The sequence below is a fragment of the Sarcophilus harrisii genome, chromosome 1 (genome assembly GCF_902635505.1).
Source record: "Sarcophilus harrisii chromosome 1, mSarHar1.11, whole genome shotgun sequence".
Lineage (NCBI taxonomy): Eukaryota > Metazoa > Chordata > Mammalia > Dasyuromorphia > Dasyuridae > Sarcophilus > Sarcophilus harrisii.
This window is the reverse complement of record NC_045426.1, coordinates 645,592,401-645,715,565: the sequence shown is the minus strand read 5'-3', so window position 1 is coordinate 645,715,565 and position 123,165 is coordinate 645,592,401. Positions and strand designations below refer to the sequence as shown.

Below are 123,165 nucleotides of genomic sequence, written 5' to 3'. Positions count from 1 at the left end.
TGAAAAGGATCTTAAATTTTATGTGCTTCCCAAGATCATCCAGGTAAGAAATCTTCAAGTTGGGATTTTAACTCTTGGGAAAGAAAGAGATCCTTGTCCCTGAAGGTGTCCAAATGAAAGGTGGTAAATAACCCCATCCTAGGGAAACTGTAAGAAAGTATTTGCTTAAGTGAGGATGGGGGGCATAGAGTTTGATCTCTGATGGATTTGTTAGCTGGGAGAGAGGGACATTGACATCACATTTTCAGGGATAAAATCTGGGAAACTGTCAGAGAAATTTCTATGGACCAAGGCAGTGTAGCAGGAGGGCCCTCAAGCATCATGACTGGGCTACTTTTGGTGTCTTTAGTACCAGATCTTTGAAGCTACTTTCTGGAAACTGATAAAATCATCAACAGAAAATGCAATAGCTTCTTGGAAAGACTAATGTCTGTTTCATCTTAAGCTGTGGCAACCAGAGGTCCTTAGGATAGCAATGAATAAATGAAAAAATATTGTATTGTGGCAATGAAGTCAAAGCAGTAGTTAAGGAAATATTTAAATCTCTAAACTCTTTGATTACTATAAAAGAAAAGGAGAAGATCAACAAAAAAAAAAAAATTTCCAGGCCCAGATGGATTCACAAGTGAATTCTACCAGACATTTAAAGAACAATTAATTTCAATTTTATGTAAATTATTTGGAAAAATAGGTAAAGAAATCCTCTGATGACACGAATATGGCACTGATACCTCAACCAGGAAGGGTCAAAACAAAGAAAGAAAATTACAAATAAATCTCCCTACTGAATATTATTGCAAAAATTTTAAATAAAATGTTAGCAAAGAGATTACAGCAACTTATCAGCAGGATAATAGCCTATTACCAAGTAAGAGTTATACAGGAATGCAGGGCAGGTTCAATATTAGGAAAACTATTACTATAATTGGCCATGTCAATAACAAAATCAACAGAAATCATTTGATAATCTCAATAGATGCAGGAAAAAAACTTTTGACAAAATACAGCACCCATTCCTATTAAAAACACTAGACAGAATAGGGATAAAGGGAGCTTTCCTTACAATAATGACCAATATTTATCTAAAACCAACAGCAAGTATTATTTATAATGGAGAGAAGCTGGATGCATTCCCGATAAGATTAGAGGTAAAACAAGGATGCCCATTATCACCACCATTATTCAACATTGTACTAGAAAGGTTGGCTTTAGCAATAAGAAAAGAAAAAGAAATTAAAGGAATTAGAACAGACAATGAGAAAATAAAACTATCACACTTTGCAGGTGATATAATGATATACTTAGAGAATCCTAGAAAATCATCCAAAAACCTACTGGAAACAATTCACAGCTTTCACAAAGTTGCAGGAAATAAAATAAATCCACACAAATCATCAGCATTTTTGTATATTACTGACAAAGCCACACAAATGATTAGCATTTTTATATATTACTGACAAAGCCCATCAGCAAGACAGAAAGAGAAATTACATTTAAAATTACTGTAGATAAAATAAAATACTTGGGGATCTACCTGCAAAGACAAACCCAAGAACTATATGAACACAATTACAAAACACTTCTCACACAAATAAAATCAGATCTAAACAATTGGAAAAATGTCAATTGTTCATGGCAAAGCTGAGCTAATGTAATAAAAATGACAATTTTGTCTAAATTGGTCTACTTTTTCAGTGCCACACCAATTAAATTGCTGAACCATTATTTTATAGAACTAGAAAAATTAATTAAAAATTCATCTGGAAGAACAAAAGATCAAGAATATTAAGGGAATTAATGAAAAAAGAATATAAAGGATGGTGGCTTAGAAGTACCAAACCTAAAACTTATAAATAGCAGTAATCAAAACCATTTTGCATCAGCTAAGAAACAGAGTGATGAATTAGTGAAATAGATTAGATACATATGACACAATAATCAAGGGCTATAGAAATCTAATATCTGAAAAATCCCCAAACTCCAGCTTCTGGAATAAGAACTCACTATTTGAAAAAAATTTGCTGGGAAAACTGGAAAATGATATGTCAGAAAATTGGCATAGACCTACATCTCACACATTATACCAAAATATGGATACATGATTTGAGCATAAAGGATGACACCACAAATAAATTAGGAGAACAAGAGATAATTTACCTATCAGATCTTAAGAGAAGAGATGAATTTGTGACCAAAGAAGAACTAGAAAACATTATGAAAGACAAAATGGACAATTTTAATTACATTAAGTTAAATTTTTTTGCACAAACAGAAACAACAGAAAGAAGATTAAAAAGCTGGGAAAAAATCTTTACCGACAGTACTTCTGCTAAAGGTCTCATTTCTAAAATATATAAAAAATTGTGTCAAATTTAAAAGAATACAAGTCATTCCCTAATTGATAAATGATCAAAGGATATGAACAGATAATTTTCAGATGACAAAATTAAAGTCATTTATAGTTATATGAAAAAAAATTCTCTAAATCACTATTCATTAAAGAAATGCAAATTAAAACAACTCTGAGGTACCATCTCATACCCAGACTGATTAAGATGATAGGAAAAGATGATGATAAAGGTTAGAGGGGATGTGGGAATACTGGTACACTATTGGTGGAGTGTGAAACAATCCAACCATTCTGGAGAGCAAGCTATAACTATGCCCAAAGAGCTATCAAACTGTGTATATTCTTTAACCCAGTAGTGTCAATACTGGGTTTTCCCAAGGAAAACATAAAGAAAGGTAAAGGACCCACATATGCAAAATTGTTTGTAGCAGCTCTTTTTGTGGTAGCAAAGAATTGGAAAAGGAATGGATGCCCATCAATTGGGGAATGGCTGAACAAGTTGTGATACATGAAGGTAATGGAATATTATTGTTCTATAAAAATGATGGAACAAGCTAGAAGGCCTGGAAAGATTTTTATGAACTGATGCTGAGTAAAACAAGCAGAACCAAAATATATTATACACAATAACAACAAGAATGTACTACGATCAATTATGAAAGGCTTGGTTCTTAGTAGTTCAGGGATCCGAAGCAATTCCAATAGACTCTGGACAGAAAATGTTATCTGCATCCAGAGAAAGATTTAAGGAGACTAAATGTAAATCAATACATGCTATGTTCACTTTTTTTTTCTGGTTTTTTTTTTTTTTTTTTTTTTTTGGTCTCTTCCATGGTTTTTCCCTTTTGCTTTGACTTTTTTCTTCTAACATGATTCATAAAGCAATGTGTATTAAAAATAAATAAATTTATTACAATTAAAAAATGATGGACTTGCTTTTTCTCAGCTCATCAGTGATCCAAGGCAATCCCAATAAAATTTGGATAGAAAATACCATCCAAATACAGAGAGAGAACTACGGAGATGGAATGTAAATCAACATACGCTATGTTCACTTTTTTTTATGTCATGTTTTTTCTCTTTTGTTTTGAGTTTTCTCTCCCAACATGATTCATAAAGAAATATGCAAAAAAGGAATGTACAAGTATAACAAAAAATGTTGTTTCTATACGTAACTGGGGAAAATAAAAATTAAAAAGAAAAAAAAAAAAAGCAAAGAAAAGGTAATTGAACCCAGTGGATTTGATGAGATCATCCAAAGAGATGGCAGAAAGAGAAGTTTCTGGAAAAATTTAGGTTTATCTGGGACTCATGACTTATTAGAGGAGCTTTCCTTATGTACAAAAACAGAATAATAATGTTTATACCAACTCATCAAAAGGTTGTTGGGAAAATGCCTTAGAACCTTGAAACCCTATAGAAATCTAAAGTATTAGCATTGATATTATCATTACCTCAGATTGGAACTTAGGAATCTGCAAGATTTCTGCAAAATTATGAGAAAAAATTCTTTGTGTCCATAAACAATTGTAATGGTGGGATTGTGATTGTTGCAAACTCCCAAAGAGCCTTGGTTTCTTATAGCATATATTAATATGGTGGCATTGCCCCCTTGTGGTGGTACCGAGGCAGCACCTGGCAATTGATTGGTTGCTGGAAATGCAAGTGTTCAGGAAATCAGTGTGAATCACAAAGTCTTTGATCTAAATGTACCTTGGAGATTTTTTAGTATAATTCATTCATTTTACATATAAGGAAACTGGTGATCAAAGAAGGGTCTCAGAGTCAGTGAAGGCTAGCACAAGGACTTAAATCCAGATATTTTGGCTTCTCCTTCATTTATTTGTCCACTATACCATACTATTTTTGTGAGAAGAGGTTATATTATTATTATTATCATCATCATTATTATTACTCTTATTTTATTAACCATAGTATAGCTCTTAGAAACTGTCAGTTATTTTATTGATGATGGGAAAAAAAAGCATTCATAATTGCAAGACCTTGCTATTGTTTACTTATTTCATTCATATCTGATTCTTTGTGACTCCACCAAGGGTTGAAAAAGATACTAGAATGATAGAATGATTCACCTTCTTGGCTCCCAGAAGGGATTTTAAAAATTACAATGTACTTGAAATATAAATACCAATCAGTTGATGAGTGGCCTGTGAGAAGATGAAAATCAAGGCATATCCCTGGAATTTTAGGATTATATAGTGAGTTTTAATTTTATCTTGCATAGACACTCTAACAACCCTCCACTTACATAGTTAGAATAATAAGTACATTTATAAGGAATTAGTATAAAGTACATATTGCAAAGGAGACCCTAAAAGTCACATGTAGACTGTCTCATAAATTAAGAGAGCATAACAGCAACTATTTGAAACTTGGTTCTTCTTTTCCTCACCTTTCTCCTCCTGCTCCTTCTCCTCCTCTTCCTTCTCCTTTGTGAAAGGCTAGCAACAATTGTTTTAAAAGGATTTTAATATGATTCTTTGATGCAAGCTATTGGGGAAGGCACTTGAAAGTACAATGCAATATCTCCCCCAGGGACTTCAAGATATTTCTAGTACTGGAAATATGGACAAATGTGACAATTATACTACAATCAATTTACCAGGTATAGGTAGGGTTGCTACATTGGTTGAAAAGATTTCTGCTCTTACTGCTAAATTGTCTATTATAATCTCCTCTCTCCCTCTCTCTCCTTTCCTCTCTCTCTCCATCCTCCATTTCCCTCTGTCATTCTGTTTCTGATCTCTTTGCTTATTTCTCTATGTCTGTTTTTTTTTTTTGTCTTCTCTCATTTTAACACATGATTTAGTCTGGAGGAGTCTCTGGCTTAGGATTTCTTGTTCTCTCTGTGTCTCTGTTTCTGTCTGTTTCTCTCATATTTGGATGGGGGGAAACAATGGGCAACTCAGCCAGGGGAGATTTCCTCAGATTAATTATTTCAAAGTTTTCTCAGTATGTATTCTTGTTGAATATGCTTCTCCATCTGTGGCTAAATATATCTTTTGGTTAACAGTGGAAAAGCCTCCATGTGTCCCATTTTGTTCCAATATTAAACATAAACTATTTTGACTCAGACTAAGTTCAGCCATGTCCATTGTTCTGCTCTAGACACCTATCAAGTACAGGAGGGTAGCTGCAATATCAACCTAGGAGGAAGCCCGCTGGTCCATCAGAAAGAGGACCTGTTCAAAAGAGCTTCGGGAGCATCTTCCTACTTCCTTTCTCCTTCCCCTAAAGGGAGGAAGCACTGGCTGGCAGCTCCCTTATTCATACTCTCTCCTCATGGATGAACTTAAGAAGAAAGGAAAGAGCACCTCCCCCTTTGCTTTTTGTAGAAGTGCTCCTGAAAAAAATAGAGAAAAAATAGGACCTGGACTAGCTAGACCTAGCACACAAAAAAAGTCATAACAAAGAATAGTTCCTGCTTTGATAGAATGTACAAGCTACTGGTGAAGGCCACACAGGGGTGGGTAGGAGAATGCTACATTTGAAAAACAATGTGGAGGGGGAAGGCAATAAAAATAGTAGGATTTGAAAACTTAGTCCTAAGAGGTGTCATCAGAGATGAACCTCCACAGATAGAAAGAGCACTAAGAGTAGAAGATTAAGAGTTCTGGAGGGAAAAATTTCCAAGAACTGAGGTCAGCTTAGATAGAGATATGAAGGCAGGAGACAGAATATTGCTGTTGGGGAATAGAAAGTAAGCCAGTTTATCTGGAACAGAGTGATGGGAAGCAAGTGAAATGCCTGATTGTGAAAGACTTAAATTATTAAGCTGAAAGTCTGTATTATATCCTAGAAAAATAGGGAGCCACTAAAGTTTTTTGAATATGGAGATCAGATGGGAACTTTACAAATCCTAATATGGCAGCTATGAGAAGAATTGATTAGAGACAGGAGAACCTGGAGGGAAGGGGATCAAGTAAGAGGTTTTAGTAACATTCCAGAGATAGGATATGAAACATCAAATGGGGATGGTGGATTTGTGAGTAGTGATGGATGTTAAAGATGTTGGGAAAGTAAAACAATCAAGACACAATAAGTAATTAGATGATGTAATGGGGTTATATAGAGCATGAGGTATTGAGGAAAGGTCCCAGTTTGAATGTCTGTGGTCTCAAAAGAGATAGGGAAGTTTAGAATTGGGACAGTTTGGGAAAAAAGGTAATGAGTTACATTTCAGACAAATTGAGTATGAGATGCATTCTGGATATCCAATTGGAAATGTACTTTAGTTAAGTTTAGATAATCTTTGGAGCCTGAGTTTAAGAGATGAAAGGTAGTTATATAAATCTGAGAGTACTCTGCAAAGAGGCTAATTGAACCCAGTGGATTTCATGAGATCATCTAAAGAGAGGTGGCAGAAAGAGAAGAGGTTGCCAGATCAATTCAAGTTTATCTGGGACTCTCTACTTATTAGAGGAGCTTTCCTTATTGCAAAAGGAGGATAATAAGGCTTGTACTAACTTATCAAAAGGTTATTGTTGGAAAATGGTTTGGAACTTCAAAACCCTGTAGAAACCTGAGATATTAGCATTGGTATTATCATTATCTTAGATTGGAGCATGGAAATCTGCAAAATTTCTACACAATCATGAGAAAAAGTTCATAGGGACTTATGATAATGAGAATTTGACTGGTGGAAACCCCAAATGAACTTGGCTTTTTAATAGCATTAACATGATGACATTGCCACCAAGCAGTGGTATTAAGGAAACAATTAAATCAATGAGAATTACAAGGTTTTTGAGCTAGATGTGACCTCTGAGAACATCTATTCCAACCCATTCAGAATCAGTGAATGGTGGGACAAGGACTTGAGCTCAGATCCTTTGGCTCCTATGTGAACTTCAATTCCCATAGATGACTATGGATGAAAAACATACTGGAAAGCACAAGGAGCTAAGTTAATATGTATAAGAATGATACATGCAAGAGGAACAAAGTGCAAAAGCCTAGAAGTTTACAAGATCTATCTTTTTTTAACCATCTAAACATTTGGTTTGCTATGCTATCAGGATCAATTCTAGGAGCAGTACTTTCTGCAAATTTATCTGTTAAAGCAGCTAACTGAGGTATATCCCAAGTAAGGTTAGAATTATATATGTTCCAGTTATTCTGTTCCTTATTTGAATCCATGTAACATTGGTGGTGTCATCATATTTATATGGAGTAACACATACATGAATAAATCTATAATTACAAGCTAGTTGTAATCAAGTTTCCAAATTATTTATATAATCCCCTAATCACATTAATTGATTGTTAAATTTAGTTCTTGTTTTAGCTTATTATCTATATTCATTTGTTCTTTAAGAGCTTGTGACATATTTTTTCTCAAATGATTTGTGAAATGGGCAGTCTGAATAGATTCTGTTGGAGCCTGTAGCTGAAATGGTCAAGTGAAGTAATAATTGCTATGACTCCTAGAACTCTAGCAATGAAAAATTCAACAATTCTCTTTTTCCTACTTCTATTGTTTTCTAATTTTCTTTTGATGTTATCCCAAGCCTATTCACTTACTGACCTGTATCAATTATGATTGATCTTAGTAGGCACTATCACATAAGATGGATGTTTAAAAATAAGAATCATAGGCAATGAGTTAGAAGTAAGACATTGGGATAAAATACAATTGTAACATTTTACAATATACTCTCCTGGCACATTCAAGATTTGGATTCCTGCACCATTTTTTAAAATACTATCTGTGGATATTTTAGACATGCTTATATGATATATTTCTGAGGAGCCTGGAACATCATGGAATCCCATATCAGAAATGTGAAAATTTGTCCCATCTCAAATCCCAAATACATTGTAATGTAACCTCTCCTCTACAAATCCTGATTTGTCCAGCTTCCCTGATACAGATTCCTAGTTTGGGGCACAAAAGACCCCAGCCATGTTTGATCAGCATCTCTCAGAATTGGTGGGTACTTGAGACCATGGAAATCACCAGATCCTGGCAACTGGCTAACCAGATGGATTTCCAGAAAAGACAAAGGGGACTGTATCTAGAGGAGCCAAATGTCACTCTTTCTCTGTTCTATATCCTTGCTACCTTGAGGCAAATGTTTTAAAATGTGTGATGTTAAATATTCAGTGACTTGCAAATGCCTCATTTTGTCTCAACATTAAACCTGAAACTGAGTGGGTTAGTAAGCTAATATTAGAGTTGTGGTTTTAAGAGTAAGGCATTAATATGCAACCATAAAAAATCTATGAGACTTGATATTGTGGCCAGGAGGCCAGCCTTGGGCTCAGAAAGTCCTGCCTCTGACACATACCAGCTATGTGACCATGGGCAAGTCATTTAGCCTCTCGATTGTCCCAAGCCATTCTCTATGGTAACTGAATTAATAGAGGGAGTTTCCATATTAATCATTCCCTAAGTGGATGTAATTGTAGTTCCAGGACAAAATAAAGAAAAGAGTCCTCACTTGATACATGAATAGTTTATCTTATACTTTTATAAGTCTTCTTTAAGTTTGGAAAGCACTATTTAATAATGAAAAGAGGATTAAATTTGGAATAGGAGTCTAGTTAAGTAAAATTATCAAGAATTTATTAACATCTAATATGTGCCACGTACCTGTTAAGGGCTGGGGAGTGAACAAAAGTACTTTCAACCTAACGGGACATCTCCTGAGCAGACAGATATAACAATGAGAGGTACCATCACAGGACATAATCTCTAGAAAGAATGTGTGTGGTTTGTGTATTCTGGTGGGAAGGGTATGAGTTATATCATACTGATGCCAAAAGAGGTGTGGAGCAAGTTTATAAAGGTGGGGTGGGAATGAAATAGATCTGATTTCTGTTTTAGGGGATCTCCCTTTTTGAAAGTAAATATACCTGTTCATGTCTTGCCTGGGGAAAAGAAGGAGGACCATGAGGAAGGAATAGAGGAAATAGAAGTGAAATTATAGAGAAGAGATTTGTTTCCCATTCCATGACTGGTGCCAAGGCCAGATAACCTCTAGGAGAAATCTTCCTATTGTTTGATGATATTAAGAGGTACTGCACATAGATCACCACTATATTCATCATTGACCCCCAGCTTAGTTCAGCTCAGCTGAGCACAGGTTAGGGGGTAAATGTGACTTCTATTTTTAGCCTTATTCTTCTTCCTTCTCCACCACCATCCAAACTTAATTCATACTGACACTTTCTTTTTTGGGGTCCTTAAACCCTGGGAAAGGGATAGGGAATCCCTTATAGTTGGTATATTGCCAAGGATCAACTAGAAATCATGTTTTGCATAATCTCTGAACTGGACAGCTGTTCTAATTATCCAGGTTTCATATGCTGAGAATTAAGAATTAAGGAGGTAAAGGTAAAGTAGCAATTCATTACTTGTGGCACAATCAGGATGGCCTGAGTGAGGAGGAGTGAATGCAGTAGGGTAGAGCAGATGAAGAGTGTGGATGAGATAATTTAAAGGAAATGTGATGAACATTACAAAATTGAGTGGCTAAAATGGCCAGAAGAGATAGCATGGGACAGAGTGGATGAAATTGAGCCTAACTTCATTGAGCAGCATTATGTCCAGTGGAAATGAAGATATTGAGTCATTGTAAGCTGCCTGACTCAGACAATGTCTAGAGCATTTTTTGGTTCTGGGTGCTATATTTCTGAAAGGTCAGCCCTGCTAAAAACATGTAGAAGACGACTGGGGTGGTGAAAAGCCTAGAAATTTCAGAACTTGGAATGATCAGCCTTCCTACCCCTGGCCAGCACAGCACCTTGCAAATACTTCCATATGGGACTTTATCTGGAATAGGGCTAACAAATAGAATGGAAGTTCCTTGAGGGAAGGACTTTCAGGGTTTTTTTTTGTTTTTTTTTTTTTGTAATAAAGTTTTTAGTACATGTCTGATAAATAATAAGAACAAAATAAATGCTTGTTAATTAAATGTGAATGAAAATATAAAGTAGTTTAGGTAAAAATGTCATTTTATTATATTAACTCTGTCTAGTTATAAGCAATTAATATTTCTCCAATTATTTGAATCTGATTTTATTTGTATAAAATGTTTTTTATTATTTTGTTTATATAGTTCTTGGATTTACAGCTGTACTCCCAGATATTTTATGCTGTCTAGCTTTATTTAAATGGAGTTTTTATTACTATTTTTTTCCCCTGAGGCAATTGGGATGACTTGGCCAGAGGCACACAGCTAGGAAGTATTAAATATCTGAGGCCAGATTTATTTATTTATTTATTTATTTATTATTATTATTATTTTTTATTTAATAGCCTTTTATTTACAGGATATATGCATGGGTAACTTTACAGCATTAACAATTACCAAACCTCTTGTTCCAATTTTTTACCTCTTACCCCCCCACCCCCTCCCCCAGATGACAGGATGACCAGTAGATGTTAAATACATTAAAATATAAATTAGATATACAATAAGTATACATGACCAAAACGTTATTTTGCTGTACAAAAAGAATCAGACTCTGAAATATTGTACAATTAGCTTGTGAAGGAAATCAAAAATGCATGTGTGCATAAATATAGGGATTGGGAATTCAATGTAATGGTTTTTAGTCATCTCCCAGAGTTCTTTTTCTGGGCATAGCTGGTTCAGTTCATTACTGTTCCATTGGAAATGATTTGGTTGATCTCGTTGCTGAGGATGGCCTGGTCCATCAGAACTGGTCATCATATAGTATTGTTGTTGAAGTATATAATGATCTCCTGGTCCTGCTCATTTCACTCAGCATCAGTTCGTGTAAGTCTCTCCATGAGGCCAGATTTAAACTCAGGTTCTCCTAACTTCAGGGCTGGTGTTCTATCCACTGCACCATCTAGCTGCTCCTTACTATATTTTTTTTGATGATTTTGTTTGTGATATAAAGGAATATTGATAATTTATGTGGATTTACCATATATATCTTTCCATTTTGCCTAAAAGGATTGTTTCAACTAACATTTTAATTGAATATTTGAGATTTTCCAAGTATATCATCATTTTGTCTGGAAAAAAGATAGTTTTGTTACCTTATTTCCAATTATGATTCTTTTTATTGCTTTTTCTTTTCTTATTGCTATTGCTATAATTTCCAAGCCAATATTGAATAATATTTTTGTTAGTGGACATTCCTGTTTACTTGATCTTGTCGGGAAGGCTTCTTACTTAGCTCTATTACAAATAATTCTTCTGGGTGGTTTAAAATAAATACTTTGTTATCATTTTAAGGAAAAATCCATTTATACCTATGATTTTAAGTGTTTTTTTTTTAATGGAATTGAACATTTAACTTTCTCAAAACTTTCTCTGCATCTCTTGCTAAAACAATAAGACTTAAGTTTTATTATTTATATAATCAGTTCTGTTAATAGTTTTCCTAATGTTAAACCATGTTTGTATGCCTGCATATAAATGGTACTTGGTCAAAATGTACCATCTTTGTAATATATTGTAATCTTTTAGCTAATATTTTATTTGGATTTTTGTATCCACATTTATTAATGAAATTGGTCTATAATTTTCTTTTTTTTTGTTTTAGTTATCAGTAACATATTTGTTTCCTAAAAGGAACATGGTAGGATACTTTCTTTGCTTATTATTCTACATAACTTATTTACTTTTTTACAAAATTTAAGATTATTTTAGAAATTATTCTATTGAATTACAAAAAAACAATAACAAATTCTTTTGGAAGAACAAATAGTCAAGAATTTTTAATGAACTAATGAATAAACAAGGGAAAAAGGTATAGATGTCAGATCTTAACATTATAAGGCAATAATTATCAAAACTATGATATAGGCTAAAAATAGAAATGTAGTTCAAAGGACATACAATTTATAGCAGCAAGTAAATATGGTGACCTTGTATTTGACAAGTGTAAAGACTTAAGAGTTTGGGATAAGAATTTATTATTTGGTAAAAATTGTTGGAAAAAGTGGAAAGTAGTACATTAAAATTGAGCATAGATTAATATTTTACATCATTTATCAAGATAAGGTCAAAATGGATCTGGATATAAAGAGATGTTACAAGCAGATTAGAAGAAAATGGAAAATATCACCATTCAGACTTAAGGATAGGCGAACAACATGAATAAACAAAAGATCAAGAGTAGAGTAAGGTATAAAATTAGTAATTTTGGTTACACTAAATTAAAAACATATTATACAAATAAAGCAAATATAACCAAAATCAGAAGAAAATCAGAAAATTTGGAGAAAATTTACAGCTAGTTTCTCAGATAAAGATCCCATATCTCAAATATATAAAGAACTTTGTCAAATCTTTAGGAATATGAGTCATTCTTCAATTGATAAATGCTCAAAAGACATGAACAAGCAGTTTTCCAATAGAGAAATCTAAACAATTCATAGGCATACAAAAATGCTCTAAATTATTATTAAGAAATTCAAATTAAAGCAACCTTGAGATATTATTTTACACTTATTATATTAACCTAAAATGATTGAAAAAAGTAGACAAATGTTGTAGAGGATGTAAAAAAAATGGGATATTAATTCGTTGTTGCTGGAACTATGAAATGCTCTAACCATATTAGAGAGCCATCTTTATATCCAAAGAGTCATTGAACTGCCTATACCATTTGACCTGGCAATGCTATTAATACAGACATTTCCAAAGATGATTTGGGACAAAGAAAAAGAACCTATATGTTCTAAAATATTTGTAGCAGCTCTCTTTATGATGACAAAGAACTGGAAATTGAGGATAGGGATATGACTTTAAATTCTGGTGAATGATTGTGATGAACTATTACTGTGCTATAAGAAATGATGAACTCTTATCATCTTAAAAAAACACATATAGACTTGCATAAAATAATGAAAAGTAAAATGAGTCGAACCAAGAGAATATTGTATACTATAACAGCACTATTTTAAAAAACAATTGTGATCAATGTGCCCTTCTAAAAGTCCCTTCCCCACATTATCCTTCAGGTTTCTTACCTTTCTCAAAATTCAGGATACTTTTGAATCTCTTCAGATATTTACGTTGCTTCTTCAATCCAGATGAAAGTAAGGTTCCAATATGATCATCTCTGCATCCCCATCTGCTTCCTCTATATTAGTTCTTCCTTTCAAGCTCAATTTTATGAGATATTTTCTCCTTTTTATCTTTTCTATTTTGTTTTTTAGAATCACTTCCTTATACACAACTCAGCCCTTTCTTTCAAACTACCTTACTAATAACAGATTAAAGAATGCTATTTCAATTAGTAATAGTAATGAATAATTATTAATATTAATAAGATTTTCATATATCATAAGTAAATAATTTGACCTTAATCATTGCTTTATGTCTTTAATAATCTTTATATATATATATATATATATATATATATATATATATATATATATATATGAGGGATTTTTAGAGGGGAGGATAAAATAAGGAATACGAGGGTAAGAAGAGAAAATAAAGTATTAAGGATAGTATTTTTTAATTAAATTTTTTTGGTGAGGCAATTGGGGTTCAATGACTTGCCCAGAGTCATACAACTAGGAAATGACTTCAGGGCCCATGCTCTATCCTTTGGGCTATCTCACTTCCAGGCCTTGGTCAGATCTACAAATGTATACAGACCTCTGTTCTGCTCCCGAAATTTTTCCTGGAGTTGTTGGGCAGTAAACACCATACTGACAGCTCCTTGGCCCTTTCTGAAGTCACGCTGGCTCTCAGATAGATGATCTTTTTTTATGTGTAGTGTGTGTAGTGTCAACCTATTAGGGAGGACAAGAATCTTGCCAGCAATGACTAAGAGAGATTGTCACTGGACAATCTATTCCCTTTACATGGATAATGGAGGAATCCTTGAATTCCCAGGGCCACTTCCTTTTGCCACAAAATCTGGAAAATTTCAGTCAGTTTTTGTATGAGCTATGGACCCTCCAACTTGTGAATCTCAGCTGGAATAGAATCAGCACCTGGTGCTTTACCACATGAAACTAACCTAATAGCATTCAAAATCTCGTCTTCATCTGGAACTACAGTAAGGGAATGATTTTGAGTTCAATTTGAGGTAAACAGTTAGTAGCTTCAGCACTGATTAATGATAGTTTGTAAGTGTTCAGCCCATCTTTCTAGGTTCATGTCCTCATTGTTAATCAGTGTGGTATCATCAGCTCATAGTTGAGACCATAGGTCTTTGTCCTATAAATAGCCTTCAGCGCATCATAAAAATGCTCTCAATTGTTGTTATCAGCATAAAACTGAATTTCATCTCCCTTTTTACTGAGCCAAGAATCCTGCATCTCTCTAAGTTTTGATTATACTTTACTTTTGATGGAATTGAATCCTATCTTTTTAGAAATGGATGCAACATCCTTGCGGTAGGCCCTGTGGTGTTCTTGTGTTTCATTTGGCAGATTCTGAATTTCCCCCCATCATTTTCATCAAACCAACTTGATGTTCACAAGTTTTCTGACCCAGATGAGCAAATGTAGTGTTACATGCCAAATCTCTGAAAGCTGCTCATTCCTTTTCTGCTCCTTTGTTGCCAACTATGTATTGACTCAATTTAACCTTCAAGTTGGCAACCAACTGTTCCCTCTCAGAGAAGCACTTCAATCTGCTGAAATTAATTCTTCTAGTAGTCTTTTTGCCTTGGAGATGCCACTTTTGTTGACTGCAAATATTCTGCTTGGAGAGAATAAGTCTATGATCAGTCCAGCACTCTGCACTACACATTGCCTTGATCACTCTCACATTCTGTCTTTCTCTTTTTATAATCACATAGGCTTTTAATGCCAATATTTTCTTTGAGGTGCATTCATGAAGTTTCATTGTGTTTAGGTAAATGAAATACAGTATTGGTGATGAGAATGTTATGAGATGCACAAATCTTCAATATTAAACGATCATTGCTGTTGCCATTTCCAACTCCATTCCTCTAAGGACTCCCTGCAAGTATGGTAGTCTGAACCTACTCTAGCATAAAGTCATCCAGAATTATAATCTTGTTCTCTTTTGGCAGAAAACTGTTTCTTGGTCTTCATAAGTTGTTCTTTGACCTCATTGGGGTTCATCATAGTCGGAGCATAGGCTCCCATCATGTAATGATGGTGGCATGGCATTTTCCTACAAGTGACAATCAATGTTTTCAGTCACATTGTCAAATGCCTTCAATGAAAACAAACATAGCATCAAAGTCAGCCACCATATTGATGGTAAATTCTTCAATTTGAAAAGGCTACAAGTCAAAATTAAAACAGAGGAAGTATTGGTGTATGACTTTTTTTTTTTTTTTTTTTTGCCTGCAGATGCTTGTGCATTCAATGCAGCCTCCTAAATTGAGGTACAATAAAATATGGATCATTTCTCTACTGCTTGTGATAATTTTGGCCTAACCTCTGATATCAAGAAAACACAGATACTCCACTCTACTCCAACACCATACCATCTATATGTGGAACCATTGGTTACAGCAAATGAAGAAGTTTTGGAGCTATGGATGAGTCCACTTACCTTGGCAGTATACTTTCCAAGGATGTACACACTGATAATGAGGTTGACACATGCATTACCAGAACATATAATTTTATTCATGTCCTTGACTTCTTATTTACTTTTTTGGTTAGCTTTATCTAGTTCTAAGAGGAGAAAGTTGAAATCATTATTGGAGTTTTATTATCTATTTCCATCTGCAATTTATTTAACTTTTCCTTTATAAATTTGGTGCATATATATTTAGTTCTCATATTACTTCATAATCCTATAGCACCTTTTTTTTTTAACATACTATAGTTTTTCTGCTTATCTTTTAAAATTGATTCTATTTTAACTTTAATTTTGTCTGAATCCATGATTGCTAGCAAGTATCTGAGGCAGGATTTAAATACAGATATTCTTATCTACCCTTGAGCTGTAACCAGGACCCTTCTCTCTACATTTCCCCTGCTACCATCATAAATGTTCTCACTTTCTGAGATCCTAGAAATGCTCCATCAGCTTCTATTCTCTTAGGGTTACAAATTTCACCACTTTGTCTCAGAACTGAAATCAGACTCTGCTGTCTTGTGAATTACCACAACTGGTCCTCTCCATTAATAAGCAGGTTGTTGTCCCTCTGTTACTTCACTCACCAGTGTGTGCTGGCTCACACTCACAGCCTAAGACTTTATCCAGTCAATGTTCCTGAACTCATCTCCAGTAACAGAAGACAGTTCTCCCAATCTTCCTTTTGTCACCCTCCCTTTCCTCCCCATCCCCCACCCCCAGTGACAGGGCAAAGGTTCTTCTTTTTTTTTTCCTTGTCAAAGCTTTTTAATTTCAAAACATGTAAAACCTTGTGTTTCAAAAATTTCCCTCCCCCCCAGATGGCAAGTAATCCAATATATGTTAAATCCAATATATGTATACACATTTATACAATTTTTTTTTGCACAAGAGAAATCAGATCAAAAAGGAAAAAAATGAGAACGAAAACAAAATGCAAGCAAACAATAACAAAAAAAAACATGAAAATACTATGGTGTGATTCGCTTAATTCCCATAGTCCTTTCTCTGGCTCTCTTCATCACAAGATCATTGGAACTGGCCTCAATTATCTCATTGTTGGAAAGAGTCACGTTCATCAGAACTGATCATCATATAATCTTGTTGTTGCCATGTATAATGATCTCCTGATTCTGCTCATTTTATTTAGTATGAGTTCATGTAATTTCTCCAGGCTTTTCTAAAATCATCCTCCTGATCGTTTCTTATAGAACAATAATATTCCATAACATTCATATACTATAACTTATTTAGCCATTCTCCAATTGATGGGCATCTACTTAGTTTTCAGTTTCTTGCCACTACAAAAAGGGTGGAGCAAAAGTTCTGAAAACATTATTTTAAATTATTTGGAAGGGAATTTGGGAAGGACATGCAATTTACTCCATTATACCACCATCTTCCTTTACAGTCCTGAGATTTAAAATGACTTGCTTAGGTACTAGTGATACAAAGAAAACAAGATAAAATAGAAAAATATCTGATCTCAAGGAGCTTACATTTTAATGTGATTTAATTTCTTCCAGGTTAACTACCCTAAATAACAATTCTCTCAAGGGTATGAATTTGAGGACTTTCCTGTCTTCTAAGGAGATTCCAGATTGTGCATGTCTTGTAAAATATGGTGAATACCTTCAGATTCAACACAATCTGTTTAGAAGGACAATTGTTTCTCCTTTTGGACACTACGTTTTCATTGTAACATATTTTACAATAACTTTTTAGATTGATACTTTGCATTGTTGACTTTTACTATAGTTTCAATTCAATAAAACCCCCATGGTTTTTTGTAGATGAACTGCTTTAGAATATTTTTGGGTTATATCTCTAATTGCTTGGGTTATATCTCTAATTGCAGATCAACAAATTGTGTACACAACCAAAAAAAAAAAAAAAAAAAAGAAAGAAAGAACAAATTACAAGTTTGATGTAGTTTGTTAATTTTTGCTATTGTTATTTTTTATTTAAATCTAATTTTATGGTCTTATGATCTCAAAATACACAGGACCCTTTCTGTTTTTTAAATGTAGGTGGGCTTTTATCACCTATGTATAAGGTGCTGTTCTAGGTGCTGAAGCTAAAAAAATAATAAAAGAAAATAATCTTTGCTTCAGAAGCAATTCCAAGTATTCTACTTGGAGTGTGAGGCACAACTTGTACACAAAAAAATATTAAAGGTACCAAATGGGATAGGCTATCTCGTGGAGAGAAGTAGCTGATGATTTTGGTATTTTGAATGATTACATGGGCTGTTATGCCTATGAAAACCACTATGTGGCACTCAAAGCTTTCTGTATCTGCTTATATGTTCATTATTAACTGCCTGTTCTGGTACCAAGTGCTTAGGAGCCCTTATGAAAAAAGAAAACGCCAAACCAATACCTGCTTTCAAGAAGGTCATAGTCTATTGGGGAACATACTCTATGGGAGACATTGTGCACAAATGAATGAAGATGAGACAGAATATTTTGTGTACAGAATAGTACAAAGGTTAGGTTGGCTGAACTACAGGAATATGTGATGAAGGAATTTTGCATATAATAGCCTAGAAAGGCATGTCAGATTATGAAGACTTTGAACACTAAACAGAATAGTTTGATTTACACACACTAAGGTATCACAGAAGTTTATTAAGTAGAAGACTGACATGAGATCACTTTGGCAGCTGTGTGGATTTGAGAGACTAGAGACTTGAGGCAGGAAGACTACTTAGGATGCCATTGCAATAGTTCAGGTAAGAGGTGATGATGACCTGAATTAGGCTCAAGGCTACATGAATAGAGGAAATGGAAAGATGCTAGAGATGTGACAGAGTTAGAACTGTCAAGACTTGGTAGCTGATTGGCTATGAATGAACAGAACTAAGTATTATAAAAAACTGAATTTGTCTCTAAGGTTATAAACTTAGGTAAATGGACAGTTATATCCTTGACAGATATAGTTATAACAGGGTAGTTTGCAGGTGCCCTGCCTGTTTCTAACCAGTTACATGTGCTCACATGGACACTTTGAAGATTAATATCTTATAAAGCCCCTCATGTGTAATTTAGAACTGAAGTGTCTTGGATGTTTTAGGTGTGACAAAGCAATCCTTTATTAGTCATTCAGCAGAAGTATTGTTGACTCAATAGATCTTTAAAAAGGAGTCACCCATCTTCAATTCCCTCTTCCTGTCTACAGTCTAAAGATTCCATCAGCACTACTCAAGTCTATCCCTGGATTGAAGGAGAAGGCTGACAGTGAGAACAGGGGGATTCAAGAGGAGTTTCATTCAGCACCTTTGACTACCTCTTCTGCTTTATGGCTGTTGTTGGCTGTTTTTTTTTTTCCTAATCATAGGTGATGCTGAACAATGATCCTGAGATGGATGTGTCAAAATCTTGAAGCCAAGCTCACAAATTTGAGATATTGAAGATCCTGGGTCCATTGGTCAGAGTCTGGCAGAAGAGGGAGTTAGATCAGATCAGAGAATACAACTGCAGAAAAGAGAAGAGTCTAAGCCTGGCTTGCCAGGTAAGTCATCTATCTTGAAGGAGATTCCTCGAGGTGATAAACCTATTCAGTAGTCCTATGAAATGCATCATATTCTGATGTTTAAAATTTTAACTTCCCAGGAGGGCATAAATGCAATTATAAATGACTGATTATTTAAGTCTTTTCAGTGTGCGTTTATGTGACCTTTTTGTATCAAACATTTCTTTTATGTCTTCAAAGGAATTACCTGTAACATAGTTGATTCATACTGTACATTGAATACTTTTCTATTCTTCCCTTTGCAGAGTTACTAGTTACCAGACAACTAAGAGCTAATAATGAAGTATTTACATAGCACTTTAAGAATTTTAAATAAGTTGAGAATGCTAGAGGGGAAAATGAAAAAGAAATGAGAGTTATGGAAGAAAAAATTGGAAAGGGAATTAAGAGTTTGGCACAAGAGATTAAAAAAAAAAACTTGCCCAAACAATAAAATCACTGAAAATTTCAGTGGATCAAATAGGAACCAATGATTTCACAAAACAACAAGAAATATTTAAAAATTGAAAAAACAAAAAAGAGAAGAAAATGTAAACTATCTCATAGTAAAAATGACTGATTTGGAAAAAAAATTGATTAGGAATTTGAGAGTTATTGGATTATCTGAATTCCATGACCCAAAATGAGCTAGACTTGAGAAATATTAAAACAAAATAGTCCAAATTTCTTAGAACCTGAGAGCAGAGTATAAATAGAATCACTATTCACTTCCTGAAAGAATCTCTCCCCCCCTTAAAAATTCCAGGGAATATAATAACCAGAACTCAGTTTCCATGTTAAAGAAAATATTGCAAGTATCCAGAAAGAATTTAAATTCCAAAGAGCCATATAGTCTGACTCATAAGTGATTTAACAATCACTGTATAAAGGAATAGAGAACTTGGAATATAATAATACAGAAGGCAAATAATATAGTGGCTTATAAATAAAAAGAATTTACCAGCAAAATTTAGGAACATGGTGCATCTATTAATGAAATAGATGATATCCCCTTATTCCTTATGAAAACACCGGAGCTCTGTAGAAACCTTGAATTTCTAACATAAAATATCAACAGAACGCATAAAAAGGTGAACATGAATAAATAATGATAGAGTACTAGACAAGCATAAAACTGTTTACATTGTAATGTGGGGAGAATTGATACTTGTTCTCCTCTGAACCCAATCATCATCCAAAAGTTATGGAAAGAATTTAATTGAGAAGGCCTGGGAATGGTTTTTTTTTTTTTTTATGTGTTGATGGTTTTAAGAAGAAAATGGAAGAATAGGAGGAAGAGGAATACACTATGGGGGAGGGGACAGAAGATTAGGGAAAATTAGGTCAAATAATCAGTATTTATAATTTGACATCAATACAAACAATGGGAGTAGGGAGAACACTGACTTTATTTTATAAAAACTGACACTTAAACCTCACTCTCATTTGAATTAGTCAAAGGAAGGAAGAATATATACACATAGATGAGTACAAAAATGTATTTTACACAAAAAGAAATTAGGAAGGAGAAAGAAAAAGAGAGAATGAGGAATTAGAAGGAAGGCAGATTAAAGGAAAGATAAGTCCTAAGCAAAATACTCTCTAAGGAGGCACAAACATTTTTGTAACTCTTTTTTGACACATTAAAGAGAAGCAATCTAAAAAGGTAAGCATAAATTGGATAATGGTAATAGTATATAAATGTAATAAGATACTATTTTGTTGGAAGGGATGATGGAGTGGTTGAAATCTGGAAAGACCTGTATGAACAATTTATACAATTAATATATGGTAAAGACAAACAGTTTTGAAAGAATAATAAATCATTAGCATAATGACCAACCATGATTCCAGAGAACTGATGAAATATTCTACCCATATCCTGATAAAGAGGTGAAGGTCTCAGAGTGCAGAATGAGAAACATTTTTTTGAACATGACCAATGTAGACACTTGTTTTGATTAACTGCATATATTTGTAATGGTTTTTGTCTTTCTTTTGTTTTCATTTGGATAGGGGGTTGGAAGGAAGAGTGAAAAGGCAAATTTTTGTTGATTGAAACAAATAAAATATAATTTAAAAGTATTATATTTATTTTAAATTTTTATTTCCAGTGACAAATTCTTTCCCTTCTTCCATCCTGTTCCCATTCATTCATTCATTAAGAAATATGACATCCATTTAATATAGAAAGTTATACAAAACATTTCCATGTTATGGTGCCCCCAAAAAAGCAAGAAAAATAAAGAAAATGAGAAAAAATATACTTCAATATGCTCTGAGTTGTCTTTTTAGAGGTGGGTAGGATTTTTCATTATCAAGTCATTTAGAGTTGTGAATTATAATATTTGATTAGAGTAGCTAGGTCTTTCATAGTTGATTATTGTTACAATATTGCTGTTACTTTGTATAATGTTCTGCTAGTTTTTCTAACTTCACTTTGTATCAGCTCATATAAATCCACCCAGGTTTTTTTGAAATCATCCTTTTCATTATTTCTCACATTGCAACAGTAACAGCTTGTTCCACTTAGTTTTCACTTTGCCACTGCTCTAAGAATTACTATGTTTTTCTATGTATGTCTTTTTTTTTTTTTTTTTGACTTTTCCTTGTATTCTTCCAGACATACACCTAGTAACAGTGTTGCTGAGTTAAAGGTTATGCATGGTTTATATAGCACATTGGCTATAATTCCAAATTGTTCTCCAAAATGAGTGGACTATTTCACAACTCTCCCAGCAGTGCATTAATATCCCCATTTTTCTACATTCTCTTCAGCATTGTTTTCTGTCAGAATTGTATTATTTAATGTGCATTTATCAAATTATTATTGATTCAGAGCATTTTTCTCATACGACTATTGATAGCTTTGATTTCTTCGTCTGAAAATTGCTGTTTATATCATAACTCTGACCATTTGTCAGTTTTTATCAGTATTTATTTTTTCTCTCTTTTCTTTTCTTGTTTCTTTTCTTTCTTCCTTCCTTCCTTCCTTTCTTTTTTTTTTTTTTTTTTTTGCTTTTTTTGGGGTTAAATGACTTGCTCACAGCTAAGAAGTGTTAAGAGTCTGTGGCCAGATTTGAACTCAGCTACTCCTGACTTCAGGGCTGGTGCTCTATCTACTGCACCAACTAGTTGCCCTAGCTCTTATTTTTTTCTATAAATTTGGTCCAGATTCCTACATATTTGAGAAATTAGGCCCTTTCAAAGAAACTTCCTGTAAAATCCTCCTACCCCTACCCCAGTTTCTTGCTTTTCTTCTAATTGTGACTGCATTGGTTTTGTTTGTGCAAAACCTCAAATTTAAATTAAACTATCAATTTTAGCTCCTGTGATTTTCTGTCTTTTTTGGGGGGTATGAGCTCTTTCATTATTTATGGAACTGACATATAATTTTTCCATGTTCTTCTAATAACATTTTCCTTTATGTCTAAATCATATACCCACTTCACATTTATTTTGCTAAACAATGTAAAATGTTGGTCTATGCCTAATTTCTCCTGGAATGCTTTCCAGCTTTCTCAGCAGTTTTTGTTGTTTTTGCCACAACCTCTGGCATCTTTGACTCTGTCAAAAATGAGGATATTGTGGTCATTTATTTCTGTATATTGTGTACCTGATCTATTCCACTGATCTACTATTTTATTTCTTATTTAGTACCAGATTGCTTTTTTAAACCTTTTCCCCCAAAATAAATGCATAAATAACTTCCAACATTCATCCTTGCAAAACCTTGTGTTCCACATTTTTTTTCCCTTCCTTCCTCGCACTCCCTCCTCTATACAGCAAGTAATGAAATATATGTTAAACATAGGCAATTTTTCTGTACATATTTCTTGCTTTTACATTACATAAAAATCACTTTACATAAAAGTCTACTCAATGTGTACAGTTGCATAAAGTGAGAACTGTCAATATTAAGCTCCTATTATGTATTAAGTAGGTAGCACAGAGTGTGAAACTTGGAGTAAGAAAGATATCTTCTTGAGTTCATATTTAGCTTCAGAAGCTTGCTAGCTTATATGTGCCTGGGTAAGTCATTTAATACTGTTTGCCTCAGTTTTCTCATCTGGAAAATGAACTGGAGAAAGAAATGGCCAACTACTCCCTGTATCTTTGCCCCAAATGGAGTCACAGAGACAGACAGGACTGAAACAATTCAACAACTATAACAAATTGTATTAGAAACTATTTCATATACTGAAAATATAAACGTAAAGAGTAAGATAATTCCTCATTATTATCTTATAATATATACCTGACCTGAAGGAATTACTTTCTATTAGATGCATACAGTGAACTCATGCTTTAATTATAGGCTGCTGTAAAAAAAAAGAAATAAAGGAAAAAGTGATTAATCAGGGACATAAAACCTGAGAAAATCAAAAAATATCACTTAAAGGAGATGTCTCTTGTGGTGAGCATTATTAACATTTTCTCCATAACTTTCCAAAGTCTACAATGTCCTCATTTATAGAATATGCCAATTTCAAAAGCATAAATGCTCACACTGAAATTCAAAATCTACTTTTTCTATAAAATGGGTCCAGCACACCCCCATGTGGGACAATGGGCAACTCAACCTTTTTTGAACCTAGTTTCCTCATTTTTAAAATGAAAAGGTTGAATCAGAAGACCCTGATTGTCCCTTCCAGTTCTAAATCTATGATTCTATTTTCCTGGGGTCTTTAAATGGTCTCATTTGATCATTGTTTGGGTCTTGATTGACTTAGATTGAATAGAAATAGAAATCATTTCTGCTTTGACCAGAAACCCTGAGCATCTTCCTCTCCCAAATTCATTCAGTCATTTATTTAAATTTTTTAAACTAGGTGAACGAGATTCTTTGCCTCAATTGCTATCTAAGCTTGACCACTGAATAGGTGTGGCTTTAGTCAGATTAAGACAAGTTACAGACTTTAGTTTAAAAAGGTCAAGGTCTCCCATTTCATCCAAGGCCATCTCCAGTCGTCTTGATATACATCTGGCTACTGGACCCAAATGGCTCTGGAGGGGAAAATGTGGCAGGTAACTTTGCACAGCCCTCCCTCCCTCAAATCCTATTCACTTGCGTGTCATGGTAATGGGTTACAGCTTCTAGGGGAAGCATAGCAGTTATGAGTTTCCCTGATCTTATAGTGCTATTGTTCTAACAATCTGCCAATGATCTAAAATTTTCTGGCGTTAGGATAGTCCTACAAACTTTGCTGACTGTCAGACAGATAATCTGCTGGTCAGTGATTACCAAATTCCTGAGACAATAGTGAATGGATCACTCCTCAAAACTATTTGTAAGCATCAAATTAACAAATACGTAACATGAAGCTCTAGTCTCTCTAACTTTGTCTTATAAATTTATCTTCTTTCTCTGGGTTCTTTGCTAAATTCTTTTGGAATTTAGCGCACTTCAATTGACAATTCCAATTCCAATTAATTTTACCTTTTGACTTGGAGATGGGTTCAAGCCTGCAAATTCCTTTGAGACACCTCTCAACAGTGGTCTGTGATCCCAAACTTTTGAACCTCAACATTGGCATCATCTCCTTGATATCATGCTCTTCTTCAAGAACAAAGGACAAAAGGGGCAGCTAGGTGGCACAGTGAATAGAGTACCAGCCCTGAAGTCAGAAGGATCTGAGCTCAAATCTGTTCTCAGACACTTAACTTTCCTAGCTGTGTGACCCTGAGCAAGTCACTTAACCCCAACTGCCTCAGCAAAAAAAAAAAAAAAAAAAAAAAAAGAACAAAGGACAAAGGACAAACAAGAACGACACTAAATCATGTCAACCCTGGAAAACAGGGCTACTGATCCATATGACTTTAGGGTGACTGGTCAGAAGTAGGATTCAGATCCAGGTTTTCTTGATTCCAAGCCTAATGCTCTTTCTGTTACATGTGACTTCGGGTTCAGGGCATTAAATCTGGGAATACAAATGAGAAAAAGAATGAGAGTCCCTGTCCTCTAGGAACTTACAATCTAATGAGGGAAGACAACATACAAGAGGAAACCGAAAAACTGAGTGGGAGTGACCAGGGAGTACGTGGCACATCATGTTCCTTGGAGTTCAAACAAAGCAGAGATGCGTATGTAAGGTGGAAAATGAACTAGAAGTTCAGATCCAGGCCTGTCTAAAGGAGGGCTTTGGGAAGAAATGAGTGCTCCACCCTCCAGGGAATATCTGAGGTGATAGGAAGCTAAGGGAATTGAGAAGGTATCTTGATTCTCCTTTTCATCCCTTTTCCTCTCCCCTTCTCCCACCCCACTTTCCTCTCTACTCTCTTTTGGAGTCAAAATATCAGTAGTCCTAAATTCACATCCAATTGCAGCATCATTGTTGGACAAGATCCTACCTTATATACTAGGTTCCAAAGGCTGCTTCTCACTCCCTAGAGCTCTGATTTTGGATTGGGTACAAAACTGGGTATGGGCTCTACTCTTTGACTTCCATCTCTGATCTCTTTCACTTAAAATTAAAGAATAAATGTCAAAGAGAAGAATTGAGGCCTATACTCATGGGTCATATGCTGGTCTCAGATAGAAGATTGACCACTGAATAGGTGTGGCTTTAGTCAGATTAAGACAAGTTACAGACTTTAGTTTAAAAAGGTCAAGGTCTCCCATTTCATCCAAGGCCATCTCCAGTCGTCTTGATATACATCTGGCTACTGGGCCCAAATGGCTCTGGAGGGGAAAATGTGGCAGGTAACTTTGCACAGCCCTCCCTCCCTCAAATCCTCTGAAGCCTCTACTCTTACACTATCATTTCTCTTTCTCCCTGGAAGGCCACCAGGTAAGAAGAAGTCAAACTAAGTGAAGGGACAGGTTATGGTGAAAAAGAATATTTAAATGTACCTCTTCTAACTGTACAGGTAATCAAAGAGACCCTTTTCATAAAAGTTTAGATCAATGGATCTAATTACAGAATATATGTGTATGCTCCCAAGTCCACATGGAGATTGTATTTGCTGAATACTGTGTACACAGCTTTATAAGGATTGGGTTCATCAGCCAGTTATCCATTACACTAGTTTTTAGAAAGTCTGTTACTTCCTGATAAGTTTTATCATTATATTTTCTAAGTTATTTATTCTTCTAACTTTTCCTTTAAGAACTTTAATATTTTTTTTATATTTTGTTACATTTTCCTAGATAATCATAATCACAAAGTATTTATGAACAATTAATTTTTTTCTTCAATTCTCTATTCTGGTTGTTACCTAGTCACCCTTTTCTTCTTTTGGGAGATGTCTATGCTCATAATAATTTTTGATAGTGCTTTTCTTTAGTTAACTCATCATTCTAAGTTTAGTATGTAAATTTTTACTCTAAGGTCAAGGACAATATTCATTCCCTCTTCTCTTCCCCCAACTTCCCTCCTGTACTTTGGGTGGAGTTGTCAGTTCTGTTTGGTCTCCTTTTGGGTCAGTTGAATTTTTCTGTGTTAATTTCCTCTGGGCATGACTCCCCCACAATCTTTGAGGTTCAGAGTGCTAGACACTCATTATGTCATCTTAGAATAAGCTCAGAACTCTTCTATGTCTGGGTTTGGGCTATACTTGTACTTGTCTTAGCTGCTTTCTGGGGATTCCAAGGTTTTTTTTTTTTTTTTTAATTTATAACTTCCCTGGGGATTTCTCATAATAGCCTGCTATTCTTGCTATTTCTGAACAGAAAGTTATCACCAACATTTTTTCTTTTAGTTTTAAAATTGTGCTAACATATTAATATATGCCTTTTCTCAGTTCTACAGTTCTGTTTGCTGCTGCATGGCTCAGGTACCTCTGTGTACTACACACAGCTCATGAGGCTGCTTTTCTGTCAATCACTATTGACCTCATTGGAAAATTAGAACAGACTACAAGGGTCTCTGGCTTTTCTCTGATGAGTACTGCTATGAGACTAGTCTTATTTGCTTGCACTGAGGCTGTCTTTGATAGGGGCTCCCTTTTCACAAAATAGTTCTGGGTTTCAGGGTTCCTCAGTTTTTCTCTCTAAAGTTCTCCTGTGGGTATTATGCTTAAGCAGTCACACACATATTGAAGAGCATGAATTAACAAAATTTAAATATAAAGCAGAGACATAACTTCTGTATGCTTGTAGAGGAGTGATATGTAGAACAAATCATGAAACATTTTGTGGGATAGGCAAACAACCATTTAACTTACCTCAACTCTCTATGGTACAAACAAGTCCTGTGAGATTCATATCTTTGAATCAGGCCAGCAGATCCATTCGATAGAGATCATTTTTAAGAAGAATGTATTGATAGGTGTCTATTGCAGCTTCTAATTAGCTTAACTGAGAGAAAGGACCAGGTGCTCCCATTCTAGTGATCTATCTCATAATCACTGTTTGGTCATCCATGTTAGGGGGAAGAAACAAAAGAGGAAGTCAGAGGCAAAAGATTCAGAGTGTTTTATGGTTTATTTGTTCAAACTTCATTTCCCCTCAGGTTGCTCTGGAACAAATCCCAGTGGTTTGCTTTCTGAATTGAGCTTCAGTGATTCAATTACTGATGCCTAGGGTTAGGCATGTTCTTGTTTTGAAAAGTACTTAACCAAACATTATTAATTCTCCTTGCAGAAAAATATTAATGAGTAATGAACAGCAATCTTTGCTGGTTGCGCAATACAAACCTTGCAGCACCTTTTCTCTGCTGTCATTCAGGAGAGTTGGGTGACAACACAGAATTTATCCAAACACCTCAAGGAATGCTGAGATAGAATGTTCTATAGGTGAGAAGAAATGATGGAGCTGAAGGTATCTGCAAAGAGAAGGAGGGTCATATATACCCCAAAGTAGGATAATCCACTATTCCTTTATTTTACTGCAGCCAATTTGATTTGATTTATTCAGGGTCACAATAATAATTTCTAAATGTGTAAAGGGGAAGACACACACACACAGATAGACAGGGAGTAAGAGGGGGACAGAGACAGAGAGAGAAAGTGATAGAGACACACATACACACAGACAGAGATAGAGACACACACAGAAAAAAAGGGAGAGACACAGACAGAAAGAGAGAAACAAAGTCAGACACACAGAGACAAATGAATGGACACATATACACACACAGAAAAAGAAAAAGGTATATAAAAATATCACAATATTAAGTCTTTTGAATCTGAAGTTATTAGCTAGGAAACGATACCAATTTTTCAATATTGTGTTTGACAGACCCCCTCCCCCCTTTTTTTGCCCCCGGCAAAAAGAAATTAAAACTGTTTCAAGACCAATTAATTGGCTGTATTGAAAAAAACAAAACACAAACATATAAGTAAGTGGACTTAAAAAAAAAAGTCTTAATAGAACTGCATTGTTCTTGTTGCTTGATTTTTTGTTCCTTTAGAGGAATTTCATTTTCTTTTTGTCTAATTCTCTAAAATGATACTTTTGTAGATTAATAAGTATGGCACTAAAGCCATAAACTAGACTTACCTGCTTAGGACACTTATGAATGGTTGCCTGTGCCTTGAGCATCCCTAAACTATAGGAAGGATACTCCATGATACTGAAGGGAGTTGGGAGTCAGCCATATAGTCACAGTTATACTGGGCAAGTCCCTTCTCTTTTGATTCACTTTTGTCTTTCTCTTCTGCTCCACCCTTGTCCTCCCCACCCCGAAATGGGGGATGGGCTGCTGATACCATTTCTCTCAGCTGCCTTTTTAAAGACTTCTCTGTCTGGGCTGACCACATATCCATGCAGGCATAATCAACCCTAGATAACAGCTGTCTGGCTCTAACTTATACCCCTTGAAACTTGCTCCATGCTTTTTATAGTCAGCAAAATGTTTATCAGGAGCCCTTCTATGCTTGCCATGGCCTATCTTTTGGGACTACTCTTCTTTAATCTTTCAGGTATCTCTGCCCTCATTCCCTTCCTCCTCTTTTCCTGGATTACTAACTTCCAGATATTCCTGTTCCATTCTGTTCCACATTCTTCCTTCTTCAATTGCCTGGGTATGTAGTTCCTTGCACCTGGCTCTCAGTTACTTGGGTTTTTCTCCTGAGTAGCCCCCAAGTGTGAGACCCAGCCTTTCATTAGCTTTCAGGTATCTTTGTCCTGGTCCTCCAGCTTTCCTTACCAAGAACTCAGTGTGGAGTTGATCTTCTTTTTCCATGTGTCCTCTGCAGGGTCCTGGGCCCAGGTGCAGCTGGTGGAGACAGGAGGTAAACTGACTTATGAGGGCCAGAACTTGACCCTGACCTGTACAGCCTCAGGACTCCGCTTTAAGGACTTTTCCTTTTCCTGGCACTGGAGTCCACCTGGAGGCACCAAGGAGTTTATGGCCAGTATCACTGCTGGGTTAGGTAACAAAAAGGAATACAAGAAGAGCATCCAAGATAGAGCCTTCATTTTCAGGAACAATGAGGCTGGTACAGTCTCACTGACTCTGCGCCATCTGCAGAAGGAAGACTCGGGCATTTACTACTGTGCAAGACTCACTGTGTTGAGACCTAGGTACAGGCCCTGACATAAAACCCATACTCCCTGAGACAGGACCAGGACCAGAACTGAGAACACAGCTACAGCCTAAAGAATCCAGGCCTGGGAAACCTCTTAGAAGCAGTCCTACTACTGTGCCTCTGCATGTGTATATGTCTCTCATAAGTGTGTTTGTATATTGGGGCAGAGACAGAATGTGCTAAATAAAAATCTATTGTAGTTAGACTATAAGAGGATCTAGGAAGGTCGAGCAGTAGATAGAGCATCTAGGCCTGGGGTCAAGAAGACTCTTCTTCCTGACTTATCCTATATTTTGAAACCTACTGGTTGTTTGACTTTGGGGAAGTCACTCAATCCTGTCTGTCTTAGTTTCTCATTTGTAAAATAAACTGAAGAAAAAAACCCCAAGACTACTCTAGAATCCTTGCCAAGAAATTTACAAATTGAGTTACTAGAAGTTGGACATGGCACAACAACAACAATAGCAGCAACAATCAGGAAACAATCAGGAGGGCAACTTGGCCATACATTCATCTCTTTGGACTTGTCTGGAAGGATATCCCTCCTCATTTGCATTCACTGATCTCTCTGATTTTTAAAATCTCAACTAAAATTCTATCTTTTATTGGAAGCCTTTCCCATTCCCTCTTAATTCTAGTGCCTTCCCTCCTTTATTTCCTATATGTCATTTGTGTATATTGCTGTTGCCACAATACCACAATGCCACAATTGTGAACTCCTTGAAAGTAGGGTCTTTTGTCTCTATGTGTCCAGCTCTGCCTGGTGCTGAATAAAATAACTAATTAACTAATAAGCTCCTTCCCTAGAGGCTATTATACTTCCTTAGCCCTGTAAGGTCAATACAGTGAGTGTTAGAAGACATTAGAGAGCCATTTTCAAGGAAGCATAAAGTCTCACATCCTTATTGTTACAGGTGCCATCCTAGTAATAATATACTCTTCAATCCAGTCCAGACAAAATGCTTGGAGTCAAGAAATGGAGAGCCTTGTTCATGAAGAACCGAGGAGGCCAGTATCACTGGATTGAAGAGTATAGTTCCTCTCTGTTAGAATCTGAGCATTGTGTTCATGAGCTTATGCATCTTTTCTAAGAAATTTTTGCAATAAAGCCTATATATTTTTGATATATACTCATGTAGAACCTTCAAAGATCTCTGATATCATTTTCAAGGAATTGTTGATTCTTTTATGATATCGGTGAAGTTGTAAGTAATACTTTTTGAATTGTGTGGTAGAAGAATTCCCACTCAGGGGAGATTTTAATTGCTTTGTTAGCTTGCTTTAAGACTATATTGTTGGATCTACTGGTCATTCTGCCATCTGGAGGAGGGGGTGGGGGAAAGAGGGGAAAAATTGGAACAAGAGGTTTGGCAATTGTCAATGCTGTAAAGTTACCCATACATATAACCTGTAAATAAAAGGCTATTAAAAAAAAAGACTATATTGTTGGAATAAGATTCAGAAAGCCTTGAAAAAAGACACTGAATTGTTGCTTTGACTCAATTTTCTCACTAATAGTCATATACCCCAAAGAGCTCTAAGACAAAAAGAAAGATCTTTTATAAAACAAAATATTCCTACTAGTTCTCTTTCTGGTAGCCAAAAGAGAAACAAATCCGAATAATGTGGATGATGTAGATACCAGGTAATGGTAGGCGCCAACAGTTGGGATTCAGTCATATGAATTCAAAATTGCCATTCTCTTTGGCAAAAGGTGGATTTATTTAGGGGAATAGGTTGCAGACAAAATGAAGGGATGCAATAGACACTAGGAATGGTAAATATGAAATAGAGTTAAGAGAGCATAGAAAAGGTTTTAATAATTAATGACAGAAAAAGCAAGTTCCCTGGTGGAACTTGCCATTTACCAGGAGAAAGGAAATACCCTGTGAGATTAGGGCATGTCCTTAATTGGCAGGTTTAATCCTGAAAAGGATTTACCAACCCAAAAGAGTTAGCTAATTATAAGGAGAAGTGAGGTTAGGAGGGACACCTCAAGGTATGGGTGATAAGGAGAGACCATGTGGCATGGAAAGTGGCAAGGGAAAAGACACCAGGAGACAGAGCGTCATAGCAGATTGACCCAAAAGAGGGTAGTCAGTATGGCATGGGCCATAAAAAGATCTTATAGAGAAAATTTAACCTCAGGGAAATGATTGGAATTTCTGATAGGACATGACAAGGTGAGGCTGCCCAAGACCCCTACAGAAGGTGGGCCTCAGAGGTTTGACATAACTTTGATTTCTGACTGGAGGGTGGGACCATGAATCCAAACTGATCTCTATCAGTGCCTATTCCTTGCCTGTCTCAGGGATCAATTCTTCAGTTTCTTTCTACCTAACACATCCACATTCAGGATCTTATCACTAATATTCAGTCCTATCCAAAAATGGAATGAACTGCTTTTTTTTTTTTTTTATTTAATAGCCTTTTATTTACAGGATATATACATGGGTAACATTACAGCCATTACAGCATTAACAATTGCCAAACCTCTTGTTCCAATTTTTCACCTCTTACCCCCCCCCCACCCCCTCCCCTAGATGGCAGGATGACCAGTAGATGTTAAATATATTAAAATATAAATTAGATACACAATAAGTATACATGACCAAAACGTTATTTTGCTGTACAAAAAGAATCAGACTCTGAAATATTGTACAATTAGCTTGTGAAGGAAATCAAAAATGCAGGTGTGCATAAATATAGGGATTGGGAATTCAATGTAATGGTTTTTAGTCATCTCCCAGAGTTCTTTTTCTGGGCATAGCTAGTTCAGTTCATTACTGCTCCATTAGAAATGATTTGGTTGATCTCGTTGCTGAGGATGGCCTGATCCATCAGAACTGGTCATCATCTAGTATTGTTGTTGAAGTATATAATGATCTCCTGGTCCTGCTCATTTCACTCAGCTTTACACTCAGTTCGTGTAAGTCTCTCCAGGCCTTTCTGAAATCATCCTGTTGGTCATTTCTTACAGAACAGTAATATTCCATAATTTTCATATACCACAATTTATTCAGCCATTCTCCAACTGATGGACATCCATTCAGTTTCCAGTTTCTAGCCACTACAAAAAGGGCTGCCACAAACAGTCGTGCACATACAGGTCCCTTTCCCTTCTTTATAATCTCTTTGGGATATAATCCCAGTAGTAACACTGCTGGATCAAAGGGTATGCACAGTTTGATAACTTTTTGAGCATAGTTCCAAACTACTCTCCAAAATGGTTGGATTCGTTCACAACTCCACCAACAATGCATCAATGTCCCAGTTTTCCCACATCCCCTCCAACAATCATCATTATTTTTTCCTGTCATCTTAGCCAATCTGACAGGTGTGTAGTGGTATCTTAGAGTTGTCTTAATTTGCATTTCTCTGATTAATAATGACTTGGAGCATCTTTTCATATGACTAGAAATAGTTTCAATTTCTTCATCTGAGAATTGTCTGTTCATATCCTTTGACCATTTTTCAATTGGAGAATGGCTTGATTTTTTATAAATTAGAGTTAATTCTCTATATATTTTGGAAATGAGGCCTTTATCAGAACCTTTGACTGTAAAAATATTTTCCCAGTTTATTGCTTCCCTTCTAATCTTGTCTGCATTAGTTTTGTTTGTACAAAAACTTTTCAGTTTGGTATAATCGAAATTTTCTATTTTGTGATCAATAATGACCTCTAGTTCTGCTTTGGTCATAAAGACCTTCCCCTTCCACAGGTCTGAGAGGTAAACTATCCTATGTTCCTCTAATTTATTAATAATTTCATTCTTTATGCCTAGGTCATGAACCCATTTTGACCTTATCTTGGTGTACGGCGTTAAGTATGGATCAATGCCTAGTTTCTGCCATATTAGTTTCCAATTTTCCCAGCAATTTTTATCAAACAGTAAGTTCTTATCCCAAAAGCTGGGATCTTTGGGTTTGTCAAAGACTAGGTTGCTATATTTGTTGACTGTTTTGTCCCTTGAACCTAAATCTATTCCACTGATCAACTAATCTATTCCTTAGCCAATACCAAATAGTTTTGGTAACTGCTGCTCTATAATATAATTTTAGATCTGGTACAGCTAAGTCACCATCATTTGATTTTTTTTTCGAATTAACTGCTTTGTAAGACAGAAGAATACGTAGAGCCATCCAAAAATGGAATAGGATATCTTGGGAAATATGAGGAGATTTTTAGGCAAGTCTTTATGACCACATGTCACATGGATTATAGAAGGGATTCTTTTTTATTTATGTATTGGATGGTCACTGGAGTAACTTCTAGTACTGGAAATCTGGGATTTCCTATTGTAAGGGTGCAGAGTGTGATTATTTCTTCATGTTAGCTAAAGAAGTAAGATTATATATGTGTTGCTAACTTTAGTTCTTTAGAATAAAATAAATGTTTAGTGCTATTATTTGAAGAATACTTGGTAGTTTGGAAATAATCAATAAAAAAATGGATAAATAGGAAAAAAGTAAGATTATACTCACACATGATAATGTTTTATCATGTAACAAAAGAGACATCTATTCCCTATTCAGCATTTTGTCTACTACTGTAACACCATCTGCCTTTTCATTTGATAGCATGTTATGTGTCTCACTACCATTATGTAACCCATTCTTCTCATGGCCTCTGTGTACATTGTTGGGACAGTATGCCTTGGGCCTATTCAGGGAGCAGAGCTAATCTCTTGCTTACCCAAACTTCTTGAGAAAGTCATATATACTAAATAGGTTCTTTCTCCTTTCATATATTTCCAAATCTTCTGTAATTTGGTTTCTGATATATCATTCAATTGACACTACTCTTTCTAAAGCTAGCAAAAACTTTTGAATTGCCAAATTTAACCACCCTTTTTCAATATTCATCTTTCTTGACCTCTTGGCAATCTTTGATACTTTTCTTTGTACTCCTTTTCTGTGTTTTAATTCTCTCCTGACTCCTCTCCTATTTTTCTTATCACTTTTTTTCAGTCTCCTTTGCTGACTTTTCATCAAGGTTATATTTTCTAATTGTAAATATCCTCCAAAGGTCTGTTCTGGACCCTTTTCTCCCTTTATACTATTTCATTTGGTGAACTTATCATTTCTCATAGATTTAATTATCATGTATATGAGAATGATTCCCAGAGCTAAAAAATGCAGCTTTCATTTTTCTTCTAGGCTCCAGTCTACATCACCAATTGCCTTTTGGATGTCTTAAACTGAATGTTCTATAGGCATCTCAAATTCAATATATTCAAAACAGAATTCATTATCTTTCTACCCCAAACCTTTCCCTCTTTCTTTTTTTAATATTTTATTTTTCCCTAATTAAATGTAAAAACAATTTTAAGCATTATTTTTTTTTAAATTGAGTTCTAAATTTCTTCTTCTACTGCTTCCCTCCTCATTGAGAAGGAAACAATTTGATATAGGTTATACACGTGCAGTTATGCAAAACACATTTCTATATTAGTCACATTGTAAAAGAAAAGAGACAAAAATCCCAAGAAAAATAAAGTAAAAAACAATGCTTCAAACTACATTCAGACTCCAACAATTCTTTCTCTGGAGGAGGACAACCTTTTTTATGCTGTTTTTCAGAATTGTCTTGTATCATGTAAGTGCTGAGAATAGCTAAATCCATTCATAGTTGGTCCTTATATGATATTGTTGTTACTGTGTACAATGTTCTCTTGGTTCTGCTCATTTCAACTTTACATCAGTTCATGTAACTCTTTTCAGGTTTGTCCTTCCCTTTTCTAATTTCTCTATTGCTTTTGAAAGCAGCACCAATATCTTAGTCACCAAATTTCACAATCTCAGTGTTTTCTACTTCTCACTTAATTCATCCCTATGTCCATTCTCTTCCAAGTCTTGTTTCTACCTTCATAATATGTCTATTTCTCTCCCTCATATTTCCATTACCCTGATATAGACCTTTATCATCCCAAGCATGGCATTTTGTTATAATCTTCTTGTTGGGCTTCCTCTCTTAAGATTCTTCTCACTCTAATTCATCTTTCACCTGGCTGGCAAATGGCACAAAGATCTGTGTATATTGTTGGAAAAGTGTGCCTTAGGCCTATATAGGGAGCAGAGCTGTAATGGGGCTGAAGCTCTTGAAGTTTCTTGTTGCACTGAGGTCCCAAGCATTTGAGGCTAATTTGCAATTGGACAGTACTCTATTAATATATGCTTGGAGAAAGAATGGCCCCGCCCACTCTCTGTGCAAGTTTGATATGTTGTATAGAAGATTATGTAGAGGATTTGGTGGGTAGAGTGTGAGAGCCAGAGGCACTGCTGGCTGCATTCCTGTTGCGATTGCTCTCACTTCGTATGGCCATTCCCTTTCACCTCCGCAGAGAATAAAGATCAAGGATTTTCCCTTACTCTGACTCAGGCGGATTTTAATATACTCTGGGTGCTAAACGTGGTCATCACACAGAGCTAGCTAATCACTTGCTTGTCCAAACTTCTTGAGAAAGCCACATATACAGGGTAGCTTCACTTTCTCTCCTTTCATATACTTCAAAATCCTCTGTAATCTGGCTTCTGATATCATTCAACTGAAACTGCTTTTGCTAAAATTAGCAATGATCACCCTTTTGTTCAGTGAGCTTTAGTAACTCTATTAGCTTTAGAATCAAAATATGAAATGATCTTCTTGGCATTTCAAGTTCTTCTTTTTAGACTTCTTATTCCCCTTCAAGTATTCTGTGATTTACGTATACCAGTTTACTTGTTGTTACTCAAACATGACACCCCATCTCCTGACTCAGTGCCTTTTCACAAACTGTCTATGTATAGAATGCTCCATCTTCTTCCTGACTTTCATGACCTTCTTCAAAATTTAGCTCAAGTGTAAATCTTACTTCCTATAACAGGCCTTTCCTGGTCATCTCACCCTTTCCCCCTACTGCTTATGCTGTACCTCTGAGATTATCTTTCCTTTATTCTGAATATAAATTGTCTGTACATAGTTATTTGTATGTTGCTTCCTCCATTAGAATGTGAGCTCTTTGAGGGAAGGACTAGTGTTTTTAACCTTTTTTTTGTAGCCCTAGTGCTTCTCACAATGCTGCTTCATAAGTGCTTAAGAAATATTATTAGAAAAATGTTGACTGATTGATTACTAACAGGGAACCCATAGCTTAGAGCTCATGACTTATAATAGTAGTATTATGGCCCTATGGGGTGGCTCCTAGAACTCAAAATAGCAGCTTCCTGTCAAACCATGAATGAGAATGTAAATTTGGGAAATATCCCAGCTAGGGTAGCACACTACTTTATCATATAATTTGATATCTAGCTGTACTAGGCTCATTTCATTCCAACTTAAAAGAATTCTATCTTTCTTGGTCTAGCCATTCCATCACATTCCTTACTATCCTCAACTTCTTGGTTTTTGGATCTTGGGACAACCCTACCAGAGGCAGAACTCCTAGGGGATTATGATAGCCAACCTGAAATCATACTATTAATTAAAAAACTCTCACTGATGTTATCTCATTCCTTACCCCAGTGATTCTAAACTCCTGGTTGATATTGTTCAAACCTGTTCTATGTCCCCTACTTATTCTTTCTTGTTCTTTTCTCCTCAACCAAATCTTCCCAGCATTCTAGGCTAACGCTAACCATTCCCTCCACTGTGCTCTCTGGAATGCCTGCTCCATAGATAACTATTTGCCTTTATCTGAAACTTTTTTCTTTTTCACTTCTTCCATCTCCTTGCAATCATTGAGATCTAGCTCCTTCCTGATGATACAGCATCCATGTTCCTAACACTGACTACACTTTCACTTATTCCACAGATTCACTAGTAGACATGGTGGATTTAGAATAGTTCTTGCTTCCCATGGCCACTTCCAGGTTCTTCTCTTTCTATCATTAATCATCACTCTTCTATAAGCACTTCTCCACACACTTCAGAGTCTTGTGAATCAGCTAGGAACACCTTCCATAGATCCTGCCATACCTGGGGTTTAAGGTAGGGCATGTATCACTGTGTAGACTGAGTTGGAACTCACAGTGATGAAACCTCAGAAACACCTGTGGCAGAAACCAGTTAGTCTGTTGGAGGTTGTGAGGAGAGTGTGTATGGGGAGCACACCTGTATTTCACTCCCACTTAGACACACACCAGCACTTTCTTCCCCTTTTGACAGAGGTCACAAAGTGGATGGGAGTTTCTCGACCAACAGCTCATCATCCTAATCTGAGATCATTTGATCCAAACCGTGATGTTACCTAGAAATGATCTTGAGGAAGTATTGTCCAAGTTGGTTCACTTACTGAACTTAAATGGCCATATTTAGGTATAATAGAAGTTGACAAACCAAAGGAATTCTAATTCTTTCCCTTCCTCTGTGCTTGAACAAAATTGGGATTTGGCTATTAAAGTATTTGAAGAACTGGTATGTAGGAGAGAAATTAGACTTTGTTTTAAAGCTTGGCCTAAAAGGCAGATGAGATGTTGCAGGGAGTTGGGTTTGGTCTAGATGCAAGGAAGAACTTTTTAAACTGTTAGAGTTGTCTCAAAGAGGAATGGAATGTCTTGGAGGAGAATGAATGCTTTACTCCTGGAGGTCTTAAAGCAAAGGCTGGAAATGTTTACAAGAGTCCTAAATAGGTCATTTTCCAGCTTCTAAATAATAATGACATTTTCCAGGCTTCTGCCTCCAGGATATTACTCATTCCCTCTTCTTTATTCCTACTTCTTCTACCCTACTATAACAGTCAATTAGTACTTGCCTAAATTATGCTAATAACCTTCTGCCATCATTTTCTCATTGATTCAATCCAGCCTGGATACCAAAACTAGTTTAAACTTCCTTGTGAGTGAGGCAACAAGCCTTTTTTTTTTTTTTTTTTCAATAACAAGTTTTTTTTTTTTTTTTTTTTTTTTTTTTTTTTTAATAGCTTTTTATTTACAAGTTGTACATATGGGTAATTTTACAGCATTGACAATTGCCAAACCTTTTATTCCAACTTTTTCCCTCCTTCCCCCCACCTCTTCCCCCAGATGGCAGGTTGACCAATACATGTTAAATATGCTAAAGTATAAATTAAATACAATATAAGTGTACATGTCCAAACAGTTATTTTACTGTACAAAAAGAATTGGACTTTGAAATAGTGTACAATTAGTCTGTGAAGGAAATCACAAATGCAGGTGGACAAAAATAGAGGGATTGGGAATTCTATGTAGTGGTTCATAGTCATCTCCCAGAGTTCTTTTGCTGGATGTAGCTGGTTCAATTCATTACTGCTCTATTGGAACTGATTTGGTTCATCTCATTGCTGAAGATGGCCTTGTCCATCAGAGTTGATCATCATATAGTATTGTTGTTGAAGTATATAATGATCTCCTGGTCCTGCTCATTTCACTCAGCATCAGTTCATGTAAGTCTCTCCAGGCCTTTCTGAAATCATCCTTAAGAAGCATTTGTTAAAAATTTACTGTATGTCAGGTATTATGTATGCTAAGCACTAGGGAAAGGAAGACCAAAAAAAAAAAAAAAAAAAAAAAGTCCCTGCTCTCACAGAACTCACACCTTGATATTTCCACTTTTCTGGATTATTATAAAACTCACTTCTGAGATCTTCTTATTTCCATTCTATGTAAATTCAAACTAATTTCCCAGGGAGTCTAGGGAGGGGACTAGCAATTGGTGTGTGTGGAGGGAGGAATCAATTATCTTTTACTAAGAGGCACATTGTCTTAGAGGTAGTACTCCTAAAGTATTAAATCGCTGTAGACTTTATCTCTTGAAAGATCTCCATCCCAAGATTTCTATATATTTTTTACCTACTCTGATTCAATATTTCCATTTGTTACTTCACCTATTCTCCAGCAGTCTCTTTTCTTAATACAGGAGCGTTTCCCTTCATTGATTTTGTTGAGGTGTAGACCACATGTTGAGGTCTACATTTGGGGTACCTAAATGAAATTAGGGTTTAGTTAAGGTCTAGTGGCAGGTTTGGGGTACAGGGAGTCAAACAGAGTTCCCCTGCAACCCCCTTGGATTCGGCGCAAGGATACGGCGGTATATGAGGTCTAGTAGCAGCGCGGAATTCCCAATAAAAGCATTTATTGGCCCAGAGAGCTAGATTAATAACAGAGGTTTATTACTGAGTTTAGAAGTAGGAGATAGGTGAAGGTAGAGATAAGGAGGGCACTGGACAGAGGGTCCTCACATGGCTGCCATGTTTGGAATCTCTGCAAAGAGGGGTTCCCAGTGTGGTCCTTTTAAGTCGGAGACTTAGCTCGAGGGGCTTTGGGTTGTAGCCCCAAAGTTGGCTCAGATCCGATCCGGGTGGGGCTGGGACAGGTCCGGATCTTCTATTGGAATTCAAAGGGACCATGATTTGTGAGTCAAAGGGTAATTTACATTAGCTGGGGAGGGGAGGGGGTGGTTGAGAATCAAAGATTGGAATCTTTCCTGCATCAATTTGATTAGAGTACATCATATTCTCCTGCATCTTCATTATAACCAAGTTGGATTTATATCAAAGCTTCAAGGATAGCTTACCATTAAGAAAACAATGAAAATAATAAATTATATAAAAAATCCCAAAGGACATGATTATCTTAATAGAAATAGGAAGAGCATTTGACAAGTTGCAACATTCACTTAGAATAAAAATCCTATACAATATATAGAGGGATCCTATTTAATGTATATTCAATATATAACTAAAGTATATAACTAAAAAGAAATAAGTAAAATAAAAAACAAGTGTCATATACATTGGTGATGTATTAGAACCTTTTCTAAGAAACGTGGAAATTGGGGCTTAAATAAGACAATATCTGTGAAGTGCTTTCCCAACCTTAAAGTGATATATAAATGTTAGCTATTGGGTTTGGGGTGCTGTGTTTCATTATATTTCATGTTATGCCACACTTTCCTTTAATTGTTCTGCCTCAGTTTCCCAGAATTGTTCTACCTCAGTCTCCCTGGTGGCAACCAGGCCATTAGGTTGGGCTAGATGCAGTGAAGAACTTTTTAAACTGTTAAGAGTTGTCTCAAAGAGGAATGGAAGGTCTTGGAGGAGAATGAATGCTTTACTCCTGGAGGTCTTAAAGCAAAGGCTGGAAATGTTTACAAGAGTCCTAAATAGGTCATTTTCCAGCTACATTCCTCTTTTACCCCTTAATTTAATCATTTTTCAAAAAAAATTATCCTTTTATATTCAACTCACACTTGTGCCTTTTGTCTATATAGTCCTTCTAACTGCTATAATAATGAGAAAGTTCTAATAAATTACAAGTATCGTCCTCCCATGTAGGAATATAAATAGATAAACCTTATTAAGTCCCTTTTGATATCATTTTCCTGATTACCTCTTTTTGCTTATCCAGAGTTCTGTATTTGAAAATCAAATTTTCCATTTAGCTCTTCACTACAAATGCATGAAAATCCTCATTTCATGAATATCCATTTTTTTTTTCTCCTGAAGGATTATGCTCAGGTTTGCTGGGGAGGTGATTCTTGGTTGCAATTCTAGAATCATTGTTCTCTGGAATATCATATTCCAAGCCCTTTGGTTCATTAATGTGGAAGGTGCTAAATCTTGCATTATCCTTATAGTGGCTCCAATCCAGAGGTTTCATATCATACTGCACAAATTGGCAAAGATGACAAAAGATGGAAGAGTCAATGAAGAGGATCTGGGAAGAGTGTCATTACTGGTGGAGCTGTGAATCAATACAATGATTTTGAAAAGCAATTTAGAATTACAAAAATAAAGTGATTAAAATGTTTATGCTCTTTGACCCATAATGTCTTCATATACACCAAAATACGTATGGCAACATTTTCTGTGATAGCAAAGAATTGGAAACAAAATAGATGTTTATCATTTTGGGGAAAGGCTAAACAAATTGTGGAGCCAGAATGTATTAGAATATTACTGTGTTAGAAGAAATGTTGATTGGTTGTTTGTCCTTCATTCTTGAAGAGAACTAAAATGATATCACTATGTTAGGACTGAGCAGACCAATATGAACTTGGAATATTTTACCACAGATAAATCCATATGAACATTTAGGGTGTATTTTAAGATTTGTACATCTCATGTTACTTTTGAATTATTTCAATTTGTAATGCCGGAGAAACTGAGGCAGGAGAGAGATTAGAGAGTTTTCAATAGTTTATTAATTGGAGAGTATAATTGACTGGACAGGACTCTCGTCTCAAATTATCCAGGCAGACAGAGATAAAGATATACTGGGACCAAGGAATCCATGTTGGTCCCAGGGCTGTCATCTCAAAGAATGAAGCAGCCCCGAATAAGAGCGGCCTCTTCCTTTAAATAACCCTAGAGACAAAGACCTCCCCCCCAAAAAAGCAGGAAGGCTTCTGTCAGGTTGGGGGGAGACCATAATTCCTAAAAGCTCAGAGACAGGATGTCTGAATACCCAGAGATAAAGATGTCAGTGAGGTATCTTGGAATATTTTAGAGGGGTATTGTAAATTCTTGAGGACAGGGGAGGGTCAGGAGTTCTGCTCTCTTGTTTATCTTGCTAGCAATATATAACCTCAGAGTAAACGGTCCCCAGTATTAATGGACTAGAGTGGGTTTTTACGACTAAGGGGATTTAACAGAACAGCTAAGGAAAGTGAGACAAAGGAAACTAGTTCAGGGGAAACCAAGTCAGAACAGTTAAAGAGAACTGTGGCATAACAAATTCTGCTTTGCTCATAGAGCACAGTGTCATCTCTGATAGGAGCACACCATTCTAGGCAGTCCTGTGGCTGTGTCTCCCATGCCCCACAATCAGTTTCAAAGTTATTAAGAGAGACTTTGAGAGTGTCCTTATATTGATTTTTCTGTCTACTATGTGAGGGTTTGTAGTGTATCTTTTCCATAAAATATTCTTTTTTGGCAAGTGTACATCTGGTAATTGTACACTCAAACAATGTGGCCAGCCTAACAGAGTTGTGCTCTCTGTAATTGAGTTTGAATGCTTGGCAGTTTATTTTGAGTGTCTGGTATCTTATTCTGCCAGGTGATGTTCAGAATCTTCCTAAGAAAATTCAAATGGAAGCAATTTAGTTTCCTGGCACAACATTGGTACACTGTCCCATGTTTCACAGGCATACTCCAATGAGGTTAGCAAAATGATTCTGTAGACTTTCAGTTTGGTAATCAGTCTAATACTTCTCTCTCACACTTTCTTTTGGAACCTCCCAAAACACCACGTTAGCTTTGGTAATATACACATCAACCTCATTTTCAATGTGTACTTCCCTGGAAAGTGTGCTGCTAAGATATTCAAAATTCCCCATTAAAGATGGTTCCACATATATGGTGGTGGTGCTGGCTGATGGAGCTCCTATGATTTCTTGGTATTAATCATTAGGCCCAAATGAAAACAAACAGCAGAGAATCAATCAATATTTTGTTACGTCTCAGCTTCAGTGGCTACATTGAATGTATAATCTTCCTCAAACAAAAAAATCAGGCCCCAAGACCCCACTTCACTTTAGTTTTAGCTTATTATCTTTTCAAGTTGAAGAATCTCTTACTTGTGTGGTTGCAGACCTTGATGCTGTGTTCTTCCTCATTGAAGGTGTTTGACAATATGACTGAAAACATCATGAATTGGAGCAAGTACAGAGTCTTGTTTCACTCTATTAGTAATTAGGAAAGCATGAGAGCATTATTCATTACCCAGATCCCAGGCAAGCATGCCATCATGAAATTAATGTATGATAGTGATGAACTTTTCTGGCAACCAGATTTTGACATAATTTACCATAAGCCCTTACAACGGACAGTATCAGAAGCCTTGGTCAGTTCTACAAACTTTGTATATATAATTCTGTTCTGGAATTTTTCCTGGAGTTGCTGGGTAGCAAACACCACACCAGTTTTTCCTTTGCCCTTTCTGAAGCCACATTGGTTCTTAGGTAGATGACTATCTTCCAAGTGAAGAATTAAGAAAGACTCTGGCAACAATTTTGCCAGCAATGACTAAAATAGAGATCTTCCCATCCCTCTCCCCCGCACTATTATTGTCATAGAACACAATCTGTTCCTCTTACCTTTATAGAGATGGAATATGAAGGCACACAAACTCCTGGGGGATAACCTCCTCTTGCCATCATAACTCAGAAAATTTCAGTCAGTTTTTGAAGGTGCAATGGACCCTCCCTCCCCGCCCCCATTTTAAATGTCAGGTGGAATAAAATCAGTACCAGATGCTTTGTCACATAACTTAAGTAACTTAATGGCATTCAAAACCTCTACTTCAGTTGGAACTTCAAGTTTGGGGAGGATTGACTTCAATCTGAGGTATATGGTCAATGACTTCAACGTTGATTGATTCTGGTCTGTCAAGAACACTATAGAAGTGTTCAGCCCATCTCTCTCCAATTTCTGTTTCTGAGGATTTAATCCAGAAGTGTTTGCACTTCACACAGGTTAATTCCTGGTCCAGGGGCTTTTTTCAAATCTTCTTGGATTCAGGAGGACCCCTGTCCTGCCCCAGGTCTTCTTGATTTTTCAACGTCTATGTTTGCCCTATTGTTCTATTTGTAGGGGAAACCTGGAAAGCTTGAAATTTAGCAACCTACTCTTCTATCTTTCCAGATCCTTCCCTCCAGCTCACCTCTCTAGAATTATGTCATTATCACTAAGCAATCAGCACTCAGTAGTTGAGATGCACCCTAAATCTTTGCAATCTAAGTAGCATTCAGGGCATCAAATAGCCTTCAGGGCATCAAAAGGCACATTAGGTTGTTAATATCTGTATAAAATTGGATTTTATCTGTGGTTTTAGTAAAACAAGAATCCTACATCTCTCTAAGCTTTACTTTTACTTTATTTTGATATAATTAAATGCTGCCTTCTTAGAAATGAATGAACTATTATGCTGATATACTCTGTGGAGTTCTCATTTTTCATTTAGCAACTTTTGAATTTGACAAAAGGGAAAAACCACAAGAGAAAAAAACCAGAAAAAAGAAGTAAGCATAGCATGTGTTGACTTTGATTCAATCTCCACAGTTCTTTTTGGATGCAAATGGTGTTTTATCCAAAGTTTATTGGGATTGCTTTGGATAACTGAACCACTGAGAAGAACCAAGTCTTTCATAGTTGATCATTACACAATCTTCCTGTAAATATGTACAATATATTCCTGGTTCTGCTTGTTCCACGCAGCATCGGTTCATGTAAATCTTTCCAGGTCTTTCTAAAATCAACTTGTTCATCATTTTTATAGAACAATAACATTCCATTCCCTTCATGAATTACAACTTATTCAATTGATGAGCATCTATTCATTTTCCAGTTCTTTGCTACTACAAAAAGAGTTGCTACAAACATTTTGTGCATGTGGATTCTTTTCCCTTCTTTATGATTTCCTTGGGATATGGACCCAGTAATGGCACTTCTGGATCAAAGGGTATGCACAGTTTTATAGCCCTTTGGTCATAGTTGCAAATTGTTCTCCACAATGGTTGGATCATTTCACAACTCCACCAACATTGCATTATTATTTATAATTTTATACCAACTAGCAATTCCCCTAAGCCAAAAGAACCATAAAGGTCATCAGGATGACTCTAGGTAACACAGATAGGCCCATCCAACTCTTCATGCTACAGGAGATTATGTTGTCCTATTGATGGGGTGAACTCTGTATGACCTGAGTGAGCTCCATAAATTATGTAAAATCACAGAAACCATGTTGCCTTTGATCTATCTCTCCAAATGGTCTCAGAGTTAGATAAGCTGTGCCATTCAAAAGCAAATCAAGCTCCTATTGATTTGTAAGGAAGTCACACTCCCAGGCAAGATTTCACATTTAATTGAGAATTATCAAACTTCCCCTATGTGTAAGTACACATAAAAGGGATCTTTGAAAAGTGATTATTTGCAGATCTATCTCTCCATCTAGAAAGATATGCCTAAGAGAATTCCTCTTGGAGTCTTTTAATAAAGCCTCCTTTTGCCACAGTCTCTGGAAGTTAGAGAATTCTTTTGCTTCTGAACTTGTGAACTTGGACCTCTGAGCAAAAAGTACCTCATTCATCTCCACCTCATCACAATCAGATTCTGCTATCATATTATACAACAAAGTAGCCACAAAGCCTTTATTTCTTCCTCTGTTTTTCCCTTTGAGAGTAGGGAGGGAAGCAGTGATCAACAGACATCTCTAAAAAGTTTCATCTCACTCGTATAGATAATGCCGAAGGGAATTAAATTCTCTTCCAATCAGCAGGCTAGTAAACCTCATCTACCAAAAATTCACAAAGATCTAAGTTTTGCTTTCACTTTACAGTTTCTCATATACAATAGTTGAAGCCTTGTAGGCATCTGAATGCTGGTATCTTCTTGGCTGTTGTTCTGCTGGGTTCTTCTTAATTCCTCTCTTGCTGCATCATTTACCAAAAGGTTCTGCTTCTCTCTTCCTCCTCATCTCAATCATTTGATCATGTTTCCCTTCCCTCCTTTATCTCCTATTTCTAACAAAGACATAACCCTTCTTTTTTTTTGGGGGGGGGGAGGGGCAAGATTTGCCTCTCTACATGTACTCTAGTTCCCAGTGTTTTCCATTTCCTCCAGCAGATTGCCCTTTATTATTATTCTCACTTTATCCCTATTCTTCAGTTTCTTCTACTGGCTGACTACTTCCCTGATGCCTCCAAACACGCCTAGGTCTTCCCTATCCTTTAAAAAATGCTTACTTGATTTAGTCATTCCTGGTAAATATTGTCCCATTTCTCCCATCCTATTGCCTTTCTGAATCAAACTCCTTGAAAAAGCCATCTCCTCTTGGTTTCTTTCAGTTCCTTAACTCTCATTCACTGCTAAATATATATTTGCTAAATCTTTTGTAACCTCATCATTCAATGGAATTCAATGGCTCTTCGAAGTTACCAGTCACTTAATTGCCATCATTCATTCTTCTTGTCCTTTCCATTGCCTTTGATAGACATAATCATCTACTCCTGCATTTTTTATACTTTCATGTTTTCATGATGCTGCACTTTCTTGGCTCTTTTCCTACCAGTGTGACCCCTCTTTCTTAGTCTCCTTTGCTGAATTTTCATCCAGGTTTTGGTCACTAACTGTTTTCTGAAGCTTTGTCCTGAACCCTCTTCTTTTCTCCTTCCATAATATATCATTTGGTGATTTCATCAGTTCCCAGTTGTATCAATTATCACCTCTAAGCAAATGAGTCTGAGATCTATATAATTTCTCTCCTGAGTTCCACTCCTTTGTCACCATCTTCCTTTTGGACATTTTAAGTTGGATATTTCATAGATATCTAAAACTCAACATGTCCAAAAGAGATTTCATTACCTTTTCCCCAAAACTCTCCCCTCTTCCTTTATTCTCTATTATTGTGGAGAGTAATGACAATGCTCACAACCTTGCTGTGATTCTCTCCTCTTCATTCTCAGTCTTTCTACACTTATTATTGCCATGTATCATCATTTTTACCCCCATAGCTTCTCTCATTTGTATCCCTTTCTCTGTACTCACACAGCTACCATCCTAGTACAGATACCTCACTTCCTTTTACTTTCCTTTAACATTTCCAATAGTTTTTTAAATTGCTCTCTTTATAACAAGTCTTTTTAAATTTCAATCTATTTTCTATTCAGCTACTAAAGTGATTTTCCTAAAGCAAACTTCTGATTATGTTACCCCACCTACAAAGCAGCAAGTATCAAATATGAAGTCTTCTGCTTGGCATATAAACCCCTCCACAACCTGATCCCTTCCTACCTTTCCAATCTTCTTATAATCTTTATAATCTTTACTCACCTCCACATACTCTGTGACCCAGCTACCACTGACCTACTTGTTTCTTGCATATGGTATTCCAACTTCCAACCCCATGCATTTGCATTAACTATTCTCCATGTTTAGAATGCTCTCCTTACCTTTCAATTCTTGTTTTCCTGACTTCTTTCAAAACTCAGCTCAAAACTCATCTTCTGCAGGATACCTTCTTGTTCTCTTCCCTGTTCTTTACCCCACTACTCATATTTTCCCTCTAAGATTAAATTGCATTACTTTGCATATATCTTGCATATGCATAACTATTTCCATGTTGTCTCCTCCTCCATTAGAATGTGAGCTCCCTTAGATCAGAGACAATGTTTTTTCCCCTTCTTTTATATTCCCAGCACGTAGCATAGCTCCTGATACATAATGAAGGCTTATTGATTGATTCTTTAGTTCCCTCAATTGTCCAAATTAGAGCTTCTTGGTACACAGTGATCTGTCTTTCCTTTATGAGGTAAAATAGCTTGCATAATTATAATAGCTAGTGATAATAGCACTTTAAGGTTTCTAAAGTGCTGTACAACTGTTCTCTTATTTGATCTTGATATCAACCCTAGAAGATAGATATTAGTATTATATCCATTTTACTCACAAAATCTAACTTTTGCTAGTTATGAAACCAACAGCTATTATTTAGTCATCTCACACTCTTGAGTTATTTGATTTATTGCTTTGTGAATTTTAATTTCTCAAGTTTGAAACACAATCACAAAAAAATTAGCTGCTGGACCACAATGCCTCTGACTGCATTCTTTTCTCTGTCTTCACATAAGTCCTCTCAGTTCCCTACTGGGTATTCCTAATGGTCTGCATCTATTCTATTTAAAATTATTTTTTCACATATGGAGTTTATGCCCAAAAGTTATTTTTATGCCTCTTAAAATGACCAAATTCACATGTGAAAGGGGCAGCACTTTATATCTTTCTTAAAGTGATTAAATCCTCCTTTTCCTTTATTCAAAAATTCTTTCTTTGACCCTGTCTAAAATGAAATTTTACAATTTGTCCAAAAATCATATTCACATGCAAATTTTATGGTTTTGGCACATAGAAGATTCTTTTTCCCTTTTCACACAATGTGTTTTCATATGAAAAGGACAGCATCATAATTATTTCACAAAATGATTTCTTTTTCATCATGCTGAAATTCATCTTCTATCCTTTTCTGCAAACATACTGCTCACATACAAAAGGAACAAGGCCATACACTCTTATACTCATGGTCTCTCCTTATTCTTTTGGGGAACAAGAGAGCGGGGAGGGATGATACTGGTGATTGTACCAGACACATCAGAGTTATTTCCTTTTGAGAAAGTGCAGTCTCTGTCCTCATGTTCACAGTGGTCATTCTTCACTCTCAGAGTAATAGTATTTTGAGATATGGAGCTCTAGGATCTCATCCTCTGTTTAAATAGCCTTAGAGTAGACCTTCCCAATGGAATTCTGTATGGTACTAGTCACATAGTAGTACTCATGAGATACTTTTTTGTTGTTAGCTGTTCCCCTTTTTACTGTCTTTGTGGTATGTAATTCCTATATTAGAGAGACTTGAAAGATTATGAGGATCAGAGAAGACAATCTTTCATCTTGTGCATATGACCCAGAAATCAGCTATCACCATTTCTAGAAGAGGAGAGGATTTGCCAAACAAGAGAAAGGGAAAGACCAGAAAGTAGAAGAGTGACTTTGGTGAATATTATTCCTAAATGATTCAAGGATGTTAAAGCCTCTAGTTTTCCAAGTGGTGAAGTACCTCAGTACATGGGTTTTCTTTACTCTTATTCTTTCCTACTAGGTTTCTGCCACTGCCTACTCTCCTTATGGACAATAAGTTTATTAGTGGGAGAATTTGGCTCAGGAATATGAGTAGTTTATTGTATATTGATTTTTACTGCATTTGTTTTATATGTCTCATTGTTAAGTAAATGCTTCTCTTGAAGATCTAATGATGTCATTGTGTTAGGCTGATCTTTTGTACTTGAAAGCACACTGGTGAAGGCTTGAGAGTTACAGGAGTGAATGATATATATTCTGCATCATGAAGGATTTTTTCTGGGAACCCAGATCAGCCAACGTGAAGGCATATTGACATGAACAAAATAGCCCAGAGAAAGAAAGTTTGAATGGCTATGCTATGCACATGTTAAACATAATTCATAATAATAGATTTAGACCTGAAAAGGTGCTCAGACATTAATTAATCCAAACTTGTAATTGTACAGATAAAGAAACAGAGGCCTTACCCTACTCTGTATTGTCTAAGTTCCCCTGGGACTGAATCTGGTCCTCGTGAAAGCAGAATTGAACATCTTAGCAGAAAATATTTCAGCCCCCTTGTCCATCAATGTTCTGTTGTACATAATATATAAAAAACAGATACAAAGTAATATCTAAAGGGAGAATAATAGAAACTGGTGGTTGGGGTGAGGAGACTCTGGAAAGGCTACCTGGAAGAAATGGCTCTTGAACTGAACTTTGAAGGAAGCTATAGTTTCTGTGAAGGAGTATAAAAGAGAGAGCATTACAGGCATAGTAGATAAGCTATTTAGTAGCATAGAGATGGCTAGTGGAATGTTGTGTGTGGAGAATAGCAAATAGGTCAGACATTTAAGAGGATTTTGAACCTTCATATTATAAAGCTGCTGAATAACAAGAAAAAATTACTTTTGATGACAGAGAATTCAGTGGAAGAATAAGAAGAGGGTCTTTCTCTATAAGTGAGGCTTGAATCTTTGGAAGGTAGTTTATATGGTATAAAGGTGGAGCACACAGATGTTCTCTTTAAAATCCCCCCCCCTTTTTACCTAAGGATTCCACATCAAAGGACCACAAAACTCTGTGATTGGCATTGTGAGCAGAGTGAAGAGAGAACAGAGAGAGCTGAGGAAGGTGGGGTTTTAGTTGAAATATCAATCATGGTGTAACTGGGATACACAGTAGTGCATCCTAGGAAGATCATATTACAAAAACCAAGACACACAGGTGAATCAGCAACAGTGCTAGAGGCTTCTGGACTTCTTGGCACTGGGAACACCGGGGAGAACTTGGAAGGTCATTGGAGAGGGTCTATGGCAACAGGATGGGAGTCTGGTATACAGTCCAAGTGCAGGACGTGTCAGTGCAGTCCCAGATCCAATCCCAGGGCCTGAACATCAGCAAAGCAGAACTCTGATGACTCAGAACATGATCTTACAGCTACAGTGGAGCAGGAACACTACTAAAAGCTCCAGGGCAGGAAAGAGGACTGCAAAAGGTATTTTGATAATCAAGTGCAAAAGAAAGAGAGAGAGAGAGTAAAAATTAGGGAAAAAATTGAGAATGGTGCAAAAGGAAATGGAAAAAGCTAATGAGGAGAAGAATGCAAAAAAGCAAAATTGGCTAATTAAAAAAGGAGATACAAAAGCTCACTGAAGAAAATAATTCATAAAAAATAGAATTGAACAAAAGAAAGCTAATGACTTCAAAAGGAATCAAGGCACAATAAAGCAAAGTCAAAAAAAAAAGAAAATATTTTTTAAAATGTGAAATATCTAATTGGAAAAATAAATGATCTGGAAAACAGATCTAGGAAAGATCATGTAAAAATTATTGGTTTCCCTGAAAGTCATAATCAAAAAAAGAGCCTGGATATTATCTTTCAAGAAATTATCAAGGAAAACTATCCTAACATTGTAGAATCAGAGGGTAAAATAGAAATTGAGAAAATCCACCAATCACCTCCTGAAAGAGATCCCCAAATGAAAACTCCTGGGAATATTATAGCCAAATTCCAGAATTCCCAGGACAAGGAAAAAATAGTGCAAGCATACAGAAAGAAACAATTCAAATATAGTGGAGCCACAATCAGGATAATATAAGATTTAGCAGCTTCTGCTTTAAAGAACTGGAGGACTTGGAATATTATTTTCCAGAGAACAAGGGAACCAGAATTACAGCCAAAAATCACCTACTCAGCAAAACTGAGTATATTACTTCTGAAGAAAACGTGGTCATTCAGTGAATTAGAGGAATTTTCATCTTGTTGCCACAGAACCTCTCCAGTAATCTTCTGTTAAGGGAGAGGTCAATTTTCCGAGACCCTCCATAGCTGTGAATCATAGCATCTGAAGGAGTTGCAGGGCAGTCTTTGCTGACACAGGTGTTGCAGACTGTGAATGAAATAAATTGGGAGCATGGGAAGAAGAAAGAGGTCAGACAATGCAATGGCCTCTCAGTCAGAGAGGTCAGAGAAAAGCAATGGCCTCTTAGTCTTCTTGTATCATCCTCTCACAAGAGGAAATCCATTCTGTCGGTCTGGGTTGGATCTCCAGCAACTACTGTCTGGTGGCTCCTGTGTATTCCAACAGCCTTCCAAGTCCTCCCCATATGTTCCCAGGGCCCAAAGGTTCAGAAGTCTTTAGCGCTATTGCTGATTCAGAGGTCCCACCTCATTGATGATGGGATCTAACTAAGGCTGGGACTGGGACCAGAACAGGTGGGGATTGGGGATGGGGTGGAGGCCAGGGCTTGGTCCAAGGCTGCACTGGTGCAGCCTGTGTTAGGATTGTGCACTGGGCTCCAACCCTGATTCCACAGACCTTTTTTGCTGACTTTCTATATCCTCTTTGGTGTCTCTGGGCTGAAAGGTCTAGAAGCCAACAGTACTGGGGCTGATTCAGAAATGGAGCTGGGGCCAGGATTAAGGCTGAGCCTATGCAGGATGGGACTTGACCCAGGACTGCATATGGACCCCTACCTTGGTGTCACAGACCTTTCTTGATGACTTTCTAAATTCTTTTCAGCTGAAAAATGTTCTAGTCTGTCTTTTGGGATGTTCTGGTACTCAAATTTGTTTAGAGTCATTATTGAAAGAAATTTGGAATGGTTTAGGGAGAGGTTGGGCGAGTTCCTGCCTTTACTCCGCCATCTTGGCTCTGACACATTTTTCAAGCTTTATTGTTAACATTTTTTTCTTAGTCTAGAAATTAATAAAACAATAAATCCTGTTCTGATTTGTAGCATTTGCCAATTTCTACATTATAAATATGCTGAAAATTCAGTTGATTTTCATGAACCAGTTTGAGCTGGCTTAAGCACAGACCTCAGCTTCCCCTACTATTAAATCCCAGTGACTAGCATCTTGTCAATTTAATCAGTGGACATCAATTCCTTTTATAAAGGTATATTTATTTGGAACATACAATAAACAGAAAAATACAGACATTTTCTTTTAATATTTTGGGAGTACATTTCTTCCTAAATTACCTCTGTCTGTGGGAGAGTAGGCCCATTCTTATTAAAATTTTTTTTCAAGTAATAAAACTCTATTTTCTTTCTTTCCTGCATCCTTCTTTGGTTTCCAGCCAGCTTTAAGTGAAAGGGAACCCATTATAAATTTATATTTAAATTCATAGAGCTGTAATTTCTCAACTGGATGTTCTACTTGGGAACTTGTATTGATTTCTCAATCATGTCATAGGAAGCTCATTATCGTGATAAATTTATCATTCTAAAAGATCTTATCAGCCTTGGTGATTTCATCATTACCCCTTGCCCCTCTGATTAGTGAGGGTGGGGTCATATACTCCAAACTTCCATATATAAAAGAACCCATTTCATATATCTCCCCCTTTCTCAACTGACTATACTATTTTTATGACCTCTCTGAGACATTTTTCCAGCATGTACCTGTGTCAGGCTCCTTGATTACCACTTCTTTTTTTCTCTCTCTCCTTTTCAGCTTTATTTTGTATGTTGTCTTTCCCTATTAGATTGTAAGAATCTTGAGGGCAGGGACTGTCTTTTTTTTTTTTTTCTTTTTTTCTTTTCTTTTTTAAAACATTGGTATTCCCAGTGCTTAGCACAGTGCCTGGCAGGAAGTAGGCATTTAGTAATAATCTTTATTGATTGATTGATTAATTGATGAAAAGTGATGTTTTCCCAAAGCAATTTGGTTGGATTTCATCAGCTGAAAACAGCGGCTATAATTAAAGCTGTATCAGCACAACACAGAGAGCTTGTAGTCACTATAATTTAGCACACTACAGTTGAAAGATGTTTTGGAAGAGTTGAGCCCTGAAGATGGCAGCAGGAAGCAAAACCTCACAAAGATGAAATGTAAATTAAAGCAATTATGAATTTCTACCACACACACATCAGATTATTAAAGATTACCAAAAACTTGAAAATGACAAATATTAGAGGGGCTGTGAAAAAACAATCATGCTGATTAGTTTGGTGAAGCTATGAATTAATTAGTCTAGAGATAATGGAACACAGTTAAGAACTATGTCCAAAGAGTTACTAAGTTGTGCATATTTTTTGACTCACAATAGGACTTCTATGTTTGTATCTTAAAAATACCAAAGAAATCCTAGAGAATCAATTAAAAAACTATTAGAAATAATCCACAACTTTTACATGGTTGCAGGAGACAAAATAAATCCACATAAATCATCAGTATTTTTATATATCACTAACAAAATCCAATAGCAAGAGATACAAAGAGAAATTCCATTTAAAATGACTGTTGATAATATAAAATATTTGGGAATCTCTCTGCCAAGGGAAAGTCAGGAACTATATGAGCAAAACTACAAAACTCTTGGATAGGTCAAGTGAATATAATAAAGATGACAATACTCCCTAAATAATTATTTATTTAGTGCTATACCATTCAAACTCCCAAGAAACTATTTTACTGACCTAGGAAAAATAACAACAAAATTCATCTGGAAGAAATAAAAGGTCAAAAATTTCAAAGAAGAGAAAAATAAATGAAGGTGGCCTAGCTATACCAGATCTAAAACTATATTATAAAGCAGCAGTCATCAAAACCATTTGGTACTGGCTAAGAGAAGTTGATCAGTGGAATAGGTTAGGTTCACAGAACAAAATAATTAATGACTATAACAATCTAGTATTTGATAAACCCAAAGGCTTTAGCTTTTGGGATAAGAATTCACTATTTGACAAAAATTTCTGAGAAAACTGGGAATTAGTATGGCAGAAAGAAGGCATAGACCCACACCTAATACCATATACCAAAATTAGGTCAAAATGGGTTCATGATCAAGACATAAAGAATGATATAAACAAACCAGAAGAACCTAGGATAGTTTATCTTTCAGATTTGTGGAAGAAGAAGGAATTTGTGACCAAAAAGAACTAGAGATCATTATTGATCATAAAATAGATAATTTTGATTATATAAAGTTAAAAAGGTTTTGTATAAACAAAACTAATACAGACAAGATTAGAAGGGAAGCAATAAACTGGGAAAACATTTTTACATCCAAAGGATCTCATAAAAGTCTCATTTCTAAAATATATAGAGAACTGATTCAAATTTATAATAGTTCAAGTCATTCTCCAATTGATAAATGGTCAAAGGATATGAACAGACAATTTTCACTTGAAGAAATTGAAACTATTTGTAGCCACATGAAAAGATGCTCCAAATCACTATTGATGAGAGAAATGCAAATTAAGACAACTCTGAGATACCACTACACACCTGTAAGATTGACTAAGACGATAGTAAATGATAATGACTAATGTTGGAGGGGATGTGGGAAAACTGGGATCCTGATACATTGTTGGTGGAGTTGTGAATCGACTGAACCATTCTGGAGAGCAGTTTGAAACTATGCTCAAAAAGTTATCAAACTGTGCATATTCTTTGATACAGCAGTGTTTCTACTGGGATTATATCCCAAAGCGATCTCAAAGGAGGGAAATGGACCCATGTGTGCAAAAGTGTTTGTGGCAGCCCTCTTTGTAGTGGCAAGAAACTGGAAAATGAGTGGATGCCCATCAATTAAAGAATGGTTGAATAAATTATGGTATATAAATGCTATGGAATACTATTTTTCTGTAAGAAATGACCAGCAGGATGATTTCAGAGAAGCTTAGAGAAACTTACATGAACTGATGCTAAGTGAAATGAACAGAACCAGGAGATCATCATGCATAGCAACAATAAGACTATATGACAATCAATTTTGATGGACCCGGCTCTCTTCCACATTGAGGTGATTTAAACCAGTGCCACTTGTTCAGTGATGAAGAGAGCCATTTACACCCAGAGAGAGAACTGTGGGAACAGAGTATGGAACACAATACAGCATTCTCACTCTCTCTATTGTTATTTGCTTGCATTTTGTTTTCTTTCTCAGTTTTTTTCTCCCTTCTTGATCTGATTTTTCTTGTGCAGCAAGATAACTGTATAAATAAATATATATACATATATTGGATTTCACATGTATTTCAACATATTTAACATGTATTGGACTACCTGTCAGTTAGGGGACGAAGTGGGGGAAGGAACAGAAAATTTGGAACAAAAGGTTTTGCAAGGGTCAGTGTTGGAAAAATTACCCATGTATATTCTTTGTAAATAAAAAGCTTTAATAATAAAAAAAAAATAGAAAACTATCAAAGAAAAAAAAAGGATCCATATATACAAAAATATTTATAGCAGCTCTTTTTTAAAATAAGAAATTGGCCATCACTGGAGAATGGCTGGGAAAAATGATGATGTATGAATGTGATGGAAGACTGTTGTGCTACAAGAAATAATAAAAGGAACTGGTTCAGAGGATCCAGGGAAGACATATGAGCTCATGCAAAGTGAAAGAGCAGAATCAAGAGTCAACAAGCCAAGTCAACAAGCATTTATTTAACATAGTAAGTGAGCCAGGAACTATGCAAAGTATTAAGAATATAAGTCCAAACAACAACAAAACATTCTCTCCCGTCAAAGAGCTTGTATTCTAATGGAAGAAGACAATATAGGTAATACATCAAAGGAGCACAATAGCATGAAAACTGAAAAGTGTGTGTGTCTTTGTGTGTGCATGCCTGTGTGCCCACACACAAGTGGAGATATTTGAGAGACTCAGGAGTGAAGTTCAGAGAGAAATAGAGATATGGCTGGATGGACACTTTCTCAAAATGGAGGTTTTGGGAGGAACTGCCTGATAGGTGGAAGGGACTTCAAGAATGGAGGTGAGAAGGTGAGAAGGCTTTGGATAAAGTGGACTTCCAGGGTGAGGGGGCCAAAAGGGAGAAAGACAAACAACTTTAAAAGACTTAAGAATTCCAGTCAAAGAATATGGATGATAAAGTATGTCACTCACCTTGGGACAGAAAGTTGACAGACTCAGAATGTCTGCACTCTTTTTGTTTTTTCCTGTAAATGGACAATGTAGGTATTTGTTTTACTTGACTTTGAATATATATTACAGAAATTTTGTCACTGGGGTCTCTCCATGACATAATCTCTGAGAAACAGATACTGTCAGAAAGGTCAAAGAAGAAATCAAAGTGGCTGGACCTTCATTTTGGTTCAAGTTTTTAATAGGATTGATCAACTCAAGTCCCATGAAACATATCAGAAAATAATCAGCTCAAAAACTCCCAAACTTCTTGAGAGAATTGGTCACCTCAAATAATACCCATGAGAGTCACTTTAAATATCCCTCAAGGTCCAAGAAAGATTGCTCAACAAGGTAGGATCCAAAATAGATAAAGCTCGGTCCTCTTTGGGGAACCACAGCTGGATCTTGAGGGACCCAAAATTCTGCTCTTGGTTCTTATTTGTTCTGCAACCAGACACTAGGTTAATCTCCTGTACTTTCCTTTCAATTGTTCATTCTTCTTTGGTGATTCCATATAGGAACACAGTTAGATGGGGTAGTGGATAGAGTGCAGGGCCTGGAGTCAGGAAGACTGAGTTCAAATTTTGCCTCAAATACTTTTTTTTTTTTTTTTAAATTTAATAGCCTTTTATTTACAGGATATATGCATGGGTAACTTTACAGCATTAACAATTGCCAAACCTCTTGTTCCAATTTTTCACCTCTTACCCTCCCACCCCCTCCCCTAGATGGCAGGATGACCAGTAGATGTTAAGTACATTAAAATATAAATTAGATACACAATAAGTATACATGACCAAAACGTTATTTTGCTGTACAAAAAGAATCAGACTCTGAAATATTGTACAATTAGCTTGTGAAGGAAATCAAAAATGCAGGTGAGCATAAATATAGGGATTGGGAATTCAATGTAATGGTTTTTAGTCATCTCCCAGAGTTCTTTCTCTGTTGCCTCAAATACTTACTAGCTATATAACTGTAAGTTATCTAACCTCTTCTGTATCAGTTATGTCAGTTGTACAATGGATATAATAACAAAAAGATTGTCATGAGATTGTGCTGAGAATGAAATGAAATAGTATTTATAAAATGTTTTGCAAGCTTCAAAATTTTATTTAACAATTTGTTGTTAATTAGTTATTATTACTTTATTATGTGATAGGGATGGAGCATTCCAACTCTCACTGTTAGCTGGTAGGAGGCAAAGAACAGAAATTTAAGTGGACATTTCTAGAATCAAGTAGATAGCTGTTCTGTCTATATAGCAAAGACTAACCCTTTCAAAATTACTGACTTGCCTGAGTCTTTTCAAGAGGGTGATCTTAGAGGACCTTTTGAGACTTAAGACTTGTTTTTGGTTGGAATCCACTAGGTACTTCCCCATTTCTCTAGAACCTCCTGAGCTTGTTAGATATCCCATAAACCTGACCCTGCATGTCTTTGTCACTAGTTTCCTGTATCCTTCCTCTGCCCCTCCTTTATTCCACTTCCTGCCACCTCCAAGTGCCCTCCCCAACCTGCACCCAAGAATGAAGAGTTTAGGTTGCTTCTTGTGTCACAGTGAGATAGATGGGATGATTTTGGGCCAGGAACAGAAGTGTCTGTGTTTCCACGTAAGTTTCTATATTTCTATCAGGAGTCAGAAGTGTTGAGCAAGGGAATATCATCATTTAGACCCTCTGAGAGCAAATATAATAGGTTGGTACCTTTGGGATTCTGGATATGCTTTTTGGTAGCAGGGTTGTGGGGGGAACCTGGGACTGGGCTGATAGCTCATTAAGTAAATCACTTCTCATGCTCAGCCTTCTCCCCTAATACTTCCTTTCTCTAAGAATTTTGTAACTTTTGAAGTTGTATTTCTTACCCTCCTGACCATGGGTACTTCACTTTCCAATCCTAAGGATCTCTGAGAATCTGGGACACTAAGAAAACTTGCCTATCCTTACCTCTGAAACTGAGGAAAAACTTTGACCTCTGGCATTTCCTAAATCTTGCCACTGATCATGCTCTAGTTTTCTTGAAATGCTGGGAGTCATATAAATGACTAAAGAGAAATGAGTCCTAAACTAAGTGTCTAGAATTGGGGTGGCCGTGGGTAGGAAATGTCCAGGAAAGAATGGAATTTAAAAGGTTTAAGGAATCAAGATCTTTACTCTCAGGAGGCAGAAAGGTTGTATTGTCCCTACTTAATGCTAATCCCGTCATTTTTGCCTTATGCAGGGGATAAGATCCAGTTGAAGGAATTAGGAGGAGGTCCCTACCCACGCAGCCTGACCTTGCGCCTCAAATGCCTAACCTCTGGCTTCCAATTCAAGACAAGTGTATTAGGCTGGTACCTTTGGGACCCTGGACTTCCCCCTCGGTGGCTATCCAGCCTTGACCATACATCCTCAAAAACCAATGAACATCGTATAATCTCCTCCAGGGAGGACAACAGCAGCCAGATTTTCCTTCAGATTAAAGGCCTGGGCCTTGGGGACTCTGGCCATTATCACTGTGCAAGGAGGGTGGGTGATGGAAGTGACACAGACAAGCTTGTCTTTGGCCCTGGGACAGATGTGACTGTGGAGCCTGGTGAGTGCCTCCTCTGTCCCAGCCCCAACCCTGGGATTGACTCCAGGTCCTATAGTCAATCAGTGCTGGTGATCAGATCAGAACCAGGGTCCCCCATTTTTCAGACCTCTCTTTTGACTACAAAGCTGTGTGACAAAACAGAACTAGTATACCTTCTCTGAGCAGTAATTCTGGTTATGGACTGTGGTAGGTCACTGAAGGGATTTGAGTCCATGGAGTTGGGATATCCATGTGTGAAATCCTAAGATCCCTGACAGCCCCAGTGACAGTCAAGAGTAGGGAGTCTTGGGAGAAAAAAGGAGCTGTGGTCTGGGGGAGGGGGGGGGGCACCACGGGCACACAATCTAGGTTCATAAAAGTTGGGCTGAGGCAAGGGCTGGCATCTGTTTTTCACAATTATTTGGGCTCATGAGTTTTTGTCCCATAGAAGGGGCCAGACCTGGGCTGAGAGGGGGCCGGGAAGTGGGTGAGGTTTGCTTTTCACATTTATTTGTTCTCATGTGCCTGCCCATAACCGAGTCTGTTGCAGGCTGGCAGGATTACCTTGTAGAGACCACCTGAATGACAGGAAGCCATGGTTTGATTGCAGGACCTCGGGCTCCTCTGTCACCCAATGTGTTCCTGATGAGGAGTCAGGATGCTGTGGCCTGCTTGATCAGTGACTTCTATCCCAAGGAACTCCATGTGTCCCTGGCCTCCCCTAAGGCTTCAGTCTCAGCCCAGGCCCTCACTGTGACGCCCACAGCTCATGGCACCTATAGCGCCATCCAGATTGGCAGGGTTGGTGAGAATGACTCAGTAACCTGCTCAGTGCAGCACCTTGGGAAAGAGACCCTTGTGTCCTTCCAGGCAGGTATGAGCAGTCCCTGCCTGGGGATGTGAGGGGGTACCAAGAAGGGGCATCTTGTGCTTTGGAAGTATTTTATGGATCATTGAGGGACAGAAGCAGGAAATAGGGAGAAATATTGTAGTGAAGAGGGGCTCCCTGGATAGTGGTTGTGGGTTGGACCAAAGAGTTCTTGTGTAGGAAGTTTCATTCTAGACCATTAAAATATTCTAGGTTTTCCTTACTGAGAGAGGGGACTCTATAAGTTGGGATGGGATTCCTAGAATAATGGGGGGGCATGTGGTAAGGTTGGCTAATGAGGAATATCCTAACTCAGAGAGGGAAGTCCTGGGCTCAGTGGATCCTAAGACTATGCCTGATGATATCATTCTGTCCTCAGACCTTGTGAAGTTGCAACCATCTCATCCTGATCAGGAGTTTACAGGTGAGTTAAAGGCAAAAGGGTAGAAATAATGAAATTAATTCTAAACAATTTGATCAAAAGTGAGACCATTCAATCCAGCCTGATAGTATCTGTAACTCCCTTTGTGATGACGTGATACTCCAGGGTTCCTTATGGCCATGGTCATGGCCCAGGACATAGAATATTGTATAAATAATCTAAATTTAGAGTGTGCAGAATGACTCAGTGTGGGTGATGATTCAGGACCTGAGGATGAGACTTGCAGACATGTGAAGATCTAAAATTCAGGAAACATTCCAGTCTAAAGTTTATTCTTGTTCTCATTGGCCTTCTCAGCTGCTTTGGTTTCACTTTTCTCTCTCTAGATCTAGCCTGGGTCCCCTAATGTTTTCCTGACTTCTACCCTAAAATCCTTTGGTTTCCTCCCCTTTCTCCATTTCTGGACTATAGGTCTTCATCATAGGTAATCCCCACCTTTTCCCTTTTCTACTCCTAGTTTTGTGATGCTAAATTTCAGTGAAGAAAATCAGCAAATGTGGGTTGTGTGTGTCTGGTATTATTTCTTCCTGCCTCCTTCAGCACCATGCTCCAGGTGCCATCCTCCCCTTTCTCTCATGTATTTTCAAGATCTGTCTCAACATTGGCTCCTTCCTTCTGCCTATAAACAAGCTTGTCTTTCCCATCCTCTTTATTTTTATTGTCCATTCAGCTTACAACTCATCTCTACTTCTTCAGTGCTAAAATTCTACTAGAAGTTATTTGTAACCATTGCCTCTGCTAACTCACTTCTCACTATCTCCTGAAATCTGAACATCTGGCTTCCATTCCTAATCCTTGTATTCAAGAGTTTCTCTCAATAACTTCCCCTATCCACAAAATCCACTACGTTTTTTCAATCTTAACCTCCTTGATCTATTTGAAACTTTTGTCACAGTTTATTGTGTATAATTGAATCACCCTCTCCTCCATTGTCCTTCAGATACCACTCTATATTTCTGTTCCTCCTCCTTTCTAACATTTGTCTTTATCCCTTTATTTTCACTATTATATTAGCTCATTATCACCCTAAAGACCACTGTGATACTTTCATAGATCTTTCCACTTGTATTCTCTCTTCTACTTCTTTCAAGCTCTAGTCTGTCAATTCTTCACTCAAAATTTTTCAATGGCTTTTTTTTCTCTAAGATAATGTTCATTCTCCTTTTTTTTTTTTTTTTTTTTTTTTTGTTTCTGGCATTTGAGAACCTTCACCATCTGATACCATCTTTATCTCATTCTAATCTTTGCATTATGCTCTAAGCAAACTGACCACTAAACACTCCACATGCCTCTACTTTGCATTTTCTCAAGTTGGGACCATGGACCCCTTAGTGTCTTCCCATTGTGTTGCTGGATTCTTATCTCTTTAAGCCCAATTTAAAAGCCATTTTAGCATAACACTTGCTCTATCCCCTTGTTTGAAAAAGATCTTCTCCCAGTGAATTTCACATAGGATATCCCTAAGGTATTTATCAAATTATAAAATAAACTATGAATATCTGAGTTGGTGTCTTCCCCCCACCTCCTCTAGAAATTATACACTCTCTAAAGGGAAGGATTGCATCTTATTTAAACATTTTATCTTGCCAACAGTCTAGTGTAATTACTGAATTAAAGTTTAAGAAAATTTAGTTAAATGAACAACTTAAGGGTCTATGATAATTTAAGAACTGAGAAACAATAATTTTAGATTATATGATAGAGCAAAGGTCAGGATACATGGTTTGGTGTTTCTAATATTCCAGGACAAAAAAGATATGATAACTTAGTGGTAAGACTGGGTGATATTCCAAGACTGTGGGAAATGGTGTGCTCAGGACATGGTTTCCTATAGTTCAGATTTGATAAAGAACTCAAGATCCAGTGTGTTTGATAGCTTAAGACTCAAGATACATAAGAATATAGTACTCAGATTGTGTAATGTGCTAGGTCACATTTAAGATTCCAATGGGTGGTTTCTCTAATTGGGAGTCAACAATGAAAGTTTGCTTAGTCTATAAGGACCTATCACTGACACTTCACTAGCTAAACTGATTAATAAGGAGGAAGCTAGGAATGTTTCTGTTACATTTTGTAGGCCCAGAGAACGAATAAATTCACAAAAACAAAAACAATTGTCTTACTATGGTCAAAGCACCAGGAATAAAGTAAAAAAAAAAATGGACAGATCCCTGCTCTCAAGAAATTCACAATCTTATAGGATGGGACGACACATATGGGAGATTTACTGTAAATCAAATAGCTAGGGACCATAGTGCTCAGGGACCAGTGGTAAAACAGATAGTAATTCATCTTTAAGATTATTTCTTTGATAAAACCATATTTGTTTCTGGTGCTGAACCGTTTAATAGTAATAAAGACTCTGGTGTCAAAAATTTCTTTCTCTGCATCTTCAGTAGCTGTAGCTGCTGAGGAACTGAGTGTTGTAGCACTTGCACAATGGGTTCATTTGGTCAATAGTTGGTTGTGATGGTGGCATGGGATCAATGTTGTCTGGTATATGTTGCCCCCTGTTTCTCTCTTGGAGTGCCCCATTGCTTCAGCTAGACTTGATGAGGTTCGGTGCAGGGCAGAGAATTGTGGGAACCCCTTCTGGTCGGCACAGTGGTTCTTCATGAAGGAATTCACGAACCTGAAAAGTTAGACTGGCAAAAAGAAGTTTATTGTTGGCTTTGAGAAGTCAGCCTTTGCTAGGAAGACTGACTTCCTCAGTGGCAAGGTCCCAACAGAGATAAAGTTCCTAGCAGAGAAATCTTGGCAGAGAGAGATAAGCAAGGGATGTAGAGAAATCCTGGCAGAAAGATAAGAAGAGGTGTTAACACTGAGGAGAGGGAGTCTCTTCATAGCGGGCAGGGAGGTCCTCAGAGGCAGCTATGCCACAAAAGGTCCCTTGGCCTGACATGATTCCTGTTTTTGGCCCTCTGCAAGGTCCTGTTAGGGAAATGGAGGCTGACATTGAGAAGAGAATGCCTTCTCAGCGGGCAGGGTCCTGGAAGCAGAGCAAGCTGCTTTGGATTCTGCCAGGTCCTGACAGAGAAGTAGGTGAGAGAGATAAAGGGGTTAATGCTGAAAAGAGAATGTCTTCTCAGCGGGCAGGGGGTCCTTGTAAGTAGCTATGCCAAGGAGAGACAGAAATTCCTTGGCATGGCATATTCCTACTTTGTCCTTCTGTAAAGAATTGAGTGAACAGTAACTTATTTTATCTTGAGTGGGGGCTGGGGGCAGTTTGAGTTGAAATTAGACCAAGATCTTCAAATTGAATAGTTTCAATGGAATGAGATTACTGCCCCCAGGTCTAGATTTCCACTAAAATGGGACAGTTTACTGGGAGTGGTTCTGAACCAATTTTCAGCTCAATAGAGGTCAATAGAAATCTAGATCTCCAGCTAAATGAGACCACTTAAGTTCAAGCTAAGTAGGAGTGGTCCTGGACTCAACTAACCCACCAAGATAACAGAATGAAACTACTTTGTCTTGATTACCTAGGGCAGGTCTTTTGCAGAGGCAAGAATTCAAGGAAAATTTCTCAAGAGTTCCTCCCAAAGTTGGAACAGTATAGGGTTCCCCCATCAGACTGACTTTCCTATCCTGTAAGATATGATGTCTGGTCCCTTCTTCATAGCTTTCCTAGGCTGTTTTCCACAAGATCCACTAGCAGTGGATAGGCTAGAAGCAGGGTCAGTGATCTGGGAGGTGCTACCATTCTTGGAGCTCTTGGACTTATCTGCTATTGCTGGCATCTTGTCAGTAGGTTATGTGAAAGATGGTAGATCCCATCTCCATAGGTGCTGATACCTTAAATGATGGTATTAGGGGCAGGGATAAAAGCAAGATTAATGGAATGTGACTGGCACTGCTATTCCCTGGCTCTTGGACTCAGGGTACAGGTGGAAATGGTGATCAATATGAGTGGCATTTTGGCCTGCTGGCTCTGCTCCTGACTTTGATTCTTACATTTGTCTCTTAAAACAGAACTCATGCAGAGGAATAAGCTACTCTTCATTGTCCTGAACCTGAGACTACTGTTTATGAAGATTGTAGCCATTAGTGTCCTGTTCACGATAGTTTTGATCTTCTGAGGTGGTGATTTAATCTCACCCTTTCTTCTCCTACAGCTCTTCTCTTTTGATTCCATTAATTCTTTTCTCCTACCTGTTCTCTTATGCTTCCATTCTTCCCTCATCCTTTATAAGTTTGTGGATAAATTTCAGGAGGTTTTTTTTTTTTTTTAATTTATTTTAAAAACATTCCGATAGCTGCATTTCTGTATAACTGGTTTCCTTTTAAATCTTATGTTTTTTATTTTATGCATTTAAAAATATTGTTCTGACAAGGGGCCTTTAGGTTTCACCAGACTATCAAAAGGCCATGACAGAAAAAATGTTAAGAACACTTATAGCAATTTGGACATTATAAGCTGTAGTTTCATGTGCAATTCTCTCTCTTTGTTTCTCTGTATTCCCCCAAGTTATGGAAATTACTGTTTTATTTCTTAAGTTCGAAATGAAAAGAAACAAAACCCTTGTCTTTGACTCTTTCATTATAGGAATACTGTAATATTCCTAAAGCCAGACTTTAGGATCATTGTCAGACAGATTGTTAGAACAACAGCAGTCTAAGGTCAGGGAACTTCAGGATTACTGTTATTGTTTCCCCTAGAAGCTATACTCCTTTCATCTTCTGTAGTTACAAAAGAACTTATTCAAACATAAAGTCAGATAGAACTTTTGATGGAAGCAGATAAGGAATAACAAATAAAAGTTTTTATGTCTTCATAATCATCAACTAGATATGCAGTCTAGAGAAGATCCTGACTTGTGATCCATCAATAATTCAGGAACCACAAGACATGTGAGACTTCTGAAAAGTCTCCTGTAATATTCTGGTTGGTTTTCAGGAGGTCCCTGGGGAAGCCTCCTTTGCAATAGAGTAATCACCACAAGAATAGCCAGGTGTTAAAGTCCAACTCCTTTATTATCTCCTTCACAGTCTAGTTTCCTTGCCTGGGGCCCAGGCCAGCTTTCTGGATAGCCTTTCAGACCGGTTTTGGTCTCAGTGGGGAAAGTGCAGGAGGCCAGCCACCACAGTGGTGTGAGATGAAGATGAATGAATCTGGTTCTGATCCTGGCTGAGTTTGTCCCAGGTTATATGCTCTATGCCCCAAGTATAAACCAATCATTATATCACTAGAAAACCATTATTTGTTGTAAGATTATTGCTTATCAATTCCACTGAGTTAACACCTTGTAAGAATCCTTGTTTCAAGTACAAGTGTTCTGGCCCATAATAGTCTCCTTCAATGGAAACTCTGAGAAGGAGGAGGAGATGGGGTTAAGGTGGAATTACAAGGTACAACTTTTGGCTCTGACACTTGTGAGGCTGTGCTTAAACTTATGGAATTTTCACATCTGCTTCAGTAGGAACATTTAAAAATTTAAACTGCTTCACTCATCCTAAATTTGTCCATTCACAATATCCTTTTTGGGGTTCTGAGTATTATTTCCAACATCAGTGACTTCAGTTGCATTTATTCCCCTCAGGAAGATAGCCAATCCTGGATCTACATCTTTTATAATCTGTTTCCTACATCTGTGTTGTGAAATAAAGATAGAAGATCATTATCTACTCTCCTCTGAATTTCTGTATTTTGCGGGGGGAGGTAGAGGGCAGGGATGGGGCATTAATAACTGTGTGGGACAGTATTGACCACAAAAACAGAGATTCTCAGATTAAGAAAAAGCAAAAAAAGGGTTTATTACAATCTCACAAGAAAGGGCATCTTCTGTTTGACTAAGTATTTGTAAGTAAAGGAGTGCAAAGTAAAAACTGCAAAACACAAGATTAAATAGCCTGAATGCAGAAGTCCCACTCCCCCTTGGTCTCTTCTCCCCTTTTTTGGTGGGGACTCCAGGTTTACATTCTAATGGCTAAAATCTATCTCAGAAATAAAAGAATAAATTGCCTTTAAAAGAGATACTTAAATGCTAATTAAGAGGAAGTGGGAAATAGGAGGGGATGAACAACTTTTTTTTTTTTTTTTTTTTTTTTTTAGCTATATCTCTATTTGTTATTATAAAGTCTCAAGTCTCAGTGTCTTCACTGTTTAATCTATACAACAACCAACACCACAACTAGGTTCCTGTAGCTTGGACAGTAGCAACAGGTACTCCGCATCCTGCTTTCTTATCAGAGGCTTATTTGGGGCAATACACCATGTAGCAAACTGATGTTCACTGGGGCCTGATCATAGGGACTGATAAGGTCTAAGGAAGCTGGGTGTATTGACAGCAGGTAGTCTGTGAATGGGTGGTGATGGGAGTAATAGTTTCATTCCTGTCTCCAAACAGGTTTTTTCCCTTAAAAGGAAATGAAATCATCTTTGAAATGAAAGATAAATGCTCCAGTTGGTGAAATAACTTCCTGATCATCTAAATATGAAACAGCCACCCACAGAGCTCTAGACACCATTCTTTGTTGATTGACCATTGTGAGTTACTTAGGGGAACTAAGTTAATTAGGGAATCCCACAAGAAGTGTCTTCAATGCATAGCATATCTTTAGTTTGCTGTGGTCAAGTAAATCTTCTTGTTATGTAAACTGAGGTTCCCAAGAATAAAGGAAAAAAACTGAAGTGGAGAATAATACTGTGAATTAGATACAGAACTCCTTGAGAAACGGAGAATAGTAAGAGAGAAAGACCTAGTGTTAGGTTGAGAGTAATCACAAAGATCTTTATAAGGTAATATATCTGGCTGACATGAACCTCAAAAGTTAAGTTTTTGAGTGATGGTATTGATGAGGGTGAAGAAAACTACAGATCCTTGAGCTGGACAGTTCAAAAGGAGAAGCATTGTCTAGTGAGAGCCTGAATTTTACTGTCTAAACTATTCCCTGAGGCAAGAAGGGAGAAACACTGATTGTCTCGATCTTTTGATGTTAATTGGTTTTCTGTTATCTATAAGTGGACTTTTATTACAATCAGGTTAAGGCCCCTGGTTGAATTTCTAGTTGAATATTTTGCATTGACCAAATCACTGTAACTCCACAATTATTACATTCAATTAGAAAGCCAAGTTATGATCCAACCACAGGTTATTTTCCCCCATATACAAGAATGTACCTCGTTAAATTCCTTTTAAAGGAATTTAGCCCCCCCTTAATATGCCACAGTTCTTTTTTATTGTCCTGATTCACTTTCCCCAATTATCCTGACCCAGTCATGCCTCGGTTTCCCTAATTGTTCTGCTTCAGTTTATAATTGTCTGCTCAGTCCAGCAAAACCACCCCTCCCTCTTTAGCAGAATATTTGATAGGATAAAAGATCTTATGTTTTAGAATGTCATAATGCCTCTCCCCATTCCAAGCTATCAGAATATCAGATACTGTCTTATCAAGATGCCTCTCCCCATCTCTGGGGTGCCCACCCCTATTATATCATCCCCCTCTTCAGAGGCTTACTCCACCCTGTCAGAGTCCTGTTCCCACTCTCAGCACCCTGCCTCTGCCCCTGCCTCAGTCTACCTCCTGAGTCTGAGCCATGTGTATATATGTCATTGAGAACTCACATTGTTTGCTGGATTCTTGGAGATGATAGTCTCATTCAGCCCTGGGACCAAACCATGGATCCATCTGGTCCCAGTAAATCTCTCCCTTGTAAGTAAATTATTAAATACTCTCTAATCTCTATCTTGCCTCAGTTTCTCTGGCATTACACATTATGGCTTGGAGGATCCATTAGAAACTTGCCATGCCTTAATGACAACTTCCCCTTGGTTAATTCCACTAGGAAATGTGTCTTTCCTTTGTTAATTTCTTAAAATCCCATATGGAATTTAGCCCACAGTTAGCAGTATAATAAAAACTTTGCCTCTTGATTTGGAGATGGTCTAACCCAAAAATTCTTTTCAGACACCTCAACATTTGCCTGAAACCTAGTATAATTTAGGGATCTAACACCCTCACCCTAACACATGGTGGTGAACCCCATCAGTATAAGAGGAGAGTCTAGAAATGTCAGTGTTTGAACCCTAAATAATAACTCATACAACCCCCCCCCCCCAATTCCTTGCTGTTAGGATTGATATTAAGCCCTGGATAGCAGGCCATACACCCCCCTTCCCTTTTTTATTTGTGCAATTAGACTTGGGAAATTTGAGATTAAAAAGCAAACTTTAAACTTTGAGGCTATGACTCCCCTCCACTTATCATTGTGACACAATGAAGGACAGAAAAGAAAAAGATTATCCAGTTGTCCACCACTCTGACTCTATCCTTGTCCAAAACTACCCTGGCAATAAAATTATGTTATCTTGCCTCCTGCCTAAAAACCTAAGTTATATCCTCATTATAATCTCTATTTATCCAAGAATGGTCTTTCTACTCTGACAGGGCCTGAGCTACAATCCCCAAGCTGTGCCAAGTTAACTCCTTTCTCCCTGCTCTCTCTCTCTGAAGTAAAGATAACAACAACTGCATTAATTGCATTCTGTTTCTGTATCCTGCTTGCAAATTCTAGTTAGCTAAAAGTCTATTTAAACTCTGTGCCTCAGTTCCTCTGGACTGAATGCTTTGGACAAGAGTCCCATCTGCTCAGCTAGCTTAAACTCCACATTAAAGATTAAAAACCAATATCTTGCTTACCTCAGTTTCTCTGATATAACATAATCATAGGCCCCAGCGAGATATAAGATATTTGAAAGTGAGATTAGAGATTGGAGGACTGTGGGCCTAAGCAGGGAGCCTTGAGCCAGCTGGTCCTGGACTCTTTTAGGGGAGGCCAGCCCCTGGTCCTTCCAGTGCCCCCAGGAGAGATTAGTCCGGTGGCTGTAAAGACTCTCTCCACCAACAGACCTCTAGTTGGCTACAGTGGAGAATCTGGTTTGAAACCCTCTGGAGGTAAGTTTTCTGTTCTATTTGGGTATTAACATATCTGGGTCCCCAGACCATATAAAACTTTGGGACCTTTCCAACGTCCCCCCGTGCCCCATCTTTGCCTCTCAAAGCCTGTCTTGCTGATGAGGGAAATGGTAGGACTGGACAGCGTCCTCTTTTTTACAAATGATATATATAACTGGAAAAGTCAGAATCCCTCCTTTTTCTGAGAAGCCTCAGGCTTTGATTAACCTCCTTGAATCTGGTTTTCATACTCACTTACCCATGCGGGATGACTGTCAGCAGTTTCTCACCACCCTTTTCACTACCAAGAAGAGGGATAGAATTAAATGGGAGGCTAGGAAGGCTGTTCTTGGACCTAGTGGGGGATCTGTAGAAAAACACCATAATCAGGTAAGAAGCTAGTTTTCCCTTTGAAAGGCCTGACTGGGACCCCAACTCCCACCACAGTAGTAAAGGGAGAGGGAAACTGTGTGTTGTGAAATAAAGATAGAAGATCATTATCTACTCTCCTCTGAATTTCTGTATTTTTGGGGGGAGGTAGAAGGCAGGGATGGGGCATTAATAACTGTGTGGGACAGTATCGACCACAAAAACAGAGATTCTCAGATTAAGAAAAAGCAAAAAAAAGGGTTTATTACAATCTCACAAGAAAGGGCATCTTCCATTTGACTAAATATTTGTAAGTAAAGGAGTGCAAAGTAAAAACTGCAAAACACAAGATTAAATAGCCTGAATGCAGAAGTCCCACTCCCCCTTGGTCTCTTCTCCCCTTTTTTGGTGGGGAGTCCAGGTTCCCTTTACTGAAGCTGCGCTCTCTTTAAGATTGTCACTCTGAAACTGTGTTCTCTTTATTGAAACTGTGTCACCTTTAAAATTAAATTGTGTCTCCTTTTTGATCTCAGAGATCAGGATCTCCCAGGTTCCAAGGAGTCTAGAGAGGACCCATCTTCCCAGGATGAGAGAAGCAACACTATTCAAGGGCAAATCAACTCTCATTGATCTTTTTGAAATTCTAAATTCTCATTCAATTGAGAAATCCTGGTCTGATCAGTTCAGGTTGTCCTAGCCCCTCACCAAGATACTTGTATAACAAGCTTCCTTCAGCTCAATTACTTGCAGAGGGCCAAGCAGTTTCTTAGGACCCTGCCCACTGAGCATTCTAAGTGTAAGATTCCATTTCCCTGATAGGGCTCTGCCTCTATAGAAGTCAGTCTCTTAGCAAACTGGTTTCTATCTAACAATAAACTTTCGTTTTGCAATTAATAATTCGTGAATAAGTGAATTCTTTCGCTTTAAACCTGTGGCAGACTGAAAGGGGATTTTTTAAACAGTTCTCTTATTGCCACTAACCTCATCACCACAGGGAATTGAGGAGATTCAAACCTCATCAGTAGGCAGCATTGTCTGCTTATCATAGATTCCTTTTCCAGAGTCTTAAAGCTGCAGCCTGAAAGCTAACATGACAAACATTTCTGAGGTTGTTCAGAGTTCAGATGAATTCTCTGGTGCTTTTCTAGAATGTTTATATGAGACTTATCAAACTTAATTACTATTGATCCTGAGGCCCCTGAGAATTGTAGGTCTGTGAATATCTCATTTGTTAGTCAATCTGCCCCTGATATAGTCAGGGAGTTACAGGAACAGGAGGGATTTGAGGGCATGAATATATTCCAATTAGTTGAGATAGCTCTAAAAGTTTTTAATAATGGCTAATGAAACAGGGAAGCAATATGCCCAGGCAATCATAGCAGCCATGAGAGAATCAAACACCTCCTTCCCGTATCCTCCCCAGAGTCCCTGTGGATCCCGTCAGTCATTAGGCTCAGACCAGTGTGCTTGTAAGGAAACTGGTCATTGGAAAAACGAATGCTCAATCCAACAATGTTCTCTCCCTTGTTGAGACAGTGGCATGAAGGGGTCCTGGTTCCCTCAATCTAGACTTCCCTGGAACTTAGGGTTTGCTTACATATTGAGGGTCAGTCTATTGATTTTCAAGTTTATACTGGAGCCACTTACTCTGCTCTGAAAAAGCACCTTGATACAGTATCTTCAAAGTCAACCTCTGTACAAGGTGCTACTGGTAAAATGAATTCGTATCCGTGGACTACTGAGTGTACAATCCATCTAGGGCAATTCCTTCTTTGTCATGCTGGACTGTTCATACCCTCTGCTAGGCAAGGACTTGCTTTGAAAACTTTAGGCAACTGTTTCCTTCTCTGAAAACCGGACTACTCTGACCTTGAATCTTCCCAGTTCACCACATCTTCTTGTCACCCTCTAGTTTGAAGATCTTTTGGTGGCCTCTCCTGCATTCTCCCTCTCTGCTCCCTCCCCTCTCTTCTCTCAGTTACAAGCAGATTAACCTCAAGTATGGGCAGAAAACAATCCTCCAAACCTGACTGCCCATCATGTACCAGTGATTGTGCAAGTTCTGGCAACTGCCTCCCTTGTATCCGTCAGCCAGTATTCCATGTCATGGGAAGCCTTCCTCATCATATCTGTCCACATTAACCACTTGAAAGATGCTGGTGTTCTACTTGCCTGTAACTCTCCTTGGAACACTCCCTTTCTTGCAGTTAGAAAGACTGGGTATGCAGACTTCCACCCAGTTCAAGTACCTTCCACCTCCCTCTCTCCCTTCACCACCTCCTTCTCTGCCAGCTTCTTTAGGGTCGTAAACAAATGGGTTGAAATTATCCATCTCATAGTCCCTATTCCATATGCCCTTCTCAGCCTGCTGCCTCCTAGTCATACTATATATACTGTCTTTGACCTTAAAGATACTTTCTTTTTGATATCCCTTGCTTCTGATAGTCATCCCTTATTTGCTTTCCAGTGGGTGGATCCCCAGGGGAGATTCTCAGTTCACTTGGACTAAGTTGCCACAGGGTTTCAAAAACTTCGTCACCATCTGGATCTCCAACCTTTCTGCAGGGAACATTCTTACTGATCCCTTGTCCAGTATGTCAGTGACCTTCTCCTTGCAGTCCCTGATGAGCACCTCTGCTTGAAGCCCTCCTGTGTCCTCTTGCAACTTGTACAATCCCTTGACTCTGTACCCTGGGTCTCTGCTAAAAAGGTTCACCTCTGCCTCCTTGAGGTCTCTTATCTGGGTTATGTTCTTCTTCTTCTTCTTCTTTTTTTTTTTTCTTCCTGAGGCAATTGGGGTTAAGTGACTTGCTCAGCATCACACAGCCAGGAATTGTTAAGTATCTGAGATCAGGTCCTCCTGACTTCAGGGCTGGTGCTCTATCTAGTGTGCCCCTAGTTATGTTGGTTATGCTCCTGGGTTATGTTTTTAAATCTGTTATGCCATAGTTTCCTTTAATTGTTCTGCTTCAGTTTCCCTAAAATGTTCTGCCTCAATGGCAACTTCCCTTCCTGACCATTAGAACTGTTATAAATTAGGACAGAGATAACTAGCCCTGACTACTAGCATTCCATAGAGCCATAAAATATAGATCATGGGACCCTCTGAATCAGACATCCTGGCTCTTAGCCTTCCAACTTATCAGGATTAATGATACTTTCCCCCAATTTATCAGAATCGAATTATGGTCCATTTCTAGAAGTTCCCTCTCACCAGAGTTCTAACCCACCCTGCTTTGTTCCCCTGGTTGCTGGAGCTCTATAAAGAATCCCTGGAATTCTTCACTCCCGATTGGATGCTTTGAGACATGAGTCCAATCCAGCCCTAGGGGTAACATGGATCCTCTTTTGCCCCCAGCACCGCCTTCTCAAATAAAATATTAAAAACTCTCTACTCTCTATCTTGCTTCAGTTTCTCCTGTGTTACAAATCCAGGCACCATTCCCTATCTTCTGAAAGTGGCCAGGCTATCTTCTCTATCCCTGTCCCTTCCAATAAGAAGCAGGTCCATGAATTTTTGGAAATAGTTGGTTATTGCCACCTTTGGATTTCCTCCTTTGCTGAGATAGCAAAACCCCTTTATTTTGCCACAGCTAGACTGGGTCCCCTTGTCTAGGACCCCCCTGAACAAGCTGCCTTTGATTGTTTCAGGGCTGCCCTCACCAAGGCCCCTGCCCTAGCTCTCCCTGATGTCATAAAGCTCTTCCAACTTTTTGTGGCAGAAGCTAGGAATATTGCAAAGGGAGTTCTCACTCAAACACTTGGCCCTTGCTTTTGCTCTGTTGCTTTGGACTCGAAATGTTTGGACTTGGTGGCAGCTGGGTGGCCTCTGTGTCTAAGGGCTGTGGCAGCAACTGCTCTCTTGGTAAAGGAGTCTGATAAGCTTTCCTTGAACCAGTCCCTCTCTATCTCTGCCCCTCACTCAGTTGAAGCCCTACTAAAGTCTGCCCTTGACCAGTTGTTCTCTGACACACACAATCACCCATGATCAGGCTCTGCTTCTCAATCATTCTTGCCTCACTTTCTCCAAAATATCTGCCATGAATCCTGCCACCCTGCTCCCAGATCCTTGTTCTGCCCTGCCCCCATACATGACTGTTTTTGATGAGGTTCAAGAATTAAGGGTTAGAGTTCCCCTCTGGTTGATGTCACAGAGTCTTTGTGAAAGAATTCACAAACCTGAAGTCTGTGGCAAAAGGGGATTTATTTTCACTAAGAGGACAGCTTGCTAGGATGTCAGCTTTCTTAGTGGGCAAGGTCCTGTCAGGACTATTGCAAAGATGGGTTAACACCGTGAAGAAAATAGCTTCATCACTGGGCAAAATCCTGTTAGGACTTCTGCAAAGATCTTTGGGCAAATAGCCTAGATATATTGAGGCTGCTTTGATCTTTGTCCCTGAACTGGGGGCCTAATCAATCTGGATGAATCTGAGAGACTGATTTTCAATTCAATTCAAAATTGAATGAAATTACTTATCTTGGGAGTTTCCCTTATGGACAGAAGGATGTCCCCTCGTAGAGGAGAGTTTGAGACCCTGAATCACATTTCTTCCACAGATTAAAGGGGACACAATTCATCAGGGCCTCTTCAACCCTCCCCCCCCCCACCCAAAAGATCTCAATTTATATCTCTTGCAGCTTCTTGAGGAGTCCCAGTCAGTAAGGCCGGACCTTTCTGACACCCTGCTGGAAAACCCTGACCTGATTCATTTTATAGACAGGAGTAGTTTTATTTTGGGGAATACCTGTGTTTTTGGGGCAGTGGTGGTGGACTATCTTCCCCCCCCCCCCCGGCCCCTCCTCTTTCTGGGTCTTCTGCCCAGAAAGTTGAGCTCATTACCCTGACTCACTCTCTGTATTGTGAAAGGGAAATCAGCTAACATAATTCATTGACAGTCATTATACTTTCATAACGGCCCATATTCATGCCTCTCTTTATAAAGAAAGAAGTCTGCTGACCTCTGCTGGTAAGGAAATTAAGAATAAGGCAGAGATACTTTCCTTACTAGATTATTTGGTCATCCCTCTGTTGCTATTGTCCATTGTCCAGGTCATCAATCTGATGAGACAATGGAAGCAGTGGGAAATTGGGCTGCTGGCAGGCAGCCACCTCCCCTTCTTTTTCCCTGCCCTTGGCCATTCCGCACTTTCCCCCTGTGCCCTTGGAGAATTCCTTTGCTGCCCAAAACAAAGGGAGGAAGAAGGACCCCTGGTGGTACACAGAGGACAAAATTTTTATTCCACAGGCATTGAGCAGAGTGCTTATGAAGTACTTACATGATTTCACTCATTTGGGCGAAAAGAAAATGATCAGTTACTGAGTAGAAATTATGTAAAAGATGTCAGCTAATTGATCAAAAACTATATTTATAGATGAAACACCTGTGCCCAAGTAAATGCAAAAGGAATTCAAAAAGCCCATACAGAATCAAGCTTAAAGGAAACATCCCAGGGGAGAGATGGGAAATAGATTACACTGAAATGAAGCCATCAGTAACCGTTCAAGTACCTTCTGATACCTTTTCAGGATGAGCAGAGGTCTTCCCTGCATGAAATGGGACAGCTCTCTCAGTAGTCAAAAAAACTGAATATACTAATGCCTTATTTTGGTCTCCCAGTGACCATAGGGTATGATAATGGTCCTGCATTTGTTGCAAAAATATCACAAGGTATCACTAAGGAACTAGGTATAAACTGGAAACTTCATTGTGCACACAGGGCAGGTGGAAAGGATGAATAGAACACTTAAGGAGCTCCTTACAAAGCTTGTCTTGGAAACCCAAAACTCCTGGGTCTCACTTCTGCCATTAGCCCTCCTTAGAAGTAGATGACCCCTAATAGATTGTATCTAACTCTCTTTGAAATTCTGTTTGGGAGATCATCACCTATCTTTCCCTTAGTCAGAGAGGACGTAACTGCTGAAATCTCTAACTCCTCCCTTATCAAGTTCCTATAGGCCCTGCAGAAAACCCAAAAGGACATTTTGTACCTTGTCCAGGTGGCTCTTCCTGTCCCTGTTAATGAACCTGTTCATTCATTCCAGCTTGGTGATGCAGTACTGAAAGAAATTCTCCATTACTGATGAGGGGAGCCCAGAAACTCTCTTTGTCTCTAGGGGGTGACTTAGGGGGTGAGTCATGAGGTAAAGCTCTTGAGATGCTCCTTGAAGGAGAAAGTCTCCTTGAATCCTGGCCTCTGTAAAGACCCCACCAGAGGGAAACAAAACAAACAGCTTCATTCTGTTATCTAGGTGGGGCTGGTTGAGTCAGGAGCTGGAGAATTCTAACCTTATTGAATTGAAGAAACACCCATTCAATTCCAAGATTGTCTATTCTGATTCCAGCTCAAACACGACCCACCAGCCCCCATCAGGAGCAGGCCTTGGCTTGTAGCCAAGGCTTCTATTATTTAAAAAAAAGCCAATTTTAAATCCAGTCCTTGCAGAGGACTGGAGTACTTGTGTACTTAACTCAACATAATTGGAACTGCTTGTCAAACTTTCAATCAGTAGACCCAGACCATCCTGCAACACCTCCCCCCCACCCCCAATCATGCTAACTATCCAACAACTATCCCACTAAAAGTGGGAAAAAGCCTGAAGACTAACCCTTTTCTCTTCGATGTGTAGCAGTTTTAAGTTCAGCCTATCCTTTTTAGTACAATGCATAGATTCACCTCCTTTAAAAGGTCCCATGACTGCCCTACTAGTCCCTCCCCAACCCAGCACATGAGTCCTGGCTGACCCCACTCGGCCAATGCCATTGTTGTTCCTCCACCAGCCCTTGTTCCCATCCTAGACCCTACTGTCCTTCCTGACCTACCAGTTCCAGCTAAAAGCAACCCCCACAAACCCTTTGATTCCTACTTTATGCTTGGCTTATTACTAATAGTGCATTCATATTTAAATTCCATGAATCTCCACCTGGGTAGTGATTGCTGACTCTGCTTTAACTTTGAACTCCCTTATTTGGTTGGACTTGCCTTGACAGACTCAGTTCATGGGACTACTTCTCAATCTATCTGTTCTTGGGAACAATCAAAAATCATCTTTGGAAATCTCCAGGTATGAGCACCTGTCTGTGACTGCCTCCACGAGTTTTTTTGATCCACTCCTCCAGTCCTGTAACCCCAGTTTCTTAATTAATATTTCAGCATCTTCAAAGGATATTGCAGTTCGGTATCAGGCCCCTGAGGGTTCATGGTTTGCCTACATGATGGTCTGACTAAGTGTGCACGTTCCCACACCCTGCTCAGAAATCCAGATCCTTTCTATCTCAGTAGTGGTATTCCCTAGCCTGTCTATTCCTCCAGACAGGGACAGATGGAGCCATTTCAGGTCTTACCTTTCCCTCTTGGAGTCTCTCTGACATCGATGTATAATGCAATGCAACTCCTTTCCCTAATAGTAGGGTAAGGATTGACTAGCACAACAGCTCTTAGCACTACTGCTCTCCTGACAAGCAGTTCGGGTTATGTTGAGTTAAGTGACTCACATTAAGTCATCCATTTAAAAACTGGAAAACAAGGTTGATTTTCTAGCTGAGATAATACTCCAAAACCCTTTGTGCCACCCTAAACAAAGAATGCTATTTCTGTTTACATTCTTTCTGTGGCTAACTACCTTTATCTTGTCTCTCATGAGACTATTGGTTCTCTTCTCCTTGCCCTAGCCATAAGTCCTTGCATCTTTTCTAATCTTATTCAACTTATCCATTCCCAGGTAGAGTTAGTCAAGATCATAGTGCTGAGACTCCAATTGTCTGGAGAAAGATGATTCAAGGATTTGAATATTCTCTAGAGAAAGTGGGAATATGTTGAACCCTGAAAAATAACCCATAGCCACTCCTTCATAGCCTCCTTCAATCTTCTGCACATCGCAGTACACAGACCTATCCTTGGTTCTGGACTTAGAAAGGTTTGTCCAGGAAGCTGGAATACCACCTCTTTCCATTTCAAAAAGAATTCTAGTCACCAACATCAGGGTTAGCTGACAAGTAAAAATCTTTTAAAAAGTGAATTTATTTTTTTAGTCAAATTAACAAACATCTATATTTTTAAAAATTCCATTTTATTTCTTATAAGATGCTCTGAATATAATTTCAAATTGTATTTGGCTAAAATTCTAATTCCAAAAATACAACAGAAATTTAGAACATGGATAAAGAGCTAAAAAGGAGTATACAGGTCATGTAGTTACTTTTAAATATAAGAAAACTAAGGCATACAGATGTTAAGTGATATACCCAATAACACACTAGAAATGAGTAGAAGAAAAAAGATTTGAACTCACATGTTATGACAAGTTTAACACTACTTGCACAGTACCACACTAACATTACCATTACCATAATAACCAATCAATCAAATTTAGTGGTTTATATTATAATGCAACAAAGATATTGAGGTGGAGAAAAGAGAAAACAAAACAAAAATAACTTTGGAATCAATATACATAGTTAAGGGAAACAAATTCCCACATTGGACACAGCTCTACTCTCAGGTAGGTGGGATCCTCTCCTGGGCATCCTGCTCCTATGGGTCCCTGTATACTGATCTCCCAACTTTTCTTCCAAGTTAACTCAGTAGAGTCAACTATATATTCTTATACATTCTTTGCAGGATTCTAGGTCCTGGTGCATCTGATAGAGACATATGTCAAACTGATCTGTGAAGGCCAATCTATGACTCTGATCTGTATGATTTCAGGGTTCTACCTTAAGGACTTTGCCATGTCCTGGTGTTGAGACAGAAGAGACCCCAGCAAGATTAGGGGCTGTCAGTTGATGTCAAAGGTTTGGTGAAAGAATTTGAACACTCATTCTCCAGGTTAAGAGACAAAAATTTCTATGCTGCTTGACAATGAGCTAATTTCCAAGGGAATTTTAGCAAAGGAAATAATAATTTATTTTATTTATAAAGAGAAACAAATATTAGGTAAATATGTTAATATTATGGTTTAGGGGTACAAATGAAGAGTGGTAGGGGTCCCATCATTTTCTACAGCTAATTGAGTAACAGATTGGGCAGCATTTTTTTTCTTCTAAACTTGGTAAAAATATATGTAAATCCAATATAGGCACATATATTTATACAATTATCTTTCTGCACAAGAAAAATCAGATCAAAAAGGAAAAAAAAATAGAAAAAAATAAAATTCAAGCAAACAGCAAAAGAAATGGAAATACTATGTTGTGATCCATACTCAGTTCCCACAGTCCTCTCTTTGGGTATAGATAGCTCTCATCATCACAAGATCATTGGAACTGGCCTGAATTATCTTATTGTTGAGAAGAGAGAGCCACTTCCATCACAATTGATCACTGTATAGTCAGTCTTGCTGTTGCTGGGTATAGTAATCTCCTGGTTCTGCTCATTTCACTTAGCATCAGTTCATGTAAGTCTCCCCAGGCCTCTCTGAAATCGCCCTGCTTATTGTTTCTTGCAGAAGAATAATATTCCATAACATTCATATGCCATAACTTATTCAGTCATTCTCTAACTGATGGGCATCCACTCAGTTTCTAGTTTCTTGCCATGACAAAAAATACTGGGCAGCATTGTTGTTGCTGGGTTGCTTTAGGGTTTCTGGGCAATTGCTGTTTCTTACACCTCATCATTCTCCCCTCAAGCAATCGAAACCCAAATTCAGTTGAGGCAAAGAAGGTTTCATCTTATAAACCTGCTTCAGGCTGACAAAGGGTATAGAGCTGACCCTGCCTTGCTGAGTCTAGAATAAGGAGGAGAGACTTGAAGATGGTGGTAGCAGCATCCAGAAGATGTTGAGGTAGCCAATGATATTCAGGTTGGGAAGTTCATGGTCTAGAGTCTAGAAGGTACAAAACTCACTAGTAATATGGAAGAAAGTAATTATCTTGGAAAAAGTGGAGGATAACACCATCAACAAAAAAGAAAGCTAGGTTGAGGAAAGTCTGATTTTTTACCAATAAAGATAGGTTTCCAAAGAGACGGAGGGCATTCTTTCCCAAGTGACTAGCTTGGTGTAAATCAAAAAGAAATTTTCACTGGCTAGTCTCTGGGATTGGAAGGTGGCCTGAAGGTGTTTGAAACTACCCATAAGGAGAAAGATGAATTCCCTGTCTTTAGCAAAGGCCTGTCCCTGGGAACTATATGATGGAGTGTGTATAAGAGTCAGGGAATTGGGGAATCAAAGATGCCATCAGGGGTATCCAGGCAGCATTATGGGCAGCTGAATCTGCATGCCTGATTCCCTTGGCCTGAAGTGAATTCCCCTTCTGGTGTCCCTTACAAAACATAATAGAAACCTTTCTAGGTCCATGGAAGACAGTTTGCAGTATTGTAGAATTTCCCCTGTATATTGTATAAATTGGCTGTAAAAAATCCCTTTTCTTTCCATATAGCCCCATGAACATGCAAGACATGAAAGGCATATTTGGAGTCAGTATAGATATTCACTCTTATTCCTTTCACTAATTCTAAAACTCTGGTAAGGACAAAGAATTCTATTCTTTGAGCAGAGGTCCTGGGGGGGAGTGACTTAGTCTCCAAAGTGCTATGGAGGCTCATCACAATTAATGCCTTTCTTTACCTGTTTTCAAGAAAAAGAGAGTAAACCATTCACTGCCTGGGCTATCAAGAGGAATGTTCTTCAAGTCAGATCAACTGGAATAGACAGAATCTAAAGCTTCCTCCCAATTGTGAATAATATGACTTGATTAAATATTGTCAGGAAGCAGGGTGGCAGAGTTGAGAGTATAGCAGCACACTTGGAGAATCAGATTGGGAGTGTCTACCAGAAGAGCCTAATACCTGGTAAGTCTCCCACTAGGAAGCTACTGATGACTTCTGGCTTCCAAAATGCTCTGAACTGGGTAGGGTTCAGAATCTTCATTGGTTGGCTTAGGGTGAACTTCCTCAATTAGGAGAGTTGTAGCAGCCACTGCTCTAAGACAGGAGAGCCACCTGGATGACACTGAATCAAGTTTCTTTGAGAAGTAAACTATGGGCCAAGATTAGAGTTCAGGGACTGAGTCAAGATCTCTAGGGCCTGTCCTCACCTTTCATCAACATACAGAGTAAAAGGCTTTTCCAAATTAAACAGGGTTGATGCTGGGGCAGAAGTTAGTTTAGCTTTCAGGGTCTTAAAAGCCTTGGCCTGATTAGGGAGGACTGCTGATCTCTGAAAGAGAGAGAGAGAGAGAGAGAGAGAGAGAGAGAGAGAGAGAGAGAGAGAGAGAGAGAGAGAGAGAGAAACTGAGAGAGGGAGAGGGAGAAAGAGAGGAAGGGAGGGAGAGAGACAGAGACAGAGAGACAGAGAGAGAATATGTGGAAGATAGATTTTGTTTGTGTCTTTTAAGAAGAAAAAAGACTTCTCTTCCAAAGACTCCTACATTCTGTTTAGGCCCTATTTATGGGTTCCCTCAAGTTACTTGTGGGTAACTTCTGACAGCTATAGATAGGAAAGAAACAGCTAGGCTCCTTTGAAGTAGTTCACCAAGCAAAAGGGGAATTAATAAAGAAGGATTGATGGAGGATTAGGGGCAAAGCTAAGAGGGTATCAAGGTCAGGGAGAGAGTTATAAACAAAATAGCAGCTTTTGAGTGAGTTCATCCTGCTCAGGCCTCCCAGATTAATTTTACTAAACTCAGGCACAGTCAATCTCTGCCCACAATGACTGTTTTTCACAGGATTTATCCTCAAAGCTTGAGCCATTGACCTGCTCTTGAAAGCAATTACAAGATAAATGCACTTATCAATGTTCTAGTTTCCTATTACACAAATAATGGAAATATTAAACAGCATAAAGAGGTACAGGTTCCTGGGGCCCTTCACTGTAGATCTATTGTCACTTTGACATTGAACTATTATTAATGATTTCTGTGAGTCTAACTCTCATCATCTAGTTTACATCTCTTTATCTTTCCCACAAGAATAGAGTAAAATGCTTTATCAAAAAGCCTTGTTAACATCTAGGCAAACTTTATCTACAACACCCTTCCCATTTATCATGTTAGTAACAGTGTTAATCAAAAGGCCAAGAGATTAGCTTGCATGACCTTTCTAGATGAAGTTGTGTTGGTTTTTTAGAATCACTATTTCTCTTTCTTGGTATTCCCTAATCATCTCTTTAATTCAGTCTTTCATTGGGAGAACAGGAAAGAAAAAGTGTGGAGTGACCCCAGAAATTGTCTCAGAAGTTATTCTGATGTTTAGCAAAGATCAGCCCTCCTCCAGCGTCTGGTCTTCCTAAGAGCCTATCAAGGAATGGACCCTGAAGGGATCTGTGGACTTGCTTAGACCTGTCTTTGGTCAGAATCCAATTTGGGGTCCACCATTTTTTTTTTAACCAGTCCTGATTTTTTTGACATAAGGAGCTCTCAGTGAGGCAATACTTTTGACTGATGCAGATCAAAAACTCCTTAGAAACTTAATTTTAGAGTGTCTTGGGACATTGAAGAGTTAAATGACTTGCCCATGGTCATATAGTCAGTTCATGCTGGAATTAGACTTTAGCTGAAGTTTCTGGATTCCAAGACTATGCCATCATGCCATGTTATCTCTTTACTGGGGCTTCATGAACTTGCTTTGTTCCCATGAGCCTGACAACAGGTGTCATTGCCACTCACTTCCTGGATCCTGCTGTTATCTTCAAACTCATTTCCTGCCATCTCGTGTTCCCCCTGCCCCTCCCAAGGATGGATGTTTAGGTTCTCTCCTGTGACATAGTGAGCTCATAGTGAGTACTTTCATGTAAATTTCCATGTTCCCAACAGGGGTGGGAGAAGATGGGCAGGAGATTCTATTCCATTGGGCCCCCCAAAGCTACAGGATTGTGGGAGGAAGCTTGGACTAGGATGATGATCCTGTACCCAAACCTGAGGTGATTATGAGAGCCAGTTCCCACAGCCAATCTTACCTTCTAATGCTAGGCTATACCAAAGTCATCACTCCATAATCCATCAACATTAACTACTCCCCAAACCATTGAATTCCAATTTAAGAATCCGGGAGCACTGAATTTTTCCTCTCTTGATCCTTAGGAACTTTACCTTCCAATGCCAAGAAATTCCCCAAATCTGTTGGATATTGGGAGCTCCCTTCTACTCAACTGTAGGAATAGTCCCTGAACCTTGTCAATGATTATGTTTGTCTTTTCCTTTGGCTACGGGACTCATGTTCTCCATTCCCCCCCCCCCCCATGATATACCTAAAGAGAAAGGGGCTCTAACTTTGGTATCTAAAATCCTGGGGGAGGAGAGAAGGGTCTAGGATAGAATGACATTTAAGTACTTAAGAACTCAAGATCTTCATTTCTAGGAGGAGGATTGGGTCCCTTGTTATTCTGCATCTATCACTTTTTTGCTATATAGGAGATGAGACACTACTGAGTCAGGGGGAGGTCCACCCCTGATTGGAATGATGCTGAGCTTCAAGTGCCAAGTATCTGACTTTCAGTTGAATACAGTTGACTGGGCTGGTACCTTTGGGTCCCTCGATGTGCCCTATTGTGGCTGACCAACCTTGACAATGCATTTTTAGAAGCCAGAGAGAGCTACATCACCTCTAGCAGGGAGGATAGCAGCAGCCAGATTTTTTTCTAGATTAAGAAACAGCCTCGGAGACTCCGGCTACTATCATTGCACAAGGAAGGTGCGTGATGGAGGTGATACAGACAAGCTAATCTTTGGTTCTGGGATCTTTGGTTCTGACTGTGGACTCTGGTGTGTATCTCCTCTGTCTCTGCTATAGGGAAAGAGATCTTGTGAGACTAGGACTGGTCGTAGGTCACATAGTTGCTGATGCTAGACCTGAGATCCTTCATTTCTATATCAGAGTGCTGTGTGAACATGCACACCTAGTGCATCCACTCTGGGTAGTAATTCCTGAGGCTAAACTGTGGTAAGTGATTGAAGGACTTTGAGTTCTTGCCATAATAAGGCTAATTAAGGCTAATAGACTTGGGACACCCAGATATGAAGTTCAGAGAATTGTTAGCCCCAGTGGAAGTTGGCCTGGTAAGGAGGGGCAAATTGGGAGAGGAAAAGGGGCTGTGATCTGGAGTTAGCACAGGCATATGAGCTGAGGTTTTGAGAGCCAGCTTTAGGCAAGGGCCAGGGAGTTGGGGCTGAGGTCCTAGCCCAAGCTTTTTGTAGTTATTTGGTCACATGAATTCACTTCCCATGCATGGGGTTCAGGTGAGAGAGGGCTGGGAAATAAGGGTGAGGTTTGTTTTTCACAGTTAACTTGGTTTCATGTGTTTGTTCCCTCACATAAGGGGCCAGGCCAAGGCTGAGAAGAGGCCAGGAAGTGGGTGAGGTTTGCTTTTTACTGTTATTTGGTCACATATGTGCCTTGCCACACGTGAATCTGGGTTGCAAGCTTGCAGGATGCTTTGTATGGACCAGCTGAATGACAGGAAGTCATGGTTTGATTGCAGGACCTTGGGCTCCTCTGTCATCTTGTGTGTTCCTGGTGAGGTGTCTGGATACTGTGGCTTGCCTAGTCAGTGACTTCTATTCCAAGTCATTCAATGTATCCCTAGCGTCCCCTGGGGTCTTAATCTCAGGCCAGACCTTAGGTATGACTCCCACAGCCCATTGTACCTGCAATGCCATCCAAATTGGCAGGGTTGGTGAGAATGACTCAGTAACCTGCTCAGTGCAGCACCTTGGGAAAGAGACCCTTGTGTCCTTCCAGTTAGGTATGAGCAGTCCCTGCCTGGGGATGAGAGAGGGTACCAAGAAGGGACATCTTGTGCTTTGGGAATGTTTTCCAGTTTACTGAGGGATAGAAACAAGGATAGGAACAGAAAAATTCTATAGAGGAAAAAAAAGGAGGTACCTGGTTAGGGAACAGGAGCCTGGACTGGGTTAAAAAGGGCTATTTCCAATTTCTTGATTGGAAGTGTGTGTGTGTGTGTGTGTGTGGGGAGTAGGGAATCCATAAATAGGGGATGAAATTCCTAGAATAGATGAGGGGGGAGCTTGGCTGATGAAGGGATTTCTGACTTGTTGAAGGATGTCCTGGGCTGAAGAAGAAAGTCCTGGTCTCACTGAATCCCAAAGCTGGGGCTGATTATATCTTTCTGCTTTCAGATACTGGGATCATCCTACAGCTAAAACCAACTTTCCATGACCAGGAACTCACAGTGGGTTAAAGGTGAAAGGTGAAGAGGCAGAGATAAAGAGATTGAACTTGATCAGCATGATCAAAAGGGAAACAATTTGACCAGTATGTTAATTTCCATGTCTCCCCCTCTGAGAATATGACTAACACAGAATGTGCTAGATATGTGATAGTTCCGGGCTCAGAGTATGCAGAAGGGCTCAGTGTGAGTAATGGTTGAGGGATTGAAGGAAGTGATGGCCTAGACCTTCAGAGTATGTAAAGATCCAAAATCAAGGGAATGTGCCAGTCCAGCGCTCAGGATGGGGAGTAACTCATTTGTATTCTCCCTGGCCTTCTCAGCTGCTCTTCATCTCTGGGTGGCTCACATATCTCCTTTCTCTGCTTCTAGTTTTGAAATACCGAGTCTCAACGGAGAAAATCTAAAACCTGAATTAGCTTCATTCATTACAGATTTATGCTATAGCATTTCAGTTGTAACCTCACTCTGAATTTATGTTTATTCAACTCTTCATTTGTCAATATAATGGATAGAGAGTGCACCTTCAAGTTAGGAAAATCTAAGTTTCAATTCCACTCCTAAAATATACTGGCTGTGTGCCCTTGGGCTACTCTCCTGATATAATTTTCAATATTCACCCTCGCAAAACCTTGTGTTTCAAATTTTTTCCCTCTCTTTCCCCCACCCCATCTCCTATACAGCAAGTAATCCAATATATAGTAAACGTGCAATTCTTCTATATATATTTTCACAAATATCTTGCTGCACAGAAAAATAAGATCAAAAAAGAAAAAATGAGAATGCAAACAATAACAAAAAGTGAAAATATTATTTTGTGATCCACACTCAGTTCCCACAGTTCTCTCTCTGGTTGAGGATGGTTCTCTTTATCACAAGACCATCGGAATTGGTCTGAATCATCTCATTGTTGAAGAGAGCCATGTCCATCAGAATTGATCATCATATAATCCTGTTGTTGTGTACAATGATCTTCTGGTTCTGCTCATTTCACTCAGCATCAGTTCATGTAAGTCTCTCCAGGCCTCTGAAATCATCCTGCTGCTTGTTTCTTACAGAACAATAATATTCCATAACATTCATATACCATAACTTATTCAGCTATTCTCCACTGATGGGCATCCACTCAGTTTCCAGTTTCTTTCCAATGGAAAAAGGGCTGCCACAGACATTTTTGCACATGTGGGTCCCTTTCCTAGAGACTGGATTCTAACCTGATGTTGGCTCCTCATTTCAGGAAAGTCATTTTGGTGGTGGTTGAGAATAAGTTTGAGTGGTGAAAAACCTGGATTAGGAGACCCAAACAGAAGGCTTAATAATAGTATTTCTTGATTGAGCCTAACACTCTTTCTAATTCATGATGCTGCATGTGAGGAGTTCCTAGTGCTGTCTCTGCCATTGAGCCCATCTCCTCCTACCTCCTCCAGGACTTTGCTCTATCCCCATGTCTCCTTTACTCTTAGCTCCTTTTTTTTTTCTGATGATAAACTTGGGCCTTTCTAACCCTCTTGAACTTAATTGCTCATCTGCTTCTATGGAAGCATTCTTCTCTCCCCTGCTAAAATTCTATGATTTGCCTTCACCAACTCTCTAATCATTTTCTCCCCAAACTCTTCACATCTGTCTTTCATACTTCTCTCCTCAGCACTGGGAGCTCTCTCAGTGACTTTCTAAGCAGAAATTGAGTCTCCATTGTCTTTGACCTCTCTGCAATTTTTTAATAGATTGTCATCTCTAACTGAATGACTTCTCTTCCACTGACCTCCAGAGACAATACACCATTTTTATTTTTCACTGCCCTTTCTAACTGCTCCTTCTCTATTTTCCTCTCTGGATCCTCTTTAGTTTGGATACTCCTCGTGAGCCAGCCCTAGACTTTATTCTGTTCTCTTGATTCTCTTTCCTTTGCTAATCTTGTTCATTCCTCTAGCTTCATTACTAAGTCTCTGCTGGTAACTCACCAATCTTTATCTCTAGACTTTTACTTCTTTTATGAGTCCTCAAAACCATATCTCCAAATTCCTTAAGAATACATCTACCTAGTAACCCACAGGTTCCTCAAATTTAACAAGTCTAAAATGAAGCTTATTCTCTTTCTCCCTATTTTTGGCAACATTTCCCCTTGTTCTGCTGCCCTTCAGCTTACCCCTTTTCCTATGTTGTATTATTGGTGTGATTGTTGATTCTTCAACTCTCTTCACCTTATATCTAGTCCAAAAGTCTTGCCAATTCTGCTTCTATATTTTAACTCCTGTCTACATCTCTTTATTCTTATCGTCATACTGCTAGTAAAAACCCTAATCATAATTTTCCTGGATTGTTGAAATATTTCCCACATATGTGTTCTTAACTATGCTCTCTTCTCCATATCACAATACAATCATCAACATAATCTTTCATATATATGGAAGATCACCTACAGACACACATATACATACATATATATATATATATATATATAATCATTTGTGTGTGTGTGTGTGTGTGTGTGTGTGTGTGTGTGTCTATACAGTCATTTCACTTCTCTGTTCAGAAATCATTAGTGGTTTCCTTTGGTCTTCCATATAAGGACCATATAAGGTGTCTGTTGCTTGACAGTCAAAGCCCTCCATCATCTGATGCTACCCTGATCTCACTTTACTCTCCTCTCTATAATCTAATCTCTCATCAGTCTGGTTCATTCATGGCCCACTGAGGATACTTTTATCTTCATTGACTTGGCATTTCCGCAGGTTTTTCCATACAACTTCAATAACCTCTCAATGTTCCTCTCTTGGTTTGTTGAACTCTTGCCCATCCTTTTAGATCAAACTCAAATTTTACTCTGTCCATTTAATCCTTTCTTTCTTTCTTTCTTTTTCTTTTTTTGCTAAGGCAATTGGGGTTAAGTGACTTGCCCAAGGTCACACAGCTAGTAAGTATTTAGTGTCTAAGGTCAGGGTCAAATTTGAACTCAGGCCCTCCTGACTTCAGGACTGGTGCTCTATCCACTGTGCCACCTAGCTGACCCCCATTAATCCTTTCTTGAAGCCCTTATTAGCCTGCAGTGATAGACTTGAGATAGAAGTTTGTTTTGCACCTCTGTAATATATAACATTGTATATTATTGTTATCTTTGCTTTTAGCTTATGTCTGTTAGCTTTATGAAGGCAGGTAACTATGTATCACCAAAACTTTGTATCTCCTTCAGCACTTAATATAGCATTTTTGTACATTTTAATAAATATGAGTTCAACAAACTCACATGAATGAAATAATGAAGAAATGAAGAAAGTCAAGGTTCAGAACCGGTAATATCTTCTTAGGGACCAAGAAAAAGAATGAGACAAATTTTAGAGTAAGCCATAGTTTCAAGCTGAGGATATATAATATTCCAGCAATTGAAATGCATGATCACCAAGGGAAAAAGGTATAGTAAACATGTTCAATGTTTGTGATAGCCCAGGACAAAAGATTGAATAACCTTGTGGTCAAAATTTTTGGTAGCTTCAAGCTCAATTTGTGTGGTAATTCAGTGCTCAATGTGTTGTGTCTTAGAGCTCAGTGCCTCGGAGAAGCCATTGTTTAGGGTATGATTTCCCCTGGGCTCAGATTCTGAGATTTCTCTTGGTTCAGTGTGTTTGATAGCTAAAAAGTAAGGATACATATAATAAAAACCAACAGTTAAAGCTTACCATGGTTTGCTTTGCTGGGCAATGCGTTTATGAGTATCTAATAAGTGTGTTATATTCATTTCTCTAGAGGAAGTTTTACTCACACAGTAATTCCCATAATTGATTCTTAATTAAACACAAAGATACCTTTTCCCCTGACCCTGACATTTCTCTCTTTTATCAGGGGAACCAGGACCTGAGCAAGGGAGTCAGTGCTCTCAGACTGCTGGACTTGAAACTACTATTGATGAAGACCCTGGCCATCAACATTCTGTTCACTAACATGGTCTTGATCTTTTGATCTTTTTTCCATCTTGTGAAATTATCCCATAATTCTTGCTTGTTATTTGTTCCCTTATATTTCCATCCATCTGTCCTCTACAAACCCCATCCATACTCAGACTCTTTTTTTTCTTAGTTTCTTCTCTGCCTTTATTTTCTCTATTCTCTTAGATTCTTCTTTACTTTTCAAATCTCCTCTCTTGCCCATTATTCTTTTCATCCCTGTGGTGTCCCTTCTATAGGTGTAAAAGGAGAGTGGAAGGATGATAAGCTGTTTCTAGATGAGTTTGTTCTCTGACTCCTTGACTTTTGATTTCTGACCTTTGCTTCTCCAGAAACTTGGGGAATAAAGTTCTAGGAGACACCATTTGACCATTTGAACCCCAGAATGATCCTATTGACTCCAGTCATATTCATTCCTGTCTGAGATTCAGAATAGTGTATCTTCAGTCTTTGTCCCCTGAAATAGTTAGGGTATTCCTTTCTTTGGATGTCAGGATATGAAATTGGAAGTGGGAGGAGTTTGTATGGGGGCACATATTCATAGCCCAAGTTTCCCAGGTTTCCATAGTTTAGGCAGCAGCAACACTTCTCCCTACTACTTTTCCATATATGAGGCTTATTTTGAGAGTACATACTAGGGTTGCAATCTCTGTTTCATATCCATGGGATTATGGCCATGTGGGCTACTGGGAGCCAGTAGGGCCATATCCAGTGGCAGAAAGTGGACTTTGATGGTTGAGGACCTGTAGGGAAGAAATCCAGTCTCCTCACCTTCCAGTGCCTACCTTCTCTTACTGTGTCCCAGGGGAGATCACTATCCTTTTTTTAAAAATTTTTTTTATTAAAGCTTTTTATTTACAAAGAATATACATGGGTAATTTTTGCAACATTGACCCTTGTATAACCTTTTGTTGCAAATTTTCCCCTTCACCCCATCTCCTCCCCTATCTGGCAGGTAGTCCAATACATGTTAAATATGTTGAAATGCAGGTTAGATCCAATATGTGTATACATATTTATATAGTGATCTGGATTGCCTGTAGGCTGGGAGATCCATCCTTAACCCCTCTGGAAGTTCATCTTTTAGAACTGAATTTGAGGAACCATGGGATTTAGAAGGTAAAATGGACAGATAATGTGTAGTGGGTAGGAAGTCAGACAATGACAAGGCCCCTTGGGATCATCCATTCTGCTACCAAAGTTATTTTCAAGAAATGCATGCCTGATTCTTACCTTTCTAGCTTCCCACTCAAAAAACTTCAGTGGCTCCTTATAACCTCCAGGATCAAATACAAAATGCTGCTTTTGGCATTTAAACCCCATCACAACCTAACTACTTTCTAGCTTTCTAGTCTTTTTACTTTTATGCCCTAAATGTAATCTATAATCCAGACAAAATGTTCTCCACTCCACTTCCCTGCTTCATGTCCTTTCACTGGCTGTCCTCTATGTCTGGAATAATCTTTTCTTAAGTTCAACTATTTTCTTTTGTGGCCTTCCTTAAGACTCATCTGAAATCCCACATTCTTTCTACAAGAGGCCTTTTTCAGTCCTTCCCAGCCCCTCCCTCAATAGCAAATGCCTTCTTTCTGAATTTCTATTACATTTCTATATATAATATATTATATATAATAATATACATGTATTATTATATAATAGAATAAAGTTTTTTGCATATTGTCTTCCTTATGAGGATGTGAGATCCTTGGGGACAGGGACTGTTTTTTGGCCTTTCCCTTTGGTGCTTAGGATAGTTTCAGGCTTATAGTTTAATGTTTAATAAATGCTTCTTGATTGAATGAATGAAAATTTTTCACAAACACACTGGGTTGAAAGCCTTGATGCTTCACTTTGTAGTATAGGTATAGATCTTTGACAACTTCTTTTCCTTAAGTGAATGGGAAGAAACCCACCTAATTTTCATCACTAATCTAGGATTTGTGGTGGAGTAGGTACAGTCTAAGTGCAATATTCTTCCAAGGAAGTGGCTCCCTTACAAACTATATTCCTTTAGTGGTCTTGAGAGATGCTTCTCAAATGACTTCTATGACTGTTCAACCATAATGTCTGTCAAGTTAACTTTACTGATGGTGAATTGAGGCACCAGAGAGTCCTGAACCCTAACCCCTTGAAGTCACTGTAAGTTCAGTGAATTACCTAAGTGGGACAGCAGGAGATGCCCTCCTGTTCCAGTGAGTAGATAGATCATTGCAGGTACAATAGTTCCCAAAGGGAGATTTCCCAAGGAATATAAATCAGGCTAATAAACTGATCTCCTGATGTGGGCTGTTCTCCCAAAAGAATTTCTGAAAGAATCCCGACAACTCCATGTAGCCAACTTAGCATGGCTGAAATGATTTGGAAGTTCCATCTGCCCCTACATGTTGGGGAGATTTAATATCTGGTGTTCATGAACCTAAGGAACTGAGCTCAGGCAGATTTAGGCATCAAGTCCTTAAGATGATGTGATCTGGGGCAAAAGGACTCTTTGTCAAAACATGAGTAAAAGAAATCCTGTCATATGAGAGCTAGAGATGTATGTGGCTTTTAAAATGTGAGGCTCCTTAGAAGCAGTTAGATGAAGCAATGGACAGAGCTCTGGGCTGAGAGGCAGAAAGACCTGAGCTCAAATTCTATTTGGGGTTATCAAGAGGATCTAAGGAGATAATAGTGGTAAAGTGCTTTAGCTTGGTTCCTGATGTGTAGGGGATCTTTAATAAATAAATGTTGCCTTCTATTTTAAGGAAGAAATGGATGGAAAGACATTTAGCACCTTGGTGCAGAGGTTCTAGTGGCTCAGGGCAGAAAGAGAAAGAGCCAAATGTTCCTATTCCTCTTTCTCCGAATTCTTTTATTCAAATTTAAAGAGTTTGAGGAAAGAGCATGGTTCATAGTGCAGGGGCCAATGTTCCCCAATTTGCCTGCACCTTGGCCCGACTAGGTCTTATCCTAGGGTAGGTGGTGAAATAGGATGAGGACATAGGAAATAGATGTTACCCAGATTATTGGATTCAAGGACCACAAGTTATAATTTATCAAAGAGATCTAATCCAAGGCATGTTTGAAGTGGACGGAGAAGTGGGATAGGACTCCCAGACAATTAGCATGGTTTGGGGGAATTATCACCATTAGAAGCCATAGCTAGCATTTATTTGATGGTTAGACACTGGCCATTTATCTGAATCCTGGTGGTGGTAGCCTACCAACCTTAATTGATTATTACATTATCATCATCATCATTATCATTCATTTAGTGTTTGAAGGCATGTGAGGCATTTTTTAGTGTTAAATTACTTCATATGATACCCCACATATATCATTTAATATAACCCTTGTGACAACCTTGTGAGGTAAGTGCTAATAGTAGCATCCCCATTTCACAGATGAGGAAATAGGCTGAGAAAGGTCATGGTCATGTACCTAGTAAGTATCTAAGACAATATTAGAACTCATCTTACTAGTTCCAATTAGCATTTTTATCCCCTGTGCCTAGGGGTTAGACAATGCTAGACAATTAAAATAACCAAGAGACTGTCTTTTGTAAAATGGTAGGTATTAAACCCCAGGTGATCCTAGTAGAACCTAGGCAAGAGATACTGGATCTACTGATTCCTACCCAAGTCACAAATACTAAATGATACTACATCTTGAGAAGAGAAAAGGAAATCTCTGCATTAATTGATGAGGTGAAACAAGCTGGGATACCAATTCTTTTAACTGCCTGCTGGAGAAAGCAGATAGTTTGTAATATCTCATTATGGTACCCACAGTGTCTGGATTTCTGGAGCAACCTCCAGCTTGTGAAGGTGTATCCTAATTTTTTAGAGAATGATATGAGGTCATTGATCTAACTAATGTGTTCTTGCTCTTCCAGGCACATGCCTTCACTAAGGGGAGAAATAGATCTGAAATAGCTACATGAGATGCTGTGTCTTTGAAAGCCACCAAACGGCACTATAATACTGAAAAACATCACCTCTTTTTTCATTGAAGTGGACTAGTCAACCCTTGCAGTTCCTATATCTCTACCAATCTTTTCCTTCTATTGCTTCCCCAGATTTGTATCAAATCTATGGGCATGCCTGAATTTCCTTAATTTTCATAATTCATAGCTCATTTGTACTACATCTTATTTGGTCCTCGGTCTATTTTTTTTCAGTTCTTAGTATGTATAAACTATTTAAACTATATCTAGGTTACATATGTTTACTAAAACAAATAGAATGTGACACTACATAGTTTGAGAAAAAGAAACTCTAAAAATTCCATGCTCACTTCTTTGCTCTGCCTTTTTTTCTGTCTCTCTCCATCAGCAGAAATAATCAAACTAAAAGATTATAGGAAAGGTGGTTTCTTAGCTCTCTACACTTACCCTTCTCTATCTCTTAATCCTGTGATCTCCTCAAACTGCCTGTTATAGGTGAAGTCACTAATTGATGATGATGTAGTAATATAAGATAAGGCTGGAAAGGAGAAGGGGAGAAGTTTTTTCAGATTAAGGCAGCCAGAGGAGTTTGAATGGTACTTAGCAGGCAATTGAAAGTCACTGAATATTTATGAATGGAAGAGTGATATGACTAGATCTATGCCCATAGGAAGGATGGATTGAAGGAATGGTGGAAAACCTATTGCAGCCAGTTTTAGTCATTGGTAATGAGGGCTTAAATTAGGATGATAGTGTGAATGGAGTAGAAGGAAGGGATATGAAAGATCCTATGCAAATTGGATTTGATAGGATTTGGTAGCTGCTGAAATATGAGAACTAAAGGAGTGAAAAGAGATTACCTTTCAGGATACAAACTTGGGAGACTCAATGAATAGTGCTTCCATAAAGAACAGGTTCAGAAAGAAAGATAATGAATTCAATTTTTGACATAAGGAAGACATCAGGCATGAAAGGGACAGAAGGAAGGAAGATGTATCAGGAGGTTATGTCAATAATTTATGAAGGTAGCAATGATGATTCAATTTAATTCATTTCAACAAATAGGTATTAAACACATTTTTGAGCACTGAACCAACAATTTCTTAAGTATTTACTATGGCAATGCACTGTGGTAGCATATGAAAAGATTAAATAAAACAATTCTATCCTTAAAGAACTTCCATTCTACTGAACTAGTGGAAATAGAAAATAGGGCATACATAAGAGATGCTGTAGAGATTCATAGGATTTGGCAAACAATGGGATATTAATAGTGTAGAAGACAAGACAGTCAAAGATAACACTAAAATAACAAACATGGGAGACCAGATAAATGGTGATGCCATAGACCAGTAGGGATATTATTGTAATAGCAAAATCAAAAGGATGGGTATACCAAGACACTATATAAATATGATGTAGTCTTATTCCTAAAGAGAAAAAAAGGGATAGTAAAAGTCAGAGCTACTAACATCAGCCCACTTATAGGATCAGAAGAAGTGTGCAAAAAAGGAGGAAGAGTGCTTAGAAAGATTGGTAGACAACCTTGAGATGTTCATAAAACCAAGGGAAGAGAATATCCAGAAAAGATATTCAAGTGGTCAGCATTACTAAAACTCAGGGACAGTGAGTTTTGAACAAAAGACCATTTAATTTGTCAATTAGGAAGTTTTGGTAGCTGTGGCAAGAGAGAAGTGGGTTAGTAGAGTGATGGGAAGAGGAGTCAAATTTTAAAGAGTTGAGCAAAGAGAATTAATGGCAAGGGCATGGGAAAATTAAGTATAAAAGATTTTTCAAGAAATTTAGAGAGGAGCAGAATGGAGTAGAAGAGTCAAGGGAACGTTTTGAGGAGATTGGAGAGACCTAAGCATATTTATGCATAGATGACAAGGAGCCTGAAAGAAAGAGACTGAAGATGCATGAAAAAGATGGATGGGTTAGCTCCTAAAGCAGGCAATATAATAGCCAGAAAAGGCTGGAAAGAATAGAAACAGAGGCATAGGTAGAAGGATTATTTATCTCTTTTTATCTAACCTGTTCAGACCAACTATGAACAGCATTTATTAAGCACCTACTTAAGTATTTAGCATGCAACTTAAGCACACCTACTGTGGGTCAGGCATTATGTTAGACACTGGGCACATAAAGACAAAAATACTGCAGTCCCTGCACTTTAAAATTCTATGGGGGTGGGGTGGGAAACAGAATTTACAATGTGGACAGAAATATATCTTAAAAACAAAGTAAATTTATTTTTGGGAGTGGTCTCAATTTTCTTCATGAAATAGAAAATGAAATAATTTCCTTTAAATGAGGTGGAGGAGTGAGCTTGAAGTTGGAGCATGAGGAGAAATAAAAACATCTTTGTACAGTTGTGAAGGATGAGATCAAATGTTGGTTAGAGATTATAGACTGCCAGTGTGGGATTTTTTTTTTTTTTGGGGGGGCTCAAGACCTACAATTTCTTTAGTGTGTAGGAACTTTTGTGAAGACTTACCCCTTCACCAATGAGGATCTCCAAAAGTTTTGCAGCTTACAGAGTTCTCCAAGGCATTGACAGTTAAACTTGCTGGAAGTCATGTTATCAGTAGGTCTGCTTGCTGTCCACTCACTGGACAACATTGCCTTTCTCTTCCAAACTTAGTTCTAATTGTTAAGAATTGTTTCTTTAAGCAGAGTTCAAATTTGCCCCTGCAATGCCTACTTGTGGATTCTTGCCCTGTTCTTTGGGGTTAAATTAATATTGCCAAATCTCTGCTATTTACATAGGACTGTGCTGGGCAGGCAGAAAATGCAACAGCTTGGTTCTCTCGGTGTTCATATTCTATTGGGGAAGAAGATGTCATCAAAGATTAAGGTAAAATATAGGGTACAAGGAAAAAAATTTGACAAATAATCAAGTTTCTGTTGCAGTATGTATGTTGCCTCTCAGTTGAGGTTTTTTGTTATATATTTGGAGTCAAAGAAATCCAGATCATTTTTTTTTCTTCAGAAATATTTTCTTCAGAAATATTCAGCAGCTCTGGAGTAGAAGAGAAATCAGGGAAGAGAGTTTCTAAAGGATAAGAAGCAGATTGGGAACAATGGGAGTTTCCTCAAGTGAACTGGATAGAATTGGGTTCTAAATTCCATGAAGGCTTGCTTCCATGTCTCATCCTCCCTCAGTATTTTCTTCAGTATCTTGCCCAAAGATAGACACACAATAAATGTTTATTGAAAAAATTAATTCCCCCTTAAGTTTTTCATTTCATTTACTCCAGCTTGCTGACCTTCCATGGACTCTACATGAAGAATACCCTCAATCCATTGATAATACCCTGATTGCTCCATTCTACATTCTACTGTAATCATTTAACTTTAGTAGTCTATCTCATTGATTCCATTCAGTCTTTTCCATAGCAACTTCTCTACTGAGCTATTCCACTTCATTTTATCCCACTCCATCCCATCCACTACAGCTTATCTACTCTATGACATATACGTGTCAGCTCTGCATGCTATCATGTTCACTCATTCTCATTTATTCTTCCCTGCCTATTCTGCTTCATTCACACCACTTCTTCCTCTCAAGCATGTCTATTCCACTTAACCATCATAGCATAGTATAAAGTATATTTTGGAGTCAAAACCTCTGGCCTGAAATCCCACTTCTATCACTTGGCCATCACTTAAGTTCATTGTGCCTCAGTTTTCTCTATCTGTAAAATGAATGGAGTTGGACTAAATTATACCTACTGTCTCTTTTAGCTCTAAAAATAACAACAATAGCAAGTATTTATATAGCATTTTGAGGATTTCAAAGTATTTTGTGAATATTATCTCATTTGATTTTCACATCACCTTTTCTGGGGGAGATACATGCCATTTTATTTTCACTTTACAGATGAGAAAACTAAAGCAGACACAAGTTAAATGAGTCAACAAAACTAATAACTACCTAAGGAAGACATGAATACTTCTTCCTGCCTACTAGTTCAATATCCTATCTATTGTACCAGCTGGCTGCTCTAAATTTTGTAGCTTAATATTTTATGAACTATTTTACTTTATTGTGACTGCCCCAGTTGATAATGATCTCTCCTTCCTCTCCATATAAACATAGTGTAGACATTTATCTGGCCCATGGCTACCTAAGAATCCAGAATAGCTATTGGACCTGTGAGGATAACAGTCTATTCCTGGACCCCTGATGCTGCCCCTGAAGAACCAGTGCCCAAGAATCCAGTTTTCTTAGGGTTTTGGGGTGCAGAGAAAGAGAGATGACTAGATTGAGATAAAGCAAGGATAGCTAAGAATAGAAAGACCAGACCTCTCCTAATCTGTGTTGGGTCAGACTGTGTAACTATGGTGTTCCTCTCAAGAAGCTAATCTATGCTTCATGTGATGTAATATAGGTTCTAGGGGAGACAACAATCATTTTAAGGTCCTCTGACCTTAGGGAGCTTCTGTTCTAACAATCTGCCAGTGATTCTAAATCTTCTGGCTTTGGAATCTGTGATCTTGAGGCCCTCTTTTTCAGGAATGCTATTGTTTTGTCAATGATAATAAAAGTCTTCTGACCTAGAAATATAATATTTCTTCCCTTTAACTTTAGAGAAGATATATTAATGATTGTGAGACTCTAACCTTATGTTTGGGACAAAAAGACCTACTCAGTTTGACTACTCAGAGATCACTCATAGAAAGCAGAATTATTTATTAGAATCTCAAGAAGCGGACCCCATCCTAGTCTGTGAGCCAAATTCACAGCAGGAGAGAGCCACACCCTTGAAAATGTTCACAGCTTTTATACATTTCAGACAAAGAACCTCCAAAGTCCCATCCTCTATATGTTGTAATTGATCACATAAATCTTTATTCCCCTATTTGGTCAGTGGAATGCAGTAGACAAGGTGATATACATCCTCTGCCTGTAATCCCTTCTTTGGACAATGGAATGCAGTCTAGGCCTTATCTAAAATCATGTGACTGGGGCCTATAGGCCTGATCTACTTTAACTAACAGTCTCTGATCAAAACGTGCTTAATCTGTAAGTTCTTCACCTTTCCACACAATACCCCCTATTATTCATAAATATATATATTCATTGTGATCAAATTTGATTAACATCGCTACACATTGTTTGTTAATCTCCTCATCTGGATCATCCCCTGCTATCGCCTCCCATCCCTCTTTTTGTAAAATCATCATTTTAATGGCATCCTCTGTATGTAAAATTCTTGACAGAGATCTTTGAACTATTCTTGTTACCAATGTAATCATACAGGGTAAACATAGTGGCAACAGAATAATACCGATAGCAATGTCTGTACCATGAGAGCTGTTTCCACCAGCCACCATCAAACCAACACCACCAGCTATTTGCGAAGGGAGATTTCCAAACTTGTACAGGCACATGAACTATCCTGTGAATGCCCTTAATAATTTCTTCTATTACTTGTCCATTGTCATCAATTTGCATTAAAGTGGACAGATTTTGTTTCTCACAGACCCCTCCTTCCTCTGCTAACAGATAATCTAAAACTAATCTATGTTATAGAAGCACTTCTTTTGTCTGGGTGGCTTGATTGGCTAATAGATTAAAGGCTCAAGCAGTTTGGTTAGTTGTTACCTCTAAGACTGCTTGCAGTTGAATTAATCTGTTTAATATATATATATATATATATATATATATATATATATATATATATATATTGTTGTCCAATATCCCAAACCACCATCTTGGGCCCATGTCACCGGTCCATATTCCTTGATAATTTGTACTGGGGACCAGGCATCTCCCCATCCATTAGCATCACCAGTTTGAGGAGATTACAGGGTGTTTGACAAGTAGACTTCAACTAAATTCCTTCAAACATCCCTTATTACCCCCTAATGAATGCTGGTGGACACAATTAAGCACTAACCTATCATTACAAGTAATATTTGACTTGTTCCATCTGTTTCTATATTCACTACAATCTATGCTATCTACCCTCTCTGGATGATGAGTAAAAGTCCATTCACACTTACTTTCTCCCATCTATTGCCCTGCACCTGTTTGATTTAGGCAATGCCTCAATAAGGTCCCCCAGATCAATACCACTATCAAGATTTTACATGCATAGTTCATCATTTCCTTTTCAATGTTTGTCTCAGCTCATTCTCTGGATTCAGTTTGGAAATCCACACCCCTGGAGTGTCCACCAGTCCTTTAATTCTGGTATGTTCAGTCCACCCTTTTTCCTATATAGCACTGCTGTGTCTGATGTCAAGAGGATCTGGACGGTCCTTTCCAGGTCAGGGTCAGCTTATCCTCCTTCCACGGCCGAACCAGGACCCAGTCTCCAAGCTAGAACTTATGCACTGTGAATCCTAAGGGAAAAATCTGAGCAATAAGCCCTTTCAGTTATAAAGATTTCACATGTTGCAGTAAAGACATGACATATTTCCTCAAAAACAGATCCTTGGTCTCAAATATTGGATGCAAAGAAGAATTTTGAATCCCTTTTGGATAAGGGTGACCATACAATAATTCATAAAGTGATAATTCCACATCCTTTTGGGGTTTTGTTCTAATTCTTAATAGGGCAAAGGGAAGGCACTTGGTCCAGGGCAATTGTGTCTCTAATGCAAATTTAGTTAATTGCTGTTTAATTTCCTTATCCATCCTTTCCACTTTACCTGATGAAGGTGGATGCCATGGGGTGTGTTAGTCCCATAGTTCTAGAGCTTGGGCCACAGATAGGAGGATCTTAGCTGTGAAATGGGTGCTTTGGTCTGAATATATCTGCTTCACCAACCCATATCCTGGAATGATATGCCCAAAGAGTACTTTTACGACTGCTGAGGCAGTTGCCCGGGCAAGGGGAAAGGCCTCTGACCCATGAGGTCAGATGGCCCACTATGACCAACAGGTATTTGAGATGCCCCACTGATAGCAACTCGGTAAAGTCCATCTGAATGCTTTGGAAAAACCTGATACCAGGGGGCCTTCCTCCTTTTTGGACTTGTCATTGGGCCACTCTATTCAGTTTTTGACAAACAGGACACCCACTGGCCAGTTGCCTGTTATTGTATACAAGCCTGGTGCCACAAGCCCAGGCTAAGTTTGAATTTTATTGCTCTTTCCCTTCCTCTCTAAAGCAGACTGCTTTTTTTTTTTTTTTTCTGCCATTATTAAAATAGGCATTTTTTTTTTCCTTTTAGTAATAAAGGTTTCAATATTCAAACAAATTCCAAGATCTTTTACTCAGAGTAAACAAATCTAGCATGCAAAGGTGTGAGGCATAGAAAATCCTATCCAAAAATGACTATTCAGAGACCTCTCGAAGTAAAAAGCAGAAAAGTTGTTTTATTTAATAAATTCTCAGGAGAATGAGCAGTTCCACCGTGATGAGGGAAAGAGAGAGAGCTCACGGTAGAAGGGATAGATATACAGTTTTTTATAGGTTTTAGTTACAAAGGATTACATCATGAGTTAGAGAACATTAAGAGATAGGTGTCCCCCCTCCCCCCTTAATTGGATGTTATTCATGCCAAAAACAGCAGATTCCCTAGTTCTGGGAGGAACCATACATCAGGCAACTAATTGTCTAAACATTGATAACTTGAACAGTGATAAATGCCATCATTCTAGGTTAAATACATATATCTAAAATCCAAGTACATATTGGCTACTACTCAACATACTTATGCAGGTCACAGAGACCTAGAGAAACTAAAATATAGAAGAGGAATTTAAACATTCTTGGAAGTTCTTCACTTTATCTCTACTACACACAGCTGCTGGAAGTTCTTCACCTTATCTCTACTCTACACACACACAAAGGCAATAGCAAAATTATTACTCACAATTTCAGAATTATCTTAAAAATTTGCCTGGGTTTCAGTCAGATAAGGTTTTTATTGCCCTTTACTCTAACAGGCTCTGAAAACTCTTCAGCTCAGTTTTCCCTTACTTACAAATTAGTACATCAGGTTAAAAAGTTTAAAATCACAAGCAAATTTTATACTAAGTAACATTAAAATAACCAATTCCCAAATTTCTTAATCATTGTTTTTAAAACTTAACAGAGCTTTTAAATCAACAAAACAGACTAGGGGCTTTTCCCAGGACTCCTCGGGGAGAAGTTTGAACCTTGAACATTCTTTCCTCCCAGAATCCAAATGGAGCTTTTCTAAACTTCCAAGACCATTTAGTGCATTTCTCTGCCTTCACAGAGAATGCCTAGATATTCCATGATTTAAGACCAATACATTCTGAACTACTCTGAATGAATTCCAATTCCCAACAATTCAGCCTGATATTTTTCTAAACCTGCAACACAATGGCTGAATTCTTATCTCTTACAAGCTTGCTAACTTTTAAACACAGAACACAAAATGCAAAGCAAACACACACACACAGACAGACGAAGAGCTCTATTTTTCTTTTTTTTCTTTTTTCTTTTATTTAATAGCCTTTTATTTACAGGTTATATGTATGGGTAACTTTACAGCATTGACAATTGCCAAACCTCTTGTTCCAATTTTTCCCTTTCTTCCCCCTACCCCCTCCCCCAGATGGCAGGATGACCAGTAGATGTTAAATATATTAAAATATAAATTAGATACACAATAAGTATACATGACCAAACCGTTATTTTGCTGTACAAAAAGAATCGGACTCTGAAATATTGTATAATTAGCCTGTGAAGGAAATCCAAAATGCATGTGGGCATAAATATAGGGATTGGGAATTCAATGTAATGGTTTTTAGTCATCTCCCAGAGTTCTTTTGCTGGGCGTAGCTGGTTCAGTTCATTACTGCTCCATTGGAAATGATTTGGTTGATCTTATTGCTGAGGATGGCCAAGTCCATCAGAATTGGTCATCATATAGTATTGTTGTTGAAGTATATAGTGATCAAAGAGCTCTATTTTTCTTGAATTCCCTAGCTAACATCCTGATACAAACTCTTGGATTGCTTCTATACCACCCTGGACCCCATCTCCAGGTCTTTGGTGTAGATCCTCCTCCCTACTCCACTCAAGTCCCACTGCAACCACTTGAGACCCTTCTCAGGAAGTCCTTTCATTGGGGTCTAAAACAGTCCCAACACAAAAACAAATTTAGGAGGGCTAATCCCTTGGGGTCTCCCTGGACCCAGCCAATAGATCCCCAGACTTCTGATTGCTTACCTCGAGTTTACATGTGTAAATATCTTTCAGGCTTGTGGTGCCGGCCATCAGGACTCTATTTCCTTCAGTCTTTAATTCTGCTTTTTACTGAGTATCTCTGCCTTGGGTTGTTGTCTAAGAGGGGAGGGAGGCTGCACATCCAGAGCCAGAGACCATGGAGAAAACTGCTCCGTGGGTACCTGTCCTTGTCCAGGGTGCACAGCCATCTCCCCCAAAGACCCCATCCCAGAGAGCCCCCAACTGTTTGGGACAAAAAGACCTATCCAATTTGACTACTCAGAGATAACTCATAGAAAACAGAATTATTTATTAGAATCTCAAGAAGCAGACCCCATCCCGGTGTGAGCCAAATTCACAGCAAGAGAGAGCCACACCCTTGAAAATGTTCACAGCTTTTATACATTTCAGACAAAGAACCTCCAAAATCCCACCCTCTATATGTTGTGATTGGTCACATGAACCTTTTTGGTCAGTGGAATGCAGTAGACAAGGTGATATACAGCTTCTGCCCATAATCCCTTCTTTGGACAATGGAATGCAGTCCAGGCCATGACCGTGGCCTATAGATCTGATCTACTTTAACTAATATCTCTGATCAATATGTGCTTAATCTGTAAATTCTTCACTTTTCCACACACTTAGGATGCTATTGTTCTAACAATCTTGTCTGTCAATGTTTCTAAAGTTTTCTGGACTTAGTTAGGAGAGTTCTAGATCTGCTGGTCAATGAAAACCAAATTCCAGAGACCACTCCTCACTCAGTTCTACGTCTGGGTCATAAAATTAGCATATCAATAATATGAACTGGATAAATTTGTCTTCTTGCTCCAGGTTCCTTGCTGAATCTTCTGGACTTTTGCTGTTTCAATTGGGGTTACAATTACAATAAATTTTGCCCTTTGACTTGGATATGGGTTCAAGCCTTCAAATTCTTTTGAGATACCTCCTGACACCAGTCTCTGATCCCAACCTCTTGGGGGCCCTTCCCAACCTCAGCACAAGCACTCCCATACATCAGGATTCTTGTTGCAGATCCTGTAACAAAACCAAAGGTAATTTTTTGAACACCAGTAGGGCTAGAAGTGAGCCCTGCAGGCAGAGTTATTCTGGGTTAACTCCCTTCTCTTGCCCGAGTTTACATCTGTTTGCTTCATGCTCCACCCCCTCCTAGGCCAGGGTGGGGGATGGGCAGACCACACTGCTTTCAGCTGCCTATTTAAAAACACTTCCCTCTGGGCAGAACTCCTTTCTACACAGATGTTATCAGCTCTGGACCACAGTTGCAAACCCCATCCTTTGTAGAGAATCCTGCCAGACTCAGCAGCATGTCTGCCAGCACCTTTCCCACTCTTGCCAGGATCTACCTTCTGGGTGTGCTCCTCTCCATTCTCCCAGGTATCTGTCCTGTTCTCACTGCTTCTCTCTTCTTCCTCACCCTCTCTATAGGGCTGCGGCTCTAGTTAGCTTCTAGATACCTCTATCCCTATCTCCTCCCAGTCCTCTCTTCTCTGGTGTTAAGAGCTATGAAGTTTAGCTGCTTCTTCTTCTAGTTGCTTGGCTTCTCCCAGGTAGCCTGGGTTAGAACTAGAATTTCTAATTTGCATCCAGCTCTCTCAATCGAGCTCCCTAAACTCCCCTTCCCATGGAGGCTTTGTGTAGGGCTTACTGTCCTTGATATGTCCTCTGCAGGTTCCCAAGCCCAGGTGCGGCTAGTGGAGACAGGAGGACAAATCACACATGAAGGCCAGTCTGTGACCCTGACCTGCCAGGCCTCTGGCTTTAACTTCAAGGATTATGCCATGTCCTGGCACTGGAGCTCAACTGGGAGTGCCAAGGAGCTGGTGGCCAGCATCAGCAAGGATACTGGCAGTTACATAGAGTACCGCTCCAGGATTAAAGGCAGGGCTTCCATCAAGAGGGACAATGTGGCCAAAACTGTCTCTCTGACCTTGAACCGGCTTCAAAAGGAGGACTCAGGCACATACTACTGTGCCAGACTCACTCTGCTAGAGCCCAGGCAGAGACCTTAACACAAACCTGGGATTAGAGCCCTAGATGCTGCTGCTGTGCTATGTGGTACTCCATGAGTATGTTCATGGGGAAAGGGAGAAATAAGTTCTCCATGTGTGTATTTGTGAGGATTCAGAGAAGGGAAGAGAAAGGCTCTCTCTCTCTCTCTCTGTCTCTCTGTCTCTCTCTGTTTCTCTCTCTGTCTCTTTCTCTGTCTCTGTCTCTGTCTCTGTCTCTGTCTCTGTGTCGCTTTCTCTCTCTCTCTCTGTCTCTCTCTGTCTCTGTCTCTCTTTCCGTGCATATGTTGAGGTGTAGATTGAATGTTGAGGTCTAGATTTGGGATACCTAAATGAAATTAGGGTTTAGTTAAGGTCTAGTGGCAGGTTTGGGGTATAGGAAACAGAGTTTCCCTGCAACCCCCTTGGATTCGGCGCAAGGATATGGCGGTATATGAGGTCTAATAGCTGTGCGAAATTCCCAATAAAAGCATTTATTGGCCCAGAGAGCTAGATTGATAAAAGAAGTTTATTACTGAGTTTAGAAGTAGGAGATAGGTAAAGGTAGAGATAAGGAGTGCACTGGACAGAGGGTCCAGTGGACAGAGGGTCCTCACATGGCTGCCATGTTTGGAATCTCTGCAAAGAGGGGTTCCCAGTGTGGCCCTTTTAAGTCAGAGACTTAGCTCGAGGAGCTTTTGGGTGTAGCCCCAAAGTTGGCTCAGATCCGGGTGGGGCTGGGACAGGTCCAGATCTTCTATTGGAATTCAAAGGGACCAGGATTTGTGAGTCAAAGGGTAATTTACATTAACTGGGAGTGGGGTGGGGGGTGGGAATCAAAGATTGGAATCTTTCCCGCATCACATATGTGCATGTATATAGGGAAAGGAAGAAATAGATTTAGAGTCAGGGCTTGTCCCCCAGTTTTCACTGTTCCTCTATATCTTTATGACTTCAGGCACTGCTTCAATCTCAGTTGATGGCCTCCTCCACCCTTCCTCATGGTACCAGTGTGGTCACACCCCCTCTTAGGGCCATACAAACCCTCCTTGGGCTGATTCCGAGAAAACAGCCAGTGACAAGGAGCAGATAGAAGTCAGGCTTTAAATCCTGTGAGAGCACATCCTTGGTACCATGCACCTCAACTATGGGGCCAAGCAGGAGGAGCAAGTCCTTCTATTTTGGGGAACCTCTCAGCCTGGAAAGACTCTGAGCTCTGAGAAGCTCAAAGAAACTCAGAAAGAATTGTTTGATTCCTGCCCTCAAGAAACCTTTCCCACACTATTACCTTGTGAGTTAGGAGGTACAAATAGAAAATATTTGTTCATTTTGCTGATGAGAAAATTTGATTCACACAAGGGAAGAGACCTGCCTGGAGTTACCAAACTTAAGCAGTGGAGACTCAAGTTTGCTCCTGAATCTCCTGCCTGTAGGCCTTAGGCTCCTTTCACTATACCTTGGGTCCCTTAGACCAACTCCAGACAGTTTTTTTTTTTTTTCATTTGCTGTCATGTAAGATCTCAGGAATTTTCCTTTTTTGAGTTTTTTTCAACCTATGATTTGGATTTGGGAAAGGGAAAGACTCTAAAAGTCCTGCCTTCTTTCTATTTGTATTATAATGTTGTTGCCATCAAATCCTTTTGGGGCTTTCTGCTCCAGAACTTGGACAGCTCTGCAATTCAGCATGCTGTATAAGGTGCAGATGAAAGGGAATACACATATCTCTGAGGAGAGATGCCCATGGACACTGGACCCCTTTAGATGTATCTTTCCAGGAGACCTAGGTTCCATGAGGCTATTCTATCCATCACCTATCTTTTTGCTAAGGACTGTCACATTCTGCATGTGCCACATAATTAGAGCCAACCACTAAATATCATCAATGAAAATTGCTCCTCTACTCCCAGTCTTCCTGTTAGCTTCAGGAAACAGTGGTGTGGAAGACAGGTTGGTGCCTTCCTCAGAGTTATTGGTAGCAGCCACATAAGGTGAAGTTCTTCACCTTATCTCTACTACACACACACACACACACACACACACACACACACACATTTGCAACTGTTATTAAGGAAATACATCAAAGACAAGGACAGGGAGACAGTGGTCTTGCATGAGATTTCCGTTGCCATTCTTATGCCAAGGAAGGTTTTGACAGAAAAGGAGACAAGGTACTTTTTAGGTGTGTAAAAAAGGGTTTAGGATTGCAGGGTTATTTTAAGTACTCAAACCCAATTTTCCTGGAAGGATTGGGGCTATGGTCTATAATCCAGGTTTTATCATTTCCTAGTTCTTTTTAGGGGAATTCAAATCAATGAATCAACATCATCCTCCGAATAATTTAGAGGTGGCAATACCATAATTTTCATTGATTCAGCTTGAGACCAGATAACTCTAACAAGACTAGAAAAGATGCAGGGACCTATGTTGAGGGCGAGGAGAAGGAGAAACAGTAGTACCACAAGAGATGAGATCAAAATGGTTAGCCATGTGGAGGAATTAAAAAGGGACTGGTACCAGATCATCCCCTGACCCTGCTCCATTGACGTGGATTCAAGATTCTTACAGACAAAAGCCAGGCTCTCCCTGATAATCCCAGAGTTGTTAGCATAAAAGTAACAGGCCTCTTCCCAGGGCAGAATAGATGCTTTAAGGAACAATAAATAGGTCCAGGTCTTAGAGAATTTTACTTGCCTCTCAAGCTCAAGGAAATTATAATTGCCTCCGTCAAGATCCACCAGTGCACTTAACTCACAAGAACTCATTTCACTGTGGATGAGGGCCATAATGCCAATGGCAGCAGAGTCCAGCAGGTCCAACCCCACCAAAATGGGGATGAGAGCTGGGACAGCATCCTTCTTGAGCCAATGAGTCAGTGGCCCTTTATGGGAGAAGAACTTCCACCCTTCTTTTCCAGGGAGTAAGAAAGACAGAGACTAGAATGCATAAAGGGTCTTGGTGTAACAGAAAGGCCTGAGCCAACACACATTTAGTGAGACCATTGAGACAGACTAACCAAGCTCCCAACCAAGAGGCAAAGAAGCACAGAGACCCAGATGAAGGGGTAGCCATAGTCTTCACAGAGTTGCAGACTGAGACATAGGGAGAGGAACCAGGTAAAGAGGATGACACCAGGCAATTATCAGAACCTTGGATGTTTCCAAGGTCAAGCTGAGCTGATCCCAGAAACAAGAGTCAGGAATCAAAGAGCTGGGGACCTCTTCAGGCAGGGCTATTCCTAAATAATAGGGGGGCTTAGTGTCCATGCAAAGCCAACATTGAGGCTCAAAATCTGGCCTGGAGGTAGTTATGGCACAGTGAACACCTGAGAGCAAGTTAAGGGCAGGTGTGAAATGAAGGGAAAGAATGTGGTGAAGATTTGAGGATCCTGGACAAATGAGTGGGAACAGGGACTGAGAGAGGCTGGAAAAGGGCAGGGAGTACTAGTAAATCCATCTCCCACTTCTCCCCTGGCTGCTGTCTCTTCAATCTAATCCCTAGATGAGTTGTCTGGTGAAAGTGTTTTGCCTACTCTTTCAAGTGCTTTTGGGATGAGGATCCTCTCATCTGGGAAAAGCCACCAACTTTCTTGGTCCCTTATCCCCACCTTTGTTTTGGCTAAAGAATCGTCAGAAGGGGAGCAGACAGAGCTACAAGGGTCAAGTAGCCATCTCACATATAAGACTTGAAAGTGAATTAAAGTTCCTAAAAATAACACAGTAGGGGTTTTATGCTGTGGTACTTATCTAAAGACCCCTCAAATAATTACATATTCTGAAGGGAATATTGTGTTCAATTAAATAATGCAGATACATTCTATAATTTGACAGGCACCAAACTGAATTGTTGATGGTGCATCCTCTTTCAGCAACATTTACCCAAAAATTTCATCCTAAGTCGCATTGTAACAGGGAACCCACTCAAAATTTGGTGTCCATTTAGTAATTAGTTCCAGTTCCTTCCAAATCAATGGGGCCCAATGTCCATTGGATCCCATTTTGGGGGTGGTATGCTGGAACTGAATGAAGCATCCAATGGATTGATCCAAGTCCTTGAAAATGGTCAATACAGCTGTAACTTGATCAAAATCTAGAATAAAAACAAATCCTATAAATAGAGGTTAGAATAGTCTGAGACAGAAATACTGGTCCACAAGGACTGCTACAAGATGTAGAGAGGCCAATATAGATTGGCCAGCAGCTTTGCATGTAGGGAAACATATTTATATCATAGGACACAGACAAATGTTAAAAATGTGTCAGCTGTGGTCTCAATAAACAATAATATAGTGGTTAGATCTCACAGACAATTGCATCAATTGTTTTTACCTTATTTTAGAAACCTTTGAGGACCTTATTATATATAGACACATGTCTAGTAACTGATAGATTTATTAGGTTAAATACTCATTCACCTAATTATTTAGGATATAATGACTTTTATATCAGATTGGAAACAGCAAGGTATTACATAATTGAATTGTATTAGTGATTTCTATTGGCTATTTGTTCTGATTAGAAATCTGCTATAGGAGAAAAAAAAAGTAGGGAAATAGCTATAATATCATGTAATCAGTCAAAATTGATTCTTCAGGGCCTCAGTCTGAGTGCACATACATGGCATAGGATAAAGCAGCCTTAACTCAGTTTTATTTCAGGTAATTTTCCCAGTTTTAGTAACAATTCCAGACTCAGGAATAATCAGGTAGTTTTTTTGTTCAAAGGAACACCATTGGGTGGTGAGAAGAGACTTTGTAGTTCTGATGTGGGAAAACTTACTATCTTTGATTCCCAAACCCCTCTAGTTAATGTAATTACCCTTTGACTCACAAATCCTGGTCCCTTTGAATTCCAATAGAAGATCCGGACCTGTCCCAGCCCCATCCGGATGTGAGCCAACTTTGGGGCTACACCCAAAAACCCCTCGAGCTAAGTTTCCGACTTAAAAGGACCACACTGGGAACCCCTCTTTGCAGAGATTCCAAACATGGTAGCCATGTGAGGACCCTCTGTCCACTGGACCCTCTATCCAGTGCTCTCCTTATCTCTAGCTTCACCTATCTCCTACTTCTAAACTCAATAATAAACCTCTTTTATCAATCTAGCTCTCTGGGCCAATAAATGCTTTTATTGGGGACTCGTGGCGGCACTAGACCTCATTTACCTCTGTATCCTTGCACAGAATCCAAGGTGGTTGCAGGGGAGCTTTGCTTGACTTCCTGTACCCCAAAACTGCCAGTAGACCTCAACTAAATCCTAATCTCATTTAGGTACCCCAAATCTAGACCTCAAGAGTTCTAATAGACTTTTTTTTTTTTTTTTTTTTTTTTTTTTTTTTTTTTTTTTGCTGAGGCAATGGGGCTAAGTAACTTGGCCAGGGTCACACTGCTAGGAAGTGTTAAGTGTCAGATGTAGAATTTGAACTCAGGTCCTCCTAACTTTAGGGCTGGCACTCTATCCACTATACTACCTAGCTGTCCCTCTAATAAATTCTTAAAATTTTAAGCAGTGGAGTCTTTGATATAGCATCAAAATGACCTTGCCTTAAAGCAACCAGACTTGAAAAATAAGAAGCAGCCATCCCCAGTGGGGCGGAGGGTGAGTTAAATCTTCATCTTTCTAAGCTGACAGATCTTTCTCTTTCCCCTTCTTTATTTGTGAAAGGAAGAGATGAGTCTCAGTTAGCCAGAGGTTTGCATAAGCTGCTTCTTCCGGATTTAGAGGATCTTTCCCATTCATATACAAGTTTCTGACACCTAATCTTTAGAAGACTCTTATTTGTTCTCCTTCAATGTCTCCTAATGGCCTATGATTCCATCTGTCTGTCTTTTTAAACTTCCTGCTTATGTCTGGCCATGGATTTGTTACAAAAGATACCCTCAACATAGACTTATTGTCTGTGTCTGAGGGATCCAGACCTGAATAGTTCATTTCATTAAATTCACTAAACTTTTTAAGTTGCTCTATTTCCTGCCTCAGAAGTCTAGGGGAAGGGCAGAGGGATTTAATAAGTGCTCTGGAGGATTGTTAGGACCAGGTGGTTGGGGGGTGAAGCAATAGGGGTGGGCATGGTCTGAGAAGGAGAAGGAGAAGCATGTGAGGGAGGGAGAGAAAAGGAGGTCCCATGGGTTTGGTGAGATAGACTCCAGTTCTGCCCTCTCCTCTCCTACTCCATGTAGTATCTCTCCCTACTCTAACATGCTGTCTTTTTCTCTTTCTAACATGTCCCATCTCTCTCTTTCTGACTGCAATATACTGTTTCCCTCTCTCTCCAACAACCTATTAAATCGATAATCATTAATAATTTTAGGTTTCAATATTACAATAACCCTTATTTAATTATCAATTTCACAATTTTCACAAATGATAGCCAAATAGACCCTATCACAAAAAGGGATAGGAATCTCATTTAATTTATAGTCATCTTCAATTTATTTATTGATTTAATTTTTTATTTTTAATTTTGGCAGATTAGGGATTTTCTTTTTTTTATTTATAGCTTTTTATTTACAAAACATATGCATGGGTAATTTTTCAACACTGACCCTTGCAAAACCTTCTATTCCAGCCTTTTCCCTCTTTCCCCCCACCTCCTCCTCTAGCTGGCAGGTAATCTAGTACATGTTAAATATGTTAAAGTATATGTTAAATTCAATATATGTATACATATCTATACAGTTATCTTGTTACACAAGAAAAATTGGATCTAGAGAGAAAGTAAAAAAAAAACCTGAGAAGGAAAACAAAAATGAAAGCAAGCAATAACAGAAAGAGTAGAAATGCTATGTTGTGGTCTACACTCATTTCTCATATTTCTCTCTCTCTGGGTGTAGCTGATTTTTTTCATTACTGAACAATTGGAACAGGTTTGAATCATCTCATTGTTGAAGAGAGCCACATCAGAGTTGATCATCATATAGTATTGTAGTTGAAGTTTATAATGATCTCCTGGTTCTGCTCATTTCATTTAGCATCAGTTCATGTAGGTCTCTCCAAGCCTCTCTGAAATCATCCTGTCGGTCATTTCTTACAGAACAATAATATTCCATAACATTCATATACCACAATTTATTCAGCCATTCTCCATTTGATGGGCATCTATTCAATTTCCAGTTTCTAGCTGATGAGGTTTCTATCTCCTCAATTCCCAGTGGTGATGAGATTAGTGGCAATAAGATAGTTGTTAAAATCCCCTTTTGGTTGACCACAGGTTCAAAGTGAAAGAATTCATTTATCCAGAATTATCAATTGCAAAATGAAAGTTTATTGTTGGATAGAAACCAGTTTGTTAGGAGACTGACTTCTATAGTTGCAGAGTCCTATCAGGGAAATGGAATCTGATGCTGAGAATGCCTTCTCAATGGGCAGAGAGTCCTAGCAGCTGAGCAAGCTACTTTAGGCCTTCTGCAAAGAATGAGTCCAGATACTGACTTTTTTAAGGAGTCTTGAGACTTCAGGAGCCAAGGTTCCCAGGCTTAGATGCTTATCAGTTTTCAGCCCAGATCTCCTATTGGAATTAACAACACTTCAAAGGAGTGCCTTTTGACCAGGATTTCTAATTGAATCAAAGGCTCTGGCATCCCAGAAAGATAACTTATCTGGGGGGATATGCTTTCCCAGGAGGAGCTGAGACTCCAAAAGGGATCACAGATCAAAAGGAAATACAGCTTCTTAAAGGGAACACAACTTCAGTAAAGAGAACAGTTTCCCTCTCTCTTTATCCCCCCCACAAGTGTTTATCACCCAAATTAATTTGGGGAAAAAAGGACAAAGATCTCAATTTCATATAGCTATTTCGAGCTGACAGGGGTCATAGAGATACTAAGGGATTCAAGCCAGGAGGGGAGGTGTGAAGTCTGAAGACAGCAGTAGGGCATGTTGTCCCAATCTGACCCAGTCTATCCCATTCTGCAGGCTGGAGGGCAGTTGAAAATTCATAGCTTGAAACCTAGAATAAACAGATCTCAGGAGCAGATTAAAATGGGGTGTCATCCAAGGTTGAGATGATGATGTTTGAGAATGGGGCCTTTTTGCAAAAAATGTATCAGATCCCACCTGTGGGCTGCCTTTAAGAATGCTGATATCCCACTCAACTGCCCACAGAACTCCCTAGCTGAAAGTAGTTAAGGAGTTAATTGCTGGCAGGACATAAAATGCCAATCAAAGAAAAGTAGGAGAGAATATGCTGGGAGCAAAAAGTTCTCATCTTTGGAATGAGAAAAAGTTAGGCAGGAGAGTGAGAGAAAGAAGGACACAGATCCATTCTACCCTCCTGTCTCCAAAGTACTCCTGAGAAGTATTTTGAAAAAAGTTAGGTAGGCTATTTATTTCTCCACCAGGTGCTTAGGTAGGTGCCCTGAGGCTTCCAGAAATGTTAGCAAAAACTTTAAAGCAGTTTGGAATCCCCTTTCTTTCCAGACAGCACGTGAGCATGCAAAAGCATACTTGGAGTCAGTATAAAGTGCTCACTCTCATTCCCTACCCCAGTTCCAAAGCTCTGGTTAGGGCTATGAGCTCAGCCTTCTGAGCAGAAGTCCCAGGAGGTAATGGCTTAGCCTCTAGGTTGCCAGTGAGAGTCCCCACAGAATAACCTGCTTTTGTATCCCCATTTTCAGGAAAGCTAATTTCTCCAGGTTGGGTGGAGTCAGGGAAATAGGGTATCAGGATTAAGGGTAAAATGCTCTGGACCCGGTGGGGAGTTAAAACCTCTAATGGCTGTCCCAAAGTTAGCTTTGAGACGTCCTCAACTAAAAAGGGCTGTGATAATCACTGCTCTAAGGAAGGATGACCAAATTAGGGAAACTGAGTCCCATTTTAAAATGTATGGGATAAGCATGCTTTCTGAAAGGGCTGGCAGCTTTGGTTCTTGTTAAGAGATAGACAAAGGGTTTGGGATGGGTGTGGCCCTGCTTGTCCAGACTGCTGGTAAACTTCTCAAGGTCTCTTAACGGTGCAATTAAAGTTGGTGGATGAAAGATTTTTCTGAAGGTTTGAGAAGATAAGATTGAGTCCCCAATCTCACCACTAAATAGTATCCCAATAAGAGAACAGGATAGGAGCATTTAAATGACAGGTTACCAACCCAGCAAGACAGAGGAGAGGTCTGAGGCAGGTCTTGGGTTACCCTGTAATGCCCACTCAATGGAGAGAAGGAAGGAGAGAACAGAGTTGCAGAGCAAGAGTGAAGGAGAAAGAAATGCAATATTCTTAACCACTTACCCACTTGGGGCCAGCTCTTGACATCTCAGGAGTGCTGTGAGAGGAGATGACAGTTTGAAAATCTCTCCCTCCCAGAAACATACCAAACTCCAGATTGAACTGAAGGGGACCCAGACTTATTGAAGTGTTGATTGATGTCCCATCAACACTGGCCCAAAATGTTATTTGACTGCATCAGCCTATTGCCTTTGAGAAACTGAATGCTAGCAACCAGACAGAATAGATTAACAGATTTATCCTGCAGAAATTTCAGACCAGATTGTTCACTTTGGCTGAACAGGTGTCTGTCCGGAGTGAGTCTTCAATGCTACCAGTCCTAGTCTCCCCTGGGGTCCTGGAACATACCTTAGGGGGACAGGGCAAATTAATCCAAGGCTCACCTCACCCCAGGTCCAATTTTTTCCATTCTTTCTCTCTCTATATATATCTCAGCAGGACCTCCAAAAACTGTTATGTCAAGGCATAAAGATGAGTTGAGAAATATTAATTTTTAATTGGAGAATTTATTTAAGTTTACTGACCACATGGGATTAGCCTCCAGAGCATGTGGTAGTGGAAAAAAAGGACATAGGGCTTTTTCTAGGGTTGGCAGAGACCAGAAAACAGGTTAGTCTGCTTCCTTATCTGACATCTTTGCAACTGTTGTTAAGGAAATACATCAAAGACAAGGACAGGAAGACAGCAGTCTTGCAAGAGATTTCCTTTGCTATTCTTATGCCAAGGAGGGTTCTGTCAGAAAAGAAGACAAGGGTCTTTTTAGGTGTGCACGAGGGGGTTTGGGATTGATGGGTCATTTTAAGTTCTCAAACCCAGTTTTCTTGGGCGGGTTGATGCTATGGTCTATAATCCATATTTTATCAGTAGAACCAAGAGAACATTGTGTACAGCAAAAACAAGAATATGTAATAATCAACTATGATGGACATGATTATTTTCAACAATGATGTAATTCAGGTCAATTCCAAGAGACTTCTGATGGAGCATCTACATCCAGAAAGAGGACTATGGAGACTATATGTGGATCACAACATAATATTTTTACTTAAAAAAAAAGAAAAAGAAAAGTACTCCTTAAGGTTTTCCATTTTTTTGCCATTTTACTTACAATTCTCCTCTCCAGAGTCTCAGCTCTAGCTCAGGGGGATAGTAAACTATCCTCCAAACCCATTTCTGGATGTTCTCATGGCTCTTATCCTATCTTGGATGTCCTCCTCACTGCTATCTCCCTTCATTCCTCCTCTACTATTGCATTTTCAAAGCTCAACTTAAGTCTCATTTATTTTTGCAAGTTTTTACTGATAACCCATTCTGACTGTTTCTATCTCCAAATTCACAACAATTTTTTCCAATGATGCTCTCATATGTATATTTTATGTTATGTCCCTGTGCCCATTTCATTTTGAAGAAGGAATTATCTCCTGTAAGTTGACCATGGAACTCTGGGATTGGGAATTGTGTTTCTATGATGATCAGGGACTCAGCAACAATAAGGAGGGGGTTGTGATCAATGAGAACCTTGCACAAAAGGATATTATTTAGCCCTCTTATTTCTATATTCTTTCTATTTCCAAAATCTTCACTTTAGTCCAAATTTCTCTAATTCATTTGGATTGCTGTAATGTCCTCCTATCTGGTCTCCCTGTCTTAAATTTCTTTCATGAGGGAATATGGAAACTGTGAAGGAAAGGAGTAAGATAGGGGGAGGAACTCTAAGGTGGGAGTGGGGGGGGGAAGGGATACTAAAAAGGGAGGGCTGTGAGAAGCAAGTAGTGCTCACAAGTTTAATACTGGGAAGGGGGGTAAGGGGAAAGAAGGGAGAAAAGCATAAACAGGGGTTAACAAGATGGCAAGTAATACAGAATTGGTAATTTTAACCATAAATGTGAATGGGGTAAACTCCCCCATAAAGAGGAAGTGGTTAGCAGAATGGATTAAAAGCCAGAATCCTACAATATGTTGTTTACAGGAAATACACCTGAAGCAGGGAGATACATGCAGAGTAAAGGTAAAAGGTTGGAGCAAAATTTACTATGCTTCAGGTGAAGTAAAAAAAGCAGGGGTAGCCATCCTGATCTCAGATCAAGCAAAAACAAAAACTGATCTAATTAAAAAAGATAAGGAAGGGCACTATATCTTGCTAAAGGGTAGCATAGATAATGAAGCATTATCAATATTAAACATATATGCACCAAGTGGTGTAGCATCTAAATTCTTAAAAGAGAAATTAAGAGAGCTGCAAGAAGAAATAGACAGCAAAACTATAATAGTGGGAGATCTCAACCTTGCACTCTCAGAATTAGATATATCAAACCTCAAATTTCTTTTATGCCATTCTGAAATGTATGAGTATCACTGTTACTATTGGGATTGAAAGGATTCAAAGAGATTCTCTTGTAATCACAAAAGACTTTATTACACCAAAATGATGGGCTAGCCTCTAAAGGAAATCTAGCAAAATAGAAATAGCCAAGGGAAAGCTTTTATAATGAAATTTTGGGGCTTAGTTAACAGGCTAGCAGCCTGCAAGGTTGTAAAATAGAGAGATAAGGAAATAGATAAGGAGATTATGCTTTTTTTTTTTTTTTTTTTTTTTTTTTTTTTTTTTTTTTTTATCCAGGTAAGGAGACAGAATGTCTTTTTTCCAGATATTTGTGAATCAGAGCATCTTTTAGCAAAATATTGGGAATTAGGATGGAATTTTTACAGAAGACAAAATAAGGAGCAACCTAATAGAGGTTTTAATGCTCCACATTCCTTAACTATTATGCAGCTTTGTGTAGATTCTCTGACTCAACAAATCCATTCAACAAATAGCATGACCTTTCCCTCATTTGATCCCCTTCTTAGTTTTCATGCTTGCTTATCTTTATCTGTTTCATATTTAAGTTTTATTTAATCTTTGTCTTATTCTATCAAATGAGATCCCAGAAGGCAGAAACCAAGTTTGTCCATGTTTATACATACAAGTTAGTATAAGAAAACCAAAAGGAGAGAACACTGATCATTAAAGAGATCAGAAAAGACTTCCATAAGATATGAATTGATCTTTGAAGGAAACAAAGATTTCTATGAGATAGAGATGAGAATATCGAGTACACTGGGTGGAGTTTGTATTTTATTTCAATAGTAATGGGAAGGTTTGGGTATGATGGTACACATTCCCTGTATTACCGGGGGGGTGCTGATATTTATGGATTGATTTAGCTCCATTTCAAAATTAATATATTAATTGCACTGTGTTATACTGATAAGATACCATCACACTAAGTCTGGCATCAATACGGTGAGACAATGTGGGGAAGATGCATCTGGCTACCTAAGAAAAGATGACCTGGACCATTTCAGAAATGAACTTATAATGTCCGGGCTAGCTCTCTAGAGGGCCTCAGGATCAGTCAGAGTTAGGATCAGTCAGAGTCCTTGATCTTTAGGAGGAGAAGTGAAGGAGGCAGGTAAGCTGCCACATGGCTTGCTAAAGATGAATCCTGGACTCTGGAGTCTGAAGCCTGAAGTCCTCTCTCCTCAGTGTGCTGTGGCAAAGAGGCTCTGGCCCTCTCCCTCAGCCCTCCAATCCTTGCCTCTGATTACCTCATCACAACACATTCAGCAAGCACCAATCATGAGGAGATCCCATCACATCACTCTATGTTTATAGAACCATTATTACACCTTGAGTGGGTAATTAGTCTTAAGTGCTCAGCTGTCTTATATTTAAATACACCTTTTTCAGAGTTCAAGTCCTCTACAGGAACTGATCAAAAATCCCCTATCTATTAATTGTGGACTTAGGCCTGTGACTGGTCATTGTACTTCTAGTCTATGTAAGATAGAAAAAGCTAGTCTTAAAAATAAAAATAAAAGCTTTTGGAAGTCACTGAAGCTTCTTGAGCAGGGTAGTGAATTGGTTAGCCTTATGCTTTAGGAAGATTCGTTTGACAGCTAGGTGGAGGATAGATTTGAGAGGGGAGAACAGAAACAGATAGACAAATTATGAAGCTGTGTCAATTGTTCAGATAATAAGATATAAATTGGAATGGTAATGGCCTCCTTGTATACAGAGAAAGAGACAGGAGAGATGTTATAGAGGTGGAATTAATAAGATGTGGTCTTTGATTAATTATGGGAAATGGGAGAAAAGCAAAAGTCAAGGATTACTGAGGCAATTAGGAAGCATAGAGGATAAAATACTGCACTTGGAGTGAGGAAGATCTGAGTTCAAATTCTGTATTTATTATTAGTTATGTGACCTGGACAATGCATTTAATGGAAATTATAATAGCATCTGCCTGCAAGGATTGTTTTGTGCATCAACTAAGACAATATTTGTAAAATGCTTTGCTAGACCTAATATCAATTCTGTCTATTACTATTATTAGAATTATTAATATTAATACTATTATTATACATAATAATAGTATTATTACTATTATCTCTGTTGGATCTTTGCATCTTCTACCAATATGTTAATATGGAACATTAAAAAGAGGACTAGTTAGCATCCAGGGGATGTCATAGAGTAGGTTAAATCATGTCAACAAGTATTTATTAAGCACTGACTAGCTGCTAGATACTAGATGAAATACTAAAAATTGTAGACCAACTTGCTTACCAAATATTGATGCAAAAGACTTAAAACATTAGCAAAGAGTTTATATCAACTTATTTCTTTTTTTATTAAAGCTTTTTATTTTCAAAATCTATACATGGATAATTTTCAATATTCACTCTCGCAAAACCTTGTGTTCCAATTTTTCCTTCCCCCTGCCTGCTCCCCTAGATGCCAAATAAACATATTAAACATGTGCAATTCTTCTATACATATTTTCACAATTATCATGCTACACAAGAAGAATCAGATCAAAAAGGAAAAAAAAATGAGGAAAAAACAATACAAGCAAACACCAACAAAAAGAATGAAAATACTATATTGTGATTCACACTCAGTTTTCACAATCCTCTCTCTGGGTGCAGATAGCTCTTTTCATCACGAGATCACTGGAGCTGGCCTGAATCATCTCATTGTTGAAAAAAGCCACGTCCATCAGAATTGATCATTGTATAATCTTGTTGTTATCATGTACAATGATCTGGTTCTGCTCATTTCACTTATCATCAATTCATGTAAGTCTCTCCGGGTCTCTCTGAAATCATTCTCCTAATTGTTTCTTTTAGAACAATAATATTGCATAACATTCATATACCATAACTTATTCAGCCATTCTCTAATTGATGGGCATTCACTCAGTTTTCAGTTTCTTACCACTACAAAAAGGGCTGCTATAAACATTTTTGCACATGTGGGTCCCTTTCCCTCCTTTACGATCTCTTTGGGATACAAGCCCAATAGAAACACTGCTGGATCAGAGGGTATGCACAGTTTGATAACTTTTTGAGTTCCAAATTGTTCTCCAGAATGACTGGTTCCACTCACAGTTCCACCAACAATGTATTAGTGTCCCAGTTTTCTCAAATCCCCTTCAATTCATAATTATCTTTTCCTGTCATTTTAGCCACTCTCAGAAGTGTGTAGTGGTGTCTCAGAGTTGACTTCATTTGCATTTCTCTGATCAATAGTGATTTAGAGCATCTTTTCATATGGTTAGAAATGGTTTTAATAGCTTCATTTGAAAATTGTCTGTTCATATCCTTTGACTATCAATTGAAGAATGGCTTGAATTCTTACAAATTTTAATCAATTCTCTATGTATCTTAGAAATGAGGCCTTTATCAGAATCCTTGAATGAAATCTCCCCCGCAGTGTATTTCTTCCCTTCTAATCTTGTCTGCTTTGGTTTTGTTTGTACAAAAACTTTTTAACTTAATATAATCAGAATTATCCATTTTGTATGCAATAATGTACTCTAGTTCTTTGGTCACACATTCCATCCTTCTCCACAAATCTGAGAGATTAACTATCTTTTGTTCTTCTAATTTGCTTATAATGTCATTCTTTATGTTTAAATCATGAACCCATTTCAACCTTATCTTGGTACAGGGCGTTAGATGTAGGTCAGTGCCTTGTTTCTGCCACACTGATTTCCAATTTTCCCAGCAGTTTTTGTCAAATAGTGAGTCCTTATCCCAAAAGCTGGGATCTTTGGGTCTGTCAAACACTAGATTACTATAGTCATTGACTATTTTGTCCTCTGAACCTAACCTATTCCACTGATCAATGACTGTATTTCCTAGCCAGTACCAAATGGTTTTGATGACCACATAACAACTTATTTCTAAGATAATATACTGTGATCAAGTAGGATTTTTACCAGGAATGCAGGGCTGGTTAATCATCAGGAAAACTATTAGCAAAATTGACCACTTTATTACCAAATTAACAGAAATCATATGAGTCAATCAATAGATGCAGAAAAAGCACTTGACAAAATATAATACCATTCCTATTAAAAATACTAGAAAGCATAGGAATAAATTAAATTTTCCTTAAAATAATAAGTGGAATCTGTCTAAAACCATCAGCAGACATTATATGTAATGGGGATAAACCAGAAACATTCTCAATAAGATCAGGATGAAACAAGGTTGACCCTTATCACCACTACTATTCAATATTGTATTGGAGATGTTAGGTTTAGCAATAAGAAAAGAAAAGGAAATTGAAGGAATTAGAGTAGTAATGAGGAAACAAAATTATCACTTTTTGCAGATATGATTTTCTACTTAGAGAATCCTAGAAAATGAACTAAAAAATTACTATAAACGATTAACAACTTTAGCAAAGTTGTAGGATATAAAATAATCTCCACAAATCATTGACATTTCTATATTTTACCAATAAAACCCAGCAGAAAGAGATAGAAAGAGAAATTCCATTTAAAATAACTGTAGAAAATATACAATATCTACCTGCCAAGGCAAAGTCAGGAACTGTATGAACACAATTCTAAAACACTTTGTACACAAATAAAGTTAGAACTAAACAATGCGAAGAATATAAAGTCTGATGGGTAGGCCTAGCTAATGTAACAAAAATTACAATTTTACCTAAATTGATCTATCATTAATATTCCATACCAATAAAATTTCCAAGAAATTATTTTATAGAGCTAGAAAAAATAATGAAATTCATCTAGAAGAACAAATGGTCAAGAATTTCAAGGAAATTTGTGAAGACCGCATATTTTAAAATCAGCTGGAGTCAGGAATTCAGGTTAGGGGAAAATCGTCAGTCTTTATTCTCAGTGAAGAAGGATCAGAGATGGAAGAGAACGGGCAATAGCAATGTGTGTAGCTGAGTCAAGAAGCTAGCTAGACCAGCAGCCACATGACCAGCAGCTAGGAGTATGGAACCCAGGCCAATCTCTCCCAGCTTCTCTTCCTGTCTCTCTGTCTCCACCCACCAAAATCGTCATTTCCTATACAACACATCAGGACTTGCACAGAGAGTGGGCAGGGACCATTCTTTATCCAATCATGCATATTAATAGAGTATAGTCCAATTACTATTTAGCCTCACATACTTGGGACCTCAGTGCATCAACTCAAACCTCAGCCCATTACAGAAATTAATGAAAAAAAAAGGCAAAGGAAGATTGCCTAGCTGTTCCTGACTTAAAACTACATTATACAGTGGCAGTCATCAAAACCATATGATACTAGCTAAAAAATAGAGTACTGAATCAGTGGAATAGGCAAAGTTCACAAGACACAATAGTCAATGACTATACTAATCTAGTGTTTGATAAATCCAAAGACTCCAGTTTCTGTGACAGAAACTCAGAATTTGATAAAAATTGTTGGAAAAACTGAAAAATGGTATGGTAGAAATTAGGCACTGACTAACATCTAACGCCCTATATCAAGATAAATTCAAAATGGATTCATGTCATAAAGACATGAAGGGTGATACTATAAACAAATAAGGAGAACAAGGGATAGTCTTCCTTCCAGATCTGTGAAAAAGGAAAGAATTTATGGCCAAGGAAGTATTAGAAAACACAAAAAATGCAAAATGGAAAATTTTGATTACATTAAATTAAAAAAAATTTTTTTTTGTGTGTGCAAACAAAACCAATGTAGCCAAGATTAGAAGGGAAGCAGAAAGATGGGAAAATATTTTTTAACATCTGAGGCTTCTGATAAAGGCCTCCTTTCTAAAACATGTAGAGAATTGACTTAAATTTACAAGAATATAAGTCATTCTTCAATTAATAAATGGTCAAATAATATGAAGAAACAATTTTCAGATGATAAAATTAAAGCCATTTCTAATGGCTTTATGAAAAAAAGGTTCTAAGTCACTATTGATTAGAGAAATGCAAATTAAGATAACTCTGAGCTACCACTTTATACTTCTCAGATTGGCTAAGATAACAGGAAGGGGTAATGATAAATATTGGAGGGGATGTAGAAAAACTGGAACACTAATGTATCTTTGATGGAGTTGTGAATTGATCCAACCATTCTGGAGAGCAATTTAAAACTTTGCCCATAGGGTTATCAAACTGTGTATCCCCTTTGATCCAGCAGTATCTCTACTGGATTTGTATCCCTAAGAGATCATTAAAAAGAGAAAAGGACCCATATGTGCAAAAAGGTTTGTGGCAGCCCTTTTTGTATTGGCAAGGAACTGGGAATTTGAGTGGATGCCCATCAATTGGGAAATGGCTGAGAAGGTTATAGTATATGAATGTAATTGAATATTATTGTTATATAAAATGCTAAGTGAAGTGAGAAGGATCAAGAGAACACTGTACACAACAACAACAAAATTATGTGACGATCAGTTGTGATGGATTTGGCTCTTTTCAACAATGTAACAACAATGTAAGTAATTCTAACAGATTTCCACTGGAAAGAGCCATCTGCATCCAGAGAGAGGATTATGAAGACTGAATGTGTATGAAAACATAATATATTTTCACCTCTTTGTTGTCATTGTTTGCTTGTTTTTTTTCTTGTGTTTTTTTCTTTGAATTTTGATATGATATTTCTTGCACAGAATGATGAATATGGAAATGTTTAGAATAATTGCACATATTTAACTTATATTAAATTACTTGTTACCTATGGGAGGCATAGAAGAAGAAAAATTTCAAACAAAGTTTTTCAAAGGTGAATGTTGAAAATTATCTTTGCATGTATTTGGTAAAATAAAAAAAACTATTAAAACAACTGAAAAAATGAACCCAACCATATGGAGTTATTGTAGGGACTAGAGAAAACTGGGGCTCATCTTCAGAGAAGTTACTGAAGAAGTTAAAAAAAAGCTTCTTCTACCCCAGAGAGTAATGTCAAATTGTTACTTGCCTCCAAAGAATTTATAGAACTCAAAAAACACTTTAAAAATCAAATGAGATAGATTATGAAAAACTTTAAAAAAGGAAACAATCCAAAAAACCCCAAAAAGATTATGAAGAGGAAGTCAATCAATTTGAAAAGGAGATTGGGAGTCTTAAAGAAGAAATTGACTCTGAAAATTAGATTTGGGCAAGGAAAAGCCAGTGAAGTTATAAAAGCTCAATAAATAATACAACAAAATAAAAGGAATGAAAAATAGAAGAGAATATAAGACATCTAATAAGAAAAATAAAGCATATTTAGAAAACAGATTAAGAATAGGAAACAAAAATAATTGGGTTATCTGAAAGCTATGATCCAAAAAAGAAAGAAAGAAAGAAAGAAATGGTAGAAACAACAATAAAGAAATAATCAAAGAAAACTGTCCTGAAGCGATTGAACAATAGGGGATTAATTAATTGATATTAACAATAGGTGAAAGTAGAAACAAGAAACCCAACAATTATTATTATAATATAAAATATAAAATAAGATCTTATTAATATGAAATATAAAATTATTGTAAACATATCTATGCTTAACTGTAGCCTACTTAGGGGAGATGGAGAGGAGGA

General features: G+C 38.1%; 2 protein-coding genes across 2 annotated transcripts; both read left to right on the top strand.

Moving 5' to 3' along the window:
* Positions 1-4,888: 4,888 nt before the first annotated feature.
* LOC116420766 (immunoglobulin alpha-2 heavy chain-like) lies at positions 4,889-64,921 on the top strand. The gene is made up of 6 exons (XM_031947705.1): positions 4,889-4,976; positions 19,282-19,389; positions 59,018-59,371; positions 59,961-60,224; positions 60,598-60,642; positions 64,633-64,921. Exons 1-6 carry the CDS (start codon positions 4,889-4,891, stop codon positions 64,737-64,739), a joined length of 966 nt encoding a protein of 321 aa, XP_031803565.1. The 3' UTR covers positions 64,740-64,921.
* Positions 64,922-103,313: 38,392 nt separating this feature from the next.
* Positions 103,314-104,227, top strand: LOC100935579 (Ig heavy chain V region 914). Its single transcript, XM_023498512.2, has 2 exons — positions 103,314-103,467; positions 103,762-104,227. Exons 1-2 carry the CDS (start codon positions 103,398-103,400, stop codon positions 104,100-104,102), a joined length of 411 nt encoding a protein of 136 aa, XP_023354280.2. The 5' UTR covers positions 103,314-103,397; the 3' UTR covers positions 104,103-104,227.
* Positions 104,228-123,165: the final 18,938 nt, after the last annotated feature.

Coding starts and splice junctions, on each gene's coding strand:
- LOC116420766 (XM_031947705.1), top strand. CDS start 4,889: ATGCAATATCTCCCCCAGGGACTTCAAGATATTTCTAGTACTGGAAAT. Junction 59,372..59,960: donor AGATGTGACTGTGGAGCCTG/GTGAGTGCCTCC, acceptor GTTTGATTGCAG/GACCTCGGGCTCCTCTGTCA. Junction 60,643..64,632: donor TCCTGATCAGGAGTTTACAG/GTGAGTTAAAGG, acceptor CTCTTAAAACAG/AACTCATGCAGAGGAATAAG.
- LOC100935579 (XM_023498512.2), top strand. CDS start 103,398: ATGTCTGCCAGCACCTTTCCCACTCTTGCCAGGATCTACCTTCTGGGT. Junction 103,468..103,761: donor GCTCCTCTCCATTCTCCCAG/GTATCTGTCCTG, acceptor TGTCCTCTGCAG/GTTCCCAAGCCCAGGTGCGG.